Source organism: Chelonoidis abingdonii, chromosome 3 (assembly GCF_003597395.2).
Source record: "Chelonoidis abingdonii isolate Lonesome George chromosome 3, CheloAbing_2.0, whole genome shotgun sequence".
NCBI lineage: Eukaryota > Metazoa > Chordata > Testudines > Testudinidae > Chelonoidis > Chelonoidis abingdonii.
In genome coordinates, this window is record NC_133771.1 from 166,371,903 (window position 1) to 166,480,903 (window position 109,001).

General features: G+C 43.2%; 3 protein-coding genes and 2 long non-coding RNA genes across 11 annotated transcripts in view; 3 read left to right on the top strand and 2 right to left on the bottom strand.

Moving 5' to 3' along the window:
* The window catches only part of NVL (nuclear VCP like), an 84,221-nt gene extending 77,256 nt beyond the window's left edge, over positions 1-6,965 (top strand). For both annotated transcript variants that reach the window (XM_032781723.2, XM_032781722.2), the window contains 2 exons: positions 2,279-2,349; positions 5,834-6,965. In XM_032781723.2, coding sequence (XP_032637614.1) covers positions 2,279-2,349; positions 5,834-5,878 — 116 coding nt within the window. In that variant the 3' untranslated portion in view covers positions 5,879-6,965. The remainder of the gene's footprint in view (positions 1-2,278; positions 2,350-5,833) is intronic.
* A 19,459-nt stretch (positions 6,966-26,424) lies between these two features.
* DEGS1 (delta 4-desaturase, sphingolipid 1) lies at positions 26,425-66,092 on the bottom strand. The gene is made up of 4 exons (XM_032781724.2): positions 66,085-66,092; positions 34,672-34,762; positions 30,773-31,515; positions 26,425-29,012 (listed from the first exon to the last, which is right to left on the bottom strand). Exons 2-4 carry the CDS (start codon positions 34,751-34,753, stop codon positions 28,866-28,868), a joined length of 972 nt encoding a protein of 323 aa, XP_032637615.1. The 5' UTR covers positions 34,754-34,762; positions 66,085-66,092; the 3' UTR covers positions 26,425-28,865.
* Positions 35,677-40,887, top strand: LOC142046607 (uncharacterized). The gene is made up of 2 exons (XR_012655609.1): positions 35,677-37,119; positions 39,878-40,887. It is a non-coding gene; the product is annotated as an uncharacterized LOC142046607 (long non-coding RNA).
* On the bottom strand, positions 56,686-94,924 carry FBXO28 (F-box protein 28). The gene is made up of 5 exons (XM_032781727.2): positions 94,664-94,924; positions 64,299-64,408; positions 62,727-62,865; positions 60,849-61,044; positions 56,686-58,832 (listed from the first exon to the last, which is right to left on the bottom strand). Exons 1-5 carry the CDS (start codon positions 94,877-94,879, stop codon positions 58,438-58,440), a joined length of 1,056 nt encoding a protein of 351 aa, XP_032637618.1. The 5' UTR covers positions 94,880-94,924; the 3' UTR covers positions 56,686-58,437.
* A 51-nt stretch (positions 94,925-94,975) lies between these two features.
* Positions 94,976-107,134, top strand: LOC116825596 (uncharacterized). 6 transcript variants are annotated; one of them, XR_004373867.2, is made up of 3 exons: positions 94,976-95,168; positions 95,514-95,743; positions 97,480-101,483. It is a non-coding gene; the product is annotated as an uncharacterized LOC116825596 (long non-coding RNA). The 6 variants fall into 6 exon arrangements; XR_004373866.2 differs by having other exon boundaries at positions 95,547-95,743; XR_012655612.1 differs by lacking the exon at positions 94,976-95,168 and adding an exon at positions 103,179-107,134 and having other exon boundaries at positions 95,425-95,743; positions 97,480-97,646.
* Positions 107,135-109,001: the final 1,867 nt, after the last annotated feature.

Here is a 109,001-nt window from a genome sequence, read left to right on the forward strand (position 1 = left end):
TAAAGCCCTAGGGGTGATTTCTCCAGTTCAAAGTAAAAATATCAGTTTGTAGTGTTGTAAAACCTTAGTTGACCACCTTTTAAGATATTAATCTGATTATCTGTATTTCTAGAATTTTACTTTATTTTTTAAAGCTATTATAGGTGCCTATCAAATGTTCCTGCTGCTGTCATTAAGATAGATCCTGAAACCCATTGAAAGGGAATTCTGGCCTATTGAACTGTTGAAAACACTATTCTGTTAGCTCAAGTAAACATTTGGGTCACAATAACACAGTAAATTGGAGATGTTTATACTATTCCTTATACTATTCCTTGTTGGACTTGTGGACCTGATGTGGCTTAGAATTCATTCAGCATGAAATGCTCACAGATCTCTTGATAATTCATAGTGTGTTCCCTGTCACACTCTTTGAGTCAGTCACAGGGAGTTTCCAGATGTTTGTCTGTGTGGTGTAGAAAAGAGCGCGATGAGGAGAAATGTTGAACTAGATTTTACTTTAGCCTTCTGGAAGAGAAATCATCGTTACCTGAGCCCATCTGTGTGGAATCTTGCTCTGGCAATGGCTATAGTTTTAACCAGCATTTTTTACTGACTTACATTAAATAAACCCACAATGGTTAAATATGTTCATGAGAAGTCCTGGATTGACAGGACTAGATGTTCAAGTTCTCTGTTTTTTTTACGCACGCACGCACGCACGCATGAAAAGTGGTATTGCAAGCTAGTGAAGCTGAAAGTGTCTTAATGAAATACATATAAAGTAATCACCAAAACATTTGAAAAACACACATTCTGCTACATTCAGCACGTCTGATGTGAAGCTTATCTATGTGCATGATAGTTACTATTGTTGTACTAAATCTATGTACCAGTTTGATCCTGTAGTCTATTAAATCCACATATATTGTAAGCTGTTTTCTAGTGAGAGCTGGACAATGCACATTTCTTTTCCATTTGTTTGGAATGAAATTCAGTTTCCCAATAGATCTGTTATCTCAAAGGCTGTGTTCAAGACTCATTAAGTCTAATGATTTATTCATGTAATTACTGGATGGAAGTGCTAGACAAGGAAACAATCTGACATGCATACAGATTATGCAAGTTTGGGTAGGTGATGACATGGGTAAATAATTACCTGGGTTCTGGAGAGTGCCAAACAATGTCAATATGGTGCTGGGCTGAGCTGAACTGCCTGGGGGTCGTGTAGAATACTTGGGATGATGATGAAAGTTTTTTTTTCTAAATGTAAAAATAAATAAATGAAAGCAACGTGTGTATAATATGTAATGTGATGAGAGCGAAGGACTGAAAATGAAGAGCCCTTACTTCTGAAGCTAGTCCTGTCATAGATTTCCTGTTTGATCTTTAGCAAGTTAGGGTATGTTCACGCTATGGAGGCTACAGTGGCACAGCTGAGGCACTGCAGCTGTGCTCCTATGGCATAGACACTTGCTACAGCAATGGAAGGGTTTTGTCCCTCAGTACAGTTAATCCATCCCCTCGAAAGGCTGTAGCTCAGTCGAAGAAAGAATTTTTCCAGCAACCTAGTGGTGTGTATGTGGGGCCTGGGGCCTGGTCTACACTAGGAAGGGGGATATATCTAAGATACACAACTGTAGCTGAAGTATCTTAGTTCGACTTACCGCCGCGGCTCCCCCGTTGACGACTCCTGCTGAGGTGGAGTACAGGTGTCGATCCCCGATAGATCGATTACTACTCGCCAATCTGGCGGGTAGCCTAGATGTGGCCTCAGATCGGCTTAACTGTGTGTCTCAGGGGTATGAAGTTTTCACACCCAGGAGTCAGGTATCTAGGATGACTTGAGTTTTAGCTGTAGACGAGGGCTCACTTGTTACTTGTTTTCAGAAGTGTTGACCACCTTGAATTCTAGCTGAATTTGATGGGAGGTACAATTACTTTGAAAATCAAGCCCTTAATCTATAGTTGCAAACACTGATACCTAAAACAACCCTGTGAGGTAAATAGGTATTATCCCCATTTTGCAGATGGTGTAACTGATGTACAGAGGGTAACGGATGTGCTCAAGATCAGAGTCTGCATTAGACATGATATTGAAATTCAGGAATTCATCAAGCCTGTGGCTCAGATCTCAGCCAGTTGCACAGAGTAGACAAAGCAGTTAGTGAAATGCAAAGACTTGAGATATTTTCACTAATGGCAGTCAGGAAGTTACTTGGAAAGCGGTGTGTGTTTAATATACTGAATTGGGAGTAAATCATAGTCATTAAGTCCTTTGTATGGTGTTCTTTTTAAGGAGAAATCAAGATTAGCCGAAAATACTTTGAAGAAGCATTTAAAAAAGTGAAATCATCTATATCAAGAAAGGTAAGAGAAGCCATGAAATTGTGGGCTGGTGAATATTGTTTAACATCACAAAAGCAAGTTGAGGATAGGCAGTGAATTCTATAGTTACTGGAAACTGGTGGGAAGAATTGAGGACAACATATATTTACTGCATTTGAACCTGTGTTCAGAACATCTGGGTTAACACTCTAAAAGATCCCATGGCACTTTTCATAAATGAACTCAAGCATCTAGGGCCTCTGTTTTAAGTCTCATTGAGGAAGATTACTGCCCTTCCAGCACCACAGTGATGATGGGGGAGTTCAGTACTGGCTCAGGGAGATGTACCTCCTTAACATCATTTTCTGCAGCATCCTGGATTTTTCAAAGACATTTTCGATCCAAGAACTGACTCTTAAGGTACTGTTAAGCTTGTGAGATCTGATGAGATCACAACCCATGGTGGTGTGGCTGCATTACACTTTGCTTCCACCATGCATGCACCTACTGAATGGGGAGGGGGGGAGCTCAGTACAGCTTAATATATAATGATAACATCTTTGTCTTGAGATAAGAAGCTGTATTAAGAAAAAGCTATTTTCTTTTTTTCTTCTTCCTGATGATCAGCCTTTTCATGACTTTATAAGTCAACATATAATTTGATCATATCTTTGGAAGGTCAAATCATGAACCATTCCCTTTTTGATGAATGGCCGGTAAATGTGTTAAGTATTTACTATCATTACTTCTCAACATTAATTTCATGCAGGGTGACCAGAGGAGAAATCTTTGGCATTTAGACAGTAGCTTTATTGCTTTAGGGCCCTTCTCATGGAAAAGTTCCACGTGTCTGCTGGCTTGGAAAAGTTCCACCTGTCTGCTGGCTTTATGGACTTTAGTCATGAAGCATTGATATCACTTTCACTATAGTATGAACATGAGCTAAAAATAAATTAGCCAGTTCTTCTACTTTCTTCAAACTCAAAATGTGCTAGGCGTAAAATGATTAGATAAATATCCTTAATAACCTCATGGTCACTGATGTCCCTTTCCTGGTGGATATTATCTCAAAGAAAAGTCATTTTCAGCTATGAATTTCAGTGATCAATATATGTATTAACCTGTGGAACTCCTTGATGCAGGAGAATATGGAAGTAAATGGCTTGAGTAAGACTTAAAAGATTCCTGTATGTAAGAATAAGACCAGTAACTGCAGTTACACTGCGTACACTAAATGACATGTATTATGAATCCTCATGCTTTTGAAGCAGAGGAGTTGCATGGCAGGCTTGTGCAGGGTAGACTTACACCCCAGCTTGCTGTGAACTAAGTGTTAGTATAGACAAGCCTAATTTTGTTAGAGCTGGTTAGGAATATTTTGACTAAACATTTTTTTCTGCTGGAAAATAGTGAGTCATCAAAACCAAGACATTTTATAAGAATGTATCAGCTTTGATGAAACTTTCATCCTGGACCTAAGAAAACCTCCCAAAGAAGTTTCTGATTCCATAGAGACACCTGCCCCAATAGCCTACTGATTAGGGCACTCACCTGGAATGTGGGAGACCCAAGTTCCAAGTCCCTTCTCCAATTCTCCCTCAGTCTCTCTTATTGGTGCTGTTTTACTTTGTATAAATAATTAAATATTCATTGAAGCTGGGACTTGGAACCTGGATCTCTCCTGTCCCAGGTAGGTGTCCTAACCAACTGGTTGTGGGCTATTCTGGGGAGAGGGACTGGAATCAATCTGTCGCTCTGTTGCACACGCTCATTTTTTGTGAAAAAAATTTGAAAGGGTCCTAGGTTTCATCCTAATGCAGAATGGGAACATCTCTGTAAACAGCGTTTAGAGAATGGCAGAACTGACTTTGTGCTTAGCCTCTGGATGCACCTAGCATATCTGTACTGATTTAAAATAATTATTTTAGACTGAAAATATTACTTTCACAGATTTGGCAGGTTATTTACCTTTTATCCCAGGGTTTTTAAATGTGGGAGCTAAGTTTACTCTTCTCCATTCCCTCTACCTTTGCCTCACTTCCTGCTCCAGCACTCCTTCCTTCCTCAGCTCAGTAAACGAGGCTGCTGTCCTCCTCAGTCCTGGTTACAGCTTCTTAATTACGGTTTCAGCCTCCACCTTTAAATCATACTAGTGGAAAATAGAATATTTTCTATGTACACTAGGAGCTAAACGTCAAATAGCTGAATTAGGCTGAAGGTCAGTTTGTAAATCAGAAAACCCTCTTTAACATGTCACGATGGCAGTAGGAGTCCCATTCTTGCAGCAGAAAACTGGGAAATATATTGGAGATGGTAATGCTAATTAAAAAAAAGTTCTGTTTCTAGCCTGGATGTGTAGAAATCTTACCTTATAGCTTTGTTCCTTCCTGAAGTTCACTTGGCTTTTGGCCAACAAATCCTCTGAAAAGGCAGTATCGGGGTGAATGCTCCTTTTCCTTTTAGTGTGGGGGATGGGCCAGCCCAAGAGATTCTGGCAAGAAGAAATTTTGTGGTCTGCTTTCTGTTGTCTTTATCTAAACACTTTCTATGCTCTGAGAAGTGCTCTCCAGAGGCAAGAATTCAAGTGGTTGGAGAAGTACATATTTGACCAAGCAGCATGTAGGACAATTGCCTACTTGTTACACTGGTAAAGACTGGAATGGGATTATTTTGGCTAGTTGCTGTGCAACCACAGATAAAGTGAAGTGACGCTGTAGTAGAGTTACATAATTCAATAAAACAACTGCTGAATTGTTCACAGTTTAGGACACCTGATCTCTGGTGGCTGAGGGTGTTTTGGAGTGAAAAGTCCATTTTGAACCTCCATTCCTCACTCTGTTCCAGCTGCTGCTCCCACTCAGCCAGATAAATCTGATCTGGCAAATAATATAGACATTAGCGGCATCACCCCCATCCTGTACCATCTTGTGGAAGAAGACCAGGAAAAAGAGCAGTCTATATGAGAAAGATAACAGTTTAGCTTAATTAAGCCATAATGTAAATCAGATTTCATTAAACCAGGGTAAAACCCTATGTGCATAGTCTCTGTCATTTTTGGTTTAGGATTGCTTTATTTTGGTTTAGGATTGGGAATAGGCATAAACTAAACCAAAGTAAATTGCTCTTAAAGCAAAATAAGACACTATCTGCACAGGGCTTAACTAAACTGGTTCAAAAATCACACCTTAAATTTACCAGTGCAGTTCTGTGCATAGACATGGTCTCAGACAAGCATGGCAGTGTCTTATACTTATAGAAGAACTCTGCCAACACAGAGTCTTCTGTTAATAATTACAGAATGTTGGTGACTTGTCTTAAGCGAATCCCATAAAAGAGATACTCTTTAGACTCCAATTGTTTTTCCTTTTGTAAATATTTTAGCCAAATATTAGCCACCAGGCATAGAGATCATTTCTGTTTAGTTTTCCTAATGGAAAATGTGTGTAAAGTCACCTGTAAACATACCATGCATTCTTGCTGTGCTGAAATATCTTTTCTTTTTCCCCACCTAACTTGGCGTCGTTAGGATCAAGCAATGTATGAAGAGCTGCGTCAGTCGCTGAGCAGATGATAGAGTTGGCCAGCTCCTGAAAGAGACCATCATGTTGCTTTGTTGAAGAGCCTCATAATGGTAGCGTCCGATCTCCTCAAACCCAGCTGGAACTGAAGTTGACCATGGTTTCATTTGACTTTTTACTAAGTGCTGCCTCTGAAGATATCTGCCATGTTTTAATTACCACTCTGACAATGGTTAAGTTGGGATTGTTAAACAGAGTAAAATGTAAGATGGAGACTTTCTAGTTCTGCTTATCACCAACCCTCTGATTTTAAAACTACACCTTTTAGGCATAGAGGAACAATTTCTAAAATTCAGTGCTCTGTTAACTCATGAACTATTTAACAGGCAGAGAAGCTATAATGAGCATCCCTTCAAAACCTTAGACTTTTAAAACAGTTCATTTTCGGTTGCACATGAGATGTGTACCTTCTCAGAAGATGAGCCCTATTATTCAGAACATTCCATTCTGTGAAGAGACACCGAGGTAAGTGGGCTGAGAAGATGTTGAGCCACATGCTATTGCATCATTTTTAACCCTGCCTTTGCCAAATCTGAGGCTAATCTGTTTTGATGGTTGTGTGCCATCATAACTGAGAACTCTTGAGAACCTCCCTTTCATCTTATTAAAAGGAACTCATACTGAAAGATAGTGAATTGTAAAGGTTCATGCAAAGGATTAAGAAATGGAAGTTTGCAGCCCCCTGCCAGAGCGCGTGTGAGGAGGGCTCCACCTTAGAATAGCAATAATTTTACTGTCTCAAATGTTCTCACAAGTTGGGTTCATGTACCTCTTAACAAGGAGAGGAGAAATTGTGACCTCAGAAATAGAAGGAAAAAGTGGAAGATGCTATGCCTTATTGATACCATCTCCGTTCATGATTTTGAATCACTCTGAATTTAGCATATTCTGACAAGTCCGCTGAAGTAGAATTTTCTCATTGCTATAACATGGGCAAGCAAGATGTCTCAGCTGAAATTATCTCAATAGTTTTCTCAAAAAATGTGTGTCATTTACAAAACTTTGCTATATGTGTTTACAGTATGTTTCTAAGCAAACATACTGTAAACATTAAAACATTAAAAGCAAACTTTTTAAAAAGCCAACTTGTCAAACTGATCTTTTGGTCTTTTCACATTCCTTAGCTTGCACATTATATCAGCATAGTCAGTTTCATTTTTCCTTATAATTAGCTTGGGTTCTTAGTACTGCAATGTTTGGTTTATAAACACTCCAGGGAGATAAGAGCGGTGTTTTATTACCATTTCTTTTCCAGGCTGAGCTAAGCTATTTGCTGTGCTCTTGCTGGGAAGCTGTAATCCAGAAAGCTGACTGCTTTCTGTGGAAACAGAGGTTCATAACTTCCCTTCCTGTAGGATCAAGTTGAAACAAGTATAAGAGGGAGTATTTATTTGAGTAGCTAATATGGAAGACAGACACACTCAGGAAAGTTAAGATGAATTAACTAAAGGTGCGAAGCTAATACAGATATAGGCTTGTCTACACAGCATGTTGCTGTGCAGCAAGCCAGGATGCTGAGTGCCAGGGCCATACTCCAGGAGAGGGGTGACCAACCTGAGCCTTAGAAGGAACCACAGTTACCAGTGTACACGGCAAAAGTGCCACAGTAATACGTCAGCAGCCCCACATCAACTCTCCCACGCTCCCAGCACCTACCAACCACCGGCAGCTCCGCCAATCAGCACCTCCCCCTTCCTCCCTGCACCTCCTGATCAAGTGTTCTGTGACATGCAGGAGGCTCTGGGGAGGAACAGCGAGGGCATGGCAGGCTCAGAAGAAGGGACGGAAAGGGGTGGAGTGGGGGCACGGCTTGTGGCAGAGCCAGGGGTTGAGCAGTGAGCCCCTCCCCTGCCCACACATTGAAAAATTGGCCCCTGTAGCTCCAGCCCTGGAGTTGGTGCCTATACAGGGAACCACGTATTAACTTCTGAAGAGCCACAAATGGCTCCGGAGTCAGGTTGGCCACGCCTGCTCCAGGACTTTCACTGTGGTGTAGCAGTGTCCACATGGGCTATTACTGTGCAGCAAGCAGTGCACTGTAGACTCTCACCCTGGTTTGTAGCACAGTAACTGTCCATGTATGCATGGGCTAAACTAAGGGAGGATTAAGCTACAACCAGCGAAGGCCACTTCACTTCTGAAGGAGTGTGTCCACTCAGGTTTAATGCACATTAATTTCCACATATTAACATTGTTTGCAGTGTTGTAACCAAGTTGGTCCCAGGTTATTCGAGAGACAAGGTGGGTGAGGAAATATATTTTATGGGACTGTAGTGAGCCAGCGTGACTCCCCTCTGCCCCGGAGGAGGAAGAGCCCAGCCGGAGGACAGAGTGAGCGAGCTAGGGAGCTCTGAGCCCGCGCCCCCCCCCAAAGGATCAGGCGACGACCTGGAACTATAAAGGCCGGCCCTCAGAGCTCAGAAGGGCCCCAGCCGCCGGAGAGAGCAGACGCCCCTAGGGGAGCTTGAGACTGGGAAGCTCCTGCAGCCCAGGGCAGCCACCCAGACTGGCCGGAGCTCCCCCGCGCCTGCTACCCGGAGAAGCCGCCGGAGCTCCCTACACCCGCTACCCGGAGGAGCCGCCGGAGCTCCCTGGGCCAGTTACCCGGAGGAGTTGCTGGATCTGCCACCCAGCCCCGGCCGTGACGAACTCATGCTCCTGGACCCCGCCGATGTCGGGACCCAGGTAGGGCCTGAGGGGGAGTACAGAAGTAGCCCGGGGGCAGCCGACCCCAGTCTGGCTGCAGCATTACCAGAGCCTATGTCAGTGTGTTGCGGCCAGGATCCCCACTGACTGAGCAGCGGATCCTAAGCTGCTGCTAGGGCCCCGGGCTGGGACGCAGTGGAATGGGAGGGCCTGCGTCCCCCCTGCCACCCCATCCTGGGGTGGCAGACTCCCCCTTCCCCCCAGCCTGAGGAGGCTGAAGCCTGACTGTTGCTCCGCCCTGCCTAAGGGCCTGAGCACTCCTGACTCAGTGGTTGCTGCCCCGCCCTGACCTAGGGCCAGGGCTCATAACTGTTGTTACAGCTCAACCATCCCCGAGGGCCTGAGCCTCCTGACCCAGTGGGTGTTGCCCGCCGGAGCCAGGGCCAGACATAACCACCGTACAGTCGACTACTGCAAGTGCTACTGAGGGAGACCCCTGGCCAGACTGTTTCCTTGGACCCATCGGTGTGTAGTGAGCCGGCGTCGCTCCCTTCCACGCTGGAGAGGGTCAAGCCCCGGTGAACTCGTGTACAGGGACCAACTTCTGTTGGTGAGAGCGACAAACTTTTGAGCTACACAGAGCTCTTCTTCAGGTCTGATTTAAATATACATATATTACCTCCCCCGTCTTGTGTTTCTAATATCCATGTCTTGCCCATTAACTTCTCAGCTGTAGTTGATTCATCGTAACTTTCCTGGATGTTGTCTTGTAGACAAGCCCATAGATACTAAGGGATTTCTGAAAACTAAAAGGATATTGATTTTTACATAACAAAACTGCTCTCTTCTACTTTTTGAAAAATCCCCTTTTTAAAAGGGAGACATTTTGCTGAGAAGGAGAAATGTTTTAAGCAAACATCTTTCCAATTATTGTCCTTGAACAATGTCACTTTTAAAAAATGCTCTCCTCTCCCTTTGCCTGAGCAGTTATCACTGCTAAATCACATGCATGGTAAGGGAATTAGGTGACTATGGCTCACACAGTAAATATAAATGCTTTTCTGATCCTTAATTACTTGCCAAAACACTGAATCCTAAAACAGTAAATATTTCCATACGAGCAGCTGTAAAACTGTTTTTATTAAACATCTCATAGGCCTCTCCCCTACACAATTGATAGCACATTATGGGTGCTCTGTTTCCCCAACCACCTCAGGAAGAGCAGAAGGAGAGGGGGTTAGCTATAAGGAAACAGTGACTCTCTGAATTTGGCAGAGGTGCTCTTTTCTGAGTGAAAGTCAGAATGCCCATTAGCTCCAAGTTGTCTGCACAGAAAGCAGTATTCGTTCTGTCAGTGTAACCTTGCAGGAAACAGGAGCAAAACAGGCAGCTCTGAAACATCTGGTTACAATATTATGGGAAAGAGTTGACTGCTTGAGACCAGCAGTTGCTGAGTACTGCTTGAAAAGAAAGTGCATGCCAGTGTTGGCTGTGAAGGTATTAATGACACTACCCACTTCACTTTTTGGCTGTAAAAAGAGACAATGCAAAACAACTCTGGCAGTGACTTTACTTTCATTCATTTCTGTATTAAGCAATGAATGTATCATATTGTATAAATCAATTAAAAGTAGCCAAACCATTTTTTTAAATTGTCCCTCTTTCACTCCCAAATTCCTATTTATTGCTGGAGCTAAGGCTCAAAGATGAAAATGCAATTGGCCACCCTATCATTGAGTTGAATTTATTATTCTAAACTTAGTGTTTATAGTCCTCCTTTCAAAGGCTTATTGCATGTGGCTATTTTATCCTACGCATTGGGAGCTAATCTCCCAAATTAAGAACAAACATACAACTAGTAATACCATTTTTGTGGCATAAGTGAATCACCAGATGTTTATACCTACTCTAAATTGTCTCTTCCTAAATGGGAACTAACCCACCAGACTTGGTTTCTTTATAGTTGTGAAATTATAATTTTCGATATTCTGACTTGAAAAGTAATGACTCTACTTGCGCCAAGTTTAATCAATGATAGTTATGTTTCTGGAGCTACATGTTGCTGTATCCCTCTCTTTTGAAATCTACACTGACACACACATTCTACCTAGGCTGTGGTCAACATAAGGGGCAAATCACAACCTGCGTTGATATAAGGGCTAGGAAAGCTAGTTATATAAACTAGATCAGTCACTCAAATCCCATGTGCTTGGCAGGGATAAAATAAATCATGCACACTCCCTCCTGGTTCTAGAGTAACTTTTAAATTTACTAGGTCTTGAAATGTTTACATGGCATCCGGTACCACGGAGTCCAGATCTTCTAGCTAATGCAAAAATTAGCTAAGCTCATATGTCCTTTCCTCTTTTTTTCTATTTAAAATACTCAAATGAAGAGCTCTTTTCAACTTTTGTAATATTTTCTTCTTGGGCGTGGTGCACTGTGAAGGCAAAACCTACTGCCAGATTTGAATCTAATTCATTTTAGACTTTAGAGCAGTGGTGACCAACTGGTCGAGCCTAGAGGATCTCCGTGTCAATCACTGTCTCGGCAGTGCAGCGTGGCTGCTGCTAAGACAGACTCCCTACCCCGCCTCCATGCTACTCCCAGAAGCAGCCAACGTGGCCCCGGGGTGGGGGGGCAGGGGTCTCCCTCTGTGCGCTTCTCCGGCCTTCAAGCACCACATGCCCCTCTGCCCCTCCTCCAGGGGCCACGGGCGCATTGGCCCCTTCCAGGAGCCGTGTGGGGCGGGTAGGCAGAGGTCTGCCTTAGCCTCGCTGCGCCTGCTGCTGACTGAGAGCCAATGAAGTTAAGTGCTGCCCAGTGGGAGGCCACACCCTAACCCCCAGCCCTGAGCCCCCTCCCGGAGCCAGCACCACATGCCCCTTTCTGCACCCTGTACTCGCTCCTGTGCCTCAAACCCCTGCCCCAGCCTGGAGCCCTCTCCTGACCCAAACACCCTCCCAGAGCCTGCACCCTGGACCCCCTTTTGCACCCCAACACTGCCCCAGCCCTGACCCCCATCCCAGAGCCAGCACCCTGTAACCACCCTGCACCCCTGCCCCAGGCTCAGCTCAGAGCCCACTCCAACACTGTGAACCCCTGACCCCCAGTCCAGAGCCTGCACCCCCTCCCAAACCCCACTCCCCTTTCCCCAGCCTGAGGGGATAGGGGTCTCTGCACGTTGCTCCTGCCTGCAAGCACTGCCCCCGCAGCTTTCTTGGCCAGGAGAGCTGCAGGGGTGCTGCTTGAAGAGGGGGCAGCACGCGGAGCCATGTGCCACCCCCAGGGGCCGCAGGGGCGCACTGGCCCCTTCTGGGAGCAGTGTGGGACTGGGGTAGGCAGGGAGCCTGCCTTAGCCTCACCGCACCTGCTGCTGAGTGGGAGTCTCCAGAGGTAAGTGCTGCATAGCAGGAGGCTGCACCCCAGCCCTGAGTCCCCTCCTGGAGCCAGCACCCCATATCCTCTCCTGTACCCCAACCCCCTGCCCCAGCTCTGACCCCACTCCTGTACCCCAGCCCTGAGCCCCCTCCTGGAGTCAGCACCTCACACCCCCTTCCTGCACCCCAAGCACCAGTCCTGACCTCCCTCTGAGCCAGCACCCCATAACCCTTCTGTACCCCATCACTCTTCCCCAGCCTGGAGCCCCTTCCTGTACCCCAACTCCCTGCCCCAGCCTCAGCCTAGAGCCCCCTCCCACACTGCAAACTTCTTGGCCCCATCCCAGAGTCTGCAACCCCTCTCAAACTCCTATCCCAGCCCAGTGAAAGTGAGTGTCTTTTTCAGGGCTCTCAGAAATGTAAGCTGAAGCTATTAGTATCAAGAGTAACGTTAATTTGATTAGATTGGTACCAAAAGGCCACACAGCAGTACCATAGACTCCATACCACAGGCAGCTTAAAACTGCCTCTCAGGTGATATTGAAATATGGGTATTTGTTCTCTGGGCGTATCAGAGGACCTAGGACAGGCCTTGAGCTACTCTTATTTAAAGTGGAAAGAGGAGATTTGTTCCCTTCTTTTACTGGGGCCCTGGAATGGTGACCCATATCTTTTGCTCTTTAGAGGAGCTGTGCTGCATCCTACACCTTTCAGCTACAGAGGAAGACTTCACAGCAGGAGCAGCCCTACCTGTTTTGCTGACCAGCATGGAAAACTTTTTTGGAGCTCCCACCTCAGCAATTGCAGAGCAAAAACAACCAGTATGCATCAGACCACCGAACTCACCCACTCCTAGAGCTGGCCCTGCTTAACAGGAGCAGCCAAGAAATGTTTTGATGAGGAATCACAGAATCATAGAACTGGAAGGGACCTCGAGAGGTCACCTAGTCCAGTTCCCTGCACTCAAGGCAGGACTAAGTATTATCTAGACCATCCCTGGCAGGTGTTCGTCCAACCTACTCTTAAAAATCCCCAATGATGGAGATTCCACAACCTCCCTGGCCAATTTATTCCAGTGCTTAACCACTCTGACAGTCAGGAAGTTTTTCCTAATGTCCAACCTAAACTGCTCGTGCTACAATTTAAGTCCATTGCTTCTTGTCCTATTCTCAGAGGTTAAGAACAACAATTTTTCTCCCTCCTCCTTGTAACAACATTTTATGTACTTGAAAACTGTTATGTCCTCACTCAGCCTTCTCTTCTCCCAACTAAACAAACCAATTTTTTTAATCTCCCCTCACAGGTCACGTTTTCTAGACCTTTAATCACTTTTGTTGCTCTTCTCTGGACTTTCTTCAATTTGTCCACATCTTTCCTGAAATATGGCGCCCAGAACTGGACATAATACTCCAGCTGAGGCCTAATTGGCGCAGAGTAGAGTGGAAGAATTACTTCTTATATCTTGCTTACAACAATCCTGCTAATACATCCCAGAATGATGTTTGCTTTTTTTGCAGCAGCATTACACTTCTGACTCACATTTAGTTTGTGATCCACTTCCTAGGCAGTCATTTCCCATTTTGTATGTGTGCAACTGACTGTTCCTTCCTAAGTGGAATACTTTGCATTTGTCCTTATTGAATTTCATCCTATTTACTTCAGACCATTTCTCCAGTTTGTCCAGATCATTTTGAATTTTAATCCTATTCTCCAAAGGACTTGGAATCCCTCCCAGGTTGGTATCATCCGCAGACTTTATAAGTGTGCTCTTTATGCCATTGTCTAAATCACTGATGAAGATATTGAACAGAACTAGACCCAGAACTGATCCCTGTGGGACTCCACTCGTTATGCCCTTCCACCATGACTGTGAACCACTGATTGCTCTCTGGGAATGATTTTCCAACCAGTTATGCACCCATCTTAGAGTAGCTCCATCTAGGTTGTATTTCCCTAGTTTATGAGAAGGTCATGCGAGACCATATCAAAAGCCTTACTAAAGTCAAGATATACCACATCTGCCGCTTCCCCGCCATCCACAAGGCTTGTTACCCTGACAAAGAAAGCTATCAGGGTGGTTTAACACAATTTGTTCTTGACAAATCCATGCTGACTCTTATTTATGACCTTATTATCTTCTAGAAACTAGATATTTGCAAATTGATTGCTCTATTATTTGCTCCATTATCTTTCCAGGTGCAGAAGTTAAGCTGACTGGTCTGTAATTTCCCAGGTTGCCCTTATTTCCCTTTTTATATATAGGTACTATATTTGCCCTTTTTCAGTCTTCTGGAAGGTCTCCCATCTTCCATGACTTTTCAAAGATAATTGCTAATGGTTCAGATTCATCAGTCAGCTCCTTGAGTATTCCAGGATGCATTTAATCAGGCCCTGGTGATTTTAAGACATCTAACTTGTCTAAGTAATTTTTGACTTCTTTTCCAATTTTAGCCTCTGATCCTGCCTCATTTTCACTGGCATTCACTATGTTAGACGTCCAATCGCCACCAACGTTCTTGGTGAAAACTGAAACAACGAAGTCATTAAGCACCTCTGCCATTTCCACATTTTCTGTTATTGTCTTCCCCCCCTCATTGAGTAATGGGCCTACTCTGTCCTTGGTCTTCCTCTGGCTTTTAATGTATTTGTAGAATGTTTTCTTGTTTCCTTTTATATCCCTAACTAGTTGGATCTCGTTTTGTGCCTTCGCTTTTCTAATTTTGTCCCTACGATACGTGTGTTGTTTGTTTATATTCATCCTTTGTACTTTGACCTAGTTTCCACTTTTTGTAGGGCTTTTTTGAGTTTTAGATAATCGAAGATCTCCTGGTTTAGCCAGGGTGGTCTCTTGCCATACTTCCTATCTTTCCTACGCAGTGGGATAGTTTGCTCTTGTGCCCTGAAGTTTATCAAAGAACCAGTACTTGCTGGGCCATTTTTAGAGGACTGCTTGAAGCCAGAAAGGTCTTGTTTGCCCAGGTCTGAGTAAGGCCTCACTGATTTATCATAAAGAAAAAGTTTTAAGAGCTTTCCTCACTAAGGTTTGTTTAGAAAATAAACAATATTGCTCAGTGACATGCCCTTTTGCCAACAAACATTTTGAATACTCATTACTGAGAGGGTTAAACTGCCTTAATATTAAGAACAGTTGTTAAATCTGGGTGATTTTTTTGGTCACCCAGAAAGCTGAACACCTGCTAAACAAATAACTGGAAAAGAGTTCACCTGAACTGAAACTAAGAGGGTAACATATATAGTTAAAGGACCTCAGGTTCTGAACACAGGGCTACTTCTTTGTTCTGTTTCTTAGCCATGGGTGGGGAAAAACAGAACTGAGAGTTGCTCTACCCTTTATGCCCTCACTAGGAGGTGAACAAGGGCACTCAAGGCAAAGGTGTGGTCCCACTGGGTAGTGCTGGCCAAAAGATTCTGATCTTGAGTGCATCGGGTATATGCACACACAGAATGGAAGACATGTAGACAAGCATTTGGAGAAAGAAAGGGAAAAAAAATAGTGGATGCTAGGCAGTATTTTGCATTTGCAGAGGGCCCCATCTTGCCGGGGCCCTTTACAAATGATATCACTGCTAAAACAAAGGTAATTGGGGGCTGGAAGCTGACAGCCAAACACCAGACAGTTTCTACATAAAAGTAGGGCATCTGGGTTGAGGGCAACGGCCAAAGTGCTCTGACATTTTAAAAGTCTATGCAGAGAAAGACAAGTCCTCGAATGTTTTGGCCTTGCACGTACATAGGAACCTGCACAAAGCTAGTCAGTGCACAGGGGCTAATTCCCCTCAGTACCACCTTCTGTACTGCAGAATCATTGACAAGAACTCTGATGTAGGGGGAAAGAGGGAAGTTGTGGAGAACCCGTAGGAGAGACACATCTTGAAGAACAATCGTTACTGCACAAGGTGAGTAACATCTTCTTTGAGTAGTGTCCCTATGGGTGCTCCACTGTAGGTGAATCCCAAGCAGTACCCTTTCTGGAGGGCCAGGACTTTTAAGTCAGGTCAGTTACAGATGACTGCACCAGGGAGTTGAAGATGGCGTCGGAGGCAGAGTCCATAGTGATCGCATAGTGTTTTGCGAAAGTGTGGACTGATGCCCAGCTTGCCACTCTGAAGCTCTGTGATATGGATATTCTTAAAGAAGGTGACTGATGAGATTGACCTTGTGGCATGCGTATGAATAGCATGTGGAGGGGTCACACTGTGAACTTGGTAGCAACGTTTGATACAGTTTGAGACCCACTTGGAAAGTCTTCGGGCTGATATTGCAGAGTCCTTGGATCTTTACGCCATGGAGAAGAAAAGCCATGGGGACTTCCTGAATGTCTTTGTCCTGTCCAGGTAGAAGGCTAGAGTTCTCCTGACATCTTGGGCATGTAGTATAGCATCCCTATTGTCTTGGTGAGGCTGGGGGTAGGATATTGAAAGGTGAATCAACTTGACTAATGTGAGAAGGCAGAGGAGGGATATGATTGCTCTTTATAAATATATCAGAGGGATAAATATTAGGGAGGGAGAGGAATTATCTGTGGAATGTGTTGTCCAGGAGGTCAGACTAGATGATCATAATGGTCCCTTCTGACCTTAAAGTCTATGAGTCTATGAAGCTGAGGTTATCTAAGGACACATCTTCACTAGCAACGTTAAAGTGCTGCCATGGCAGTGCTTTAACATGGCTGTGTAGTCATGGCACCGGCTCTCCTAGTGCTATAAAAAACCCACCTCCATGAGGGGAACAGCTGCCAGCGCTGGGAGCAAGGCTACACTGGCACTTTACAGCGCTGCAACTTCCTCGCTCAGGGGTGTGAAAAAACACCCCAAGCACTACAAGTTTCAGCGCTGTAATGTGCCAGTGTAGACAAGCCCTTAGGTATGAATTTTGGGTGCATAATCTTGTCTGGAAAAAATACCATGTAGGGAGGATGTGCCTGTGATGTTGCACCCCATAATGCTTTATGGGAATATGCTTATGAATGTATATATGACATAACTGGAATATGTTTTATGCTACATATGCCATGTAACATATCACTGTAAAGGTTATGATCTACTGAATATATTCATCCTATTTGTATGCATGTGTCATTTTTGTACTCCAAGTTATGAATATTGGCTGTAGACTTGTTTACTTTTAAATAGCCTCAGGGAAGCAGTCGGTCAGCTTCCTGAGAAAAGACTATTCTCAGTAAGTGCCCAGTTGAGAAACACTTAATTGTCAACGAACTTGGAGACGCCAATCCACATCTGAACGTTCCCAGGAATGGGGCTTGGCTGGTAAGGAACTCAGTCATGCATGGACATGTGACTTGTCCATGTGACTCCAAAACTCCATCTTGTAGCTGGGATTCTACACAGGGGGAGGGAGGGGTGTCCACCCACGAGAGAGTCTATTTAAGCCCCTGGGAGACCCCCTCCATTTTGTCTTCAGTTAGCTCAAGAGAGATCCTCTCCACTCCTCAAAGGATACCTGAAAGAAACTGGAACAAAGGACAGTAACCACGGGGGTGTGAGTGATTGCTGGACCCAGACTAGAAGGAGGCTTGTCTGTAAAAGAGGCTTATTGGAACATCTCTGAGGATGAGATTTTCTGTATTCAGCTTCTTACTGTATTAGGTTTAGACTTGCCTGTTTTATTTTATTTTGCTTGGTAATTCACTTTGTTCTGTCTGTTATCACCTGGAACCACTTAAATCCTACTTTTTGTATTTAATAAAATCACTTTTTACTTATTAAGTATCAGAGGGGTAGCTGTGTTAGTCTGGATCTGTAAAAAGCAACAGAGTCCTGTGGCACCTTATAGACTAACAGACATATTGGAGCATAAGCTTTCGTGGGTGAATACCCACTTTGTCAGACACATGTAGTGGAAATTTCCAGAGGCAGGTATAAATATGAAGGCAAGAATATTAATACCTGGGTGGAGGAACAGCTCTGCATATCTCTCTGTCAGTGTTATAGAGGGCGAACAATTTATGAGAACAGATTTATTTGGGGTTTGGTCCCCATTGGGAGTCGGGCATCTGAGTGTTAGCGTAAGTAGTATTCCTGGCTCTGTTTCAGTTAAGCCTGCAGTTTGTGGGACGTGGTTCAGACCTGGGTCTGTGTTTGTAGCCAGCAAACGTGTCTGGCACAACCAAGTAGGGTTCTGGAGTCCCAAGCTGGCAGGGAAGGCAGGGGCAGTAGTAGTGTTGGCACATCGGTTGGCAGCCCCAAGGGGATTTCTCTGATCCAACCTGTCACAGTGCCATCAGAGCTACACTCTCTCCTATTCTCCTGGCTGAGGTAATCATTACAACAAAGGCTGTTTTCAGTAATAGGTAGGTTAGAAAACAGGTAGCCATGGGTTCAAAGCAGGGGCCTAGTCAGTCCTTCCAGTACAAGGTTCAGGTCCCATGTGGGGGTAGGAAGTTGAGATTGAGGAAAGAGGTTTACTATACCCTTGAGGAAGGAACCTTTTTGTCATTGGGTGTGACAGCACAGTGATCCCTCCAGCCGCAGACACAGCTACGGCCCCGGCCCAGCCGCTGGCCCCCACTCCAGGAGCTGCAGACACATTCCATTACTGGTAAGGGTGGGCACAACAGCAAAAGTTTGGGCATTGCTTTTGTGTGAAAGAGTCACGGATGCTGGGGAAATTTGTTGAGACAGGCACCAAATCTGAAATCTTAGACCATTTCTGCAGGTATGTATGTTGTGTTGAGGACTGGCTACTGTGTAATAGAACCTCTTGTACCATTCTTGAACAGGAGCTTTCTAGGTCTTGGAGCCAAGCAGGAGCTATGCCTTGAGGCAGAAAATCCCCAAGTTTGGATGTAGAGTATGTCCTTTGTTCTGCAAAAGGAGGTAAGGAATGACTGGGAGAGAGATCAGGGGGCACATACCAAGCTGTGACAGGTAAGGGTACCAGGTCAGTCTCGGCCAAATAGGAGCAATCAGAATGACATGAGCTCCGTCCTTTTTAATTTTCAGCAGGACCTTCTACAGTTGGGAAATGGAGGGAAGGCACAGAGAAGATCCCTGTCCCAGAGAAAGTGTCACCTAAGGAGTGTTGTCCCATCCTCTCTCTGGAGCAATAGTGTGGACACTTCTTGTTCAGGTGAGTGGTGAACAGGTTTGTAGACAGTACTTCATGACCTATTCAGATGATGGGGATGCTGTCAGGTACATCTCCAACTCATGGTTATGTGGGAATTTGTGATTGAGACTGTCTGCTATTGAGTTTTGTGTGCCCAGAAGGTAAGTTGCAGAAAGTGTAATATTGTGGGAGATGCATCAATTCCATAATCTCATTGCATCTGGCAGATTGCAGCGATGTCTTTGCCACTAATTGGCCCTCCTCGATAATGGCCTTGAATGAGTCATGATGTGCTTCAAGAATTTTTCAATAAAGTCATTAAGTTTTGAGCAATTAATGCAGGGATAGGCAAACTTTTTGGCTCTCAGGCCACATCTGGGTATAGAAATTGTATGGTGGGCCATGAACGCTCATGAAATTGGGGTTGGGGTGCAGGAGGGGTGAGGACTCTGGCTGGGGATGTGGGCTCTGGGATGGGGCCAGAAATGAGGAGTTCAGGGTGAGGCTGGGGATGAGAGGTTTGGGGTGCAGGAGGATGCTCTGGGCTGGGATCGAGGGGTTTGGAGGGCAGGAGGGGGTTGGGGCATGGGTGGAAGCCTAAGGGTGCAGGCTCCAGGTGGCACTTACCTCAAGCGGCTCCTAGAAGCAGTGTCATGTCCCCACTCCGGATCCTACACAGAGGCACAGCTAGGCGGGTCTGCTGCACACTGCCCTGTCCGCAGACATCACCCCTGCAGCTCCCACTGGCTGTGGATCCCGGCCAATGAGAGCTGCAGGGGCAGTGCTTGGGGCAGGGCAGTGTACAGCAGAGCTGACTAGCCACGCCTACGCATAGGAGCCAGAGGGGGGTTATGCTGCTGCTTCCGGGAGCTCTGTGGAGTGGCCCCCGACCCTATTCCCTGGCTGGAGCGCCAGAGCAGGACAAACTCCAGACCACCCCTCCCCAGCAGGAACTCAAGGTCTGGATTAAAATGGCTGGCAAGCCAAGTCTGGCCCATGGGCCATAATTTGGCCACCCCTGAATTAATATAATTATATTTCGCCGTGAAAGCCTGGTAATTGACAATACAAAATTGTAGAGCGGCTAAGGAGTATGCTTTTTTACCAAACAGGTCAAGATGCTTCCAGTCTTTGCATAGGGAGAAGCCCTTGAGTGGTGTTATCAGGCATGGGAGTTGACGGTGTCCTCCTCCACAATGGAGCTGGGTAGTGGGTGGGACAATGGGAATTCAGACTCCTTGGCGAGGAATTAATATTTTTTTGTCTGCTCATTTGCAGGTTGGGGCTACTGATGCCGGGGTTTGCCAGGTGGCCTTTTCTGGGTCTAAAAAGGCCTCATTAATCAGGGCAATCTTTGAGGAAGCTGTAGAGGATATCAAGTTGATGATGGTTAACTTTGATATCTTCCAATGGAACCTGGAGAGTGTCTGCTACCCTCTTTGCCAGCTCCTGAAGAGACTAAAGTTATGTGCCAAAGACGGTGGAGAAGGAATGACGGCTTCATCTGGAGTAGGAGGATATGGTCACCTGCTCCTCACTACCAGCTTCCTCTTCCTCTAAGTTCTGAACAGTTCCAAAGCCCTGGATGGTGCGGCATGTGCGAGGGTTCTCTGGTGAGGCTTGAAGTTCAAGAGGCGTGCTGGCAGAAGGCTGCCTAAGGTCCCAATATAGCCACTGGGGTGATGGCATAGAGCCCAGTGGTGGTGCCCATGGGTGGCTGTACCAGGATGGTGGTAGTGCCACCACCTGTGGTATATCCTTGGGCTCTGTTGGAACTTGGGAGGAGTACTGCAACACTCCCTCCTCAGGCTGTCTGAACCCTCACTGGAGAGAGGAGGAGCATGGCAGTTTGGGTACCTCCTGTGCTTGGTAAAGGCTCAGTGCAGAGATCTCAGTAGTGAGAGGAAGGGACATCCAGAGGACTTCTGAACAGGACCGTCTCTAGGCACCAGCAATGCAAGCATGTGCTTGGGGCAGCACAATTCCAGGTGCAGCATTCCGGCCATTTTTTTGTTTGTTTGAGCAGTTGCGCTCTTGGAGCGGCAATTTTTTGCTTGGGATGGCAAAAAACCTAGAGCCGGCCCTGCTTTTGCATGTTAGTATTCCATTGGTACCAATCATCCTGCACCACTTGTTCTGGGGCCGAACGAGCTGTTGGTGATCTCTGCACCACTTGTTCTGGGGCCGAACGAGCTGTCACTGATGGTACCAATGGGGGTTCCATACCGGGAGCAGCTTTTTAGAAGAGTGCTTACTCCTGTCCATTGGTGCCGATGAGTCAGTGCCTATGCCTGTCGGGTCCATGGGCCTGCCAGCAGTACTGGTTGCTGGTGGTCTCTGAGATCCATGGGTGTCGGACTGAGATGGCCTTGGTGTCAGTGATATTGAGCTAGATGATGATCACTTATGACTATCTCAGGGCTCACTGCTGTCTTAGATCATTTGTGAAAGGGGGCTGTAGTCTGCTTCTTTGACCCAGAGCCCTTAAGACGTAGAAGACTGTAGGGAGGACTCGCATCTACCAGCCAGCTAAGGTCAGAGAGCTGCCTTGATAAAGATAATCTTCTAGCAGAGCTCTGTCTTTGCAGGGTCTTGGGCCAACTTGTTGGCAAAGACCACACTTTTGTTGTATGTGGCTGTCCCCAAGGCAGAAAATGGACTAAGGGTGTGTCTACACTATGGAATTACTCCTATTTTAAAGAATTCAATTTCTGGCAACAGATTGTATGAAGTCGAGTGCATGAGTCCACAGTAAGCACATTAATTCGGCGGTGTGAGTCCATAGTGCTGAGGCTAGCATCGACTTCTGGAGAGTTGCACTGTGGGTAGCTATCCATAGTTCCCGCAGTCTCCCCCACCCATTGGAATTCTGGGTTGAGATCCCAATGCCTGATGGGGCAAAAAACATTGTCACGGGTGGTTCTGGATACATGTTCTCAGGCCCCCCCTCTCCCTCCCTCCCTCCCTCCGTGAAAGCAATGGCAGACAATGGTTTTGCGCCTTTTTTCATGGGTTACCTGTGCAGACGCCATACCACAGCAAGCATGGAGCCTACTCAGCTGACCATCACCATATGTCTCCTGGGTGCTGACAGACATGGGACTGCATTGCTACACAGCAGCAGCTCATTGCCTTTTGGCAGCAGATGGTGCATTACGATTGGTAGCCATCGTCATCGTACTCCTGGGTGCTCTTTTAGCTGACTTTGGTGAGGTCAGTCAGGGGTGCCTGGGCAGACATGGGAGTGACTGAGCCAGGTCATTCCCATCTTCTTCCAAGCACCCAGGAGATGACAATGGCTAGCAGTCGTAATGCAACATCTTCTGCCAAGCACCCAGGATATGACGATGGCTAGCAGTCGTACTGCACTGTCTGCTGCCAGCCTAAGATGTTTTGATCCACTCCATCTATCTATTACAAGAAATAGACCAGATTTGTTTTGTATTCATTTGCTCCCCTCGCCCTCCATGAAATCAATGGCCTGCTAAACCCAGGGTTTTGAGTTCAATTCTTGAGGGGTCCATTCTGTGAGACAGTTGTTTGTGTTTCTCCTTGATACAAAGCTGCCCCCTTTGTGGATTTTAATTCCCTGTAAGCCATATCGTCAGTTGCCTCTCCCCAAAGCAATGGCAGACAATCGTTTTGCACTTTTTCATTGCAGATGCCACACCATGGCAAGCATGGAGCCTGCTCATCTCCCAACGCAGCAGTCATGAATATTGTAAACACCTCACGCATTATTGTGCAGTTTATGCAGAACTAGAAGGTGAAAAACCTGGTGAGGAGGAAGCGACGGCAGCGTGGTGACGAGTGATGAGGACACAGACACAATTCTCTCAAAGCGTGTGCCCCAGTGCTTTAGAGATCATGGTGTTAATGGGGCAGGTTCATGCCATGGAATGCCAATTCTGGGCCCTGGAAACAAGCACAGAGTGGTGGGACTGTATCGTGTTGAAGGTGTGGGATGATTCTCAGTGGCTGTGAAACTTTCACATGTGTAAGGGCACTTTCATAGAACTTTGACTTGCTTTCATCTGCCCTGAAGTGCCAGAATACCAAGATGAGAGCAGCCCTCACAGTTGAGAAGCAAGTGGCAATTGCCCTGTGGAAGCTTGCAATACCAGACAGCTACTGGTCAGTCGGGAATCAATTTGGAGTGGGAAAATCTACTGTGATGCTAGTAGCCAAAGCAATCACTGAGCTGCTGCTACCAAAAGTAGTGACTCTGGGAAATGTGCAAGTCATAGTAGATGGCTTTGTTGCAGTGGGATTCCCTAACTGTGGTGGGGCGATAGGTGGACCATATCTTTGCACCAGACCAGTCAGTACATAAACTGCAAGGGGTACTTTTCAATGGTACTGCAAGCACTGGTGGATCACAAGGGAAGTTTCACCAACATCAATGTGGGATGGCTGGGAAGGGTTCATGACGCTCACATCTTCAGAAACATTAGTCTGTTTAAATGGCTGCAGGAAGGGATTTACTTCTCAGACCAGAAATGAAGTGTTGGGGATGTTGACATGCCTATAGTTATCCTTGGGGACCCTGCCTACCCCTTAATGCCATGGCTCATGAAGCCATGCACAGGCAGCCTGGACAGTAGGTAGGAGCTGTTCAACTATAGGCTGAGCAAGTACAGAATGGTGGTAGAATGTGCATTTGGATGTTTGAAGGGTCGCTGGCACACTTTACTGTCTCGCTAAGACCTCACCAAAACTAATATTCCCATTGTTGTTGCTTGCTATGTGCTCCACAATCTCTGAGTGTAAGGGGAAATGTTTATGGCTGGGTGGGAGGTTGAGGCAAAATTGCCTGGCTGCTGATTATGTGCAGCCAGACACCTGGGCGATTAGAAGAGCACACCAGGAAGTGGTGCACATCAGAGCAGCTTTGAAAACCAGGTTCATGACTGGCCAGGCTACAGTTCTGTTTTTCTCCTTGATGATAACCTGTCCCCTTGGTTGATTCATTCCCTGTAAGCCACCCACTCTCCCCTCTTTGATCACAGCTTGCTTGCAAAGGAAATAGTCACTATTGTTTAAAAAACATGTATTCTTTATTAATGGATTATAAAAATAGGGAGATAACTGACCGGGTGGGGTGTGGGAGGAGAGAAGGAAAAGGCCACTTCAAAACTTGTTGAATCCCAGCCTTCTGTTGCTTGCGCTGTCCACTGGGGTGGAGTGGTTGGGTCCCTGGAGCCTCCCACCACCGTGTTCTTGGGCAGCTGGGTGAGGAGGCTATGGAACTTGGGGAGGGTGGTTACATGGGCTGCAGTGGCACTCTGTGATCCTGCTGCTGTTCCTGAAACTCCACCAGATCATGTCCGTTTGATCCTGCAGTAGCCCCAGCATTGCATCCTGCCTCCTCTGATCTTCCTGCTGCCACCTCTCATCTCGATCATCCCTCCTGTCCTCATTTGTTGGCTGCTTTCCTGTCCTATGATACTGTGTCCTTCTACTCATTCAGATGAACTTTTTCACTGCGGGTCAACTGCATGATCTCAGAGAACATTTCATTGCATGTGCATTTTTTTTGCTGCCTTATCTGAGATGCCTTCAGGATGGAGGAGGGAGACTTGAAAAATTTGCAGCTGTGGGAGGGAAAAAAGGGACAAGATATTTTCCTGAACAACACTATTCACATTACATAGCACATGTGATTTCAGTCCAAGGTTACATTTTGCATCTTTTATATTGAGTGCCTGTGGCTTTGGTGTTAGAGATCACAGACACAGGGCCGGGCACCAGAATTCGACTTTCAGGCAGCTATGGTAAGCCATAGTCTTTTGGCTTCTGCAACCTTCATAAAAGCAGCACCCTCCTTTCCCATACAAACAAGCAAAGCCCACAGCGTGCTGTGGTTTTCTGTTAATATGCAGCAGCAGAAACCAAAGTAACATACATATACTCCCATTCTGGGATGAGTGCTTTACCTCTGCCCCTACCGGGTGGCTGGTTCTCCCCAGAAACCTCCTGCAAGGGCTTTTAGAATACCTCCAGGAGAGCTTAATGGAGATGTCCCTGGAGGATTTCTGCTTTGACATGTTAAGACTTTTCTAATAGCTATACTGGCCACAAATGCATCACAAGTCCTCAGGGCAAATTAATCATTAAAAACATGCTTTTAAAGTATTATATATACAAAGGTACACTCACCAGAGTTCCCTTCTATGGCTTCATGGTCTGGGATACAGCCTTGGGATGAGCTCTGCATGGTCACCTGTCCTGAGGAGCTCCACTGGTCAAACAGCAATGAGATCTGAAAGTTCATGGGGCTTTTCCTGTATACCTGGCCAGTGCATCTGAGTTGAAAGTGCTGTTCAGAGCAGTCATAATGGTGCACTGTGGGATAGCTCCTAGAGGCCAATACTGTCAAATTGCATCCACACTAACCGTAATTTGAACTGGTGATATTGATTTCATCACTAATCCCCTTCTCGGGGAGGAGTACAGAAGTCAAGTTTAAGAGCCCTTTATGTCAAAGTAAATGCCTTAGTTGTATGGATGGGTGTAGGGTTAATTTGATTTAATGCTGCTAAATTTGACAAACTCAGTGTACACCAGGGTTAAGTGTACTTATCTGTGATCAGGATAGCCTCTTTACAGGCATACCCTGTTGGGGGAAAGGTTCCTGACGGGGAAGAAAAGGTGGGAAGAAAAATAAAGTCTTTCCTTTTTTTAAAGGATAAAATAAAAGGGAAAAAAACTAGAACTATAACTAGGAGACTAACTATAGGTATACAGATTAAAACACTAGTCTTTATGAACTGCTAATGGCTCCATCTCTAGCCAAGGGAGCTGAGAAGGCACTGAGATGGGTTAGCCCATGTGTGCTGACTAGCCATGTAGCAAAGCACAAGGAGAGACAGCATAGTCATGGTCCTAACATACTGCTACTAAAGTCCTCCAATCAGCAGTGCAGAGATGCAAGCACAGCCACAGGGGAGCAGGTATAGGGACACTACTCAAAGCAGCAGAGGATAACTTTCATCAAGTATTGGGAAGGTTTTAATGAATATGATCCATACCCCTTTCAGGCACAGGAGAGCCTTCTCAGCACAGAGGAGTTTAGCTAATGTACCCACTCCCCCCCTACATACACACTTTTTTTTTTGCAAGTTTTCAGGCATTGAACAAAACATTAGCTAGTATTAATTTTGCTAAAAAAAAAGTATTTTAACATACATTTTGTCTGACCATTTCACTGCTCAAACACACAAATGTTAGTCTTCCAGGTGCCTATCTGCTTCCAAAAGTTAATTACAAGCAAGCTGACCCTTTACATTTCAAGCTGCTTCATATGTCTGTCCTTTATAAAAAAGTCTTTTGGGAGGTTAAGCCAGACTTAAGGTTTAGCTATAAAACATTGTTTTAATCCAATGAAAGTTAGTTTACTAGCAAGGCACCAGCACAAAAGCCACTTTTCTAGTGTTATCCAAAAGCATTTATTTATAGGTTTACCTTTAAGTGCTGATTATACTGATATAAAGGAAGCATAGTTGACCAAAAAATGCAACTAGTTACATGGTACAGTAAGCCAGCTATTTTGTCATAGGCCCCAAATGAGTTAATTCTTTGTAAATACTTAAATTTACAGTCTCCCTACAAAAGGTTAAGCCACTGATATTTATGAATTAATCAAATCCAGCGAGGGCCTACATTTTCAAAAGTGACTCAAGTTGGACACCCAGAACCATGAGGCCAAAATTCAGAAAATAAGCATCTACTCCCCTTGCAATCAGGCCCTTTTAAAGTGGCTCAAGAAGGGCAACTACAGAATGGAAACATAGGCCAGAACAGTGTTTCAGCCTCCCTTGCAGACCACCACTTAATGAAGGCTAAAAGTTTGTCTCCAGCTGAGACAAACACCACGTTGGAACTGTTGTTTGGGCCAGATTGTTAAAGATGCAAATAAGCACTTTTCAAAAGGCCCTCTTGGCACCTTTAGAAATCTGGCCCTATAAAAAAATTAAGATGGCAGAAGGGGTATTGGCATAGTTTTCTGTTACACCACTTTGTGAAGAATAATTGATCAAGATATCTGCATTTTTGGAAATAGCTAGGGAAGTGAAAAGGATCAAGGCAGGATTAGAGGATGCAGAAGTTTACAGAGCCCACTACTTAGAAGTATGGCTGAAGAACAGGAAGATACTAACCTACAATATATGGGAAAGGTTTGTGTTAATGCAATTTGGTTGTTGTTAATTCATTTTAACTACACCATTAAATGTGCACAAATGACTAAACTGGTTACAATAACTAACTAAACTGTTTCCCCATTCAGGAGGCACTTAGCCATTTGCATACCGCAGGTGATATATTTTCCAGTTATCTGCAGTAATTATTTTCAATGTGGAATCAGTGGTCATAAGTTCTGTCAGCTGTAAGGGTAGGATCCATGAATGGACTCAGGCATCACAATGCTGAGCATCACAACACCTACTGTCAGATGCCTAAACAATCACAGGAACACTAATTGCCAAAGCTAATTGCTAAGCCCCTAGGCTGCCTACATCTTAGAATGCAATCCACAAAAACCAGTACATTAGGCATGGAGCACAGAAGCTAACCCATGGGAGATGCTAATGACATAGCGTCCCCCTCAGAGGAACAGGGTTAAGGCCAGGCTACCTCATTTTAGCAATCCACAATGGAACCAGCTGTTTAGAGGCAGCTTAGAAACCTAAATGTTTATGGTAATGGGGGGTGAAGAGAAAAAGGTAATGATGGTGCTGCCAACAATGCAGTAGATTGTCTCATCTACTGGATTGGGGCCTGCACACACCAGAGGTAGACAAAACCTCGTACCCTGCTTTGTGAATCAGTTTAGGGCTTAAGACAGTAGTGCACATTTCCACAGGCAGAAACCTAAACTCATTCAAGGTACAAAGTTCCTAACTGCTTAGGTGCCTACAGGGTTCATAGTAGAGCCTAAACTAGGACTGAGGTGCCTAGTGTGTTTTCACTAATTGCCTCTTCATTAGATAGATGTAGATGTGACTGACATTAAAACAAAACCCACTCCCTGTGGCTTTATTAAAAGCTAAACAAGCCTAGTCAGCCATACCAAGCTAGTAGGGGTTTTGTCACTAGGGTCTAAACACACTTGTCTTCAGATTATTGTGCCACTATTTTCCTAATAGCTATATACCCAGGAAATTAGTCAGATAATCACTACCTTAGTCCCCAGTACCAGTAAGAGTAGTTAGTAAAAAGCAGTAGCCTTATGAAGTAGTTTTCAATACTAGGGGTAGTGAGAGTCACTGTTGATAAGAACCTGGCTCAGCAGTGAACTAGCCATCAAGGCAGATTCACTCATTAACTGCTGTTTAGAGGTTTAGTTTCTCCCCTAGTGCCTACCGCCAAAGAAGTTCAGAGACAGAAATAAGCTGAAACCACATTTCATGAAAGACTTAATCATGTTAGCTTAGAATTAACTTTATCAAGTATGAACTTTAATACTATAATTGACTAAGTTATGAGCATGGACAAGCCAGAACTGTAAATGGTTTGAAGCATCTTTTATAGGTCTAAACGGACAAGCCAGAAACAGGTGTCTGAGTACAAGATTTGTTAGCAGCTGTGAAATAAGTATTATAAAACAAACTTAAGTACTATTATACACATACACTGAGCATATTCAAATCGTGTTTTGTATATTAGTTACACCAATGACTGTTAGAATGTTAGCTACTGGTAGTCTAATTGGTCTGAAGAGGTCTGTTTTAGGATACACCAATGCATTCTTGTAGATGTCTGAAGTTTAAATTCAGGACACAAATACACTTTTCAAGTAGCTGGTACAAGAATTCTTGCTAAATACCCCAGATCTTGCTTTGTAGAGTCTTTTGGTTGGCAAAGTTTAATCCTGTTTCACATCACCCTTTAATTTCCTTTTCATGCGTGAGTAAGGGCTGATTGTGTCATCCATCACAAAGTCATAAAGCACTTTTATCCAGGAGTTATATTGTGGAAGATCATCATAGTATTCAGCTGCTATTTTCTTCACCTAAGAGGAAAAAAAATTAAGGTTTATTCATATTTGTTTAATCTCAAGACTCTTCCCCTCCAGTGTTTCTGCCAGTACTTCTAGAAGCAGAAGAGAATAAAGTCTTTTGTGCTAAGAAATTTACTTTTAGTGGCATTATATGAAGATTATAAATTCAGACATTGTAGGTGGTCAGTTTCAAGTTTAAATTAAGTGAGTTTTTTTAAACATTAAACCTGTTTTGTTTAAAGTAGATTTTATTCACCCAATGTGGAGCTATCAGTTTTAACACTAACTGTAGTGAGAATGCAAAGCTGTTTTAGGGCCTAAGGCTAGCTGCTTGCTTAATTTCTGATTGCAGGGAAGGCCTTTTAGGGCTTGGCTACACTCACACTTCACAACACTGCAACTTGCACGCTCAGGGGTGTGAAAAAACACCCCCCTGAGCGCTGCAAGATGCAGCGCTGTAAAGCGTCGGTGTAATCAGGGCGGCAGCGCTGGGAGTGCGGCTCCCAGTGCTGCACGCTACATCCATACAGGATGTGGTTTATGTGCAGCGCTGGGAGCTCTCCCCCAGCGCTGCCGCTCTGACCACATTCACTCTTCAAATTCCAAGTGTAGCCATACCCTTATAGGTACTCCTAAACTAACAGGTGTAATCTACATGGCATATTCAGACAGTCCTGGTTCTTTGCTTTGTCCAGACAGTATGTTAATCTGAGGTAAACAAGTTTAATAGCTTCCTGTTAACAAGCAAAAACTAATCAGTTTACTAAAAGTAGTCAAGAGAAACATCCCTATGTAAGAGAAAAGATCAGACTAGCTATGCAAGCTTTTACTTGAGAAATGCTCAAATTAAAATGCAGTCCTTTTTTTAAGACTGTAGTTTCACTGTCCTTGTTTCCTCCCATTTTTGTTGTTTTATAATGAGTTGTTTCTCTTCTACTGTTGTGTGGGAAACAGGAACCAAAATGTGAGAAACTGAATTATTACACAAAAACAGAAGTATGCAAGGTGCTGTCAAATACTACCCAGTAGGCAAATAGAAAAGAAATAGATTGTAAGGCTGGATGGGGAAGGACAATTAAAAGTAACACTTAAGATTGCTTTAATAGAGGACAATTTTTTCATATAGTGTAGTTTTAAGTCTATAGTTGATACTTTAGCAGCAGTACCCTACATATCCTACTTCAGCCAAAAACTAAAACAGGGGTAGGCAAACTACAGCCCAGATCCAGCCTGCCAGTTGTTTTAATTCAGCCCTTGAGCTCCAGCTGGGGAGCAGGGTGGGGGCCACTCCATGCAGCTCCCCAGAAGCAGGAGCCAGAGGGGGCCATGCTGCTATGTGTAATGGGAGCTGCAAGGGCCATGCCTGTGAACAGACAAGGCACAGCTGAGCTGCCTGGCCACGCCTCCATCTAGGAGGCAGAGAAGAGAACTGTATACCCAATCCCCAGCCCTGATCCCCCTCCTGCTCTCTGAACCCCTTGGTATCAGCCTGGAGCTCCATCTGCACCCCAAACCCCTCTTTGACCTGCACTCCCTGCTGGAGCCCTCATCCCCTCCTGCACCCTGAACTCATTTCTGGCCCCACCCTAGAGCTCATACTCCCAGCCAGAGCCCCCTCCTGCTCCCCCATCTCAATCCCAATTTCATGAGCATTCATGGCCCACCACACAATTTCTATACCCAGAGGTAGCCCTCAGGCCAAAAAGTTTGCCCACCCCTGAGGTAAATTTCAGTTTACCATTAGCTTTATATATTCTTGACAGTGTACTTACCAATGGAAGGTTCTTGCCAGGAATATTGGGAAAGTCATGGTGTTCATTGTGGTAGCCAACATTAAATGTGAGCAAATTAAGTGGCCCATAATAGGAGTAAGTCTCATGTCCCTTTAAGAACATGTAATGTTCAGCTATGAAGTGTCCTGAAATTGGGTGCAACCCCAGTCCAAGTATTGATCCTGCAACCATGTAGAAGGTTGATTTAATTCCCAAGTAGTAGTATATTACAACATCAAAAGAGAGCTGTGCCAACACGTTGATGATTTCCAATCGAGAAATTGGCTTGGGATTGATGCAGAGAGGTCGAATAGCATAGAAAAAGGGCTGAAGAACAATCCATATGAACTTCCTAAAACGAGTACAGAAAAACCAGCCTTCAAAGTCAGTAGGAATATCTACATCAATTCCATCACCTCCTAGATAGCGATGATGATCCATGTGGTATCTCTTGAAAGATATAGAGTATGGGAGGCCAAGAGGGAGATTGGCAAATATTCCAAACCACCGATTCGACATAGCTCTGCAATTGCCAAAGGCACTATTGTGAGAGATCTCATGAATAGCCAGAGTCATTGAGTGACTGATGCAGCTGCCAAACACATAAGCCCAGAACATAACCCATTTCCAGTCCAAGTCTTTAACTAGATAAAACGCAATCAATTGTGCAAGAACCATCAGTACAACCACCCATATCAAGTTGTTGTCTGGCTTCATTAAAGCTTTTATTTCTGGATGTTTAGCTGTTATGGGGAGAAGAAAAATAGTTAAATGCAAAGAGGAAAAATGTCACAAGTACACTTTAGTAGAGCCAGAGTTTTTTCAGCCACACAAACAGCTTACTAATAACCCTCCTCCCCCCAAATTGATTCTATTCATTAAGGAATGAGTCCACTCAACTCAAATCTTCCTACATTTTTGGCAATTCAGTTACATTAGTAGGTTGCACGTACATGTTGAGAATTGTTTGACTGCTCTAGGCATATGTGCATGCCTGAAATATTGAGCAAGATCAAAGAGTGCTGTTGTAGTTTAGTGGTATTTGGTGTTTTATTCTAGAAACCCAAAGCCTCTTAATACTTGCATGCACTTCCACAGTTTGTTACAGATTTAAATCAATCATACACCTGAGGGACAATTACACCACTTTTAGGGTAAGAAAATTAAAGAAAATCAACTTCATACTCATCTTGGGCAGACATGTAAAGATTCCTATTTATGACTTGCCATTTCTACTTCAGTGATTAAGCTTCTGGAAGCACTGTTATTTGCACTAAAATCCCTTTAAGACCAAGAGAGTACAAGCAGCATGTTACACAACCCACCTAAGATTTATAGTCCTTGCTAGAGTTGCATACATCAACAATGCTGCCAGATATTAAACATTATATTTCAGGCTCTACACCAGCTTTTACCATGGGGACAGCCAGGGAAGATGGCTTGGGGAGCTGTAGCAAAACAAGGCAGACAATCCAAATTGCAGAAGGCCAACATAGCCTAAGTCAGAGGTGGGCAAACTGCAGTCCATGGGCTGGATCGTTCTTCCCAGCCCCTGAGCTCCTGGCCAGGGAGGCTAGCCCCCAGCTCCTCCTCCTCCCCCTCCCCTGCAGCCTCAGTTCATGCCACCAGCACTCCGGTCCCTCGCTCCTGCCAGGCAGGCTCCACAGCTGCAAGCTCCTGCTGCTCTGAGCAGCATGGTAAGGGGGTGGGGAGCAGCAGGGGTTGGATAAGGGGCAGAGGGTCCCAGGGGACAGTAGGGGATAGGGAGCAGGGGGGGCTGTATCCCAGGGGCTGTTAGGGGAAGGGGTGTGAATAGGGGTCAGAGCAGTCAGGGGGTTGGATAGGGGATGGGGGTCCCAGGAGGGGATTAGTCAGGGGACAAGGAGCAGGGGGGGTTGGATGAGTCAGAGGTTTGAGGGAGGCAGGAAGTGTGACCAGGCTGTTTGGGGAGCCACAGCCTTCCCTACACGCCGTCCATGCACAGTTTTGCAATCCCAACGTGGCCCTCGGGCCAAAAAGTTTGCCCACCCCTCACCTAAGTGGTCATGGACACGGAGACAATGTGGTCAAAAACTTGATGCAACTTCGAGGCTTACTACTACTTTCCCAGAACAGCCTCCCTCAGCTAATAAAATGGTCCTCCCTCCACATCCCACTCTTGGGATAACTTGGTTGTTCAGAGGTATAAGCTACACTTAATTCAGGCAAATCTGAACCACTGTCATTATAAAGCTAGTTGCAAATTGGTCAAAGTACTGACTATTTTGCGCACTTCAGGTGTTTAGTGCTCACCTTTTAAACCCTAAAGTAACCTCTGCATTTGGTATAGTAGTGTTTCCCAGCCTCAAGAAAATGAAATGAAAATGAAACCAACCCCACCCTTCGCACCATCAGTTAGAGGCAGACCCACTGTAATTTATGTGCAGTGGGTCTTTTAGCAATTTGTGTTCTATGCAGATGGCCAAAAAAATTGGGTTTTGGCAGGCTATTTATTATATACGCACACAGTAACAAGTAATATTTTTGTAATATTCCCTAGTGCACTTTAATGTAGCACTGCTTCAAACACCACTACATTCACACACAGGAGGGACTCTTTAGTGCACACCAGCAGGATCTACATGGACAAACTAATGCACACCACACTAGTGCACTTTAGAAGTCATACCCCAGTTGTCTGCATCACTGCTCTGTGTGGACAAGCACTCAGATACAAGTGCTCATTGCCAGTGTTAACTGAAAAAACACCCCAATTTAAAAAAACAGGACGTGTTCATCCAGTAACAACTGATCAGAAGCCCTATATAAATCTGCTCTTTGGAAACACTGTAGTATAGTCACTATTTCCCTTCCCACTACCCTACAAACACCGTCAGTTTCATATATACCTGATCACATCCATCACTACACTACACAGCCCAACAGTACACATCATGAAATAGCAGCCTCCTTCACGCTTTCCATCTCAAACAGCTCTTCTGACAGCAAGATCAAAACACAAAAATCACTTCAGGGGGGCTTTTCTCCTCCTCCTCCTCTCCTTCACGTGTGCACAATGCGTGTACAAATTTCCCAGGCAATCAGTTTTAACAAGAAATATTCCGGAGACGTTTCTGGAAGCCACCCACCCTCCTTCCAGCGCGTTAGCTAAAAAGAGGCTTTCAACCGCAGTGAGTTACTTGAGGGAAGCAAGACAGTTTGATGCGCGTCCAACCCACAGGACAATCCCCTCCCCCGAATCAGCTGAGCGGAAGGCATCTCAAAATGACTGCGAGGAGCTCCCCCGTGGCCCGCAGAGCCGTTGGCAAGGAGGGCGGATCTGCAGGATTGACTCCGGCCTCTGGACAGTCCAGAAACGCCTCATTCCGGGGCTCCGCTCTCGGACAGCAGGGCGGGGGGAGAAGTCCTGGTAATCGCGCTGCCCCCCGCACGGAGGGAGGAGCGGTGTCTCGCGGCTCACGGATGGGGTGGGCCTGAAGAACTCGGCCTCCGAACCTGGCTCAAGGGGCCGACCCATTTGTCACTCGCCTGCCCCCCTTCCGCGGCAGCCATTTTACCAAGCTCGCCACCCCCAGCGAGCCCCGAAACGGGACCCCCTCGGCGCTGGGGACACCCACGAGGCCCCCACAAACGCCACCTCCGCTGGACGGGGCCGCTACGCGCCGCAGGCAGCGCGCCGCCCGCCGCGCAAAGCGACAAGCAGCGCAGGCTGACAGCGGATACGGCGAGCCCGGGGGCGACCGGTTCTCTGTGCGGAGGCATCAGGCCCTTCCCCCGCCGGCGGAACGGGCAGAGCCCAGGGCACCGCCGGCTCGGACAGGGAGCCGGCTGGGGAGACACATGCGCCGCCAGCAGGACGCCCCGGCGCGGAGGGGAAGCTGCCCGGGCCCCTCGCTCACCTAGGATCGCCTTGCGGCGATCGGCGTGGGGCTGGTCCGTGTAAACCCACTCAAAGTCCTCCCGAGCCACCGTGTTCCCCATCGCTGCAGCGCCGAGCCCTTCGCCTCGGCCGCCTCCACTGGCACACAGACAGGACGTGAGTGCGACGCGTCCCCTTTATATAGAGAGGAGGTGTCTCGCTGGCTACGCCCCCGATGCTGATGATTGGCAGGGATTTGATGACGTCACTCACAACTCGTTTCTACCGTTTTTCCCCCTTTGTAGTCTACGAATATTTACAAAGATTTTAAATGAATAAATAACGGTGTTTGCAGATAATATTCGGGGCCGCAAGGGGCGAGGCAAGAAGTGACGTAGGCGTCGGCGGGAGGCTAGCGAGGGGGGATCGTTAGGTTGTTGGCTGGGGCGGGGAAGCTGGGGCGCGAGCGTTTCGCGCCGTGGCCGCACTGCGGGAGGCCGGGTCAGTCAGCCCGTCGCGCTCCCCGGCCGGGCAGAGGGGAGCCCTGAGCAGCGGAGTGAGGCTCTGCCCCATCACCCCTCCACCGACATCACTCCCTCCTGCGGCCCCCCCCCCGCTTGCTGCCCTATTCACCCCGCGCAGCCCCGCTTTAGCCCGGCGTGTCCTCGCCCCGTGTCCCCACCGCACCCCCCATCTAGGGCGGGAAATAATGGGGGGCACCCAGGGGCTGCAGAGAGTCCCTGTAACAGAGGGTGGCCATGGGGCAGGGGAGGCTGGAGGGATGCAAGGAGCCCTGCAGTGTGTGCAATGCGCTTGGCCTGCTGCAGCAGCAGCAAAGCACCCTCCTATCCTGGGTCAGGGACTGATTTCCCAGCCTGGGAAATGGCGCGGCTAACACGCTTTTTTGGGGGGGCGGGATTGATCTGTGCATACTCGATGCTGTGCGGGCGTGACGTGTTGCGGTGATACTCATATACACCTGTCTGCACGGCCCGGTTAGCTTGAGCTATATGATGCCAATGTTGCCTCGAACCAAACTCTCACGGAAAGCGGGAGCGCCAGGTAAGTGGTGCTTTAGGGGCTTTGGCTTCACAGACCCAAAGGGGATGTTTTTACAGCCAGATAAGGAGCGCATGATGGTTATCGCACTGTAAAATCCTAAGTGGCGACAGAGGCCCTTGTACTTTACCCGGAGGAACCTAGGCGAGGTCAGCACTAGTTCCCAGCCAGGGGTTGACCTTGCCTAGTTCACCTGGCAGTAAACTGAGAGTGCCCTGTCTCCTCTGTGTTTTTACAATGGGATAGGTAGGTTAAGGCCCATTAGTTGCCACAAGATAAAAACTCGTTTCTGTCAGTCACAGCTGAGGAAGCTGGCCTGTCAAGGGACATGGGCTGAAGCTCAGGTAGGACTGATGCTGGAGCTAGAGATGCAGTCTGGACTCCACTGAAAATACAAACACTCTGGGCTGCTGATACAATCACTTTCTGCAGTGAGTGGGTTTCTTTTGGTGTGTAGTGGTTTAGTATTTTTTTTGTTGGTGGTTTGGTTTTTGGTTGGGTTTTGTTTTGTTTTTTTGATAATGTCAAGTATTTTCACTCAAGCTAGGCTAACTCAATAGGAGTTAACTCTGCTGTGGATATTATTAATCTTGCCTTGTCTTTGAAAGGTGTATATCTCTATTTGAGGCTTGCTTTCACTGCTGTGTTAGCTCCGGAGTCGGCTGGGGTAACACACTTGAGTTATACCTTGTCCTCATGCTGCAGTGAAGAACAGCCTTGAGTCTTGGAGGACTGAGAGTGGTGTACATAGTACAGATACTGTGCAGTAGCGGGAAAAGTGGTCTGCTTCTAAAGAATACAGATCTAGTTCTCTGGCAGGACATTGTCCACAAATGGGGAGGATGGGCAGCAACTGGGAAGCTAAGTCAGGTGATGCAAAGATTCTCAAGTGCTGTTGCAAACCTAAACACATTGTCTTGGAACAAAATGTGCCCATTGTCTTCTTGTACGTTGACCCAATGAAATCTCTGTCAGCTGCTCATTAGACATACATTCTGGAAACAGAACATTTGCAATGGATATTCCCCAGCTAGGAACCTGTAGCAGTGTTCCATGGCCAGAGTTTACTTAATCTTCAGAACATGCTACAAGGCACGTTGTTTTGACTGAATACTTATTGGACAGTCCTCATGACAAGTAACAGACCGCTGGTGTAATCTGGTACTGCAGTTCCTGTGATGGTTTGGGGCAGTCTGGACAGGGGTTTGGTGACTGTGAGCAGTTTAATTTAAGGATTATGTTATTTAGGGATTGTATGATTACTTGATTTTGGATTTGATTTGTACTCAAAATGAAAATTAATCAAAATTATTCTCCTAGAGTTTTTTTTAAACAGAGAACTGATTATCATACGATGAGGTGTCTTGACCTATCTGCAAAGTTCCTGTAATATGATTGATCCATCAAAGTTCAGCAGGAGCCAGTCAAGGCAGGTTTTTATTATAATTAATATTTATACTATGGTAGTGACCAGAGGCCCTGCTTGGGATTGGGGGCACCACTTGGTGCTGTACAAACAGAAAAGAGACGATCCCTGCTTTGCAAGTTTTTCAATCTAAAGACATACACAAAGGATAGGACACGTGGAGACATCAAACGAGCAAATGAATCTGGTGTAGTACAGGCACCACTTTGTTAGCTACGTACATTTTTTTAAGTGAGGTAGTGGTACAGTAACTCTTCACTTAAAGTCATCCTGGTTAAGGTTGTTTTGTTGTTACATTGCTGATCAATTAGAAAACATGCTTGTTTAAAGTGGCACAATGCTCCCTTATAACATCATTTGGCAGCCACCTGCTTTGTCCACTGTTTGCAGGAAGAGCAGCCCATTGGAGCTAGCTGGTGGGGGCTTGGAACCAGAGTGGACTGGCAGCCCCCCTATCAGCACTGCGTTCCGCTAAGTTCCCTGTGCAGCAGCCACCCAGCAGGCTATCAGTTGCCGGCAGTTCAGCTGTCCCTCCCTCCACTGCCATGTGCTGCTGCTGCCCTCTGCCTTGGAGCTGCTCTCCAGAGCCTCCTGATTGCTGTGCAGCGGGGGGGAGGGAGGAGGCCAATATCAGGTTGTCCCCCTCCCCCCTGTTCCTGCACCCCGCTTACCCCATTTCCAAAGAGCAGGGAGGATACAGACAGGAGAGAGCTTGCTGGCAGAAGCTGCTGTCTTAATTTGCTAATCTATTTAAAAAGGGAGTGTACTTAGAGTGGGTGGGGCTGTGTACTTAAAGGGACAATGCGCATCTCTCTCACACACACTGTCTGCCATGCTGTCTCCTCTCCCTCCATTCGTGCTGGCTTGTAGAGTATGAGGCTACATTAACAACATGTTAACCCGTGAGGGCTCAGCCGATTGCTAGTTCATCATTTAGCAGTAAGGCATTCCCTGGGAAATATCCCACCATGTGACTTCACCACCTCAGCCAAGCTTCACAATCATCACAACTGTGTAACAGTATTAAATTGTTTGTTTAAAACTTATACTGTGTGTGTGTGTGTGTGTGTGTGTGTGTGTGTATAAAAATATATATATAGTCTTTTGTCTGATGAAAAAATTTCCCTGGAACCTAACCCTCCCATTTACATTAATTCTTATGGGGAAATTGGATTCGCTTAACATTGTTTTGCTTAAAGTCACATTTTTAAGGAACACAACTATAGCGTTAAGTGGGGAGTTACTGTAGTGAGGAAGGAAATAGGACAAGGAAAGAGGGAAAGGGGAATAGTCACAACTTGTCACCTGCCTCCTTATGAAAGTTGAGTTTTGTAGACATCATAGCAGAGGAAAGTCTTACAGATGGATTTAAAGTAGGGCTGTCGATTAGTCACAGTTAACTTATTTGATTAACTCCAAAAAATTAATTGCGATTAATCGTTGTTTTAACTGCACTGTTAAACAATAGAATTCCAATTGAAATTTATTAAATATTTTGGATGTTTTTGTACATTTTCATATATATTGTATTCTGTGTTGTAATTGAAACAAAAGCGTATTTTTATTAGAAATATTTACACTGTAAAATGATAAAAGAAACAGTGTTTTTCAATTCACCTCATACAAGTACTGTAGTGCAATCTCTTTGCTGTGAAAGTGCAATTTACAAATGTAGATTTTTTTGTTGTTACATAACTGCACTCAAAAACAAAACAAGGTAAAACTTCAGAGCCTGCAAGTCCACTCAGTCCTACTTCTTGTTCAGCCAGTCGCTAAGACATTTTGTTTGTTTGCATTTACAGGAGATAATGCTGCCCTCTTCTTATTTACAATGTCACCGGAAAGTGAGAACAGGCATTTGCGTGACACTTTTATATCTGGCATTGCAAGGTATTTACATGCCAGATATGCTAAACATTTGTATGCCCCTTCATGCTTCAGTCACCATTCCAGAGGACATGCTTCCATGCTGATGATGTTCATTAAAATAATGTGTTAATTAAATTTGTAACTGAACTCCTGGTGGGGAGAATTGTTTGTTCCTGCTTTATTTTACTCACATTCTGCCATATATTTCATGTTATAACAGTCTTGGATGATGACCCAGCACATGTTGTTCATTTTAAGAACACTTTCACTACAGATTTCACAAAATGCAAAGAAGATACCAATGTGAGATTTCTAAAGATAGCTACAGCACTTGACCCAGGGTTTAAGAATCTGAAATGCCTTCCAAAATCTGAGAGGGACGAGGCATGGAGCATGCTTTCAGAAGTCTTAGAAGAGCAACACTCTGATGTGGAAACTACAGAACCTGAAACACCAAAAAAGAAAATCAGTCTTCTGCTGGTGGGATCTGACTCAGATTATGAAAATGAACATGCATTGGTCTGCACTGCTTTGGATTGTTATTGAGCAGAGCTTGTCATCAGCATGGATGCATGTCCCCTGGAATGGTGGTTGAAGCATGAAGGGACACATGAACCTTTAGTGCATCTAGCATGTAAATATCTTGTGATGCTGGCTACATCAGTGCTATGCTCTTTTGAAAATGAGGCCCTGCATGAAGTGCATGAAGTGCGTGCAATGTTGTAAAACAGCAGTTTGAAATAAGGGCAGCAGTGAGGATTTTCTTTTCCCTTTCAAAATGAGTGCTTAAAAAAAAAAAGTGAACAGTGAGTGTCAGGTTTTCAACAAAGAATGGAATGCAAAATATTTTTTTACAAACATGAACTTGAAGGCTGTATGCCTGATTTGTCAGGAGAGCATCGCAGTGTTCAAGGAGTACAGTTTGAATCGCCATTTTTCTACAAAACATCCTAATTATGGCAGCAATTTAACAACTGAGGAAAGGGCAAGAAAAGCTGAGAAATTACTGTGAACTTAAAAGCTCGGCTAAATATTTGTGCAACAGGCTACAGTTCAGGAACCCACTAAAAATACAAGTTATGTTCTGGCATTTGAAATCGCTAAACAAAATAAGCCTTTTGCTGAAAGAATGCATGGTTGATGTTCCTGGCATGCTCTGCCCGGACTACCAAAACAAATTTGAGAACGTTAGTTTGTCACAAAGAACTGTTACTCACCGTGTAGAAGTGATTGATGAACATACGGTTTCTGAGTTGAACAAGAAAGCACACGACTTTACCTTGTTTTTGTTAGCTCTCAACAACAGCTCTGACATTAAGGACACAGCACAGTTATTGATTTTTTGTCAGAGGAATTGATGACAAATTTGAAACCACAGAAGAATTTTTATCAATGAAATCAATGAAAGGCACAATTAAGGGATCGGATTTATACGAGAGGGTGTCTGGCTGCCTTGAACATCTGAAGCTCCCCTGGAGAAAACCGGCAAATGTAACCACATATGGATCGCCAAATTTAACTGGGAAAAACATAGGACTTTTAAAAAGAATTCAGGACAAAGTAAAAGAAGACAACCCTATTAAAGAGATGATTTTTCTGCATTGTATTATACATCAGGAGGCCCTCTGCAAAAATGTCCTGGACATCATGTTGTTCACACAGTAGTGAAAATAGTGAACTACATAAGAGCGAGGGGACTTAATCGTTGGCAATTCATTTCCCTTCTTGAAGACACTGACGCCAAACATCAGGACTTACTTTACTTTACTTACTTTACTTACTCAGCCTAGGAAAGGAATTGCAGAGAGTTTGGGAGCTCAGAGGTGAAATTCACACTTTTCTGGAGATGCAGGGGAAAGAAAACGATTTCCCTGAATTAAAGAATTCAAACTGGGTGTGTGACCTCTCTTTTGATGTGGATATCTTGTCACATTTAAATGAACTTAATGTGAAACTGCAAGGAAAGAATGTGTTTGCACACAAATTGTATTCTATTGTGACAGCTTTCAAAGTCAAGTTAGTTTTGTTTTCAAAACAAATTAAGGACAAAGTGTTCACTCACTTTCCAACACTGAAATACGTGGAAGTGTTGCCAGAGCAGACAGAAAAGTACAGTAAACTGACTTTCATGGAGAATTTCTCGTCAATTCTCTGACTTTGAGATGATAGAGAAGACACTGGAGCTGGTGTCCTGCCCACTGTCATTTGACTATGAGAGAGCCCCACAAGAATTACAATTGGAGCTCATTGATCTCCAATGCGATTTCAACTTGAAGGAAAAGTACAATTCAGAAAAACTGTACGAGTTTTATGCCCTCTTGAGTGAAACAAAGTACCCAAATATCTGCAAGGTGGCGCAGAAAATCGGCTACGTGTGCAAACAAACATATTCCCTGCTGAATTACAACAAATCTCACTACAGATCCCAGTTAACTGACCAGCATCTCATCTCGGTATTGCGGATTTCCACAATGAGAATGACACCGGACTCTGATGCCATTGTAAAGAAGGGTGACCAGCTGCAACAAAAAGCCCAGTAATGTAATTTTCTAACAGCGCATTGTTCAACAGAATTGTTTTAATAGTGTTGATTTTGAAGCAAACTTGTATTATCCCTGTTTGAACATGAATTATTAATTCATGGCCTGCCATACAATTTCCATACCAAGATGTGGCCCTCAGGCCAAAAAGTTTGCCCACCCGTGCTCTTTGAGGCTAAGAGACTTCCCACTGGCATGAGCTGATGATTGTAGATAGGCAGTTTGTTTTGTTTTAAATCACAAAGGTTACTATGTGGTTTGAGCAGCTCAGATAACTAGTTGAGACTTGTTAGCAGCTCTTCTTCTGCAAGTTCTTTGCTAACAATGTTAACTCTGAGATGTGATAGTTCTAATTTTAAAAAATACACCAACTACTACTTTTTAGGGTGAAGTCCAGTCCTTGAGACACAAAACCCAAGCAACAGATGGGTAGGGGCTGGGCTTCACATTTGCACAGGCAGGCAGACCACAAAGGTGCAGCACAGCAGCCCCTACATGGATGCTAGTCCTACGATCTGGAATAGTAACCCTGTCAGTGCATCCTATGGGGAGGAGGGGTCACTTTGATAGCCACTCCCCAGACCACCAACGGTTCTCTTTCATACAGACCTATTGAGAGGGGTGCATTTCACAGTTCAAGGGAACTGCACTTGTATTCCCCTTCTGTGGTCCAGCAAGGATGTCCGTTAGGCTCCCAATTCACAGCTGTCACTTGTCTTGGGTGGAGACTGTAGCCCAGTGGGCTAGCTTGCCTTATTATATTTACTGATTTGCATTATATTCTGCTTTGCATTATATTCAGCAATAAGGCAAAAAACCTACAGGCCTGTATCCTGTAAGACATTAGCTTCAGCAAGTTAGCATAAGGCTTGAGGCCTATGAACTTTGAACAAATAAGCTTTGCATAGATAAACGGCTTAACGGAAAACCCAAAGTATTTGGGGAACTGAAAATAGAGTTTAAGGGGAAATTCTGACCACAGGTACATGAGTCAACCACGGAAGTGTCCTGGCAAAGAACTAACATACATAACAGGTACATGAGATACATCTAAGGCTAGCCTGCTTGCTTGCCTATATATCTTTTCTTATAAATTTCTTATTTTCTTATGCGTTTGATTATTTTGTTTTATTATTATAGGTTTATATTAGAGTATATTTGGGCTGTAACACAAGGGACCTGGAGGGCACGGCCTATATGTTGAGCTAAAACAAAGTTAGCATACATATGTTTAGGACCTTTCACCTAGATAAGTGGTTCTCAAATTTTTGTACTGGTGACCCCTTTCACATAGCAAGCCTCTGAGTGTGACCCCCCCTTATAAATTAAAAACCTTTTAAATATATTTAACACCATTATAAATGCTGGAGGCAAAGCAGGTTGGGAGAGAGGGGCTGACAGCTTGTGATCCCCCATATAATAACCTCACAACCCCCTGAGGGGTCTTAACCCCGAGTCTGAGAACCCCTGTCCTAGATAGATGGTGATGAGCTAAAGCATAAGGTCCATGTATCGCTTCGACTTTTAACATAGAGGATGCATTAAAGCAGGTTGGCATAGGGGCTGTCAAGGTTTCTTCCCCAGTCTGAACTTTAGGGTACAAATGTGGGGACCTGCATGGACACTTCTAAGCTTAATTACTAGCTTAGACCTGGTAACTCTGCCACCATCCAGAAATTTCAGTGTCTGGATCACTTCTTGTCCCCTGCAAAACCTTCCCCTCACTGGTCAGCCTTGAGAGGCTTCACCAATTCCCTGGTGAACACAGATCCAAACCCCTTGGATCTTAAAACAAGAATAATTAACCATCCCCCTTCCTTTCCCCCCACCAATCCCTGGTGAGTCCAGATCCAATCCCCTTGGATCTTAAAACAAGGGAAAATTAACCACCCCCTTCCTTTCCCCCCACCAATCCCTGGTGAGTCCAGATCCAATCCCCTTGGATCTTAAAACAAGGAAAAATCAATCAGGTTCGTAAAACAATATACCAGAGGAACCCCCTCTAAGCTAGCCTTAGGTTCAAAGTTACAGGAAGCAGAGGTAAAATCCTCTCAGCAAAAAAGGGACATTTACAAGTTGAGAAAACAAAAATAAAACTAATCCGCCTTGCCTGGCTGTTACTTACAATTTTGAAACATGAGAGACTGATTCAGAAAAATTTGAAGAGCCTGGATTGACATCTGGTCCCTCTTAGTCCCCAAAGCGAACAACACCCAAAACAAAGAGCACAAACAAAGACTTCCCTCCACCAAGATTTGAAAGTATCTTGTCCCCTTATTGGTCCTCTGGTCAGGTGTCAGCCAGCTTTACTGAACTTCTTAACCCTTTACAGGTAAAAGAGGCATTAACCCTTAACTACCTGTTTATGACAGGGGCTTTCCTAAGTTCATACCCTTTTAAACTAAACAGGTACACCACAATTTGGAACTTTGAAAGAACCGAAATAGCCAGTTAGGGTAGAAATAACAAATGTGATACCTAATCACAAAAGGGCCATGGTATCAAATGGATGTATATGATAATAAGTTGAGATCATTGATATACTAAGCAATAGAAAAAAGACATCGCAACATTAGTAAAGTGAAGAAATACAAATAAGTAAAAGGGAAAAATCCACTACTAAATATGCATCAAACATAGTGGCGTCAACGTAACATATTATAAACGTGGCATCCCAGCCTAGGTGTGGTTGGAGAGAGAGAGATGTTGTCCTTGGGAGGTGCCAGAATGATGGCCACTGGTGATGATGGGGAAGGTGATGGTGATGAGAAAAATAATGGCTGACATTTCAGGTTGTTCTACAGGAGATGGTATGAGTATACGGATGGGCAGATGTACATTCTATAGTATCTCTATTTTACTAAGTTGGAGTGCTTGTGACAGTGCTAAATGTATTAAAAAACTATATTTGTAAATATAAAAGAGTTCCTATACCATGAGTGTTGCAACTGTGCACATTAGGATTCTCAACTATATAATAATTTGAATAATACTGGCCTTTATCTTGGGGCAAGAACCTGGCAACCCTCAAAGTGATACTCAAAGGGATTCGTAAGTAATCAGTATAATTAATACATAATCTAAAGACCAGGCAAGAAGATGCACATCTCTCTCCCTCCTGACCAGGGTTTTTCCAGGCTGCGCGTTTCCCTGCCTACGCTGTGATATTAAGAGCAACCCAGACTTCCTCTCTCTAGAAATTCCCAGGAAAATCAGTTAGTACTGTTTGTCCCAAAAGTCCATTGTTGTCTGCCCCCTGGCTGAAGTTCATAACATTTCCTATGGTTCACAATAATACATAAACTTTTTATTCAATATAGAGGATTCCAAAGATACTTAAACTTAATTCAATAAAGTTTTTAAGAATATTGCAGAAAATTGTCATATCTGTCACAATTCAGATCCCATCTCTGTAGCACACTCAGAGTGTGAAAACCCCTAGTTGTGGTGTCTTTGCATGTTCTTTGTGCTATTTAAGATCCCTAATAGGGCATTCTCCATGGGTGGACTTCACCCTTCCTGTAGAAAGACAGCAACATTACTCTACTCTCTCCTTTCTGGGGTTTAAAAAATAAAAATCTGATCATTTGTCCAGGCCTGATGCATAGAAAAGTTTACTGATCCTGAAAGTGTTTGTACTGTTCTTTCCAAGTCTTTTTTTGTCCAGGCATATCAAAAATCAATGGATATAAAAGTGGAAGGGCCAATTGATTGAAGATTTCCACCTCAATATCTGTGCTGTTAATTATGTAAAAACTCCTTAATTTCACAAATGTAATGTTAATATTTGAGCCTAATCTGTAATTCCTTCTCCCAATAACATCTGAAAGACTGTTAGAAATCCAGGCTGCCAGCACAAACCTTTTCTGATTTCACATTCAAAAGAAGCTCCCATGACCTAATAAAGTTAAGTGGAGAAGCTCTTAGACTTCATTATTTTTAAATATGATGTTCTTCCTTCAACTCCAGAGGGCTGATGTAGTTCTTCCTGAATGTGGAAAGAGGAAATGATTGTGGTATTTGGTGGAACGAGTTTTGTATGGCTAACTTTTAATAACAACATTTTAAATAATGAAAAAGTTAGATGACACCCATATTTTAAAATAAATTTATTCTGATTATTCTATTTCCCTCCACCCATATTTCCATTCCAGCATAATTTGCTAGCCAACCTACCATACACATGAAATCCTAAAGCTATAGATTAATGTTTTATACTTCTCAAAAACTGGGAGTTACACATATTCAAGTATTATGCAATATTGGTTTTACCTGTAACATTTCTCAACATAGTCTCCACTCCAGTCGAGTCAGAATTAGAATTGGGAAATTATTATTTTATCCTCTGGTATATGTCTTTATTCTTGTTATATTCCTCCCATTATTTTCCTCTTAAGAATTAATGTAGTCCGTTACTGCTGCAGAACCTTTTTCTCATGTTTCCTGTTTCAGTCTAAGGAAATTACTAATTAAAAACACAGCTAAAACTTGATGTATGCATAACTTGTCTTGATGAGAGCACACTCTCTGGTACTGTGACATTAGAACTGATACAGAAATTATATTCGGGAGAACAGTAACATAAAGACAGCTATAACATTTCTGAGGAACTATGAACTGGGTAATATGTAACCCTGTCTTTAAGTCCATAAGCACAAGAGTGGGAGCTGCATGATATATGTTAAATTGGAAGTTCTGCCACTGTCTTTCTGTTGGACTTGGCAAGTCACTCCTTGCAGTGTTCCAGTTTCCCTGTAATGTAAAACTTCACATAGATGTTGTAATAGCTTAAGTAATATGCATATAGAAATTTGATTTATTCAGATGGAAGGCAGTATAAAAATGTGAACTATTACTCTATTTGGGTCCTTGTAATGTAATACATATTCAGGTATTGATTTTTAACACACATCTGGACACTGTATAAACTTCCACAAAATTAATGCAGAATGGCCAAAAAATTATTACTCCAAACCAACAAACAAAACAAGTAAAAGATAAACCGAAACATGAGAGGTGTTAGGGGATTGGGAGAGAAAAGAAGGAAAATTTGTCAAAAATTATCTGACTCAAATGGAAAGAACCTGCATCTAGACTTGAAGCCAATCTGTATACTGTACATGTTTATAATGGCTTTTGTCTCACAAAAAGAATTTCCCTGGAACCTAACCCTCCACCCATTTACATTGATTCTTGGTGAAATTGGAGTCGCTTAAAATGGTTTTGCTTAAAGTTGCATTTTTCAAGAACATAACTAGGATGTTAAGTGAGAAGTTACTGGAGTTGTTTTCCCAGGTTTAGTCTCTGGCTGGTTCATCCGTGTAGGTTCTTTCCCAAAAGTCATATGGCTAGAGAAAAAGAGAACATCATTTGGGTCCCACTGACCTGGGGAGGGCTGGTGTCCCCTGCACAGTTCTGGGTTTAGGAAGTGCTAGGGTGTAGGGTGAAATTAAACTGAAAGAAGATGTCTTCCTGAGCTGCTTGGTATATTTAATTGCAGGTCTCACACGGTAAACCATGTTATGACCAGAAGCTTCAGAACGAAAGAGCTCTCACCTCCCTCGATTGGTGAAAAGGGAAAAGTGCTGCCATAGAGATCCTCATTTACATAAGATAGATACCACAATTCCTTTGGTGACACTTTGGGAGTCACCATAACTATTTACAAACTTGGATTTTGGGGGACAGGGGAAGTGCGCTCTCCTACTGAAAAGGTCCTTTTTAGGTACTCAGGAATCTGTTCCTAAATCTGGAGTGTTTTGACTTCCTTCTTACAGAACCTTTATGGAAAGAGAGGGTGCTGATTGAGGATTTAGTAGTGAGAGATGATGGAGAAGACAGTAATAGAGCTGAGTAGTCTTCAGTGAAGTTCTGCTTATCCAGCCTCCTAAAGATGAACCACTCAATTAGGTTAGGTGATGGTTCTTCCACACAAGTAGCTCTCTTGGAGCTAGAGACAAACCTGCATAAAGAAACTTGGACTGCTGCTGCTGATCACTGATCCAAAGTATGGTTTTATGGGTGGGTGAGGTGGTGCATTCAAAGAACTATTACCTGTGGAATGTTCTCATCAAGAGATAGGAAGGGAGTTAAAATGACTACCTACTGGAAAGGGGGGTGGGTATTTTATTTTTTATTTGCATATATAGTCTGTTGCTGTGTTTTTCCCAAATGTGACTGTGTATCCTTTCTCCTATCTCAGTGGTTTTCAAACTATTTAGGCCACATACCCCTTTTCAAATAACGTAGTCTACTGCATACTCCTGTTGTCAAAAGTTTGAAAGCTTTGAGGTCTTTATAGTTTTGAAAATGCAATAAAGCTTTCTAGTTACAAGGCAAGGCATGGTATGAAAGAGCTCATGTCCATCATTTAGCTTAATATTAGGTTTTATAAATCCTAATAGTAGAAACATTTTCCTGACATTAAATTTTTAAAACTATTTTTTAATATTCCTGTGGAGTGTTGATTGTGAACCCAAATACAAACATCATTGTCTTCGTACAGGTGAGCTAGAAAGAGAAACTGACAACAAATAAAAGCATTACTGCCTTGAACTTCTGTGACAGCAGGGCTTTCTCCTGCTGTGTTTGTTTGCCTAAGTCTGTCTTCTAGTATCAGAAACTCAGTTCCTCACTCATTCAATTTTAATGGTAGACAGAAAAAGCTCTGCCATGCTAAGCTGGTAGATTTTCTCCTGCAAGAACTGATGGGTAAAATTTTAAAATGTTCTGTGCCTTAGGCATTTAGGAGCCTAATGCTGACTTTCAATGAGATTTAGGCTCCTAAATCACATAGGCACCTTAAAAAAACATTACCAAGCATCACTGAGGCCATGACTGTTCCCACGGTATTTTATAAATAAAGTGAAAAGAAAGCTTGTATAAACAGTAGTACGCACAACCCCAAGACTTGTAAGTACGAACTCTCCTTTCAATAGCCATTTTATGCTATAAAAAGACATTAAACAAATGCTCATGTAACTGACACGTACATAGGGAAGCTAGACAGTACTAAGTCACTGAATTCTACAACTAAATTTTATAAACTTGAGACTCGCTTCAGTACTGAATGAATTTAGTGATTAAGCATCTGATAAGATAAGAACAGCACACCTCACAACACGTTTTAGCCAGCCTACTCTACTCTAAAGTTCCGATTTCATCCTTAGCTCATCCTATTGTATTTCAGCATTGCAGTACATTCTTTATCTCTTTGCAAACTGAAGATATGTTCATTATCCTGGGGCTTTATCTGAATGGCAATTTGGAAAATTCTATTTCCCAATGTATTTTGTTAATGATCAACACAATCAGATATCTTGAGCATAGAAGCCATTTGCATCCCTTGATCCCTGAGTGATATAGCATTATTAAACATTTCAGTGGTGTTGTAGTAGCCACGTTGGTCCCAGGATGCAAGAGAGGTGAGGTAATATCATTTATTGGACCAACTTCCGTTGGTGGAAGGGACAAGCTTTCGAACTACACAGAGGTCTTCCTCAGCTCTGGAGAAAGTAACCTTCTGTATCTCAAAAACTTGTCAATATTATCTCGCCTATCTTCTCTTTTGTATCCTGGGGATACAATGATTTTTTAAAAAAAATAAATAAAAAAGATCGGATTTTTTTGTTAAAATGCTTTTTGAGCAATAATTCTAAAGATAAAGATATATTTGAGCTACAATGTATCTCATCATGAAATATGGATTATAAATTCTAATGCTATAGTATGAGACAATATATTCATGTAATAGTTAAGAAAAGTTTTGTAAACGAGTTCCAATAGTTCATGGATTAGGGACCCAATCTTATGGGGTTCCAGGGACTTCTGTATAAATTATTTAGGTTAATCTTTCTAGCTACCCAATGCGATTCAGTGATCAGACTAGAAGATACCATCAGAAATGCTTAGTTTCGCAGTTCTCAAACTGTGGATTTGTGTCTCCAGAGATAACATGCTTGTTAACTGCAAAAATGTTTTTAAATAAATAATATATAGAGGTGAGAAATAATAGACGTCAACCCTATTGTCCCTCTGCAAATTTGTGTACACAGAGTCAATCCCTTACCTCTCTCTAAAAGTGCAAAGTTTCAAAAAGTTCAATGAAGAGAAGATTGTTGGGGGCAGAATAGATCTGGACAAGGAGAAGGCTGGAGATAAATGTGAGAAGGGAGGGACAGGCAGTAGAAACAAAAGTGAAACTTTTGGAGCAGCATATTTGAGAAGTCTTGAGGTCTTTCTGAGTGTAGCCTTCACTGATTTGAGATCTACCATACCATTCTCTCATGAGAAGGGAAAACCTATAATGGCATCAGGCTGTAAAAGAGACCCAGTCTGGGAATAAGAACCATTCAAAAAAAATGTGTGTTTACTGATGATGTTTTAAAGAAAGTCACACCAGTGAACTGGTGGAAGTCACTTAAACGCTTGGATTCAGAGACTGCTGAAGAGATTATCTCACTTTTAACAGTAGTAGCTGCTTCTGCTGGTGTAGAAAGAATATTTTCTTCCTTTGGACTAATTCATTCCAAACTGAGAAATAATTTGAGACCTGAAAAAAGCAGGAAAGCTTGTATTTCTTTTCCAGATTATGAACAAACAGGAAAATGAAAGTTAAGATGACTGAGTCAGCTGCAGAAGCCAATATTATAAGTTTCTCATGTTGACCTGGCTGACATAGTTGATTTAATTTTTTAAAAAAATATTTCATTTAATTATTTTAGTTAAAAACAATTTTAACAAAAACAAACCTGATGATAAAAAAACTTGAATGTATAACTAAATTCAAAAATTCACGTTTGTTTTGTTAAAATATTATATGTTTGCTGTGGAAGAAAAAAATCCAGAATACTTAACGTTGTTGGTTTAGTCAAATAAAACAATTTAAATGTCTGTCTGGTGATGTTCTCCTAATACAGCATGACAAGAAAATCTACCAAATATTAATGATTAACCCATTGAACTGGAGATAGTTCACCTCCCAATGATTTCAAAAATATCTGCTTCAATTACCTTTGGTAAATGAAATAACCAAACAACCATTCATTTTCTGATATAGCTGTAAAACTAATCTGAAAAGTTTTCAAAATAAATCACTTTAAAAATGTATAGTGTGTACCTTCTAAAAATTAAACTTACATCTATCTCTGAGTTGTGAAGAATATGTATTAAGGTTATAACAACCAACAAGAATGCACTTTTATGTAGAAATCCATGATTAAAGTGCATATTCCTGACTAGTGATTTAAATCAAATCGACCCTGGTTGTAAATACATTTAAGTATCCACACAGGCATTTGCACCAGTTTAAACCATTTTAATTGATTTTTACTTAAATCAGTCGAAGGGGGGGGGTGGTGCGCCAGCCCATAAAGACTCATGCTGAAGAGACATTCATTTTAATTAAATACTTAGTTATCTATTCAATGTGTGCGCTTTTCCAGATGGTTAAGATTGCCGTTTTATCAGAGCAAACTCCACCGTGACTTTAGTTCTGGTGACAACATTCCTAAAAGTGTATTCTGTTGACCCTTGCTTATCCAAATATATTGTTGCTCAAGCACTATGGATAATTAGGATTCTGCAGCAGCTAGATGATGCAATAGTTTGAAAAGATGGTGTACATTTCCTTAAACTTATTTTACATGGTATCTAACATGACGATTTGTTTGAGGATTACATGTACAATTCTGACGGTTTCAGTGGTGTACAACTACCACCAAAACAATATTGCTGTATGAAAACATTTTTATATTTTTAAAAATACAAATCTTACAGTATCTGGATATGAACTGCTAAGGAATGCAGCTGGTTCCTCACTTCTATTTAATCCTTCGCCACTCATCCACACTTAACTTTCATACCCAAAACTTGCAGAAGTGTAAAAAAATGAAATTACATTTAAAATAAAAAGTTAAAGAGAAGGAATTAACAGGGCTATTCTAGTATTAGGTAATAAAGAAGAATTCCAGATAGATTAAGAAATAATATCCATACAAAGGTCAAAACATGACTAGATTATAGAATGTCATTTCTTATTCAAAGAATCCATGTGTAGCAACCTAGTAATATTTTGACCTTTACCTATGCTTTTGCAAAGTTAAATTTGGCTATGCTGTCTACACTAGGAGCAGTTTGGTGATGAAAGCTGGAGCAGTATACTATAATGACAAAGCACTACTAGAGGAATTAGATCTTATACCAGCGAAACTGTTTTTTTGCTAGTATAACTTACTCCAGTTCTCCCTGAGCAAAATAAGCAACACAGGCAGACGTGCAGTTCTTGGTATAAACTGCATCTACATTAGGAGCTTTTGCTACAACTATGTCAGTCAGTGATCATACCTAATCAGGCCCCTGATCTATATACCTATTACGATAAAACTTTTAATATACACCTAGCATGAGTTAGGTGGGGCAAACTAGTGGTTAGCTAGTATATGGCAGTAGAGAATAGGCTGCATCCTTTAGTGGTTATTTCATGTCCATTTAATTTTTCTTTTTTAAAGAAAGGTGTAAGATTTTTTTAAAAAAACCCAAAAAACAAAAAAAAAAACCCGCTACTTCATGGCATCAGCTAGAGTCCATTAAAACATTAAGTCTTGAGTTTGAAATTATTTTTTTTAAATGCATGTCAGTTTAAATTAGGTTGGTAATCAGGTTTGGAGGAGGGGAACCCTTCATTATCAGGTCTTTTATAATGCATGTTAATAGCAAGACTTCTCTCCTGAAGACTTGAGCAAGGCTGTAGATGGTGGGTGGCACTTTTACCCATATTGCAAAAAAGTGCTTGATTTCATAGGTAGAAAATTGTATGGGTGTAAAATTTTAATATGGATCAGGCTCTACATGTCCTTGTCCTTCTCCCAATTTTCTAGTCCATTCTTCCATGTTGCCTGCACCTCTCATCTCGTCACCCAACATCCCCTGCTGTTACCTGTTCCTCCATTTTTCTTCCGTCCCTCAGCTAACACAATTCAATCAGTAACAGATCAATTTATATTTATAACCTTGTTCTGTTCATGCACTCTGCATGAATTTCTGGCTCCAGCTCTAGCCATAACTAACAGGAAAAAAATAACATTCTCCATCTTTTCCCTTTAAAGTTCATTCTGCTGTGCACTGCCATTCTCCACCTTGGCTGCTAAACAGGGACTCTCTTCATGGCGGCCCTAAAAGCCCAGTAAGAAACCAAGATTAAATTTCCATCAGGAGGAAAATACAAATAGCCCATCATTTACTGTTTTAAACAACAACTAATGTTTGTTTCTCAGCTCCTACTAGCCTCCAGTAGGCCAGGCAATTGTTTGCTAGCTCTGGTCCTCAGGGCTTCTTTGCTCAGCGTGCTGCTTACAACTCTACTGTAGTAGGTCCCTAGTTAACCACTTCCTCAGTGCGTGGAATTACAAGCTGTTTAATTACATCTCTTTGGAAAACTGAGGACTACACTGCTTTCAGTTTCCTTCTACTCTGAACAGATGATTGTAGCCCTATTAGAATTCTTTGAGAGTGTCAACAAGCATGTGGCAGAGAAGGATGATCCACTCCATAGAGTGTGCTTGGATTTTCAGAAAGCATTTGAGGAGGTCTCTCACCAAAGGTTCTAAAAGAACAGTCATCGGATCAGAGGGAAGGTGGTCAATAACTGGATCAATAACTGGTTTAAAGATAGGAAACAAAGGGTAGGAATAAGTAGTTGGTTTTCACAATAGAGTGAGGTAAACAGCAGGGTCCCTCAACCATCTGTGCTAAGACATGTGCTATTCACTCTTTTTCCAGTTATTACTGAATATGTTGAAAAGTGGCAAACTTTGCTGATAACAAAATTATTCAGGGTAGTTAAGTCCAAAGCTGACTGCAAAGAGATACAGGGGATCTCACAAAACTGGTGACTGGGCAACAAAATGGCAGATAAAGTTCAACACTGACAAGTGCTTAGAAATGCACACTGGAAAAAATAATTTCAACTATACATATATAATGATGGGTTTTATATTAGCTATTTCCATTCAAGAAGGCTCTTGAGGTCACTATGAATAGTTCTCTGAAAACTTCAGCTCAATGTGCAACAGCAGTTAAAGCAGGGGTTCTCAAATTGGGCGTCGGGACCCCTCAGGGGGTCATGAGGTCATTACATAGGGGGTCACGAGCTGTCAACCTCCACTCCAAACCCTGCTTGGCTCCAGCATTTATAATGGTGTTAAATATATTAAAAAGTGTGTTTAATTTGTTGGGGGGGGAAGGGTCACACTCAGAGGCTTGCTATGTGAAAGGGGTCGCCAGTAAAAAAGTTTGAGACCCATTGAGTTAAAGAGGCTAACAGCAGGGGTGAAAGTAATTTAAAGGACTTAATGGTACGGCACAGTCCTGAGCGGGGGCATGGCCTCAACTGGAAGAGGTGGGGCCTTTGGAGATTTAAAGGCTCCAGCTGTGGCTGCGAGCCCTAGGGCCTTTAAATCACCTCGGAGCTACCAGCTGCAAAGGTGGCTGGGAGCCCTGGGGCTCAGGGCAAATTAAAGGGCCCAGGCCGTGGCAGAGCTCCGGGCCCTTTAAATCACTGTGGGAGCCCTGCCGCCGCTACCCTGGGGTGACAGGGCTCGGGTGAGGATTTAAAAGGCCCGGTGCTCCTGCCACTGTGGGGTAGCGGTAGCAGGGCTCCCACAGTGATTTAAAGGGCCTGAGGCTCCCAACCACAGCTGGAGCTCCGGGCCCTTTAAATCCCCGCCCAAGCCCAGCTGCCAGAGATCCAGTGGTGATTTAAAGGGCCCAGGGCTCCCTGCAGCAGCTGGAGCCCTGGGGCCTTTCAATCACCACCAGAGAAGCCAGTCCAGTCTGCCAAGGCATATCGGCTCTTGCTGGTACACTGGACCAGACTGGCTTACTTTCACCTTTGGCTAACAGAAGGTATAAACTATTAAGAAAGGGATAGAAAATGAGAGAAAATATCATAATGCCACTATATAAATCATGGTGCACCCCCACCCTGAATAATGTGTCTAGTTCTAGTCACTCCATCTCAAAAAGGATATGGTAGAACCTGAAAAGGTTCAGAAAAGGGCAACAAAGATTATCAAGGGTATGGAACAGCTTTCATTCAAGGAGAGACAAAAAAGATGCAGCTGGTTAGCTTAGAAAAGAGATGAGGAAGGGGAAATATGATAGAGGTCTAATGAATCATGAATGGTATGGAAAAAGTGAATAGAGACGTGGTATTTACCCTTTCCCACAATACCCAAAACCAGGGGTCACCTGATTAAATTAATAGGCAGCAGGTTTAATACAAACAAGAGGAATACTTTTTCACACAACCACAGTTACCTTGTGGAAGTCATTGCCATGGGATGTTGTGATGGCCAAAAGTATAACTGTATTCAAAAAAGAACAAGATAAATTCATGGAGGATAGGTCCATCAAAGGCTATTAGCCAAGATGGTCAAGGATGCAACCCCATGCTCAGAGCTACCCTAAACCTCTGACTACCAGAAGCCAGGAGGGGAAGAGAGAGGTGGATCATGCTAACTGCTCTATTTTTTGCATTCCTCCTGAAGTTCTGGTACTGGCCACTGTCAGAGACAGGATAATGGGCTAGACGGAAAGGTCTGACACATTGTGGCTGTTCTTTTGTTCTTAGATAACTAATGACTAAGAAACCTGAAAGAAATTGAGAATTAGAGTAATATATGCAAATATTTAGCTAGTGTATAACACTCACCTCATGAGAGTTTGTATTAACCTGGCCACTGCTCACCTGTGTTGCAGGTTTCTCCCTAAGCCGTGCTGAGTTAAATAAGTTGGAAAGAAGCTAAGAAACTTGATAATATCTGAGAATTACACAACTCTTGTTTTCAGGATAAGTCTTTTAGGGGGATATTTCATAGCATGATTTGACTTGAGAGGGGAAGTACTTCAGATTGCTAGTATTGTTTATACCAGATTAAAAAATTGGCTAAAGAGAACCATTTTGCAATATAGTTGGTTTTCAGTAATATCCAAATGCACACTACTGCAGACTTGAATAGTAGAAAAATATAACTGCATTTCATAAAAATGCAATTTTTAGTTACAAAGCTTTTGGCCTTTTCTAGACTTGAGAAGAATGATTCACAACTAATGCCAGTTCCACCCTTAAAAGTTTTGGTGGCATAGTTATGTTGGTTAAGGGTGGGATTTTTTGAGTTTTGTTTTAATAACTGATCTACGCTGGCAAAAAAAACCCTGTAGATGCAGTCATGCTGGCAAAAGATGAAACTATACCAGGAGGGTTTTGTCAGTATAACTATACTGGGAAAACTCACATAACCTTATTTACACTAAGAATACTTTCCCTATACTTCAAGTTTAATTCAGTATCAGCAACAAGATATTAGTGAAAGAAGTTATTTTATAAGAACAATTATTTCCCATTTATAACAAGTGATTAAATGTTTATAGTACGATTCCTGATCAGACAAGACTTAAGTTTACTCCATCTATGCAAAATTTACCTCAACATTATTTACCTTCATTATTATTCATTAGTGGACATAAATGTGATGCAGAGCTATCTGCTAAACAGGGTCCATGGGTAACATTAATGGCCTACTGCATAGGTATATGCTCAATGGATTAAACTCAGCACTGCTCCTGATTTTAGTTAGCATAATGTTAACAGCTAATCAGCCTGAAACTCCTATTAGTTTCAGAAAAAGCTGTGCAATTGATGATAGGAAAGCGCAGAAGAAACTAAAACTAGTGCAACCTTAAACTAATGTATATGAACAAGCCTGTTCAAGGAAAGCAATTACTGTATAGGCTCTTTATTTGTGGTTAAATCTTTCTAAACAAGAACCCGTTAAAGGAATAAGCCCATTAAATGAATTAAACCAGATGTACCAAGTCATGATGCATAGAGTAATTAAACCTGTTAAATGATAATCATGCTAATTTTTGTTATTACAAAAATCATTTTTAGAAATGAAGGAACATTCAAGTGTTTCGTTGACCAACTGTTCTCTCCAACAGGCCTTTCTCCTGTAACAGCGTTATAGTCCAAAACCCAAGTTCTACAGACTAAGAACAGCTAAAAGAAAGGCCATCTGCTATTAAACTTTGTTCCAGAGTGATATCTGAATACTTACCCATTGCTAATTCATTTTGTTTAAGGAAACAACCCATTGTAAAATAACTTTGAACTAGCAAAACAAGTTTATTTAAAAATTAAACACTCTGCCAAAAACTAGACATTAAGTTGTGATGGTACGTTTCATGGGAAACATTTGATATGAGCTAAATGTGTTTAAGAAGTAAAACCTAGGATTAATAAAATGTAAAGAAAAAGTCAGCTATCACAAAAGAGTTGACAGAACAAAATCTGATTTCTGTTTGGTTAATCTGAATATAAGAACCACATTGCGTGAACAGGCATAGAAGACATAATAGTGTTGAACTTGCATTTTAACCCACAGTACTTTCCAAAACCTTAAACTACCACCAGTAAGTGGCATTTTTCAGTGCAATGCCCGAATTTAATTCCATCTAAACCCAAGGCAGCAGTTGATCAAAAGAAAACGTAAGTCGAATGATAAAGCTACATTGTTTAGTACATTAAAATAAAACAAGGACAGTGATATTTGTATAAGGTTCCAAAAATATACAACTGGAAAAAAAATAATCACTGTACACAACAACTCTGAGGTTGTTAAAGTGACCAATCAAAAGACTGAACAGTGCAAGACATGCTTTTCCAGTTACAAGCTCAAAACAGAAGTGCAAAAGAAATTAAAGCTTTTTTGTCTGAAGTGATTTACTTTGTAGGATAAGGAAAGCTAGAATATAGTTAAGTATTACAGAGAGCTCATTTCCACAACATGAAATAGTTTAATTTTTTTTCATAATACAATGTTTCACTCAAACTGTGTCCCACTAAGCCTGTTTTGTTAAAGGAATAGATAACTTTTGTCCAATACTCGGTTCATTTTGGCCTATGAACTAGAAGACCCATAGGCAAAAACAGCTGAATTCTCAAGCTTTGGCTTAGCTAGAGTACCTGCAAGTTACAGGTAGTGGAAGCAGCAACTAGGCTTGCTTAAATACACTTTCCTTTCCTGGAACTGGTTGACAAGTGGTCTCAAGACCTCCTCACTATCAGAAAGCAGCTGTGCTGAAAGCAGATGCTAAGTTATGGCTGAGGACTAAGAAATTGCTCTACAACTCTGGGAAAGAAGAGTTTTAAGAGCAACTCCAGGCAAGTGCTTTTAGCGAGCTGACTAAGCAATGCATGCAGCTATTCATGCAAATGTAGAATATGGCTCCAGAGACTTAGAACTAGGATGTGGGTGTGTGAAAGCTGGATAGAAGTCCCTTGCTCATAAACTTACAAAAATATATAGCCAATACTGTAGCGTAAGAAGTCACTTTTACTCGTTACATAGATTCCAAAAAGTATTAACTACTTTTCAGACATTCCAGACAAGGTCACTTGTAACAAAAAAGTCAACTTTTTTAAACAAGATTTAAAAAGTGGGTCTTTTCTTCAAGTGAACAGGACATCTGTTTGTAAGCTTAACTTTCTAATCAGTCAAGACTGGATTTATTTAAGATCTCTTATGTGAATATATGCATAACACAAATAAGTTTACTTTAACACATATCATCTGCACAGAAAAAAAGTTAACTCTTCAAAACATGATAGAGCAGGTCTGGTTAGTACAAATCTATTGCAAATTATAAAGATCCTGTGCATTAGGCCCACCCAGACAGAAGCAGAGGGAAAAAAGTTTCAACAATGAGAGAAAGTTACTGTTCAAGTCTATGTGGTGTTTTGAAGAGCCAGCAGCCTAAATGACACCATGCTGCTAATCACAGTATCCAGACAAGCAAATCTGCTTGGGCTACTAAAGCAGTGTAATCTTCTGGAGGTGTCATTACTCCAAAGTTATTTTCTGTTTCGAAGGCGTTTGGATTTCCTAGGAGAGTCTATGGATTCAACTGCCTTTCTCCGTTTCCTAAGGGACTCCTCATTTGAGCCAGAACCTGAAGAACTTCCTACTGCACTTTCCATTACTTCTCTCAGTTTGCGTTCAAGCTCAGCCAATCGGGCATTCTGTTCACCTATGATTTGGGTTTGCTCTAGCAGTTTCTGGTCTTGGTCTTGGAGCTGCTTCTGTTGTTCTTGCACTTTGGTGCGAAGCTCTGAAATTTCCCGCCTTAGAACAGTCACACCTGCACCATTCGTTTTGACTTGCTGCTGGAGTTTGGTGACTTCCTGCCTAGAAGGGTTTTGCTTGGAGAATAGCTGCATTGTTGTTAGGGCTGCAGAGGGACCTGGAACTTCAGAGAAAGTGATTTAAGATTATTTTTTCTACATTATGTTTAAACAAAATGTATCAAACTGTGCCCCAATTTATACTCTCTGTTCAATTCTGTTGACCAATCCGGAATCTGAATAATTAGTGTTTTGTAAAACTATGATCATGTAAACACTATTTACAGATATTCAATATACAGGAAAGTCAGCTTGCTCATGGTATAAATTAGGATACAATTACGGCCAATGTTTCAGATTTTAAGAGGTCAAAGCATAAGCTATTTTCAACTTCCTGAATAAAGAAAAAACCACTTTTTGTCTAAAATATGAATGTTCTAAACCACTAAATGAAGTTATTAAAGGTGTGACATGCACAAAGCCAAAAAACTAGACACCGCTGTAACTAGACTTACTGGAGGACATACAGTAGATCACCCATTGGAGATCTGTGCAATATCAAGGAATTAATACTCTGATCCAAAGATAACTCAGCTTAATTCTGAATATTTTGTATTTGTCAGCTTGATGTAATGTTTGAGTTTCTTTAAACAAGTGACAGTTAAGAGGAAAATCATGAAAATTCAGTAGCCATTATTGAGTGTGCACAATCTATTCCTTCAAGATCTGCAGGACTCAAGAAACTTGTAGAAGTGGTTCTTTTTCAATAATAGCTGCTGTAAATTGACATGATTGTAATAGCTCTATCGTGTAAGTTTTGTTTAAACATTTTAAAGCAAAATTTCACCTTTTTGGAAAGGTTATGCAAGCCTAGAATAACTCAAGTGCATCAATCTATATGAATGAGTTTACCTATGTTACTACAGAGCTAAGGCAAATCTTGAAAAAGGCAGCATAGCCTGAACAAAGGAGTTCCAATTTCATTGTGGGGAGAACACTGAATTCTTAAGCAACAAGTATAGTTACAGATCACAGCACTGTGGGGATATGGGGAGATAGCAGGCTACATCAATGTGTAATATGTTTTTTGAGCCATGGGGAGTTGTGCTATGTTCCAATCTGCTGCTCATGCCATTAGTGGGTGCTGTTCATTCCACTTCCCCCAAAGTGGAGAGACTCTCAGTAGAAGTCTCATCTGGGTTCAAGTTAAGGCCAGAAGGGACCACTGTAATCTATTCTGACCTGCTGTACTACATGAACTATAGAATTTAAATTAGATTCCCGTGTCAACCAAAAACTGATGTTTGAACTACAGCGTAGATGTTAGAAAGTCATCTAAACTCAATTTAAAGACTCTAAGTGATGGATACTTTACTACATCTGTTAGTAACCTAAGGTGTTGGGACTGAGCCTGTATGTATATTCTACACAGGCTAGTGGACATGCATCTTTCCTGCTACTTTTGGCCATTATATGCTCAGATCGGCAGCCTGCCTCAACATTTGGCCCAAACAAATTAAGTTGTATCAAAAATGTAACTGGTCGTGCCAAAAAAAAAAAAAAAAAGACAGCGTGAGTGTTAACGTATCCAGTTTAATATTTTACAGAGCCAAGAGGCCTTTCCCATATTACAGACTAAACACCTACGAATATTTCATTTGAAAACAAAACATTTGGGTTCTTGTTACATAAAAGAATCTAAGGGTGCTTTAGCTTTCTCTTTGTACTACAATAATTTAAGCTATCTCATTTGTTTATCCTATTAAACAAACTACAAAACATCTTGAATTGTGGCTGTGTGTGCTAAATTTCAACCAAGTGTGATTATAAAGTCTCATTCATTAGTGGTACAAAAGTATTTGTTTAAAGAATACACACTATGCGTAATTATAAAATATATTCAAGTGTAGCAGAACAAAGCCTCCTTAAATTTTCAAACAATTACATTCCATACTCAAATGTCCTTAGGATGCAAAATTAATTTTCATCAGGAGGCTGGATTATAATGGAGTATTCCATTGTTGAGGGAAACAAGGGAATGAATGCGTTCTAGAAAGTGGAATGTTGTGAATTTTCAAACACCATGATAGACAAAAACAGCTAGATAAAAAGTTAAAAATACTAGAGGTTGAAAGTAATACCTGGGGCAGCTCCTATGAGACGACCTGATACATCCGATCCAGGCAACTTTCTTTTTAGAATTGGAACAATCTTCTCGTCAAAGTATTCCATAGCCATGGATGAGATATCTCTTAATTCCTGAAGGACTTCATGGGCTCTCTGAGGAGCTCTTGTAGAGTTTACGTACCGTAGCACACGATAAATTTCATCAATCACCTAAAATATTTAAGAACCGTTAGATGTTCTGTTAAGTTCAAGGGAAAAAATTAAGATAGTTATTGGTATAATCTGAAATTACAGCACTGATCTACTGATGGGCAGGTATTTCATACCCATTACACTAGTTTTTTTGCTGTGTTCTTCTTTCTTTTATACTAATCACCTGAAATGAAACGCTATATTTTACAGTGGAGGCAGAGTCTGAGTTGTCAGTGTAGCCTTAGAAACTTTTACTCAGTAAATTTACTGGAATAGTTATTTTTGAACATATGAACTAATCTGCATAATCACTGCATGAAATGTAATGGAGCATTCCACGGTAACCTGAACAGCAATTGGCAACTTTTCTTTTCTTATTACTTCTACTATTAGTACACTCCTTAAAATCTCTCCCATAAAGTTTATACTTAGTACAATATATTTAGTTCTCCAAGGAGACTCATAAGAAAATTCTTAGCAAATACACTGAACATCTTAGCAAGGCAGTCAATTCTGGCAAAAGCACTCTGTTGGCATAGCTGCATCCACACCAGGAATTTTGCTGGCATAGCTAAAGTAGCTAAGAGGGATGATTTTTTTTCTATACTACTAGCTGACATAGTTACACCAGCAGAATTTTCTAACGTAGACTAAACCTCAGATATAGCGCTAAGATAAATTCTTTAATGCTTGTGAGGCACTCAGATGCTATGATGATGGGGAAATAGACCCCTGAAGTTGTTTGCCAATGACAGACAGATATGATTATGAACACCATGCTAGTGTCCGTATAACTAGCTTAATCTATTGTGTCAAATACAACATGAAACACTGCAGTGGAAATAAACAGCAAATTTACATGACAGCTGAACTCATATGCTTAGATTTTGATACCATCTTGTTTTGTTTAGGTCTAACATATATATGCAAGGTAATACAGTACCACAGATAATATATTCTAAAATAGCTAAACAAGGTATTCTAATGGCATTTCTATTTTTAGGAAAAAACAAGTGTTCCCCTCACATACTGAAAAAGCCAAGTTCAATTTGTCTTTGGCCTAAAATGCTTAATATCAACTGATACTCAATAGATGGTGTTAGGACACATCAAATATACATTTTTTGTTACAGAAGTGTACCAAAAATATTGCACAAGATAATCTGGGTGACAAGAGTTTGTGGTGGAATGGCCTCCAGTTTGGTGTTTACAGCTTGTAAGTCTGGACTACTCAAACTCTACATACAGCATCTACATACTTTTAAGGAATAAACTGTAAGTCAAGTTCTCTCTGTTCAAAGGTCTCACGTATGAACAGTAAAAGTGAACCTGCAAAGAACAGTGACCAATTCCAGCATTTTTAAGTATTTTTTTAAATGAACACATTTATTATTAGAAACATGATCCACAACTGGCATACTGAGTTAATTTGAAACAAACAAACAGCCATTTTCCATGTTGGAACATTAATATAAAGCCAAAAAACAACTCATTCAGACAAGCACATCTATTTATAGGGTAGCCCTTACAGTACATAGGCTGCCTATAATATGTCTAAGTACATCCACAATGATGTACTATAGTACATTTTTAGACAGCTACAGCTGTTAATAATTTCAAGTTGCAGGAATATGATTTTTTTTTTTTTTTTTTTTTAGCAACAATACACGTTCATACAAGCAAGCAATTTTATATTGTACCTTTCCAGGTATGAAGCAACAGAGATTGGAATCCACATATTTCATGAAAGTCATATTTAACAGAGAGAGCCTTGTTTCTACAGCAGCAAGGATGTCTGCATGGCGAGCTAATGAATGGTTTCTTCTTTCTGACTCTCGCCTAGAAGAAAGCATCCAGAAATCATTAAATGACACCACAGACTTAGCAATTTTAAGCCACCAAGTGAAGTATTGCAACAGCAGTTCTTTTAAATCCTTCTGCTCTTAAGAGCCCAAGTGTAAGTCAAGATCCAACAGGCACCATCCAGTGTATTAGTCAGTTTCTGAATCTTGTATCACATGGCCATTTACCTGCTGAGACTCAGAAAGAAATACAACTACTTCCAGTAGTTTTGTCCTTCTCAAGAGATTGCTGCAGCTGTCAAGAACCAGCCAGCAAATGACTCTGCATGTTTGCTAAATACTGGAACAATTTTTAGATATATTTGTCAAAATTTGGGTTCTCCTTGAATCATTACTGTGAAATTTTTTTAATCTAAATTAGTATATGTAAAGACATCTTAGTTTTTAAAAAATTCCAAGATTAAAAATATTAAAGGACTAGAAGGAGCAGTCTTAAAGCAATGCACTGGGGCAGAGTGCTTCAATGTGATTTTGTCATCACTGCCCATTTGTGTTCTTGCAACTAACCTAAAAACCACCACCACTAATAAACAGCAAATCAGCCTCCACACTTGCTCAGTCCGAAGCCTCACCTGAGCTGAGAGAACAGATGACTGTTCGAGCTTTTTTGATGCCGGGTAACAATCGTGAAATAAAATCATAGAATATTAGGGTTGGAAGAGACCTCAGGAGGTCATCTAGTCCAACCCCCTGCTCAAAGCAGGACCAACACCTAAAATGAATCCATTTAAATCATGACAATAAATTAGGCTTAATTATCAGGTTTTAAAAGTGAAAAGCAGCTTCTCTCATTCCCTTAAGAGACAAACATTGTCTTCTAATGCCCATGATCCAGATCCAAATTATGTTAGTGGACATTGTGTCCATGCAGTTGCTCATTGGCCCTTAGCTCAAAACTATATGATATGAAAACATGCAAAATTAGATCATGCCTTTCTAATCCCAGGTTACATGAAAAATGTGTTTTACGTCTACTCAATCGCACAGGTAGGTAAAAATAGTTTTAGCCAAGGTAGGTTAGTTGGCACTCCTTTTGGAGCAAGTTATGATGGCTCCTAGATTTGTCAGAGGAGTTGATTTTGAGTAATATAGGACACTTCCTCTCTCTTCTCACAGCACTTCAGTTCCTGACAGGCTAGGAAGCAAGCAAGAAAACAAACAAACAAAAACAGGATAACATTTATCTGAACAGACTTTAGGGCTCCGCTAAGTGTTTTTGCAACTAAACCAGATAATTCCAATTACAGCCAAAACATTGTCAATGTTTTTCTAAAACACATTAATTTAACTAGATAATTGAAGTAAACTTTTACAGTCTTAGCTTTACACCTAAGAAATAATGTTACTGTGTTCTTACTTACGTGTTTTAAGATACAGTATTTGGAACCCATGGCTGTAATTGGCACATACCTTGGAAGTTGTGCTTTAACCTGTTTCTGACACAAGTTGTGATATCTTTCCACTTTCAGAAATCCCTGATTTAACATTCGCTGGCAGACCAAGTCCATTCGCTTACAAACCTATTTTTAAAATACAGAACAAAGGAAACTTCAAATGTCTCAAACCAAACTACATGTTGTTTTCATGATTAGTCAGTCTGTGCTTGTTCATTCAATGGTGCAAGATTAGTTTTTATTCTTTCTGATTTGCAAACTAATCCTAAACTGGATAAAATGTCAACTACAATGCAAAATAAAATTGTTTGCCCTTTACTGATCCTTTGTTATATAAAAGGCAACTTCAAAATCCATTGAAATCTGTATCACTTCTTCCTTCATGTTAATAAAGGTTAGCAGCAGTTCAGTTTAAAGGCTCATGTTTAAAGACTCATTATTTATGTCCGCTAATGGTCCCAGCAATATCCTCCTGAGAGAGGCAGGACCTGATATTTCAAAAGTTGTTTAATATATGAAAGACAACAAAACCCCACTTTGTAGTTAATTTCACATCTAGAAGCTGTTTGCCAGAGCATTTTCTCTTAGAGAAGTCTGAAGGAGTGCAGAGGGACAAAGAGAGGCTGATCTTAGGCCATGGCTACACTTGCAAGTTGCAGCGCTGGTGAGGGGGTTACAGCGCGGCAACTTAGCAGGTGTCTACACTTAAAAGCTCAGCCAGCGCTGCAACTCCCTGTTTGCAGCGTGGTGTACACATGGGTCCACTTCCGGTGTAGCGAGGCCCACGCTGCTGTTGCAGCGCTGTCATCAGGTGTGGACACTCACCAAGCTTTTTATTGGCCTCCAGGGCATTAGGACTTATCCAGAATTCCTTTTCAGCTCTCTGGTCACCCTTAGCACTTCCACTGCCCTGGGTTCAGAGCCATGGACGGGGGGGGAGAGTGTAGAGTAACCCGAGAGGAGAGGGGCTTGCGCGCTCCGCCGGGAGCTACGGCCGGGAGGCGCGGGCTTGCCGTGCAGATCATTGAGACTCTCTAGAATTGTCAGATGCTTTCTGTTAAACACACACACACCACAAACAACAAATACTCTCCGCCCTTTTATTCCAAGGAAAGGAATAACAATATAGATCAAGAAATGCAAACTACCAAACGACATTTATTTCATCCTCTATTTCTACATCACTACAGACCTGGCCTTTATCCGAGTCTGCGTACTTGAAAGAACATGCTACATTTCCTTGTCATACCAGCAGCAAGGGCATTGCACTTGTGCCCAGGAGTGATCTACTTTTGTCTCTGGCTCCTTGCATTAGCCTCTGATTAAGCATTTTGTATTGTAATGTAAACCACAGTCACAGGCTTCCTTCAGCCTGAGGACAGGTATGCTGGACTTTACACGACGCAGTTGACAGCCCTTCAACCAGCTGGAAAAAAAGACGGAGCCCGGCCGGAGGAGCGGGGCTTGCCAGCTCCGGCCGAGCCCGCGGCCAGAGGCGCGGCAAGCTCCGCGGACCCGCAATCCGGCTTGGAGTCCGCGCCAGAGCGCGGTCAAGCCCCGACTCCGCTCTCATGGCTGGAGCCCCCGGCTGGAGCCGGCAAGCCGCCGCGCCGGTGGAGCTCTAGCTGGGATGAGCGGGGCCATGCCAGCGCTCCCCCGCGCTTCACTCAAAGGAGCGGAACCATGGAGCGAGACGCAGCCGGGATGGGGTAAGTTAAAAAAATACATAAATAAAAGGTGCCTCTTTAGCGCGGGGTCCCGATCCTGGCGCAGGGGTTCGTTGGAACAGGAGCAAGGAATGAGCCGCACCCTTCCGTCCCCTTCCCAACCACACGCGCAAAATGGGACAGGTGCTCTGTGGGATAGTGCCCACTAATGGCACACGTCACAACAGCCCGCTGCAACTGGTGCAAGTGTGGACACACTGCAGCACTGGTCGCTGTCAGTGTGGACACACTGCAGCGCTGGCCGTACACAGCTGTACGAGCACAGCTGTAACTACCAGCGCTGCAAAACTGCCAGTGTAGCCACAGCCTTAGACTTTTTGGGGGAATTGTCCCACTGTGTGGGAGGGATTTTCATAGGCAAGACTTTCCAAGCTTATGGAAATGTTTTATTGTGTAGCAATATATATTGTTTGGTTATCATAAACAAACAATGAAAAATCTAAAAAAACAACAGGTTCAAACCACTGAGCTATCCCTCCCTCCATAAAATATCTAATTACAAGGTTCAGCATCCTTTTAGACGAGGCTGTGTCTTATGTACGTATATACAAGGTAAAGCAAACCCTGCTTACTATCCCTTTAACCTGTTAGTAGTAGGGGAGGCCGTAGGAAAAGGAGTGAGGTGAAATTCAACACTATTTATATTGTTTTGTTACTTGCATGTTTTTATTAGCCAAATTGTGGCTCAAGTTGTTAATGAATGTATTCCTAATTTAACTAATTGACTGCACATTATTATTCCAAAAATAGATATCAAGTTAGTTGCGGTTCTGGACTTACCCAGCAAGCTAACAAAAGCCAGGAAGTATAATCTTTCTGCTTTACACAGGAATTATTCTTTTAAGGAAGCACTGAAGCCTCTAACAATCAAAATGTAGCAGACCACTACCCCCAATATAAACCATGGTTGTTGTTGTTATAGGTCCTAATTCATCAAAGTAAAATGTTCAGCTTAACTAATTGCAATTTTCCCTTTATATTTCCTAAATAAATAAAACATATATTTATATTTTTTCTTTTTAACCCACTTGTGTTTTAATCTAGGATTTAAAGACTGAAGGAAAACACCTTTGGGTCCTGACTAAATTGTTAAACTTATTTTATAGGCTAACTAAGGTGTAAACCCAGAACAATTAATGATTTCAAACTTTAGGTTTCCTGGACTTGCTCTAAGCCAGTGGCTCTCAACCTTTCCAGACTACTGTATCCCTTTCAGGAGTCTGATTTTTCTTGCGTATCTCCAAGTTTCACCTCACTTAAAAACTACTTGCTTACAAAATCAGATGTAAAAATACAAAAGTGTCACAGCGCACTGTTACTGAAAAATTGCTTACTTTCTCATTTTTGCTATATAATTATAAAATAAATCAAATGGAATATAAATATTATACTTACATTTCAGTGTACATAGAGCAGTAAACAAGTAATTGTCTATATGAAATTTTAGTCTGTACTGACTTTGCTACAGCTGCTTCCTGGTAGTGATGCCGCCGCCTTTGCAGGGCTGCTGCTCCCCTGCACTGCACCGGCTCCTCCATGGCTTGGGCTCACTGCTGCCGCAATCGGGACACTCTGGCTCTCCGGTGCCTCTGGAAGGCAGCTCCTCCCTGCCAAGCTGCTGCAGCGGCCCAAGCCTGGCAAAGCCAGTGAGTGGACTCGGGGCGGGGGCCACCTAGGTGGGGTGGGGAGGGCTCGTCGGGGGGCTGTGCACCCTCCAGGGGAGTTCAGGGGGCGGGGATGGGGAAACTTGGTCTGGGGAGCAGCCCCTGGGCATGGCTGGCCCCTGGGGTCTATAAAGGCTCGTTGGGATTTGCCCCTCAATGAACTGATGTGCAGGAGGGGTGGGTGGGACAAGGTGGAAGTTTCGCCTAGGGCGCAAAATATCCTTGGACCGGCCCTGCCCAGGGGGGTGCGTGCAACCCAGGTTAAGAACCACTGCACTAAACTGATAAGATCTGCATTTTAATTTAATTTTAAATGAAGCTTCTTAAACATTTTAAAAAATTTGTTTACTTTACATACAACAATAGTTTATAGACTTATAGAGAGAGACCTTCTAAAAACATTAAAATGTATGACCGGCACGCGAAACCTTAAATTAGAGTGAATAAATGAAGACTCGGCACACCACTTCTGAAAGGTTGCAGGCCCCTGATATAGTAAGAAGATATATATATACACACAGAGAAAAGATGGTTACTTACCTTTGTAACTGTTGTTCTTCGAGATGTGTTGCTCATATCCATTCCAGTTAGGTGTGTGCGCGCCGCGTGCACGTTCGTCGGAAGATTTTTACCCTAGCAACACTCGGTGGGTCAGCAGGGTGCCCCCTGGAGTGGCACGGCTATGGCGCCGGATATATGCCCCTGCTGGCCCAACTGCCCCTCACTTCCTTCTTGCCGGCTACTCTGACAGTGGGGAAGGAGGGCAGGTGTGGAATGGATATGAGCAACACATCTCGAAGAACAACAGTTACAAAGGTAAGTAACCGTCTTTTCCTCTTCGAGTGCTTGCTCATATCCATTCCAATTAGGTGATTCCCAAGCCTTACCTAGGCGGTGGGGTCAGAGCGAGACTTTGCGGAATGTAAGACCGCTGAGCCGAAGGCGGCATCGTCTCTGGACTGCTGGACCAATGCGTAGTATGACGCAATGGTGTGGATGGAAGACCAGGTAGCAGCGGGACGTACTTCCTGAATGGGGACATGGGCCAGGAAGGCTGCAGATGAGGCTTGCGTTCGAGTAGAATGGGCGGTGAGATGGCTAGCCGGAATGTGAGCCAAGTCATAGCATGTTCGGATGCATGATGTCACCCAAGATGAAATCCTTTGGGAAGACACCGGCATGCCTTTCATCCATTCTGCCACGACCACAAAGAGCTGGGGCGACCGCCGGAAGGGTTTGGTCCTCTTGATATAAAAGGCGAGAGTCCTATGGACATCTAAGGTATGCAGTTGTCATTCCCGGGGCGATGAATGGGGCTTTGGGAAGAAAACCAGGAGGAAGATGTCTTGGTTAAGGTGGAAGGAAGACACCACTTTAGGTAGGAATGCTGGGTGTGGTCACAGCTGTACATTGTCCTTGTGGAATACCGTATATGGGGGATCCACAGTCAAAGCATGAAGCTCTGACACTCGTCTTGCTGAGGTGATAGCGACAAGGAAGGCTGTGTTCCAGGAGAGGTACAGCAGCAAGCAGGTGGCTAAGGGCTCGAATGGGGAACCCATGAGTTTGGATAGCACCCGGTTGAGATCCCAGGTAGGAGTCGGGTGCCTGACTTGAGGGTACAACCGATCCAATCCCTTAAGAAACCTGGAAACAATGGGGTGAGAAAACATTGATGTGCTGCTTTCCCCTTGATGGAAGGCTGAAATAGGTACCAGATGCACCTTTATAGAGGAGACCACCAGGCCCTGCTCCTTGAGGGACCACAGGTACTCCAAGAAAGTGGGAACAGAAACCTGTCCTGGGATCAAGTTATTCTGGGTGCACCAGAGAGAGAAATCCTTCCACTTGGCAAGATATGTCGTCCTCGTGGAAGGTTTCCTACTGCCCAAGAGCACCTGTTGTACCGAAGCGGAACAGCGTAGTTCCGACTGGCTCAGCCATGGAGCAGCCAAGCTGTCAGATGAAGGGACTGCAGGTCCGGATGGTGAAGACTGCTGAAGTCCTGTGTTATGAGGTCCAGCCAGAATGGCAGGGGGGATCAGGTCTGCCACTGAGAGGTCGAACAACAGGGTGTACCAATGCTGCCTCGGCCAAGCTGGAGCAATGAGGATCAAGTGGGCTCTATCCCTCCGGAGCTTGACCAGGACTCTGTGGACGAGTGGGAACGGTGGGAAAGCATAAAGTAGGTGTCTGTTCCACTGGATCAGGAATGCGTCTGATAGGGAGCCCGGAGAGCATCCTTGGAAGGAGCAGAACTCCTGCCACTTCCTGTTCTCTCGAGAGGCAAAGAGGTCTAAGTGGGGAAAACCCCACCTCCGGAAAACAGAATGGATGACGTCTGGGCGTATCGACCACTCGTGAGACAGGAAGGACCAGCTGAGATGATCTGCCAGAGCGTTCTGAACTCCTGGGAGAAAGGACGCCACCAGATCAACGGAATGGGCTATACAGAATTCCCAGAGGTGGATGGTTTCTTGACAGAGGAGAGAGGATTGTGTTCCACCCTGCTTGTTTATGTAAAACATGGCTGTTGTGTTGTCTGTGAACACTGACACACAATGGCCCTGTAGATGGTCCTGGAAGACCTGACATGCTAAGCAGACTGCTCTCAGTTCCCTCACGTTGATATATAGGGACAGCTCCTGGGTCGATCATAGGCCTTGGGTGTGACGACTCCCGAGATGACGCGTCTGTGGTTAGGGCTACCAAGGGTTGTGGTGGGTGGAATGGCATTCCTCCGCAAACCAGAGAAGGGTCTAGCCTCCAAGTCAGGGAGTCGAGAACTTTCCCGGGGATAGTGAGCACCGAATCTAGACTGTCCCTGCGTGGGCGGTATACTGAAGCCAGCCAGGTTTGGAAGGAATGGAGACGCAGTCTCGTGTGCTTCGTCACAAAGGTGCAGGAGGCCATGTGACCTACTAGGCCGAGGCAAGATCGGACCAACGTTGTCGGAAATGATTGCAGACTGAGAATTAATGAAGTTATTGTTTGAAAACGAGGCTGGGGGAGGCAGGCTCTGGCCAATGTGGAGTCCGGGACAACGCCGATGAAGTCTATTCTCTGCGTGGGCGTGAGAGTAGACTTTTCTGCATTGATCATGAGACCTAGGCTCCCGAAGAGGTCTCTGACGATGCACACATGCTGTGATACTTGTAACCGAGATGTCCCTTGAATAAGCCAATCGTCGAGATATGGGAAGACGTGAACTCAACGACGCCTCAGGACAGCGGCTACTACAGCCATGCATTTGGTGAAGACCCTTGGGGCTGTAGAAAGGCCAAAGGGAAGGACCATGAACTGAAAATGGTGGCAGTTTACCACAAAACGGAGATATCGCCTATGTGGTGGATAAATGGTGATTTGGAAATATGCATCCTTCATGTTGAGGGCGGCAAACCAGTCTCCCGGATCCAAGGATGGGATGATGGTCCCCAGGGATACCATACGGAACTTCAACTTTATCAGGAATTTGTTGAGTTCTCGCAAGTCTAGGATTGGTCGTAGACCTCCCTTTGCTTTGGGGATTAAAAAGTAACAGGAATAGAACCCCTTGCCCCTCATGTCTTTTGGCACCTCCTCTATGGCTCCCAACTGTAGGAGCACCTGGACCTCCTGCCAGAGGAATTGCTTGTGAGAGGGGTCCCTGAAGAGGGACGGGCAGGGAGGGTGGAAGGGAGGGGTTGAAATAAACTGTAGGTGGTATCCCGATTCCACTGTGTGAAGGACCCAGCGATCGGAGGTTAGTTGGGACCAGGCACGGAGGAAATGGGAGGCAGTTGAAAAAGGCGGGAGAAGGATCTGGAAGGATGACTGGTGGGCCGTCCTCGGGCGTCCCATCAAAAGTTTTGTTTAGGTCCTGTCGGTGGTTTAGGGGGCCCTTGGCTTTGGGACCCTTGAGGGCCAGATTGCCTGCGCCGATTACCCCTGCCGTGCCGTCTGGTGTTATCCTGACGCTGTCTGGTCTGGTTGTATGGGCGGTATGGGTGGGCCCGGAAGGACCTTCGCTGGGTCACTGGGGTGTGCATGCCCAGCGTGCGCATGATGAGCCGATTGTCTTTAAGGCTTTGAAGCCTGGGGTCAGTTTTATCGGAGAAGAGGCCCTGTCCCTCAAAGGGTAAATCCTGAATGGTCTGCTGCAATTCAGGAGGAAGAGTGGAAGCCTGGAGCCAGGAGATACGCCTCATTGCCACTCCGGTCGCCAGAGTTCTCGCTGCCAAGTCCGCAGCATCCAGAGAGGTTCTTGCCACCTTTTTACCCTCTCCGAGCAGGGCCGTAAACTCGGAACGGGACTCCTGGGGAAGAAGCTCTGTGAACTCCCCACTGATACCCAGGTGTTAAAACTGTACCGACTTAGGAGGGCTTGCTGATTCGCCACCCTAAGCTAGAGGCCCCCGGTCGAGTATATTTTGCGGCCTAGGAGGTCCATGCGCTTAGCCTCCTTCACCTTAGGGGCTGATGCTTGTTGGCCATGACGCTCCCGTTCGTTCACCGATTGGACAACCAGAGAGCAGGGAGGTGGATGGGTGTAGAGCTATTCATGTCCCTTTGAGGGGACCATATACTTCCTCTCCACTCCCCTAGCTGTAGGCGGAATCGAAGCTGGTGACTGCCAAATGGTATCCGCATTGGCTTGAATAGTGCGGATGAACGGGAGCGCCACTCTGGTAGGTGCATCAGCTGATAGGGTGTCCTCTACCTCAGTGACCTCCTCGATTTACAAATTCATATTCTGGGCCACCCGCCTCAAGAGGTCTTGATGGGCACTAAGATCAATAGGCGGAGGCTCTGAGGAGGATGTGCCTGCTACTGCCTCGTCAGGCGAGGAAGAGGAGGATAGGCACGGGACTAAAGGGTCCTGAGGTGGGTCTTGAACTGGAGGAGCATCAGCTGGATCAGGAGGAACCTCTGAGTCCATGGAAGGAACTGGAGCTTCCTCCGTGCCCGCAGGGGTAGGGCGGCTCACCGTCGCTTCCGGAGCCCGGTGTTCTGAGTGGGCTGAGCGGAGAGCCAGTGATGGGGCACCTTGGGCCTGATGGTAAGCCCATGGTGTCCAAAAGGACCAGTGATGAGGCCCTTGTTCATGGCTTTGTCCCTCCAGAAATTGGCTGGGGACGTCAGAGTCACCCTCGTGATGGTAAGATGCACTAGCGGCCTGAGACGATATTGATGTGTCTCTCAAAGACCACGGAGATGCTGATGGACCCTGTGAAGGCGGCACCGTTTTGGATGCTCGATCCCTGTGCAGTACCGGAGAGCGGTACCGGGGGCTGTGGCGGTACCGTGAGAGAGACCGGGACCTTCTACCATGGTGGTGCCGGGACATCGACCGGGATCTCGAGCCCCGATGTCTGGAGTGACTGCGGGATACCCGATACCGAGATCAGTGCCGAGAACTGGAGCGGTACCAGGAGTACCTGTCCGGTGAGCGAGAAGTGGAGCGGCGCCGCGAGTGCGACCGGAACCGCGAGCGGTGCCAGGAGTGGGAGCGGTGAGACCGCGAGCACCTGCGAGACCGCAAGCGCCTGTGAGACCGCGATCTGAACGACGTCTCTTTAGAGGGATGGAGGACGGAGGGCTTATCATCTCGGCTTGCCAATGGATTGAATAACCCACACCAGCGGTGCCGGGGGTTGATGCATTGGCTCCGTCATCGAGATAAGCTCCCTTGCTGTCGAGAAGGTCTCTGGTGTAGAAGGGAGAACGAGCTCAACCCCAGTTGTAGGTGGGGAGCTGTCACACACCGGACTCAACGGCCCTTGTGGGACCGGAATCAATGGTGCCATTTCAGGAGGAGCAGCTACCAGCGGTGCCACCGCGGGCGACAGTGCCGTAGCAGATGATGGAGCCCGGCAAACTGTCTTCGACGACTGCTCCTTCTGGGAGGATGAAGTTATAGCAGCATGCCGTTTCCCGGTCGGGGAAAGGGAGCGGTGCTGGGGAGTCGGTGCCAGTACAGGTTGGTGCCGAGAATCCTTCTTGGTACCGGGATGCTCCGGTACCGAGGCGTGCTCCGTACCGAGGCGCTGGGCGCTGCTGTGGGGCTAAGTGCCAACTCCATAAGGAGCTGCTTCAAACGAAAGTCCCGCTCCTTTTTCGTCCTAGGTTTAAAGGACTTACAAATGTGGCACTTGTCCACAAGGTGGGATTCTCCTAGACACTTCAAGCAGGAGTCGTGGGGATCTCCTATTGACATCAGCTTTTGACACGCCAAGCACGGTTTGAATCCCGGTGCCTTGGGCATGGGCCCGCACCGGGGCAGAGGAAAGGGGCTAATCCCCGATCCCCCTTTCAACTATACACACTAACTACAAAATTAGGCACTAAGTATAACTACAAAAAACACGAACTATATACACAGTGATGAGAAGAGAACTACGAGTAAGCTAGGGATGTGGAGATCAGCAAAGCTGCGCTCCACAGTTCCAACGACCGACATAGGCGGTAAGAAGGAACTGAGGGGCGGTTGGGCCGGCAGGGGTATATATCTGGCACCATAGCGGCGCCACTCCAGGGGGCACCCAGCCGGCCCGCCGAGTGTTGCTAGGGTAAAATTCTCCGACGAACATGCACGCGGCACGCGCACACCTAAATGGAATGGATATGAGCAAGCACTCGAAGAACATGAAAAAGTGGAAGTAGCCAAATTTTTTGATAGGACCACATTGTTTCAACATTAGAATAGCGTTTAACCACCATGTGTGTGTTCCTATAAGACACCAATGGTAGTTCCATTTTTGCAAATTTCAGTCAAATATGCGGTAAGTATATTTGTCTCAATGAAAATTTAAATTGTAACTATTATATATATAAATATAAATAAAATTTTGATTTGGAGTTTGTCAGGCAATGTGGCCAGTTGTTTGGCAGAACCCAGATTAAAATTCAGAAATTCACTGAGCAAACCATGATAATATTAATGTAAGATTAATAGCTATATTAGAGCTATTAGACAGTTTTATAATGTAACAATATATATTTGGTTATCACAATCAAACTCAATGAAAATGTTTAAAAAAAACAGGTTCCAGCTAAAGTAACATGGTGTTGGGGTTATCAAGATAATCACCCCCAACCAGGGGTGTGTGTGTATATATCTGTTCTGCACAATATACTGGGAAGAAATCTTGCTGACTTCTTTGTTTTGGGTTTTGCCCTTGTAGAATTTGTGTGATTCTTGTATTTTATTTTTCAGGGTTCACCACTCAGGTTGTTTAACCCTCAAGTATGGAGAAGCACTTGGTTGTTTTATATCAGTCTCTTGCTTTAGCAAACCCCTTTCACATTTGCAAGGTAATAGGTTATTGTAAATGTATAACGAACCCTTTAAGTTAAGTTATTTGCCACAAAAGGAGCACGATGGAAACAGGATCCTTTAGACACCTCAGGTTTTCAGGGATAGTGAAAGGAATTAAGTTAGTAAACCAAAAGCTGGTAAATGCCCATAACATCAAGTCCCACAACATTGTACCAGGAAAGGGACATGTCTTTACAGGTATTCAGCAATGATCCTCAGAGGAGACCCAAGCCAAAACCAGCTCACAGGACCATGTAGCTGACAGCACTGTTCCTGCTCTGCAGTAGCCCTGATGTCCAGATAGTTGGTTTGGTGAGGTGCTTGGCCAACTAAATGCAGACTTGTGAGCGCCAGTATTTGACTGCCATATGAAGGAAGCTGAGAAAAAGGACTTTTCGGTAAAACTCCAGATGGTGAACTCTAACTCTGTAGTAATTGTGGTCTGGAGCCAATGGCAGCAGCCCGTTGTAAGGATACCCTTTGGTGCACTGGTGTCATCTTCAGAGCAACATGATCTCACTCCCAGATGGCAGTATACTGAATTTGGGGAAGACTAATAATCAAAACATGGGACAGTATTGAGTTTATTGCCTGAACTAATGGTGTCAATGTACAAATATACATTGGGAAAAAAAGTATCTAAAAGGGGTTACCATGGTCAAATCGGTTCCCCCATTCCAGTAGTGGAATTAAGAAATCCAACTTCTAGGAGGTCCTATCAAACGGTAAAGAGTATACTAGGTGAAAGAGTAACCCGCAGCTATAAGTTAGTGGATGTAACCATGTTACCTTTAGTAACCTGGGAAAAGACTTGTCCCCTAATCAATAATTCCAGGGTGGGAAGTGGCTACACCTATACCAGGATTAGTAATGGGCACAGTATATACTCCTGGGGAAATTCTGAGCCACTGTGCAATGCAGAATTTTGAAGAAATTAAAGTTGTGCATGCAGAATTTCCTTTTCCCTCCGCAGAAATGGGCTGCAGTGCTCATAGCTGCCACTAGAGGCCACTGGACTCAGTAAAGCCCAATTTGCAGATAGAAGACACTCTTGTGGGATGGGAGAGAGAGTTAGAACAGTGGTCCCCAACCTTTTCCGTGAGGCAGGCGCTGGACGACTAGCCATTGAGGACGTGGCCACTGGACAAGCAGCCGCCGAAATGCCACCGTGAAGCGGCAACATCAAGAGGCGTCGTCGCTGAAATGCCGCCATGAAGGAGCGTCATCAAGAGGCATTGCCGACAAAATCCTGCAAAATTCAGCGGGATTTTGACGGTAGCGCTTCTTGACATTGCCACTTCTCAGCGGCTGCTTGTCCGGTGGCCAGTAGGCAGGCACACATGGATTTCCCAGTGTGCACCATGGCGCCCACAGGCACCGCATTGGGGACCCAAGCTAGAGGTTTCCTGGCAGCTGCAGTTCCCAGCATGCCTTGAGGGAAGGACAGGTCAGTGCGCAGGAAACTCCAGGCAAGCTTGGGACTGAGCATTAGCCTGTTTCTCCCTCCGGATCCCTGGGCTCAGGGGGAGGAGACAGGTGTCTGAGCAAGGGGGGCCCCCGCAAATGGCTCTGGACAGGGAGGGGGTGCAGGTATCTGGGCTGGATAGGACCACAGTTGGACACATTTGGCCCTCCAGCTGGGCTCTGGGGGTATAATGGGGCAGAGAAACAGGAACTGGGTTGTCTTCGGGGTTTCTTTAATACTCTACTCCTGGAGGAATTTTTGTGTGTGAGCCCATATTGTTACAGAAATACTTGCTGACGGATATTTTGAAATAAAATACCAAAATAATTGAAACTGGCATGATTGTGTAGTGTTGTTTTGTGCATAGAATTTTTAATTTTTGGTGCATAATGCCCTCAGGAGTAAGTATATCATAAATCAGTTCTGCATACAGTATATGTGTTAAACACTATCATAATTGGTGTTAGATAATCACCTATAATTTTAGAATTGGGAAAGCTACCATTCTTAAATCAAGGATTAGCGGTTGCTAAATTATATTGTTAAAACTGCTTTAAAAACATAAAACGTGAAGAGCCACTTGTCTGATTCTTGCCAGAGTGCCACTGGAAGGAATTCAGGTATGGCATCTGTGACACAGCATCCTAATTAAGACTCGTTATTTAACTAAGATTACATCATGGCAAAACCTTGTGTATCCCATCCAGATCCTATTTGCCAGTGTTCAGTCCAGATGAGGATGTGTCCAGTCACCTGGCAGCTATCCATTTCAGTAGGTCACTTTGAAGACAACGTCTACAATGAATGCATCAGAGTACCTTTTCTGGTAGTATATCACCCAACCTGGGAAATTCCACTGATTGCCTAGTGCTCTGAAAAGGGGTATCAGTACATTGGCAGATATGGTATGGTTGAGGTGAACACATCACTGTGTGGCCTGAAGGAAGATACCAACAGAATCCATTGGCATCATCGTTGGTAGCCTATCAGGCTAACCAAGCATGATGCTCTTATGAGAAGGGTAACATATAGTGGAGATGGTCAGTATTGTGTAAAACCAAATATCAAAGATCTTTTTATAGTCAATTTGAGTGCAAGGTCACAGGGTCAAAATTTGTTACACCCTAATGGGACATATACTAATTGGGTGGGTGGCAATTCCCCTTTATCTGTCATGTATTGTGTTATGTAAAAAGCACAGGTTTAAGCAAAGGATAAGGCCCTAAATTTATGAGATAAGGTGATTGTTAACGAGCCCTGTCAAGTGGAGGACTTTATTATATTCACTGCCTTGCCTTCATCATATTCTGTCTTTACTATATCCTGCAGTAATGCAAGGAACCTACAGGCCTATATCCTATTTATTAATCTTTATTAGCTTCAGCAGTTAGCATAAGGCTTGAGATCCACTAACTTTGGCACAGATAAATGGCCCAATAATAACCCCTAAATTTTGGGAAACTCGAAATAGACTGTAAGGGGTAATTTCATGACATGAACCAACCACAGAAATGAGCTAACACCAGCTTTTGAAAAGTTTTTGAAAGAACATCCAACCACAAGAGTGTCAAGACAACGAACGGACAAATATGTTGAGATCATTAATATACTAACCTACAGAAGAAGGGCACCCCACCTTTATTAGCATTAAGAAAGAAGAGGGGAGAAATCCTTACTGAACATGCATTAGGCATGGTGGCATCAGCATATTATAAAAAGCTGTATCCCAGCCTGTGTACAATAGGGGAGAGAGAGATGTAGCCTTTGGGAGGTGTCAAAATGATGGCCTCTGGTGACGAAGAGGAAGGTGATGGTGAGGAAGAAGATAATGGCCAACATCTCAGACTGTTCTGCAAGGGATGATGTATTGATGTTCAGATGAACTTTCTGTATATTCTCCATTGACCTTATTGAGTTAGTGTTTGTGACTTTGCTAAATATATTAATAAATTATTGTAAATAAAGAAGAGGCCTACAGTGTGAGTGTTGCAGCTGTGCACATCGTGGTTCCCAACTATATAGTAATTTTAATTATACTGGGCCTGATCTTGGGACAAGAACCCGCCAATCCTCAAATGATAACTGGGAATTCTTAAGCAATCAATATAATTAATATATAATTTATACATCAGGATACCATACTGGGAAAAGGATGTCTGAGAAAGCACAGGGATGGCTACTCCCATTAGATGGCTGTTCCTTAATGAGTTATGCTGCCACTAACTATCATCTTGTGGCTTTATTAAAAAAAAATAAATAAAAAAAAAAATCACTGGACCAAATTCTGTCCTGGTGTAAGCAAGAACAATTCCTATTGACTTCAATGGGAGCTGCACCTACGTGTACCTGGGCTGAACTTTATGTACAGAGAGGTTCCAATGGGTCATATAAATACTTTAATCTCTCAAAAATGCCAAAGACTTATGAGCAAAAAGTTGAAATTTTAAAAAGCATGTACATGGAAAATGTTATTAAGACAGAAGCCATGAGATGCAGAATTAAAGCATCTCAGATACATTTCTGTTCACTTTAAACTGACCAACGTCAATAATGCTTATTTAAGGCATAAATAAAATTCCTGTAATCAAAAAATATTTCTCTATTTCTAATGGAGTCTTTAATTACAAAGATCACACAGTACAGAGTCTAGGTCTTCGCACAAAACAGACATTTTGCAAAACAGAAACCCAAAATTTGAAGATTTTAAAATATATTTTATAAGGTATTTGTAAATTAAACAGCCAGTATACAAAATTACAACTGGTTATTTTAACGTGTCATATTTTCCACTTACAAATAATTGATATTGCCCCTTCAAAGGCTGACTACAAAAGGGAAGTGGAGATCCTTTTAAGACTACATGTATGTGCTGAATGCCCTCACATTTCTGGGCTGAATGGAGAGCATTCAGAGAAATGTATTTTTTAAAGTAAGAATTTAAAAATTAACTGCTCCTCTCTGAAAGTTCTTAGCAGTTCAATTTGCTAGATATCTGAAAATTTATCATCAGCAATATGAACTCAGTCCTTAGTAGGCACAAAACAGCACAATATTTCCATGGAAGGGGGAAAAAAGTACGAGTTTGTGCGTTGTTTTTTAAAGATAAGTTAAAATGTACGTGTCAAAAGCCCGCATAGTGATTAGTGAGGACATTCAGCACGCAAGTCTAGGATTGACTCAACTGCGTTTCCCATTACATTTAACTTCTAAGGTTGAAACATCAACATTACTTTGAATTTACTGGTTTGTCAGTCTCAACAGTATATTTATTTGGTATTTTCACTAAAAAGAACTCTATTTAACAAGCTTTGAGAACCTGTTGTATGAACCTGTAGTCTTAGCCAAAAGACTTGTGGATCCATTTTATTCATCTTGGACACTACAAGAATGGTGCATACACATCTCTTAAATATATGGCTGCGTTTGTCTTCTGGGACACATGCCACATCTGGGCTCAAGATTTTCAAGTCAGTATTTAAAATACACTCTGAACAGTTTCACGTTTTCCTATTAACAAGTACACTGGCCATGGGACAGCTGCAGAAAGATTTACAGGGAGTAAAATTTGTTCTTTGTATTTAACAGAATGGGAAAAGCTAGGTGGAAGTCACTATTTTGTCACTCAAAAGAACTGAGATGAAATCTGGGGCACTATTAGAAAATAAAGTGCATAATCATTGAGAATCTAATGCTTTAAGAGTTAGTATGCTGTGCTGCCCTCTCAGGCTCTGTGCGCTTTAGTACTTGCTGAAGACTAGGAAGATCCATAGGAAAAAAGGATTTCTGAAAGGTAACATGAAGAACCACTGATCTTTAATTCTCGTGCAGTTCTCCCACATACTCATCAATGGAGTCAGCTTAGTAGTTAATCTGATTTTTTTTTTTTTCATTTCTTTTCAAACACCAACCCTTTAATTTGAAGGAAACTTTATGGCAGCTAAATTAAACCATATTTGTTCCAAGACAACCTCTCAGAAGTATTATCTGGTCCAGAAGCTGGGAGTCACCTACATACTGCTTTATGAATACCTAAAATACCATCGAAAGAATTCTGGTTTCAGTTGTAAGAAGCTTCAATCCTAGTGTTACTATACATGGCAAAAGCTAGTATATAAAAGGTAAGGATTTTTCTGGCAAATATATTGTGAAGTTTGTCACTGTTTAATTAAAGTAGTACAATAGACAAAGAAATAATCTTAATACAATTTTTGTGCACAGATTCATTGCAAGATGTCAGTATAAACTTGATTATGAATATTCTCTCACATCTAGTGGTATATATAAAAAAATATTTTCCAGTGTGTTCAGCTATCTCCCAGGCAGTAGCCCTCAAAAGGTAATCCAAGCTGCACTCAGGATCAATTGAGATATTTAAGTATGGGATTTATTAACCTTACACAGGTAAAAAAAGGAACAAGCATATCTCTTTTGCAGACAGAAGAAATCAGCTTTGGTAAACTTAATTCCTGTATATTACTTAGCTTCAGTTGTGCCAATAATCACAAGTTTGAATCTGAATGCAAACTGATCAGGAGTGCCAACAGCAATTGAGAAAATGTTTGAATCCATATACTATACCTGATACAACCCATCCGCCTTCATTTAAGCATAAGGCTACGATTTAGTCATGAGTATTTTTAATAAAAGTCAGGGACAGGTCACGGGTGACAAACAAAAATTCACATGGTTGGTGTGGCTGGTTGCGGGACCCTCCAAGCGGCTAGCAGTGGAGCTGCTCCAGCAGTGGCCGGTGTAGCTGTCCTGGGGCCAGCTGCTTGGACAGCCCTGGGGTCAGCCACTCTGACCGCTGCAGAAGTCACAGAGGTTGTGGAAAGTCACAGAATCCGTGACAGACAAAGCCCTATTTAAACACAATTTCTATATTATATTGCACAACAGAAAATTTACATTTCCATTTGGAAGTTTTAGCCTCAATTTTAAAAGTATTAGTAAATATGAAACCGAATGGATTGGTAAAAAATATCCTTTACTTTGCCAGATGTTACTTTGTTAGATGTGGCCAGGAATTATTTTCAAGAACCAGTTTTGAGAAACATCATAGGAAGAGTAGTCTCAGACAGAAGGGTTTTCCTCTAGCCAGCAGTAGCAAGCAAAATAGCATTATTATGTTTGAAATGGCCTATACCAGGGGTAGGCAACCTATGGCACACATGCCAAAGGCATCAGACAAGCTGATTTTCAGTGGCACTCACACTGCCCAGGTCCTGGCCACCAGTCCAGGGGGCTCTGCATTTTAATTTAATTTTCAATGCAGCTTCTTAAACATTTTAAAAACCTTATTTACTTTACATACATCAATTATAGACTTATAGAAATGAGAACTTCTAAAAACATTAAAATGTATTACCGGCACACAAAACCTTAAATTAGAGTTAATAAATGAAGACTCGGCACACTACTTCTGAAAAGTTGCCGACCCCTAGTCGATACTATTTCTGCAAGAAAGCTTCCGAACGCAAGTGATTTGAATGGGCAAACCAACATTACTTTTTAAAAGTAAATTTTAACTGTTCATAATGATCATCTTTACCAAGCCTCACTAGAGGATTTTCCTACTATCATAAGTCTGCAGCAGACTTCAAACCTCTCAAGCGTACTCCATGCATCAAACTGAACACTTTAAAGTTCTTCCAGAAAAATCTCAATGAAACTGAAGAATTGGAACTAGAAAGAATAACATAAGTCAACACATGCAGAGCAACCATGTGAAAGCTTTATAGAAATTAAAAATATGTTTTCATTAATTTATCTGTAGAACGACTGAAGTGGTTGACAATCTCACAGACTTCTTAGCAGTTTTTCCTTTGTAGCACAGATCATGTCTGCCTATCCTCACTAGAGAGACATGACAAGCAGTGAAATCATATGGGAGAGAAAGTATGCAAAATATTTAGATACACTGCACCACAGCCTGGAGCTCCCTTATACTTTATAAAGCTTCTGTTTCAGATTATTTGAGCCATCTTGTTATAGAAACTATCAAGGCCTTATATTAAATTCTACAATGAAGTAAAATGAATATCCACAGATTTCCTGAAGTTCTTAATTCTGGAATAGTAAAGCTCTAGTGTACAGCTTGCACCATTTTTTCTTTATGTTTTGGATGTAGACAGAAAAGGGAAGTATGCTGTATAACCTGCAAAATATGAAGTTCATTTTAAGTGCCAGAGTTCATGACAACACTGTCTTCAGTGAGTACACGTGGAGATCAGTCCTGGATTATTCACTCCAACCAGGCTTGCTGTGGCAGTAACTTGAACTGGAGCTCATTTCCAGGATCACACAGCTGTGTAGAAAACTGAAGATGTAGACATTTATTGTCCCACTTCTTAAAAAAAAGTGTCCATTATTCAAGCCTCTATATCCATTTATGTTTAAATATATTTTAAAAAAATCACAATCTAACATATTGCTTACAATTGGCAGCAACAAATCCATCCCGAAACTAGTTCAAAAAATAACTTTCAGCCACATCATTTATAGCCACATCATCTCTACCCAGTCCTTCAGACAAGGATTTCCATCACACACAAGCCCACCACAGACAAGAACCTAAGTAAGGAGATGGGCCATCACTGTGGCTTGAAGGTCAGCAAACCTAGACCCTTGAAGACCACCAAAAGTAGCAAGTTCAAATAGAGGACCCCTCACCAAAAATGCCATTCCTCAGAGTACAAGTATCAATTCCCAAATCTCAGGCCTAGAATACCATTTCTGAGCTCAGCTCTCAGAACAGTAATACCAGGCTCTTATACAGCACTTAACACTAGCTGTCTATGTGCTTTAAAAATGGGAATCATGATATTTACTTCATATGAACAGAAGGTGAAACTGAGGCAGAGGTACAGCAACTTCCTTAATATAACCCAGCAGGCCAATGGCAGAGCTGGATATAGAATCTAAGTTCAGCATTCTAACCACTACGCAGTGCTGCCTCCCATTCAAAGCGTTCATAGAAAGAAAAGCAGTATCTATCAGTGTTTTATTTTTACTTAAACCCAGAATATTAGTGGAATGCTTTCTGAATTCCATCAGGATATTGATTACCTTCTCAGAATATCCATTCCTCTTCATCCTGTCTTTTTCAATAGCCAGGTAATCAGACAGTCGTTGCAGTTGTTGAAACCTGAGAACAGAAGTCTTTGCAAGACGGAAGATGTGCAAGTTTCCTAACCACTAGGATTACCAGACCTTTTCAAAAAGCTTGACCAGCAGGGTGCAAGTTCAGTCAAAACCTCAAGAGTTCCTTATGATTAGATATGGGCAGAAAGGAAATGCGTAAAGCAGACCCTCTGAAAGGTCCTTCATCTGAAGGACAGATGGTCAGCTACTGTTTTCCCCTAGATTCATCTGTCTGGAGTATAACTTGGGTACTTTGAAGTTATGGCTTAGTGCAAATAGAGCAGATACGAGACTCCTTAGTTGTTGAATTGTATTTCCAAATACCTACTTGTTTATATTTCGTTAGTTTAGATCTATTTCCCTGCTTAACCAGTCAGCTGCATTTTATATACAGAGCTTTAAATGATAGCAGATGGCATTGTCCTATGAAGCATGGTGAATATTTTTCTTGTGAACTGAGATGATCTTGGTCCTGCCTGATGAGATGACAGACATCACAAACAGGTGATGCTCCTTTACTTCCTCCTTTAATGACAGAACTAGAAGCTTTATGGCTTTTAACACAAATTATGCACCTTTTGGATTCCTAGAGTCAACTTCTCCATTGTACTAAAGAGATTTGCTAGAGTTGTGCCCTCCCTGCCCTTCTTTCCACTCCACCTGCATCTTGTTTTCAGTTTATCTGGCTCCAATGTATTTCATCTGAGAAAAATCTGATTGGATCAGTCCCCTGGGTCAATACAGAGATATCAAAAGATTGACTGAAATTAGAATATCTGTATCCTCCATAGTGCTGCAATCCAGGGATAACTGAGTATCAGAGAGGTAGCCATGTTAGTCTGGATCTGTAAAAAGCGACAAAGAGTCCTGTGGCACCTTATAGATTAACAGACATATTGGAGCATGAACTTTCATGGGTGAACACCCACTTCGTCAGATGCATGTGATGAATGAAGTGATCTATGTAAGCAAGTCCAATTCACTATGTCAATTCAGAGATTCTAAGGCTAGAGGGGACCACTCTGATCATTGAGTCCAATGGTTTTCAAACTCTTTTTCTGGGGACCCAGTTGAAGAACACTGTTGATGCCCGCAACCCAATAGAGCTGGGGATGAGGAGTTTGGTGGGGGCAGGCTGGGACAGGGGGTTGGGGTGCAGGAGATCAAGGCTCTGTGGTGGGGCTGGGGATGAGGCGTTTGGGGTGCAGGAAGGGGTTGCGGGTTGGGGAGGCTCAGGGTTGGGGTGTGGGAGGGTCAGGGTTCTGGGCTGGGGGTGCAGGCTCTGGGATGTGGCAGGGGATGAGGGGTTTGGGGTGCAGGAAGGGGTTCTGGGTTGGGGGGGGCCTCAGGGCTGGGGCAGGGGATTGGGGCACAGGGTTACCTCCGGCGGCTCCTGGTCAGCAGTGCAGCCGGGGTGCAGAGACAGGTTTCCCGCCTGTCCTGGCACCATGGACCGCCCTGCGCCCTGAAAGCAGCCAGCAGCAGGTCCAGCTCCTAGGCAGAGGCATGCAAGCAGCTTCGCACAACTCTTGGCCGCAAGCACCTTCCCCCCCACTGTTCCCATTGGCCGCGAGGAGCCGGTGCTCGGGTCGGGGGCAGCACGCAAAGCCCCGTGGCCCCCCTGCCTAGAAGCCAGACTTGCTGCGGGTCGCTTTCGGTGTGCAGCGCAGTGTCAAAACAGATAGGCACTAGCCTGCCTTCACTGGGCAGCAGTGCCAACGGGACTTTTAACGTCCCAGTTGGCAGTGCTAACCAGAGTGAACCAGTGCCTGACATGCTATGACCCAGTATTGGGTTGCGACCCAAAGTTTGAAAAAAGCTGATCTAGTCTCACTTCCAGTATAGCATAGGCCACAGAAATTTCCCAAAATAATTCCTAGAGGGTATCTTTTAGAAAAAACATCCAATCTTGATTTTAAAATGGTTAATAATGGAGAATCCACCACGACCCTGGGTAAACTGTTCCAATGGTTAGCTACCTTCACTGTTAAATGTACACCTTATTTCCAGTTTGTCTAGCTTCAACTTCCAGTCACTGGATCACTTCAGTCTTGCAAGACTCCTGCAAGACTGAAGAGCCCATTATTAAATATTTGTTCTTCATGTACGTACTTATAGACTGTAATCATGTCACCCCTTATCGTTCTTCGTTAAACTAAATAGAGATTAAGTTTCTTGAGTCTGTCAGTGTAAGCAGGCCTGGAAGGATTAGATTTGTTATCGGTAATAGACACACAGAACAATGAAAAAATATTTCCATCCATGATAAATGGAATTTTCAGACAGGCAAACGAAGGGAAAAAAGAAAAAGCTGCTTGAGTACTTAAGAGTTCGATTAAGTATATTAGGGCTGTCGATTAATCGCAGTTAACTCCCGTGATTAACTAAAAAAAAATTAATCACAATTTAAAAAATTAATGCAATTAATCGCACTGTTAAACAATAGAATATCACTTGAAATGTATTAAATATTTTTGGATGTTTTTCTACATTTTCAAATATATCAATTTTAATTACAGCACAGAATACAAAATGTACAGTGCTAACTTTATATTATTTTTTATTACAAATATTTACACTGTAAAAATGATAAAATAAATAGTATTTTTCATTTCACCTCATACAAGTACTGTAGTGCAATCTCTTTATCATGAAAGTGCATGTTACAATTGTAGGGTTTTTTGTTACATAACTGCACTCAAAAACAAAACCGTGTAAAACTTTAGAGCCTACAAGTCCACTCAGTCCTACTCCTTATTCAGCCAATTGCTAAGAGAAACAAGTTTGTTTACATTTACGGGAGATAATGCTGCCCACTTTTTAATTACAATGTCACCTGAAAGTGAGAACAGGCGTTCGGCACTGTTGTAGCTGGCGTCACAAGATATTTATGTGCCAGATGCGCTAAAGATTAATATGCCTCTTCATGCTTCAGCCATCGTTCCAGAGAATGTGCTTCCATGCTGATGACGCTTGTTAAAAAAATGTGTTAAATTTAATTTGTTACTGAACTCCTTGGGTGAGAATTATATGTCTCCTGCTCTGTTCTACCTGCATTCTGCCTTATATTTCATGTTATAGCAGTCTCTGATGATGACCCAGAACATGCTGTTCATTTTAAGAACACTTTTAATGCAAATTTGAAAAAATGCAAAGAAGATATAAGAACATAAGAATGGCCGTACTGGGTCAGACCAAAGGTCCATCTAGCCCAGTATACTGTCTACCGACAGTAGCCAATGCCAGGTGCCCCAGAGGGAGTGAACTCAACAGGCAATGATCAAGTGATCTCTCTCCCGCCACCCATCTCCACTCTCTGACAAACAGAGGCTAGGGACACCCTTCCTTACCCATCTTGGCTAATATCCATTAACTTAACCTCCATGAATTTATCCAGTTCTCTTTTAAACGTTGTTATAGTCCTAGCCTTCACAGCCTCCTCAGGCAAGGAGTTCCATAAGTTGACTGTACGCTGTGTGAAGAACTTCCTTTTATTTGTTTTAAACCGCTGCCCATTAATTTCATTTGGTGGCCCCTAGTTCTTGTATTATGGGAACAAGTAAACAACTTTTCCTTATTTACTTTCTCTACATCACTGATGATTTTATATACCTCTACCATGTCCCTCCTTAGTCTCCTCTTTTCCAAGTTGAAAAGTCCTAGCCTCTTTAATTTCTCCTCATATGGGACCAGTTCCAAACCCCTAATCATTTTAGTTGCCCTTCTCTGAATCTTTTCTAGTGCCAGTATATCTTTTTTGAGATGAGAAGTCCACATCTGTATGCAGTATTCAAGATGTGGCCATACCACAGATTTATATAAGGGCAGTAAGATACTCTCAGTCTTATTTTCTATCCCCTTTTTAATGTTTCCTAACATCCTGTTTGCTTTTTTGACCGCCGCTGCACATTGCGTGGACGTCTTCAGCGAACTATCCATGATGACTCCAAGATCTTTTTCCTGATTCATTGTAGCTAAATTAGCCCCCATCATATTGTATGTATAGTTGGGGTTATTTCTTCCAATGTGCATTACTTTACATTTATCCACATTAAACTTCATTTGCCATTTTGTTGCCCAGTCACTTAGTTTTGTGAGATCGTTTTGAAGTTCTTCGTTTTGAAGTCTGCTTTCATCTCAACTATCTCGAGCAGCTTAGTATCATCTGCAAGCAGCTTAGTATCATCAGTTTAGTATCAATGTGAAACTTCTAAAGACAGCTACAGCACTGAACCAAAGGTTTAAGAATCTGAAGTATCTTCCAAAATCTGAGGACAACGTGTAGAGTGTTCTCTCAGAAGTCTTAAAAAAGCAACAGTCTGATGCGGGAACTACAGAACACAAACCACCAAATAGAAAATCAACCTTCTGCTCGTGGCATCTGACTCAGATGATGAAAATGAACATGCATCGGGCTGCACTGCTTTGGATTGTTATTGAGCAGAACCCGTAATCAGCATGGACGCATGTCCTGTGGAATGGTGGTTGAAGCATCAAGGGACATATGAATCTTTAGCACATCAGGCATGTAAATATCTTGCGACGCCAGCTACAACAATGCAATGCAAATGCCTCTTACTGTTGACACTGTAAACAAGAAGCAGGTAGCATTATCTTCTGGAAAGGTAAACAAATATGTCTGTTTGAGCGACTGGCTGAACAAGAAATAGGACTGATTAGACTTGTAGGCTCTAAACTAAAGTTTTACATTGTTTTGTTTTTGAATGCAGGGTTTTTTGTACATAATTCTACATTTTTAAGTTAAACTTTCACGATAAAGAGATTGTACAACAGTACCTGCATTAGGTGAATTGAAAAAACTATTTCTTTTGTTTTTTACAGTGCAATTATTTGTAATAAAAAATAAAGTGAGTACTGTACACTTTGTATTCTGTGTTGTAATTGAAATCAATATATTTGAAAATGTAGAAAACATCCAAAAATATTTAAATAAATGGTATTCTATTGTTTAAAAGCACGATTAATCACAATTCATTTTTTTAATTGCTTGACAGCCCTAAAGTATATCTGTTTTGTATATTTTGGCATGTGACGTTGACAATGTGTTTTAACAGATTATAAAGCTTTAATTTTTTGAATTTGTGTCTACTATTATTAAAATAATTGTCTGACCCCCCCATTTCCTATAACTGTAATAATTTAAATAGATAAAAATGTAAAAAAAAGTTAAAACCCATAATTGTGTGGAACTGTGAACATTTACATTGAGAAAGATAAAAAGAATATTGATATCTGTCAAAATAATAAAAAAAATCAAATTCTAACAAGCCTAACTACAAGTCATGTTTTCTAATCTTTTAATCAATCTTGTGGCTCTTCTTTGAGCCCTCTCCAACTTATCAATACCCTTCTTAAATTCTGGACACCAGAGCTAGACACAGTATTCTACCAGTGGTTGCAACAGTGCAAACTACAGAGGTAAAATAACCTTTCCACTCCTACTTGAGATTCCCGTTTATACATGCAAGGATTGCGTTAGCCCTTTTGGCCTCTGGGAGCTCATGCTCAACTGATTACCCACCATGACCCCAAAATCCTTTCCAGAGTCACAGATTCCCAGGATAGAGTCCTCGGTCCTCTAAGTATGGCCTACATTCTTTGTTTCTAAATACATATATTTACCTGTATTAAAACACAAATTATTTGCTTGAGTCCAGTTTACCAAGGACTCTTGATTGCTCTGCATTAACAACGTGTCTTCTTCATTATGTACCACTCCCCCAAATTTTGGGGTCATCTGCAAACTTTATTAGTGATTATTTTGTTTTCTTTCAGGTAATTGACAAAAAATGTTATAGTATAGGGCCAAGAACAGATCTCTATGGGATCTCATCAGAAAAACAACCACGAGTCCTCATTTACAATGTTTGAGACCTGTCCATTAAGCCACCTTTTAACCCATTTAAATGCATGTCATGTTAATTTTATTTTGTTCTAGTTATTTAATCAAAAGTGTTGTACAGTACCAAGTCAAACCCCTTACAGAAGTCTAAGTATACTACATCAATACTATTACTTTTATTAACCAAACCTGTAATCTCATCAAAACAAAATCAAATTAGTTTGACAGGATCTATCTTCCATAAACCCATAGTAATTGGCATTAATTATATTATCCTTCTTTAATTATTAACTAAGTCTGTAGTCAACCACTGCATTATCAATGCATGCCTAGTAACTTAACTGTTTTCTTGATTGATGTCCTGATGGTAAATTGCATATGGGATTCTACAATAATCTTCAAAAGATTTTTTTCCTTCTGAGAACCCATCGTTACTGTCAGAATGCAATATTCTGTAAGAGAGCTAGGCTACTTTTGGTCCCATTTATTATAAATTATGCACATTTATTATAGATTTGAGCACCTCAGGTTAACTAGTATCATTTGACTTGCTTGCTCCCAGGAAGGTATCTTTATCAAGATGCTGTGTAGTACCAGACACATTCATTCTTCTCTTACTTAGATATGCAATTGGAGCCACTACATACCCAGGGAGTTAGGTAGAGCCTTGTACTGAAAATGATTCTGTGGTGGGAACGTTTGAAGAACCTCTGATAGCAGGGCCTTGTTAGCCTACGTATGTTATACGTATTAGACCACATCAGTATGTATTAAGCGCACACTATGAATATTGCATGGATGAATATGCCACCTGAACTGTACTGTTTTTCCCACAATGGTGTTCACTCTTGATATCCCACAATGCCAGGAATAGTACAACTTGGCATTTTACATAAAGGAAAAGGAAAACTGTCAAAGGCAAAATACAGTAATAGTCTGCGCCAATACAAAGTGAGGAGGTGCCTTCATAGACCAGTACCTAGAATGCCAGTATCCAAATAAAGATAAGCAAGATACGGAACACTATAGTAAGGAACAGTTACAAACTGGTGGGTATAAAGGTGAACACACTGTGAGATCAGAACTGCTTCCTGAAAGGAGGGTATATATCTGTCTCCTTTTCATATTGTACTGTTTTGTCTTTGGACAATAAATTTGGATCCGTTTGGTTATCTGGTCTCTATAACATTTTTCATAACAAACCACAAGTGTAGTCAAACAATTGGCTCCACTATTAATTACAGCCTGAAGGGAACAGGTAAGCCTTTACTAAGTCTACTGATATTATTTAAAGCCGTCTCCTTCTGAACTTAGACTTGAGCATTTATTGAAGAGTTTAAGACAGATTAGTACCTGAACTCCACAAGAATTCTGGGGAACTAATTAAAAGATTTAACATAAACACTGGAATCTCATTGTCTAGAATTGGCTCTACAGCTCCCATATAGCACTAAAAACTTGCATAATTCCTCTTTACTGGATTCAACGTTGTTGCTGATTGAACACATTTAATTAACTGTTTTTGTTTTTTGAGTGATCCCTTTAAATAGCCTCAAACAGATAAAGTGAAGATGATTATATATTTCCATTCCTGGAGGAGTAGAAGCCAGAAGTGTTTACACTGAGAGTCTTGAAGTCAGTGACTGGTTGGAAAAGAGGTGTGCACTTTCTTTCTCTTGGAATAATTCTCCTCTGCATCTATCTTTAGAGAAATGCCTTCTGAGGAACTTATTTGGTGAAAGGATTTGTTTTTCTCTTTCATTGCATCAAAAATTAAAGGCAGAATAGACCCACAGAGTTATTTTGTTCATCCTTCATCCAGTGCAGTACTGTTCCCTACAGTATATTTGTTAATGGTTTATCTACCCTAACTCTAAATATTCCAATAATAGGGCTTCCACCGGCACTTCTACTGATAGCAGCCGTCCTCTATAATAACCAACTTATTAGTAAACCAAGCATTTTTGAGTCCAGAAAAGGAAAAAAAAGTGTTATTTTCCCCTCAATAAAATCAGTCCACTATCACAAAATAGTCCCGCTAGGTAAATATAACACTTTGCTTTCATTCAAGAATCTCAGCATGTTTACAAACATTCATTTAGCTTCACAATCCAGTGAGGTAAATATCATCCCTATTTTACAAACAGGGAAACTGAGGCAGAGAGAGGTCATATTACTCAGGCAATGTCACACACAAAGACTGTGGCAGAATTAGAAGCAAAATCCCACAAGTCCTAGGACTACACTTTAACCATCATTCTTTAATAATGAGCCATACTAATGAAGTTTGCCAAAGTAGTATATACAAAGCTGTTATTAAGGTTTCTTCATAGTTGGGCAGGTCTGAAATATAGCCTACTTTCAAAATAACACACATATACGTTAGTGAGGATTGGTGGACTTAATCCATCCTAGAGGAAAATACTTACTGATTATCAGCATGCTTGGGACTGCATAAACAGAAGTGGAGCCCTGTCTCAAGGAGTTTCAATTTAACATCAGAATCAGACAAACACACTTCAGAATACTGGCAGATTTTGTAAAATATTTCTCCCAGAAATGTAGCCCAAATTACTGTAGAAATATGTTTATAATATTAGAGTTCTAATATTTGTTTTGTTACAGAGGAAGTCTAATTACATGGTCTTAAAATAGAAACAGTATGGCGCACAAATTTAGCGAGGGTTACATAAGCTGCCTAATTCTTCTACTTCATTATCCACAATAAATTTATTAACAGTAATTTATTGGCTGGATTCAGAGTTTACACTCCCTCGCTATTCAGACACTACAAGCATGATGTACACTGATCTCAGTTACATCTCTGCACATTTTTTGCACCTTAACTCTTGACGTATGTCTCTCTGAGTAAGACAGTGGGGGTATGATCCACAAAGGTACTCAGGCACCTAACTCCTGTTTTTCAGGTGCCACTGCAATCCACAAAACTCCCATTCAGCTGCCACCTAGCCCTGTAGATGCCTAAACTCACTCAGCATCTAAGTTTTTTTCCTCTGGGCATGTGTACTGCAGCCTCACCCTAGGCACTCAGGTGCCTATCGCCTGCCTAAGCACTACTGCCTCATGGTAAGGGTTCAGATGCCTATCTCCTGCCTAGGCCCCAGAATAATTCACAAGCCAGGAAACAGAAGGTGTTCAGCTGCTTAAGTCACATCCAGAGACTAGTAGGCAACCTCTGGGCACAGCTACCCTATTGGGCCCCTCAGGCAATCGGGTGACGGGGGGGGGCAGGAGGGAAGAAGAACGTTCCTTAAAACCTTTAACCTAGCAGATAGGGTACTTACCCAGGAGGTGGCAGAACCCCAGTTCAAGTGCCCTCGCCTCCTGAGGGGGACAAAGGGATTTGAACTAGGATCTGGCAACTCTCATGTGAATGCCTTAACTACTAGGCAATGGAGTATTTTGATATAGATCTTCCTCAATCTCTCCTACTGAAGTTGTTACACTTTAATAAAACAAATGAACAATTAAATATTAACTGGGTCAGTGAAAGAGTTAAAATTACTCTATAGCAGTGGTGGGCAATCTGTGGCCTGTCAGGGTAATCCGCTGGCGGGATGCAAGGCAGTTTGTTTTCATTGACTGTCAGCAGGCATGGCTGCCTGCAGCTCCCAGTGGCCGCGGTTCGCCGTTCCCAGCCAATGGAAGCTGCAGGAAGTGGTGGCCAGCACTGAGTCCTGCACTGCTTCCCACAGCTCCCATTGGTCAGGAACGGTGAACTGCAGCCACTGGGAGCTGTGGGCAGCCATGCCTGCAGATGGTCAATGTAAACAAACTATCTTGCAGCCCACCACCCGATTACCCTGACAGGCCACAGGTTGCCCACTACTGGTCTATAGACTAGTGATTAGACAACTCACCTGAGAAGTGGCTCCCTGTTCAAATATCTTCTCCCCCAACAGGAGCAGGGGGGACTTGCACTGGGAGTTTCACAGATCCTGGGTGGGTGCCCTAACCATTAGGCTAAAGGTTATTACGGAGGTCCTCCTCCCACATCCCCCAGCCATTTAGTTTCAGGCCCCACACACTGTTCAGGAAGCAGGACAACCTATCTTCTCCAGGTTGCTAGCAGAGCTAAGCACTTCCCTGCAGCCTAGAATTAAGCACCCATCTCTAGCAGAGGGGCAGGGCTTAGTACACACCCCTCTGGTCAGCATCTCCCATTGGCTATCTTAGGCATCTCCCAGTCTAGCATGCTGGCTTTGTGGATCTCATATTAAGGTGCTTCTCCCTCCCCATTCATTCTACAGGGAGCCTAGGCACCTAACCCAGGCTTTGTGGATCACAGTGTTGTTCCTGTGATTTTCTAAATGTTATATGTTGCAATGCTGAACACTATACTGCCTAAGTTCCTTAGTAGATCTGGACCCAAGCTCTATGCAGCAAAGTTCTTGTCTTCCTATACATTTTGTATACATCATGTACACTTACTGTACTACCAATAATAAGTGGACATGTGGACTCAGTAAACTAAACCCACAAGGAAGCATCTCACGGAGGAGGAACAGTCTTGGAACATAATGCTACCATTTCTAAAAAGCATAAAATCACAGATTATCAAGGTTGGAAGGGACCTCAGGAGGTCATCTAGTCCAAAGCCCTCTGCTCACAGTAGGACAACTCCCCAACTAAATCATAAAGGAGATGAATGTAACAATTAAGTAAGGAAACTGATGAGCAAACAAATAGCATGTCTCCCCAAGCAAATAAACCAAAAGGCTTAACACCCGGGATCTTATTTGGGGTTTGGGGGGGACGAGGGGGGAAGGAAAAAAGGACAAATGCATCCCTCAACTAAGAAGTTGCTGAACAGAAGATGGGGGAGAGGGGGTTGCCTGGCTTTCCCACAACTCCAGCACAGTACTGAGGTAAGATCGGTCCAGCGGGCGACATCAGGCTGCACGAGATGGTGACAGTGGGCCCCTCTCCTCTTCCGCCCACCACCTTTTCCTCCAGACAGACCTGAGTAATTGCATTAGACAAAACCGGGGGTGGGTGTTTCACCCCAACCCTCCCAGCAGCAGGGCCAGACATGACAGACTCGGGGGGCGCCAGCAGCGGGGCCGTGAGTTCAGTAGGGCCCTGGTTTGATATTCCCCCCTTCCCCCGCGCTGCCTTCCCGGCCGCCCTCGCCCCCCACCAGGAGGAGCTGATGGCCCAGCTCCCCTCGGCCGACGGAGCCCCCCCGGCCGGCCCCTCACCAGGCGGAGCTGGCTGGTCTCGTCGTAGGAGAGGAAGCCGAGGATGCTCTCGATGGCCACGATGGGCAGCCCCACCAGCGTGTTGCTCTGAGGGAGCTGCTCCAAGGGCGCTGGGCCCCCCTGGAGCTGGGGGACCGGGGGCGGGGAGAGGCGCGCCGAGCCCATGGCGCCTCCTTCCCCCTCCGACAGGAGCCGCTCCTCCGCCACCGCCGCCATCTTGGGCCCTGTCCCCCTCCAGTCCTCGGCTGGGGGGGGACTTCCTGTGACAGCACTTCCGCCCCCCACCCGCCGCTCATTGGGGGCGCCTGTGTGTGCGGGGGTGTCCTGGGCCGTCCCGGGTTGTGACCCCCTCGGCGCCAGTGGCCTGATCCCCCTGCAGGCCCCGTGCTGCCGCTGGAGCGGCCTGGGGGCGCCGCCTTGAGCACCCCAGTGCTCCCCACTCTGTGACTAGCCCCTTCCCCCGGCCGCTAGCGCCCAGCGGGGAGCTGCCCCGGGGCGGCCATAGGTGAGTGAGAGAGGCTGGAAGCGGGTTGTCATCTACGCTGAGCTGATCCTCGGGAGCCAGCACATCAGCCCGCCCCTTAGCCCGAGGGAGCTACTGGTTCTGTGGGGTATCGCTGGCGAGGAAGGAGGGGGCCTCCCCCACAGAGCTCACGGTGTGAGGCCCACAGACAGCGAGCTAGCGGGCAAGGAAGGAGAACAGAAGGGGTGGCTCTGTGGATAGACCCCTCAGCCAGCAGACGTTCGTTTGCGGGCTGAAATACCCCGGGCTGCCCCTCCACCATGCCCTTGTTGAAGGGGGGGGGCATTTGAGATCGCTCCAGTATTGCCCCAGGTTTGTTCCACACAGGTTTTGAAGACAGTGCTCATCTTCCCTCTGTAGGGCTCTTCCTCTAAGAGGCTCTGTTGGACCACTCTGCTTCTCTAACAGTACTGCCTCTCAGAACTGCCAACTGTCCAGGCACCTTGTCTTTGGCCCCAAGGCCTCCTGCAAAGAAATTGGAGAGAGACTGAACATCCATGGGGTCTTCCAGCCTCCTGCTGCTCCATCACAGTTAGAAGATAAGGTTGTGTGTGCATGTAAAACAAATGGGTGACCACTTCTTATTGTCACTGTTTGCATCACAGTAATACATAGCGTAGTTGTAGCCGTGTTGGTCCCAGGATATTAGACAGACCAGGTGGGTGAGGTAATATCTTTTATTGGACCAACATCTTTTGGTCAGAGAGATGAGCTTTTGAGTCACACAGAGCTCTTCTTCAGATCGTACATGGAACAAATACTATTTCCAAAAGGTCAGTGCCCCACAATTATGGGGAGTTTTTTGCCTTGATCCACTCTTTGTGCTGCTTAGGCAGCATATTGGGAGTGGAGGCTACTCACAAGTCCCCAGCTGGCAACATGTTCCCATATGCGGTATGAGCACCTTTCTGAGCCTATCACCATCTTGCCCCAACCTGTCAGTACCAATGGCTAACTGGGGAGGGTCGGGAGCAAGCGGAGCTACCACCGTGGTCAGAGTCCTTTCCCTGTTTCTGAGGAGAGGCAGCAGCAAGAACCAAAGGGTGTGTTCAGGAGGAACAGGTCTAGGAGCTGTTTTAGCAGCCACAGAGGAGCTCCTGGTGCCTGCCTGCAGTAGTTGAGTACCACAAGAGCTCCTGAATTCAATAGGAGTAGTAGCAAGAGCCCAGGACAAGGAGAACACCCCAAGTAAGGGAACCGAGGTGTCAGTGTACCTCAGCAAGGAACCAAGTGGCAGCATCACTTTGTTTTTCATTTGGTCTAGGTGTTATCCTTCCTGCAGCCAGTGGGGCAGAGGTGGGTTGGGTGAGGACAGAGAATGGCTAGAGTGTATGGTAGCTTGGGGACTATAGCCAGCTGTCCCAAGTTAGAGCAGCTCTCAGGCTGGTCCTATGGATCCAGAGAATATAGAGGGTAAAGGATAGCCAGAACAAACCACATTCTCAATTGCACAGTTAGAACTCTGAAGTTTCATGAAAATAACAGCAAAATGTGGCCCTCCAAAGGGATGGGTTAGGATAAAAAGACCTAGAATATAGTTTCCTTTGGGCCTAGAAAATGTCACAATAGTTCTTGTAACTAATGACTTTTTAGCTACCTAAAATCCCTGTGGATTTTCCCTGCTACAATGAAAAAGTAACTAGTTGTTTGTTGGTTACTAACGTAAATGATTAGGGGATGGAGATTAACCTATGATTTTCAAAGACAATCCTGGGAACTGGCCTCTCGCAAAGGACTATTCTGCTAAGGAAGAAGTAATTTGGGAGCAGCAGAGAAACGATGAGAAAGCCTTTATGTGTATCATCATAATGGCATTCCAAAAATGTGTTCTGAAATGAATATTTCCTACCTGGGAGCAGAACATTATATGCCATGTACATATTTGGAGGCATTTTGCCTTATTTTTTCCCCATTAATGTCTAAAACTACAAGCCAATATTAGAACAAGGCCTTCTTTTTTCCTCTATAATTTCAGAATCTGACAGCCTTTTCAAGACAAACCATAAATGATTTCAATCCAGTTACGGGGATTCACAATAGGTTTGTTACTTGGCACATATAGTTCAGGCAGACAGCTCATTAACGTTTTCAAAATTAGGAAGAAAAAGCCATTTCCATTAGTTATAAATGTGTTGTTAATTGTTTTGAATGCTTAACTTGAAAAGTTTGTTTTTAAGATATAGTTTTGTAAATAATTAGTAATTAGTCTGCTGAGTTAAAGCTCAGACTCTATGCTGAATCTTAAATTTTGATTCACATTGTGATGTTTTATTTTTTCTGTATCATATTTTAGAATGGTCAGTTTGTAAATGATCCAGTGTTTAATCTTGAAAAACACACATCATCCTTATCAGTAGATGATCCACAATATAGTCTTAATAGTGGTTTACCATTTGAGACCGCAGTAAGAGACTCTGGAGCCCATCACCCCAGCAGTAACTCCTGGAAGTATTATGTAAGGTAATAAAGGTTTTAGTGCATGCCAAATCATAGGCCAGCAGATTTTGCAGTCAGTGTTTACAGTTGATGCAGGATATATTTTCTGTACCCTGCTAGAGCTGTCACCTGTCTAGATGTTTGCAGAGCTCGCAAGACATTAAAACAATCTTGCAATAGCCTCAGGGCTAATGCAACGTCGTGACATGATGATGGTTGTCTATGTCACACTGAATTTTTTGGGAAACATTCAGCAAAAAATGGTTCAGTCATTTCCAGGAAGGAGTTTAGGGAAAAACAGGCTGTTTTGTTTTTAAAAAAAAATTCTTGCAGTTGTTTCTTCAAGAAACTACAGTGCCTCCATACTTGGGAGTAGGGACATGAAATTTGGCATGGGAGCTGCCCTAGTGTCAGAGATGTGGCTTTTGCTGTCCCTGTGAAAATCTGCCAAATTTGACCAAGTTATAAACCTCTGAAAAATATCAGTTCACCCACACTTAGCCTTGTTAGAATTTGACAGAAGAATTCTGAGAAGATTTCATCTGCCCTGAATATACTCCATCCCTCCATGCCAACTGAACTGCCCATGTGCCATCCCCTCAGAGCAACTGAGCATGCTCCAGCCAATGCAGGGACTGAACAAACTTTTCCTATAATTGCTCTTCTTGGCTGCCTGATTTTTGAATGCTTAACTTTGCAACGCTAGCATTCTCTTAACATTGTTTTTTTGTATGCAGTATTTGATACAGAATATAATTAGTGTGGAGAGAAACAGAATATAGTTCAGTCCAATTCATTTTAAACTCTTGAGTGTGACTCCTGCTGCCAGGACATTTAACATGCAAAAGAATGCAGATGATACAGTAAGATTCTTATTTGGAAGCAAAAATTTTCTAGAGTGAGAATTGCACCAGCTTAATTAAGATTTGTGTTTAAACTGGTTTAATTAAACTGATGCAACCCTCAGTCTTTTTTTTTTAGATTTAGTGGCTTATGTTGGTTTACATTAGTTTAATTGGGAACAGATTTAAATTGAACCAAATGAGCCACTCTTATACCAAAATACGTGTTCACACAGGGGTTTGCACTGGTTTAAGTAAACCAGTTTCAGTTAAACTGGTGCAAAGTTGGGTGTGGACAAGTCCTAACATGTAAAATACATACAAAAAAAGATTAGAATCAAATCTGTTTGTCCAAAGGAGTGAATACAATAGTGAATGACTCTTGACATGGCATGAGACACAGGCAGTAATACACTCACTCTGCAGAACACCAAAGTATAACTGCCTAGCCATTAACGTGCCTACAGAACAATGCCAGCTGACTAAGCATGTGGCAAACTGAGAATACTGTGCAACAGAAGAAGTTATAATTTGTTTAATATTATTAGTAGTAAATATGATAATATCCAAGGCTGCAATTGGGATTGAGGCCCTATTGTGCTGGGTGCTGGGAAAAGTACAATTAGCTAAAGAGGCTTTGACTCAGAAAAGCAGTGAAGCAGTATCTACAGAAATAGGAAGGAGAAATACGAGGAAGTATTAGCTTACATGGCTTTTGTTCGTTCTCCACCTCTTTTCTTAGAACATTCACAAAAACAGGAAAAGATTGCCTGATTTCCTCAATAAGGGTCCAATTATTCTGTCAGCTACACTGGTGTAAATCTTGAGTAATTCCTTTGGCTTCCGCGTGTTACTTTAAATTTACATTAATGTATTTGAGAAAAGAATTTGGCCCTAAAAAGGACAGACAGGAAATGCCTTTGATGATCATCAGCTGAATCGGGCTTTATTGGCATGATAAGCTGTTTGAGTGTTGCCAAAGTTTAAGAAAAAGACAGGCCATCAATCATCTGTGGGTGGCAGGTACGAGCCACCCAGAATAGAGTTACACACTGGATTTGGGATCAGATCTCCTGTGTCTGTCATTACAATCCTTTCCTGATCCTCTAGTAAGTTGATGTAACATGAAGCCAAAATAGAATATCATTTGGTTATGAGCACTGGGAGGATATGTCAATACGAAAATATATTAAGAGAATATGTAAATTGATGAAGAGAATATATTAACTAAGGATCCAAACCTGCAGCCCTTACGTAGATGCTTCCTACATTGACTGAAGGTTTTTTCTGTCAATGTAGTTAATCCATTTCTCTTAGAAGCAGTAGCTAGGTCAACGGAAGAATTCTTCCATTAACCAAGCTGCATCCACGCTGAGGGTTAAGCTGACTTTACTGTAGTGCTCAGGGTGCAACATTGTTCACAGCATTGAGTGATGATAATTTCATTTTTAAGTGTAGAGTAGGTCTAAGGAAATTATTTTGGCGTTGATCCTGCATTTCTTTTGCATCCAAAACTCATTGATTTTGTGGTATTCTGAAAATTGTGTTAAAATTGTGATCTAGCACTTTAAATTCCATGGGGTTTTGCTAGGGCTCTGTAGGGGAGCATGTGATCAGATTCACTCTGTGTGTAGCCATCCACGCTAGAGTGAGAAACAGGGTCAGCATGAGCTGTGCCTCTGCATTTTTAGGAAGCAGCCTGCTTTCTCTCTCTCTGATTTTGGATTCTTACTTGTTACTGTTCTGAATTCTAAGAATAAAGTAGTATTTGTTGCAAGCTTCCAGCAAGAGTATTTTATGTTTTTATCTAACTTCTGTGCGTGTATGCTGTGAAACAATGGATTTCACTGTCTCCTTTCCTTGACTTCATTGGAATGCTCATGTGAATTAAGGGAGGTAGCTGGTGCTTGGGAGCGAGAGAGAGGCACTAGGTAGGGGGGAAAGGAATAAAGTTTCAGTATTAAGTTGCTCTCCACATCTCATGAATATTCAGCTCAGATGTACATTCAGCACCAATTTGTGGCCAATCAAGACCTTGTGGTTTCTGCTGGAGTGTGTGTGTGCAGTTTCAGTCACAGGCTAAATAAGCGACAAAGAGTCCTGTGGCACCCTAGAGACTAACAGACGTACTAGAGCATGAGCTTTTGTGACATGCATCTGACGAAGTGGGTATTCACCCACGAAAGCTTATGCTTCAATACGTCTGTTAGTCTATAAGGTGCCACAGGACTCTTTGTTGCATTTTACAGATCTGGACTAACACGGCTACCCCTCTGAGGCTAAATAAGGGATGTGTTCGTTCAGCACATTCCTCAGCTGGCCTAACCACTCCTCCTCACTGGCCAAGTGTCAACTCTACTTCTGGGGCTGGATGGTGCCTCCAGGCAGAAAGGACTTTGTGCTCCCTTGGACTGCTACAATTGCTCCAAACAGACTTTCTGTTGCACAGGGCCTTCTGCCAGGGTCTGTGCTGAGAGAAGTTGGCATAGGCCCCAGAGTGAATCTGGTCCAGTGAATACAATTCAGTACTGAGAAGCAAGCAACAGAGAGAGGGAGGAAAAATACACTATATATGCTACATACGGGGCAGTCATTTGTGTCAGACCAACTTTTTGTGGGGGAGGGGAGGGTTGGCGTAAGGGAAATTTATTTCTTCTGTCCTTAATACACAGCATAAGCATTCTTTAACTCGGAAAATGTTTAATTTGTATATTGAATTACTTGTGAAAAAAGCCATGGCTTTAAATTACAGAGAGTAGAGTTATGGGGAGAAAACTAGGATTTTAATCTAACAAATACTTTGAGAGAGTTTGCAGAATCTTTGGTTCATGGAAGTTCACTCATCTCTTGATAGGTTGGAAGAAGTGAAAAACTATATTCATTACGAGTGCTGTATGTGTGTAGTGGTACTGACAAATCATCCTCTGCATTTAGGGAATCTCCATTTAAAATCTTCACAGAAATATCAAACCAAGAGCAGAATATGTTACAGCCTAGCTTTATACAAGTTTCTACAGTAGTTTCTGGGTGCTGCTGGCTCTTCACTTGTAAATAGCTATTAGCTTACTCATTATGACATTTGTGCATTGCACCATGGAAGCACATGGCACTTTACAGAGATAATCTTCTAGGTTATGAGACAAATGGTTTCTAAAGTTCTTCAGTCTAATTTACTGCTACTTACTTTTCAGATTAAAGATCCAAAGAATCAAATGCTGCTTTGATGTGTAGTCATTCACATAAGTGCTAAGTGGGTCTAATGTGATACCAGATCCGATCGGTAGCATTTTATACTCACTTTGTACAGATGCAAATGACAATACAAAATACAAGACAAGCCTTTGCTCTTTCAGGTGTGATAACATTGTGTGATTTGGCCATTCCAATTGCTGAGAAAAACACTTTTTGTTTGGTTTGGGGTGAGAATGTCACATGGAGTCCCATTTTCTGTCTGGATTTTCATTCAGCATAATCTTCAACACAGCTATTCCTGTTTTTATCTGTACTTATGACACACCACACAGGAGTGCTTCAAATGGCCATCCAACAAATCCTTAAACCAAACCAAACCGTCCAACCAAAAGCACAATAACTGAAAGATTATTGTGAGGTATTTACCAATGTGTTGAGGAATAGAAAGTGCACTACAGCTGAGGAGAGTAGGTTCAATTGTCCCATAGAGAGGATCTTCCCCTTTCAACAGAGATATGGAGTTAAACAGTTACCTCTATAATACTCCTCAGACCCAAATGGAGAGTCCATTGCACTGCCTAGGATCCCCATATGTAGAGGGCAAGAGCTCGGAATTGGATATGCTAGATTCATCCTATTGACAATTAATGGTGTCCATTTAATACAGTCCAAGGCATGCCACGAAGGGTTCTGGGGTGATGGAGGCCAGAAGAATTTGGCTCCAAAAAGTAACCAGATGAGTAACACGGGGCTGCAGCGCTGGTGCAGAGACCATGCTTTGTGGCTGACCCTGACCCCTAGCCCATCTCCTGGAATCTAAATGGATCTCAAAAAGGTGCAGATTCTGGAGTCAGTAAACTCATTCCTCTTACCTTCTGAGGGACAAATTCTGCCACCACAATCAAAAAAACAGAATCTCCCTGCATCTAGTCCTTCCCACAATGTCTATGTGAGGAGAGTGATCTGGCCAAGTATCACTTTTTTTTTCTAAAATAATCTAGATACCAAAAATTGAGCATCTAAATAATGTATTAACAATACCTGTAAGAAGCACTAGGGATCAGCTGGGTGAGAGCAGTGTGGATTATACAGGTTTTCTTTTTCCAGTGGTTCAGTGAAATCTCTTAATTTACCTGTTTGCAAAGAAAGTGACAATGGCACCTACAGACATGGCAAACAGAGAAAAAGGAGACAAAGGGATAAATATGTTGTGGACTTTTCCACCCTTGGAATGCTGTGCCTCAAGACTCTTAAGTTTAACTGAGCCCTCCTCCCACCGTTCTCCTTCCAGCAACGCTTTCCTCCCACCCTCCAGCCTTCTCCTAGCTCTCTGCATCCTCAGCCGCCAGGAAAAACTGGGAAAGAGCTCACCATATTAGACATGACACAGACTTAACAGCAGGTGGCGCTGGATAGTAAATGTAGAACACCAGGCCTGAATCTGCACTGAATCTACTAATTTTACATGATATTATTCCATTCATTTCTACAGACTGACTCCTTATTTTCTCTCTTCTAAAAGACAAGAATCAGGCTCAGCATATTAAAGAGATTATCTCCCAGTATAACCAGCTGGAAAACCTAGCTGTGATTTTTCAACACATTATGGACAAGATACAGCAAAGGTTTAGAAGAGCTGTGGAGAGAAGCAGCAGAGATGCACTTGAGCAACTTGGACTCAGTTAAAGAAGATGACAGGTTGCAGGATGAGAAGATGTAGAATTTACTGAGGGTACAGATCTGATGCTGAAGGAATGCATTCAATAACAGAAACTATAAGGTTGTCCCAGGTGTAGCAAAAGTATGAAAGGCAGGAGTGCTGGTAAAGAAATTGATTTTTATTTCTTGGACCCATATGGCATGGGTCAGGGCAACAAAAGATTAGGCCCTTATATAATAGGGGTGAATCTCCATTGACTCCAGTGGCTACTGTTACAACCGGTACCCACTAGCAGCTCAGATCACCCCTCTGCTTATGCAAGTGAATAGGGTTGATATTAAGTGGATCCCTCCTGAAAGAGTATGAAGAGAAGAGGGATAGCATGTCTGCATTGTCACTCCTCCCTTGGACTCTCTACAACCTATTCCAGAAGCATTAACTTCTACTGGATCCCTTCCTTTACTGCTTCTGAATAGCTGCATAGGGACACAGACAATAGAACCATGGCTGTTTCTGGAGCTATGCTGCCAGAAGTGGGGGCCAGAAAAGCATCACAAACAGGGCTGGATTAACCTTTTGTGGGCCCAGTGCCAAACATATTTGTGGCCCCCATGGAGGCAATGGACCATGGCACAGGGAGGTTACTCCTCAGAGCCAGTGGCCAGCCAGAGGCAATGGGGCCAGCCATGGCAGAGGCAGCCCCACGCCCCCAATGCAAGGTCCCTATTTACAAACCGGCAGTTGCCAGACACACACTGGCCTGCCCGGTCCTGTGGTGCCAGCATTCCCTTTCCCCTCAGGGGCAGGCCTATGCCATGCCATACAGCCCCCCCACCCAACACCCCCTGACTCCCTGTGACTGGAGGCCCCCCAGACCCACCCACAAATGCACAGCACCCTGCACAACACCACCGCTGCCCAGTACCCCGCTGCCCAGAGCCCCACCACAACTGCCCAGCACCCTGCACAGAACCCCCACTCCCTAGTGCCCCAACACATGCACATCCTCCCTGCCCTGTTACAGCCCAGCACCCGCCCATACTCCCCACAGACCCACTCCCCCAAGCCCTGCCTCCCAGCCGCACTCACCAGCCCTGCTGGGAGGTGACTGTTTCTGCCGGGCTGAGTCGGCAGTGCAGCCAGGCCTGGTCCCAGGGCCGAGAATCGCTCCGTCCCCTCAGGAGTGGCGTGATCAGCCAGGCCAGGACCTGCCCCAGCCAGGGTCCCTCAAAACACACTTGCCTGGAAAGGCCTAGCCAGGCCCTCCACACCGTTCCCCACCACGCATACACTTGGCTGAGACTGGCCAGGCTTCTGCACCGGTCCCAGGTGGCTCAGCTTTGTGGAGACAGGTGGGGCCCCACTGGTAGTGGGAAGCAGAGATGGCCCAGAGACAGAGGTGCACTGGGGTCCGGCCAGGGGGCTGAGAAGAGCAGGGGGTGGGGGCAGGGGCATGGGCAGAGAGGAGTCCTTGGCCAGGCGGCAGGCAGGCTGAGAGGAGCAAGTGGTGGGCAGGGGGAGCCAGCGGGGTCTTGGGTTGCAGTGCAAACGGAGCAGGCCTGGGCCTCTTCTGAGCATGGGCCCGGCTGCATAGAGCCACAGGAGCCATTGTAAACCCAGCACTGAAAAGAGACAGTGGCATAGGCAGGATGGCTCCAGCTTCCATAGATCTAACCTTCTTTTCTTCATGGAACCCCTGGATATGCAGGATGAGGAGGCTTTGCCATCCTGTCCATTCTGCAACCCACAAACTCCTTCCCACTGGAGGACAATTTCTTGAAAACTCTTGTAGAGTTTTCAGCCCCCTTCCATAGGGTTCTCTGAAGGGGGGAGTGATCTGCTCCATCAAACTGATCTTTCCTGGAATTAATAAATTGTTGTGGACAATTCATTTCATGCTGGTCTGGTCTGGTGCCTGCAAAGTTGGTTAGTAATGCCTTCTTCTGTTGGAGTGGGGACCCTGACCTAAAAGGAATTGCTATGTGGAAGTGAGAAGTCTAGTGGCTGGACTAAACCTGAAGCAAATGATGCCCACCTCTTGATGAGGGTTCCAACTCTTTGTCAGGGGGGCTTTAGTTGTATGTAGAAAAGATAAAACTCAGGTCTGGGCTACACTAGAGTTAGGTTGACACAAGGGAGCTTACGTTGACCTAACTATGGAAATGTTCTACATTTAAATTTTGTAACTGCCCAGCTACACTGACTTAATAACTCCACCTCCATGAGCAGCATAGAGTCAAGGTTGATGTGGTAAAGTCGATGCAGTGTCAGTGTAGACACTGTGTTGTTCATGTTGACTGTTAGTGACTTTCAGGAGCCTTCCCACAATGCTCCACACTGACAGTACAAGATAGTGGAGAATATCCTGCAGCTCAAGTGGTAGAGGGTTAATTCTTTTGGAGCAAGATGATCTGTTGTCATGAAGTTTTGAATGGTGATTTGTACAGCTATGAAGTCCTAGGAAGCCACAGTTTTCTAAATTAAGACATGCTGAATCTTGGCCATAATCACACAAAAATGTATGTATTGTTACTGAACCAAAAAAATCAAAGGATTGTTCAGGCTTGCAGATAAGAGGGCTAATGTATCAACCAGAACTCAATGAACTAAGAAGCCTCTACATAGACTAAATCTGTGACAAGAATGTTTTATTTTATTATTTATTGTATTATTTTAAAAATTGGCTAGAATTGATCAGACAACTGGGAGGAGTGTGGTAAATAACACCCATGAAAAGGTAAATGCCAGCTTTCAGCAGCCACAAGAAGTTGCTAAGAAACAGTGTCATGTCCTCCTGGTATGTCCAGTGAGAGTCTGAGTAGATGATGTAATGCTCAAAATTTGTGTTTGATTGGTTGGATCTGTTGCCACTCAATGTCTTACTAGGGTGTTTATAGGCTGAACCTTTTCCACCTTCCTCATACACACAGTTTAGCTAAGCTCTTATTAAATAAAGTTGGCAATTTTCTTCTAATTCGCCTTTGAACTTTTAATTACTATTGCTACAGACAGAGCACTAGCCCTGTCTGAAAGGATGATTTCAGATGTGTGGTAAAGCCTGCACACCCTTCCTATGTCTTCCACAGAGGCAGTCTTAATACCATGAAAAATGCTTTGGAGTAATACAGTCATCTATAATAACAAACACATGGTAAGGGAATATTTGATTATTAAGGGATTGTGGAAAGATGTGTCTCCCAGAATCACTTTCACCCTTCAGATGACTGTTCATTTAGGAAACATTTTTATGTGAGCTTTTTCACCACGTTTGAAATCTACTGACTCTTAAGGACAAATATTTGTGCATCTCTCTGTTTGCCAAGATGATCCTGCAGATATGTAATGCCTGTGTGTCACTGTGTGTAAAGTGCTTGAGCAGCAGCAAGCTGGCTGCCCTAGAGAAGATGACAGAATCAGAAGAACAGAGCAGCTTTCCATATGTTCAGTTCATTTCCTGCTATATGCCAGGACTCTTGCTCCTCCTGTGCAGATGTAAGAAAAATCAGGAACAAGTTTCTAAATGTCTGTCTTTTCTGTTCCCTTCAGCACTCTGTGAACTGTCCTGCCTTCTTCTGTCTTCTGTTCTCTTTTCCATCCTAGGTGTTTTTCTTCTACAGAGACAGCATGTTTTAATGGACTGAGCACAGAGCTGAGACTGGAGTCAAGAGTTCCTGAAAATGAATTCTAGCTCTGTCATGACTTATCACGTGGATATGATTTCCAGGACATAATTTATGCTAAATACCTATGTTTAAAGGATGCTTTGTAGAAAACTGTAATTTTTTAAAAATTAATTACAAAATAAAATTTAAACTCTATCAGTTTCTTTATTTGTTATACAGGAATAAAAATGCTTCATTACCTCACAGGCAAGTTATGAGGATCAGTGCTCTAATAATATTGTTAAATTTTCTAACTGCTATATACATGCTACGTATTATTCTTATTCTCCTTGCATTTGGGGATTCCTGTCTAAAACTATTAAAAATGTTTAATTTCTAGAAATAATGGGTATGAAGACCAGCATTTTCTGCAGTGTCCTAAAGGGTGACTGACTTACTACACCTTCCATTTGCAGCCTTTTTCTTGATCTTTAAAGTTACACTGCCAAATGATTTAGGCCAGTAATTTATGCCCCATCCTTCAAGCTGCTCTGTGTAGGTGGACTCCTGTACTCCTAGTACAGTTTGCAAAGTAGAGCCTTTGATTTTGTAAAGAAAATAAATAATAAAAAAAAACCCTGGAAAGATATGGTTTCTTTTTGTTTTTATATTTAAACATTGCCCTGCAAGGTTTTGAATTAGACATAATATAATAGAATTGGAAAGTAAAATGAACTAGAAACAAAGGTAAAATTAACCATTTTAATATCACTTGCCAAACTGAGTACTATGAAAGGGGGGAGGGATAACTCAGTGGTTTGAGCATTAGCCAGCTAAACCCTGGGTTGTGAGTTCAATCCTTGAGGGGGGCCATTTAGGGAACTAGGATAAAAATCTGTCTGGGTATCAGCCCTGCTTTGAGCAGGGGATTGGACTAGATGATCTCCTGAGGTCCCTTCTAACCCTGATATTCTATGAAAAAAATAAAAAGACAGAATAGATAAGAGGAGCATAGTCTAGTGGGTAAGACACTGCAAAATGAGGTGAGAAAGTTGAGGAATCCAGTCGTGTCTCTGCTGCTGAAGTGCTCTGGGACTTCAGGCTAGTCACTCCACATCAGTTTTCCCTTTCACCTCTATGTCTTGTCTGTTTAGATTATAAGCTTTTTAGGGAGGGACTGTCTGCCATTGTCGGTTTGTACGGTGACTAGCACAACTTGGCTCTATCTCAGTTGAGACCTATAGGTGTTACTGTAATTTAATAACCTAAGGCATTGCTGCTAACAGAATGAGGATTTAAAAAAATGTTGATCATCTTGCCATATCCCTTTAATAAAGAATTTTTAAGCTCTGGCTTCTGCAAAAGTGGCCTGCTGGGCTCACGTAGAGACCCATGGAAGTCAGTGGGGCTGTGGGAGGGTGTAGGAATTTCTGCACTCATTGAGATAATCTTGCACTTTGCCCTCCAACGATCCTTAAAATCTGGGGAACATCTAGGCTGGATGCATTTACAGGTTTCATTAATTTTAGTTCATATAACCGGGGGTTCTGAAAGTGATCATGGGTGAATAGAGTGAATAGATTGTGAGATCACAGAGATAAGGGGGTGAATAGTAAGTACCGAATTTCCAGTTCTTGCCCTCAAGGCAAGGTTTGAATTTAATAGATACCTTAGGGGTGGGGAATCCATTGTCATGTATATACATAGGAATGGGCACACTCAAAATACAAGGATAAATGAGAGTGATTATGCCAAAGGCAAAACTTATCCTCTGTGCAGGTCCCCTCAAGAGCTACAGGAGTACGTCAGCAGGACAGGGCTGGTTCAGCAACTGCTTGTGAAACCCAAATCTGGCTGAGTGATTTCTGATCTCAACGAGGGACGGAGTGAATTATGATGAAAACTTCCATCCTGTCATAAGGACTGGCGCAGAGATATCCAGAGACTGAGCGAACCTCAGCAAAACGGGTGCGGGGAGAGGAGTCGGGCCCAGAAAGTTGGGGGAGGGGGCGGGTGAGCCAGCAGGGAGGGACGCCCCATCAGAGGGGGTATGAGCCCTCAAGGGAGGTGAACTCAAGGGGGG

What these genes read in the sequence shown, in the direction of transcription:
- DEGS1 (XM_032781724.2), bottom strand. Translation starts at nt 34,753, where the DNA reads ATGGGGAACACGGTGGCTCGGGAGGACTTTGAGTGGGTTTACACGGAC. An exon ending in TCGCCGCAAGGCGATCCTAG is followed by an intron (nt 31,516 to 34,671) that starts GTGAGCGAGGGG and finishes TCCCCATAACAG; the next exon opens with CTAAACATCCAGAAATAAAA. An exon ending in CTGGCAAGAACCTTCCATTG is followed by an intron (nt 29,013 to 30,772) that starts GTAAGTACACTG and finishes TTTTCCTCTTAG; the next exon opens with GTGAAGAAAATAGCAGCTGA.
- FBXO28 (XM_032781727.2), bottom strand. Translation starts at nt 94,879, where the DNA reads ATGGCGGCGGTGGCGGAGGAGCGGCTCCTGTCGGAGGGGGAAGGAGGC. An exon ending in AGACCAGCCAGCTCCGCCTG is followed by an intron (nt 64,409 to 94,663) that starts GTGAGGGGCCGG and finishes TTTTAAAAATAG; the next exon opens with GTTTGTAAGCGAATGGACTT. An exon ending in TCTCATAGGAGCTGCCCCAG is followed by an intron (nt 58,833 to 60,848) that starts GTATTACTTTCA and finishes CTTTCTCTGAAG; the next exon opens with TTCCAGGTCCCTCTGCAGCC.